At 36.7% G+C, this 135255-nt stretch overlaps 6 protein-coding genes across 8 annotated transcripts; 3 read left to right on the top strand and 3 right to left on the bottom strand.

The window, feature by feature from the left end:
- The first annotated feature begins 12992 nt into the window (after nt 1–12992).
- On the top strand, nt 12993–26193 carry LOC139136771 (OTU domain-containing protein 3-like). The gene is made up of 8 exons (XM_070704598.1): nt 12993–13528; nt 15318–15466; nt 16068–16180; nt 19123–19245; nt 21760–21948; nt 22805–22898; nt 23268–23464; nt 24539–26193. Exons 1-8 carry the CDS (start codon nt 13332–13334, stop codon nt 24716–24718), a joined length of 1242 nt encoding a protein of 413 aa, XP_070560699.1. The 5' UTR covers nt 12993–13331; the 3' UTR covers nt 24719–26193.
- An 808-nt stretch (nt 26194–27001) lies between these two features.
- Nucleotides 27002–48814, bottom strand: LOC139136774 (kelch-like protein 17). 2 transcript variants are annotated; one of them, XM_070704601.1, is made up of 11 exons: nt 48664–48814; nt 46081–46292; nt 38663–38910; nt 37740–37861; nt 36523–36744; nt 34140–34256; nt 33494–33707; nt 32760–32904; nt 31888–32144; nt 30984–31239; nt 27002–30291 (listed from the first exon to the last, which is right to left on the bottom strand). In XM_070704601.1, the coding sequence occupies exons 2-11, from the start codon at nt 46122–46124 to the stop codon at nt 30084–30086; spliced, it is 1833 nt and encodes a 610-aa protein (XP_070560702.1). In that variant the 5' UTR covers nt 46125–46292; nt 48664–48814; the 3' UTR covers nt 27002–30083. The 2 variants fall into 2 exon arrangements, with proteins under 2 accessions (XP_070560702.1, XP_070560703.1); XM_070704602.1 differs by having other exon boundaries at nt 46155–46292; nt 48664–48805.
- Nucleotides 48815–48841: 27 nt separating this feature from the next.
- LOC139136773 (exocyst complex component 8-like) lies at nt 48842–64696 on the top strand. Its single transcript, XM_070704600.1, has 18 exons — nt 48842–49124; nt 50083–50238; nt 51214–51309; nt 52090–52181; nt 52754–52896; nt 53501–53580; nt 53907–53980; nt 54453–54573; nt 54913–55056; nt 55429–55480; nt 55899–56043; nt 56558–56738; nt 57082–57212; nt 60219–60338; nt 60977–61082; nt 61442–61536; nt 62202–62369; nt 63085–64696. The coding sequence occupies exons 1-18, from the start codon at nt 49067–49069 to the stop codon at nt 63178–63180; spliced, it is 2058 nt and encodes a 685-aa protein (XP_070560701.1). The 5' UTR covers nt 48842–49066; the 3' UTR covers nt 63181–64696.
- LOC139136772 (ubiquitin carboxyl-terminal hydrolase 5-like) lies at nt 64588–84487 on the bottom strand. Its single transcript, XM_070704599.1, is given in 22 exon segments — nt 64588–65794; nt 68501–68585; nt 71501–71612; nt 71881–72008; nt 72538–72640; nt 72642–72682; nt 73292–73396; nt 73847–73935; nt 74445–74625; nt 74996–75149; nt 75997–76119; nt 76354–76432; nt 76770–76841; nt 77209–77265; nt 77689–77828; nt 78582–78676; nt 79026–79261; nt 79663–79757; nt 80563–80684; nt 81196–81256; nt 81754–81879; nt 84329–84487. Coding segments are annotated over 22 exon segments (2397 nt in total). The 5' UTR covers nt 84434–84487; the 3' UTR covers nt 64588–65706.
- A 17-nt stretch (nt 84488–84504) lies between these two features.
- Nucleotides 84505–91036, top strand: LOC139136776 (cell division cycle-associated protein 3-like). The gene is made up of 4 exons (XM_070704603.1): nt 84505–84626; nt 87044–87281; nt 87762–88238; nt 88748–91036. The coding sequence occupies exons 2-4, from the start codon at nt 87050–87052 to the stop codon at nt 89020–89022; spliced, it is 984 nt and encodes a 327-aa protein (XP_070560704.1). The 5' UTR covers nt 84505–84626; nt 87044–87049; the 3' UTR covers nt 89023–91036.
- Nucleotides 91037–99384: 8348 nt separating this feature from the next.
- Nucleotides 99385–134337, bottom strand: LOC139136777 (scavenger receptor cysteine-rich domain-containing protein DMBT1-like). Of its 2 annotated transcripts, XM_070704604.1 has the most exons (19): nt 134301–134337; nt 123204–123300; nt 122680–122821; nt 118336–118662; nt 117807–118133; nt 116964–117290; nt 116430–116756; nt 114813–115139; nt 114276–114602; nt 112696–113022; nt 111800–112126; nt 111227–111538; nt 108884–109204; nt 108400–108566; nt 105439–105486; nt 104932–105045; nt 103865–103888; nt 102511–102753; nt 99385–99773 (listed from the first exon to the last, which is right to left on the bottom strand). In XM_070704604.1, the coding sequence occupies exons 2-19, from the start codon at nt 123277–123279 to the stop codon at nt 99544–99546; spliced, it is 4293 nt and encodes a 1430-aa protein (XP_070560705.1). In that variant the 5' UTR covers nt 123280–123300; nt 134301–134337; the 3' UTR covers nt 99385–99543. The 2 variants fall into 2 exon arrangements, with proteins under 2 accessions (XP_070560705.1, XP_070560707.1); XM_070704606.1 differs by lacking the exons at nt 114813–115139; nt 116430–116756.
- Between the last annotated feature and the right edge of the window lie 918 nt (nt 134338–135255).

Consider the following 135255-nt stretch of genomic DNA (forward strand, 5'->3'; position numbering starts at 1 on the left):
CCTTTATCAAATGGTCCACCCCTGATGTATTTGCGGTGTATATTTGTTCAAGATGTCAAGTTAGGTAAGGATTTGAAAGTACTAGTCAAGCTTAAGTTCACCACAGTTAAATTTCTTAACTTTATCTCTTGTGTCACCATCCTTGTGTAATTGGTTAAGTTTGTAAGGTGTTCCTGATGTTGATGCACCAGTTGTTCTGGAAGAAAACAATGTTTACTTTTCCCTGTAGGGTTTCTGAGTTAATGATTGTATTTTGAAATCTCTCCATGTATCTGGTGTATGGGCAAAATGTAAACATTGGTTGCATGTTATGTATTTCAGTCTATGTCAAATATTGTAAATGAAAAATCAAGAACAGTTTGCTGTATGCTTGTAAAGATAACATATTGGTGAATACATAAACTGCCTTACAGATCGATTGTCTTAAAAATTATCACAGAAGTTGAAAAGAAAAGAAACTAATCAAATTGCTGTAACATGTTCACCCTGAGTGCCTGTAGGCCTATATTTTTTAAGTATTTTATCATTACATTCAGCTGTTTGTTATATCTTTATTACTCTCCATGGGCCAAGGCACACTTGAGGGCCAATGTCATCACTGTGTGCCAGTCTGTGTATGTCAGTCTGTCTGTATGTATGTCCATGTTTCATACAAATGTTTGTTTGTTTTGATAACTATATGGGAGCGAACAGTGACATTGTCACTATTTTTTCAGGTTTAGTCAAAAAATCTCGTTCTTTAAAACGGCTTGTCGCATTGCTTTGAAAGTTGGTATTCATGTTCCTTGGTATACCTCAGTCAAGTTTGTATAAATTGTTGTGAAATTTTCATATTTGTAATGTTGGGGCAATTTTTGCCAATTCGGTTCAAAAACTTTTTTCTCCAATAAGTACTCATCAGATAACTTTGATATTTGGTACACCGGTTCACAGATCGATCAAATGTGATGAATTCAAATTCTTATGAAATTTGCAATTTTTTATGTTTTGGGTAATTTTTGTTATTTTTGGTCACAAATGTATTTCTCTAAAACTGCTCATTTCATAGCTTTCATATTTGATATGCAGGTTCCTAGGGTTTATATTGAAATTAGGATGAAATCTGCAATTTTGTAGTTTTGGGGCAACTTTTGCCATATTTGGTCAAAAAAGTGGTTTCTCAATAACTACTGGGCTGATAGCTTTGATATTGTGTAGAAATGTTCCTACGACTGATTTTCATTTAGTATGTTCAAATTATGATGAAATCTTCAATTATGTATTTTTTCAGTTTCTTTTGCAATTTTGTCAGGTTGACCTGAAGCGGACCTGGAAGGAAACAATGTTCACTTTCCTTGTAGGGTTTCTAAGTTAATGTATGTTGAAATCTCTCCATGTATCTGGTACGGTGTATATGGGCAAAATGTAAACATGTGCCTTTCAGATTGATTGTCTTGATAAATTAGCACATAGAAAAGGACAAGAAACTAATCCAATTGATGTAGCTTATTCACCCTGTCAGTGCCTATATGTTTAACTATTTTATCATTACATCCACCTCTTTGTTTTATCTTCATCATTGTCCATGGGCCAAGGCACATTTAGGGGCCAATGTCATCACTGTGTGCCAGTCTGTTTATGTCAGTATAACTGTATGTATGTCCATGTTTCATACAATTGTTGGCTTGTTTTCATAACTATATGTGAGCAAACACTGACATTGCCACTATTTTTATTTTTAGTCATGAATTTTTAACACAAGAAAATTCACATGTCAAAAATGTTGTATTCTTATCCAGTGCACAGAAAGTTATTGTATGATAGAAATGGTTAATTTGACATAGAACTAGTAATTGTGACAAAAGACAAAACATCAAAATTTCATATGTATCAAAACATCAAAATTTTAGATATATCAGTAGTTTTTGTATAATGTTCACAGCTACTGTTTGCCTTTTGCCACCTTTTTGTAAATGTCTGCTTGTAATCTTGCATATTACTTGGCAGGGTTCAGGCTGTGAAAGTGTTTATTTCTTTGAATAAAACTTTCATAAACCTCGGGAAGTGAAATTTGAATAAACTAATGGAGATAAAGAAAACTTTTATTTTGAGTGTTCCAAATGCCATGAATCAATTAAAAGTAAGCAATAAATGAAGTTTGCCAGATATTTTAGTATGGTTTTTCCAATGTTTGTGTAAATCTTGCATGATTTCTATGTTGAGATGACTGTGCATGTGTCAGATTAAATGCTGGATTTGGTTACGAGACAATTACCATGGATACACAAGAAGCTGGTAGATAGAAAAGTAGTCCGGCATACAAGAATTTAATGATTCCCCCCCCCCCCCCCCCCCCCCCCCCCCCCCCGCTAAAACGTCAAAATGACACTGTGCTCCGATTTTTCAGAAATAACAAGCTCTAGTACACACATAACATGGAATAAACTGAAGAAGATTTTTGACCAAACGTTGCAAAAATCGCCCCAAATTAAAAATATGCAAATTTCACCATAATTTAATGAATTCTATTTCGATAAACGCCTGGAAACTGAACCAAAATTTTAAAGCAATCGGACCTTTGGTTTCAGACAAGATTATGTTTTGACAAAAATGGCAAAATAGAGAAAACATTCATTTTAAATAGAAGGTAGCCAATATCGGCATCAAAACAATATGGCCAAACATGCATTGCATATGGTACCTAAAATATGTGATCTGATTAGTAGTTCCTGAGTGCTTGATTTTGAGCATTTCACCTTTTTCTACATCATTTGAATTTTTACTTTGCTGACATGTTCATTTTAAAAATGATCTACATCATATATGGCATCACTACACCAAAATTCAGTTTGCTATCGTTCTAAAGTTTTTGCTGTTGTTATGTAGGTCATTCCCCCCACACACTCATCATGACCTGAGTTCAATTAGTCTAGAACATTCTCAAGGTCACTGCCCTTGATGACCTCACAACCTTGAATTCAATTAGTCATGTTTGGAATGTTCTGGAAAGTTGATTAGTTGTGTAAGGGAGATAATTTTAGAACAGTAATTAGCATGTCAATAAAAGTTCTAGATTGTTCTTATATGCCTTTATAAAAGGGACGTGCACAGCTTCCAGTCAGACTTTTGGGATCGTGTCTCTTGTGTGTTACTATAAACTCCAGCAGTAGTCATTCTCAAGACTTTTCAAGACCTTCACTGTCAACGCTGGATTTATACTGTGGACTTTGTGCAGCTGCAAGCCTGCAAGGACTGTTCATTCATTCAACTGACTGTTACAACTCTGAGACTGGAGCTTTGCCGTCCCAGCTGAGATAAGTAGTCTGTACACTTTTAAAGCTTGTACTCTATCCCTGACTTAGCAATTAGTTTTTTTTTGTAATAAATTTTGTTTAAACGTAAACTGCTGAGTTCACCCCTTTGTTCGTTTTCTCTGCACGTAACAAATTGGGGGCTTGTCCAGGATTCGAATATTTTGAGCCGTTTGAAACATTTTGACAGTCTTTTCAAAACTACTTTACACTGTGAACTCAGCGAAATTCAATCATGGCGGAATTCAAGCCAGACGAATTTATGGATGACCTTGATCAGGACACATTTAATTCCCTCACAAAAGACAACCTCATAGCACTGGCAAATTCCTTAAAGTAGATGTCAAAAGATCTATGCGCAAGCGAGAAATTCAGTTCAAGATTGCAAAACATTTAGTTAATTCTGGCCATTTTGAGGAGTCTGCCTTAAAAGATTATGAGCCTGAGTCTTCCTTCGAACTCAAAAAATTAGAATTAGAAATACAGGCAGATTTGGAGCTTAAGAAATTGGAATTAGAAAAGGAAAAATTGCAAATGGAAGAAAGGGAAAGGCAGGAAAATTTACAAATGAAAGACAAAGAATTACAAATGAAAGACAAAGAATTACAAATGGAAGAAAGACAGAGAGAAAAGGAGAGAGAATTGGAAGAACATCGACTACAGTTAGAAATGAGGCGTTTAGAGCTTGGACAATCAGAAAATTCTTCCCTTCAGACAAGTTTGACATCACTAAGCATTTCAGGTTAGTTCCCCCTTTCCAAGAAAAGGATGTTGATAAATATTTCCTTCATTTTGAGAAAATTGCTCAGAGTCTGAATTGGCCTAAGGAGTCCTGGTCTATGCTTTTGCAGAGTGCTTTGGTGGGTAAAGCCAGAGAAATTTACATTCAGTTGTCAGTAGAGCAGGCTTCAAATTATGATTCTGTGAAGGAATTAATTCTCAAGGGCTATGAGTTGGTGCCTGAAGCTTACCGTCAGAAATTTAGGGATTGTGAGAAGGTGAAGGATCAAACTTATGTTGAATTTGCTCGAACAAAAGAACAACTGTTTGATCGCTGGTGTTCTTCTGAAAAGGTCAGTCAGAATTATGACAAATTACGACAGCTTGTTTTGATTGAAGAATTTAAAAGGTGCATCCGGAGTGACATCAAGACGTTTATCAATGAACAAAAGGCAGATACATTAGAGGTTGCTGCACGTTTGGCCGATGATTATTCATTGACCCACAAATCTTCATTTCTCAGCAAACCATCCCAGTCCTTTTCATACAGAAACAATGCAGGTAAATTAACTCCTCCTTTTCATCCAAGAATTTCTCAAAGGAGAGTAGGAAATCAAATGACAGCAGTTCACACAGTTCAAGTAACACTCCCACATCATCAGATCCCAAGTCTCAATCTCCTTCTGACAAACAGTTTGGTACACTTTCTTGTAATTATTGTAAGAAAGACGGCCATTTAATGTCAGATTGTTTCAAATTGAAAAGAAAACGTGAAGGTCAAAGTGGTCAAAGTGGATCTAAGCCAACCGGCTTTATTTCTTCATCAACTCATTAGAGTCTAATAATGTGTGCAACACATTTTCTGAGGTTAAACCCCTCTTATCCCCAATTAATGAGGTCAAGGTCAATTCTTCTCAAGATAGCATTATGGGTATTTTCGAGCCATTTATTCATAATGGTTTTATATCACTTTCTAGTGATTCTCTTCCGCTACCCCTGTCAAAATTTTAAGAGATACCGGGGCTTCCCAGTCTCTTTTGTTGGCAGATACCCTGCCGTTTTCTGAAAAGTCATTTTCAGGTTCTAAGTTCTTATTAAGGGGGTAGATTGTAATGACTACATTCCTGTTCCTCTCCATAATGTCTATTTGTCTTCGGACTTTGTTTCTGGACCTGTGGCTTTAGGTATTAGGCCTTTTTTGCCTTTTGAAGGAATTCACCTTCTTCTTGGAAATGACCTTGCTGGGGACAAGGTCATTACTAATCCACTTGTGACTGATAATCCTAGTTTAGATCAGGATCCAGAGCCAATTGAACAAGAGATACCCGATTTATTTCCTTCATGTGCCATTACTCGAGCCATGTCAAAGAAAACTTCCGAGAATCAAAATACTCTCAAAATAATGTCACAGATGTTGACTTAAATGACACCTTTCTCAGTCAGGTGTTTGACACGGATCATTCCGTTATCCCTCGTGGATTTGAAACTTCCAGTAAAACTTCTGCTGACCAAAGTCAGACATTTTCTAGATCAAATCTCATTGCAGAACAACACAAAGACCCAGATATTTTGTCTTTGTTTGACAGGGTAGATGATGAAGGTAAAACTTCAGATAGCTCTGTTTCCTATTATACAAAATCTGGTATTCTCATGCGTAAATGGAGACCTCCAGATGTCTTGGTTGATGACGATTGGGCTATAAAACATCAAATTGTTGTTCCAAAGCCCTATCGTGCTGAAATATTGCGCCTAGCCCATGAAACCCCCTGGGCTGGTCATTTGGGAGTAAGGAAAACTTATCACAAAATTCTCAGTCACTTTTATTGGCCTAATCTCAGGCAGGATGTAGCACATTTCTGTAAAACTTGTCACACATGTCAAATGGTAGGAAAGCCAAATCAGACCATTCCAAAGGCCCCTTTACAGCCAATTCCTGCATTTCAAGAACCATTTAGTAGGATACTAATAGACTGTGTTGGGCCCCTACCAAAAACAAGATCAGGAAATGAGTACATGCTGACAATAATGTGTACATCAACTCGGTTCCCAGAAGCCATACCACTGAGAAACATAAAGACAAAGACTATAGTGAGAGCTTTAGTCAAATTTTTCACTTTATTTGGCCTCCCTAAATGTGTCCAGTCCGATCAAGGCTCCAACTTTATGTCTGGTATTTTTCAACAAGTAATGGATCAGCTAGGCATTAAACAGTATAGGTCATCCGCCTATCATCCAGAAAGTCAGGGTGCTCTTGAGCGATTTCATCAAACTTTGAAAAACATGATTAGGACCTACTGTTTTGACACAGAGAAGCAGTGGGATGAAGGAATTCATTTTTGCTCTTTGCTGTTAGAGAGTCAATTCAGGAGTCTCTTGGTTTTAGCCCATTTGAGCTTGTATTTGGACATACAGTCCGTGGCCCACTTAAGCTCGTTAAAGAGAAATTCCTATCAGACGATGATGATTGTCTGAATATTTTGCAATATGTGTCAGATTTTCGTACAAAACTCTCTAAAGCATGTGAATTAGCCAGAGAAAATCTTGAGTCATCTCAGCAGTCAATGAAAACCAATATGATAAAAGCACCTCAAAACGGAAGTTTAAACCAGGTCAAAAGTTCTTGTTCTACTTCCAATTCCTGGCAAACCACTCCATGCTCGTTACTTTGGGCCATACCTAATTGATAAGAAATTGAGTGATTTAAATTACATCATAATAACACCTGACAGGCGAAAACAAAAGCAGCTATGTCACATAAATATGCTTAAGCCATATTTGGATAGGGATAATCCTACTATAACTCAGCCTGTCAGTACCGTCAGTTCTGGCCATTATGAAGATAGTGATACTGAAACTGACTTGAGTGAAAATACTCTAAACTCAAAGCTGGGCTCGGTCAAGCTTCAGAACTCAGAAATCCTGGAGAAGCTGGAGTCTACAAAGTTGGCACACCTCCAGCCAGAACAACAACAACAGGTGAAAGAACTGCTCCATGAATATAAACACCTGTTTCAAGATGTTCCAACGAGGACAAACATCATCTACCACAACGAAGATGTCTGCGACAGTAATCCAGTGGAACAACATCCAGACGGACTGAATCCTGCGAAAGCGGAATATCTCCAGGAGGAAGCCAAGTATTTGCCGAACAATGACTTTATCGAACTCAGTAAAAATAACCGGACTTTGCCGTGCATACTTTATGCCAAATTCAGTGCCATTTCAAGTTTTCCAACAACAAATTGCAAGAAGATAGTCATGGGACATCCTGTTTGCTACTTTTCACACAAACTTAACAAATCTCAGAGAAACTACTCTACAATTGAAAAAGAGCGTTTATCTTTGATATTAGCTTTACAGCATTTTGAAGTTTATGTTACTTCTTCAAATCAGCCAATAGTGGTTTATATTGATCACAACCTCTTGTTTTTCTGCAGAAATTTAAAGGCAAAAATCAGAGATTGCTAAGATGGAGTTTAATGTTACAGGAGTTTAATCTTGATATTAGACATATCAAAGGCAGAGACAATTTAATTGCAGACTGTCTCTCTCGTATTTAGAGTTTATTGTTGTTCACTTTCAAGAAATTTTACTTTAGAGTAAAACAAAATTTGAGTACTTAAATCCTTTTCAAGATTACATTTGTAAAAGAAAGATTTTTCTTTGAAAAATTTTCTTTTTTGAAGAGGGGGTGTGTTATGTAGGTCATTCCCCCCACACACTCATCATGACCTGAGTTCAATTAGTCTAGAACATTCTCAAGGTCACTGCCCTTGATGACCTCACAACCTTGAATTCAATTAGTCATGTTTGGAATGTTCTGGAAAGTTGATTAGTTGTGTAAGGGAGATAATTTTAGAACAGTAATTAGCATGTCAATAAAAGTTCTAGATTGTTCTTATATGCCTTTATAAAAGGGACGTGCACAGCTTCCAGTCAGACTTTTGGGATCGTGTCTCTGTGTGTTACTATAAACTCCAGCAGTAGTCATTCTCAAGACTTTTCAAGACCTTCACTGTCAACGCTGGATTTATACTGTGGACTTTGTGCAGCTGCAAGCCTGCAAGGACTGTTCATTCATTCAACTGACTGTTACAACTCTGAGACTGGAGCTTTGCGTCCCAGCTGAGATAAGTAGTCTGTACACTTTTAAAGCTTGTACTCTATCCCTGACTTAGCAATTAGTTTTTTTTTTGTAATAAATTTTGTTTAAACGTTAACTGCTGAGTTCACCCTTTTGTTCGTTTTCTCTGCACGTAACACTGTGGACGGACATACATACATACATACATACATACATACATACACACAGATATATACCTGCAGTGGATGGACATAAATACATTTATACAGACAGACACATTGCATACATTGCATTTTGTCACCATATTTCCCTCCCAAAGCATGCCAACCTATGTATATATATATATATATATATATATATATATATATATATATATATATATATATATATATATATATATATATATATATATATCGGTTTGCTCAACTTGATACAAATTCTAATAGCAATATAAACAAGTACATCCGTACTAAAGTAACAGGCAACCTATAAACGTGAGATAGAGCTCTGATGTGTTATGTATATAATAACTATTTGTGACATGTTTTGATGAAGTTGGAAGTCTTTGACAGCTGATTTCCAAAATTGCAAAAATAGCTGCAAAAATACAGTTGAAGATTAATTTTCATCACAATTAGAAAATGTCACATTCCAAAGTTATCAGACAGATAGTATTTGAGATAAATGTTTTGACCAACAACGGCAAAAATTGCCATGAAAATACAAACAAACAGATTTCACCATAATGTCAATATATCACGTCATATTGAGATAATCCCCAGGAACCTGTATATACCACACATCAAAGCTATTAGACGAATTTTTCGAGAAACATTTTTCATTTTTACAAAAAATTACAAAAATGCCCCAAAATACCAATTTGCAGATAACACGATTGGAACTAAATTGGGATAATTGGATCGGCACAATTTCTCAAGAATTTTAGAAATTGTCTAACATTACACCATATTTGCTTACCATCTTTAAAATTTTATTCAAAATTTACGATGCTGTTGAAATGTTATGAGTAAGAATCAGTGCATGATATTATCTAATGCAATATTGTTCAAAACATTTGAACAATATTCATATTTGAAGAAAAATATGAGAGTTTGTAATTTCTTCATTACTGAAAACACTAGTAATAATCTCAGTTTGTCATTTTTCCTAGACCAAAATGCAGCTTTTCGATTGATTAACAGTTAGTCAGTCAGGGTCATTTAAAATGTGCCCTGACTCAATTTAATGTTTATGAAGCCTTAAATTCACGAAGAGGTCAGGGGCATTTCAAAAGTGCCCTGACTCAAAAGTCGTCAATTAGAGAAATTTTACGCTTTTGTCTCGTTTCTTTAGTACATTTACACAAAAATGAACTTTTTCATGAAAATTGATCCGATTAAAGAGGTATGCAATAATCGTTGTGTTTTCGTTGTTTCGTTCGATGACAACAATATTTCAAAGTTTAGACTATTCTATCATTTTGTAAAATTTCAGCTGTAAAAATTTCGATTTCGTTACATTTTTCTAATAATTACTCTCATCCAATTTTCCCAAATCAGTTCCAATCGTGTTAGATTTAAGCGATTTCAAAGGATGAAACGATATGCTCCCCGACGGGAGCTCAATGTTCCGATGAGATCTGCAAGTATGTTTCACTATTATCAAAAATTGAATCTGCCGCGACATTTTTTCATGGTGCGGAACCTTACCGTATTGTGACCATCTACTACCGTCTTGTGGCTATCAAGTAGTTCTAATTCGATCCTGTGGAATCTATAGGGAAATTCACCCGGAAAGATAAAAAAATTAATGGCAATACCATGCCAGTCACATTGTCTCTATATCGACAGACAGTGCTAATCTTCTAAAGGAATTATTTTGAAGACCTGGAATCTATAGGGAAATTCACCCGGAAAGATAAAAAAATTAATGGCAATACCATGCCAGTCACATTGTCTCTATATCGACAGACAGTGCTAATCTTCTAAAGGAATTATTTTGAAGACCTGGAATACACGCCACGCATACATCAGTTATTTATTACATGTGTCCAAGAGTGTAACTCCCATATGGATGTATCGATTTCACAAGAGAACTTCAGGTTCAATGAAGCCTTTGTGTTGCCAGCTCAGGGCTATCGGTCTATCTATGTGAACGACCTAAGTCGAACTACTATCATTCAGTACCAGTGGCTATCTTTCACTGTCAAAAATGGAATCATAAAGCGGAATACCGCTTTATCAACCAATGCAGAAAATAATAAATTTATATTCAAAAATTCAATTTTTTCATGTCAAAGGGCCATTTAGTAACAATGAGATTAATGCCGGACAATAGGGAATTACATGTCCTCTGGTGCGAAAACTTTAGCCTTTGCATATATACAGCACAGATGAATAACGGCGCTCTGGCACTGTCCTCTGTGGTAGATGAATAGTAAATAAGGTGGATAAGCAATGTTCGGCGGGAACATGATTTTATAACTCATGGCTGGTATGAAAATCGTATTATATACTCTTAATTGTTGGGTAGTCATTTAGGCCTAGGATTTAATTAATGATAAATGCTAATCATGCAAGGTTGATGACGATGACGACGACGACGCATCGTCGTACACCACGCCCTCTTCGGCGAGTCTTATCACCCAACGATTTGATTTTTGCGTAGGTCAGCGGAGCGGAAATTATTGCTCTGGCCTGCGAGAATGCGCGACGATGATGATGGAAAAGACTTTATGAGATGGCAGGCATCAGCATAACGGCTCCTACGACTGTTGTTTTTGTTGTCCTAATCGCAGAATTCACTTCATTGTCGATTTCTCCAATAGAATTGCTTTCGGTGGCAGTTTTAACCTAATGGGAGATGGCTGGACGATGTGTTTATGCAAAGAAAATACAGTATTCGATAAGCGAGGTATCTGACTTACGAGTTAAGATTAAAAGTGTGGATTCATTCCTTTAGTAATGTAATGTTAATATGAAGTGAAAAAAATGAGAAAAGAAAATGGATATGGAATTTATGCTCATATCATAATCGAGATACTTCGTCTAAATTTAAAGAAGTACGTCATAAGTAGTTTCCAACTGTTCGAGATGCACTCCGACCACCACGTTGGCCACAAATATCAATGACCTTTGACCATGACTCTGCGTGTTTGAGTCTTCCACTAAATCAGAGATGCGGTTTTTATTGTCATTTGAATAACGCAAGAGTTTACTGGTAGTGGTTATTCCTCAACCGAAGTAACGTTCCCTTTGTTCAGCGTGACTTTGTAACTTTTGTCGCAAAAGTGATCAAAATCCCAAACAGTAGGCTTACAAACCTATAAAATGAAGACATAGCGGACGATGATAATAAAACCCCGTTATTAACATGCAGATTTTGAAATGAGCGCGAAAAACATTGTCTCCGAAAAAATATGCAAGAAAACTGAGTTTCATGAATGTCTGACAGCCGAATGAAGATATATTAACCAAGGGATAATTATATTGCGACAAGCAAAATACCGGCATCCACTGGACCAGCACGCAATACACATACTTCATAGCTGTATGTTGTAAGTCGAATGATCTTAAATATTGGCTTTCAGAAATAAAGACACACGATAGAACTCCATCAATTTATACCTTCTATCGTATCGCGATAGCCATCCTTCGGGAAATTTTGGCTTCACTTGGTAGCTTCGGTAGAAAAAGATAAGCTTATCTGAAGGTTTTCTTAGGGGTGTTATATGTTCATTTGAAAGACAAAGAAAAAAATCTCGAAATGGACGTCCGACATGTGGCAAGCATAAACATAACGAGATGCAAAAAGGGCAGTAAGCCTTAATTCTGACCTCGCAAACACGATTAAGATTTCGCATTCCGTATTTTTACAATCTGAATGCTAACACTGATACATTCAAATACTTGACCAAAGACCACATTTGTATCTAATTTTTGTCGCGAACTGTGATGACAACGGACTAGGCCTAATATCATTTTTAATAATAAGATCTCAGGACTGTCTCTACGCAATACTTTAAATATTTATGCATTGTTAAAAGATGAAAAGGTATAATAACGATGTCTTTATAATTGTTTTAATGTATTCTACCATGTATTGGTTTGTCTTGGTGTTCATACATGCCATTTCAATTATTTGAAAGGTAACAAAAACCTGAAGTCCCAGCCGAGATCTCTGTTTCAGAGTCGAATTCACTGATGACTTTAAGCTTTCCTATTTCTGGTTTCCCGGATGTTTTCTAAGTTTCCACTTTTTTTCTAATTGTCAGACTGAAATCACTGACGCAATGGCCAGGTCTGTTTAAACCGACAGCAATATAAGTTTACAACTCTGAACATCGAACTTTGAGACTATTCATCCGTTTACGCACTGTCCGTCCGCTTTGACCGTTGTGTAAGCTTACAGCAGTAAGTCGTCGTTTGTGAGCTAATGAGGCTCAGATGATATTTGCCGGGTCACAGTTGAATGATACTGTTCATTGGTTATGAAAGTGGCTGTATCGATGTGGGGACATAGTTTGCATCTGGACAGATACGGTGAGGTACTGCGAGAAAGCGAACACGCGAGAGAGAGGGCATGAGAGCGAGAGAACGAGAGAAGGAGTATTGTGTGTAGCGCCCCCATTGCTTGATTACGGCAAGGCAACAGGAAATCGTGGGTGGGTTGATCCATTATGGCTTTGTAAAGAGAGGGGGAGGTGGAGTCGTGTAGAGTAAAATTTGAAGATGGAAATTTGATAATCTAAATAGTGTGAAAGGTTTAATCCATCTAACATTATTAGGGTTGTATAAAGTATCGGCGGGAAGGAAAATTTTCATCTTAAATTACATATCTGTGGTACTCTTAAAAATCGAGGCCCCTTCAGTTTTCTTTCATTGTAGTGTTCAACCTTTGACCTGATACCGGTTGTTGTAGTGAAAAGAGCAAGAGAGTTCTGAAACCTTTCGGCCACCGAATTACCTTAACAGAGAACCAAATCAGTCTTCCATTGCAATTTAGTGCTTCTGTACTCATAAAAATACAAAGGATACTCATCTTTGAGTAAGTACCTGCTGTACGTCAGTGGTGCCGGCGATTTCCGGATTTGGTAAGGGTATTTCAGAAGCGTTGTGATTGCGTCAAGTTGTTGCAATCATACAGAAGAAAAGCTCGAAACACTGTTGCGAATTCTTAGATCGGAAGGGGAGGGTCAGGTTGGACTGGGTAAGAGTTAACATATTATATAGCGAGCGATGGCGAAGACCCAACGAAAGTCGAAAAGTCAAATTCAAGACGATAGGGAACGTAAACGAGACGAGAGAACAGTTCGTTCCGCAATGAGAAAACAGAACAGAGATAAGAGCTACCTTGCCGAGGATGAGAATTTCGCAGGCTTCGCAACGCAACTACAGACACGAGGATTGCAGCTTAGAGACATTCCAGGAGATGGGTGAGTTTTGTTTCAAACTGTGAACATAAACAGAAAGCATGTCATCTCGATCACCGTTTAGTTGCATCTGCCCACAGCCGCTTGTGGCCATGGCGGACATTCTCTGAGCACGACTGACGATGACACCAGTGTGTAACAGGGAATTGTGTCGTATACCAGGTCACAAAGCGACAGTGACTGCTGCTTTGCTCTTCTCACACCATGTAAATACGAGACTGGCTTCATATTCCGCTTATATATTATTCAGATGCGTGAAATTGTAGCTTGCTACCGGAGGACATAATAACAACATCACTAGGGAACATGTTGCATTTAGTAAACTGGAAGGGGAAGTAATGTACCATTATCCTGCTTTTAAAGCATGCTGCAGTATGACTAAATTTTTAAACCTTGTCCAAATATTATGGTCAAACCTAGTGTCCCTTTTGATAGTATAATGAAAAGTCAATGGTTCAGAGTGAGAGGGGATCTGTAAGGGTCAGAATATATTGATCATATTCCCGTGTACTTGTAGAGTACTACAAGTACACAGGAATATGATATACAGTGGCTGTTACAGACAAGCCAACAGGAGCTAAACACCTACAAGCTTTGCATTAGCACTTCCATGGCTCCTCATCATAGCTAATTGTCACGATTTAACTGTCCATGATCTTCAGATTTTAATGCATTGATGTTACTTTGTATTTGAAATGTTTTGACCGAGATTCCGTTATATGATCCAATGCCCTCTTCAGGTGAGGCGCACACTCTACGGTGTTAGATTGGTCCCGTTAGATTTTGGCATACACGGAGTGAGTGGGATTGATAATAAGTTTCTCTGGAATCACTGAGTCTATGAATCTCATGATAGGTTCCCAAACACTTTGCACCAATACCACTCTACACCATACCATTTCGTCCCAAACCATTTCGCACCAAAACCACTTCGCACCAAAACAACCTCATACTGAAATCTCTTTGCCCCAGGAGTCATGTCCTCCCAAAATCATTTTGCCTGCAATACAATGCCACTTCGCCCCAAACTGTTGCCAACTGGTAAAATAACCAACCATTACCATCGATGTTTTACCACCTTTCAATCATCCCAGGACTAAAGTCTTCAAAGTGTACACATTTCAAATAAATGGCAACGCGCTATTCTGCACAAGGCACCTGAGTTGTTTCTTTGAAGTTTGCATTTGTCTTTTTTCTAATTCTACCATTAGTGGTTTGTGCAAGAATAAATGGTTTGTGATGGCAAAAATGTCCTGATACTGTAATGCTTCAAAGTTGCAGGTAAAAACAACGCTGTGATACATTGTTGTTTCAGGATGGGTAGTGTTATAGTGGTATGTATTGCATATACTTGAGCCGAAGTGGTGTTAGTACGAGGGGGAACTTTGGGCGAAGTTTCGTGGGAAGAGGTAGTACTTTTGATGAGGTGGTTTTGGTACGGAATGGTTTTTGGATGAAGCAGTGTGGGGTGAAGTGGTTTTGGTGCAAAGTGTCTGGACCCCTCATGATATCCCCACTACATTGCCTCAGAGGAAAAATAATTGTTATAGCCCTACTAAATCACATTAAACTAAATTAGTTTTTCTTTAGAGACTTTGACCAAGTCTTTGGGTTGCTGTAAAGAAGTGAACATGGCTTTTTACTGACTTGGCAGATGGGGAAATCACACTGTCTTGCAGCATAAGAGTCAAATACATCGCATGTAAACATATTTCATACCAATTTTCCTTTACGAAGGTTACAGCATACAGAGATGGCAGAGGTCATGAATGAATTGTTATTTGTTTTACAGTAATTGTTTATTCAGAGCTCTGGGTGATCAGTTAGAAGGACATACTCGCAATCATCTGAAACACCGTCAAGATACAGTCCAGTATATGATTGACCATCGGAATGATTTTGAACCTTTTGTCGAGGACGATATTCCATTTGATAGACATGGTGAGTGCACATGTGACTCAGAAAAAGATATAATTTAAAAGGGGATGAAGCAAAGTTTTATTAACATATTTTTTCATGTCAGGAATATAATCCATATTTATTACATCCCTGTTTCAGTTATTTTTGTGAATGTGATGTATGGTTATTTGGTTTACCTTGCTTTCACGGGATTATCATGTAATAATGATAGAAAAGATATTAAATGGCTTACTGAACTTCATTGGTATTTATCGGTGTTGCACCATTGGATGTTCAGACTGACGATTTTCAGAATTAGGATCAGCATTGACAGTAGAGGGGGTCTTCCCCCTCTGCTCTCTATGTAATCAGCAACTTTGTTCATGCCATGAAGACTTTGAATATTTGATTTTAGACGTGGGAAGAGAGTGTATATACTCATAAACTTCACTTGCCCTTCACTGTTTAGTCATGTGAAAATTCTCGTCCCCTTTAAAACCTCCAAAATTGAATAAAATATAAAAGCAAACAAAACATGCGAGCAAATAAAAACAAATGAAATAACAAACAAATCAATCATGTGGACTGACATTATTGTTTGTTGTCTTTTTAATATTTATCTTTTGTTATTTTAACATTCCAGCTGTTCTGCTCAGAAAACCAGGCACCTATGCCGGCAATGATGCAATTGTAGCATTTGCTAGACTACATGAGGTCAATGTTATAATACACCAGTTGAATGCACCGCTATGGCAGGTGAGTCATCGCTGTATACACCGTGGGATTTACTTCATGCATTGTGACATGGAATCATGTGTACATCATGTGTGTATGACTAGAAATAAGCTGTTACAGCCACTTTTTGCTACAATTTACATATGCTATGATACCGCATCAGTTGTTATTTAGGGGCAAGGCCGTTTGGTTCATTGATCGTACACTCATATGCAGAACATGAATTAAAAATTCAGAATTCTGAAGACTATTGTAAACTGTGTATTTCATAAAAGAGTGATTCAACATTAGTTTGTTTGATATTAGTGTATGCAGCAGTCATTGTACTCAATATTGTTCCAACACAGATGAGAGATTGAAATCAGAAGCAAGATAACATCCATAGACACTGCAGGAAGAATCTATTTTTAATCATTAGGGAATGCACTTTTATAATTGATGTCTTCTGTAAGCAACCCAAGGAACTAAAATTTTCATAATGCAATAATTCAAGAAGGTGTATCATCAAAATGTCAAATGTTTCACGTATTTGAATGACTGAATCATACTCTACAACATTGATTGTAAACCCAGTAGCTTTTACAGGGTTAGACTGAATTTATGGATGAAAAACATATCGATTCCAAACATTGTACAGAGGTCATTGCCCTGTTAACATTTGTCAGTGCAAAGTATGCCTATTTCTAGTCTTAATTATAAAATACATCAATTGCCAATTTTAAACCAACCATTTTACAATTTTTTTTGTTTTTTGAAAATGAAATGTGTTTGTCCATTGTGTACAAGCCGTAAAAGTGATGGCAGGGAAGCTATTGTGAAACAGACAACCAGAGTCAGCAAAAAGATGAAAAAAATCGTAAACATGTTGACATTAAGTGTTTGAATGTGTCAGGTAAACATGAATCTAAAAACCTCATAGATGCTACATGCTTTTTTAATGGTGGGAAAACAAAATACATGAAAGAGAGCTGTGTTTAAATCTATTTGATATACATCACTACTCAATGTGAGAAAAATAAAATCTCTGTAAAAAGGCATTTATGAAAGGATCTCTAGAAAATGAAAAAGTAGTCAAACAATAAAAATGAAATTTCCAACTTATGTTCTTGCCTGTTGAACATAAATTTTTGTCACCTTAACAACCATACGTACTGAATAGAGTCAATTAACAGGCTTGACATGCAAGGTTTGGTCTGTGTAGGGGCCCAACCAATTCATCTAAAACAATGAATGGTTTCAGTGAACTTCATGGTCATCTTTCTTTTGGTAACATTGCATAGTGACACTTGCTTTGTTATACTGACTGGGTGTGCAGGTCAAAGTAAGGTCACCCTGTGTTTGTTTTGATCACCAAGAACCTTGACTTATCACCTGTGTCAGATTCTATGCAACCAGTTGGTGCCTACTGCAGTAGATGTGTCAAAGTCAAACACACATGCTTTGAAAGTGGCACTGATGTTTGCTGAATTGATAGGTATGGTGATGTTACTTGCTATACCGGTATAATCATGACATGCAATTTAATTGCAGTTCATTATTGATCAATTATCAAAAATAAATTTAAATGTATCCAGAGTGACATTAGTAATATGTTGTGCTCTTTCACAAGTGTGTATTGCTAGGACAGTTTCATTGTAAATACCGGTACTTTCAATGATAAGGGGCCGTCGATAATAAAAGCTGACGCACAAGAAACGTAATTCCTTCGTTTTACTTGAAACCCCCTCCCTCCCCCTCAAAACGAAAGTTCTTATGCGAAATCAATTTCGTATTATGATGCTGTTTCTGACAAACCCACACGCACCTCTCCGATCCGCACGCCCATGAAAAAATACCGGAAGGGCACATTAATTAATAAACCTCCACTTTACGCGTTTCACTTTTTAAGACAGAACATTTTAATGTATTTCGCACGCAGGAAAATGTTTCATATACATGTTTCAAGTTGAAAAAGGATACAAGTTTTCATTTCACATTCATGTCTTTTCGTTGTCTTTTCTGTCTCCGTATTTTGTGGTTATTCTGTTCTCGATGAACGCGAAGGTAGTTTTGTGTTCTCGCTGCAAAGTCGCACTTCGAAAACAAAAGAAAATCCTTATGCAATTTTGACGCACACAAAACGAAATGAGCTTTTACCCCCCCCCCTAAACGAAAGAATTACGTTTGTTGTGCGTCAGCTTTTATTATCGACGGCCCCTTATTTGGTTTACTAGGAGAACACACAATTTTTAATGCAGATCTTTCTCATAAAGCATTGCATTGCTGTATGATATTTGCTAAATTTTGATATCCTTTCGGTGTGAGATTTTAGTTTTCTCTGTTAACGTTTGGTGTTCATAGTTGTGCTGTGTTCATCAAAATTGTATGTGTCTATCATTGTGGTTGTCATTACTTAGCATTGAAATGCCCGTTGAAATATTTTTTCCCTGTATTTGTTGCTGAAGATGTTTTGTTCAGAATTTTACTTCATGCAGTTCTTTGATAAAATTAATGAATTAATAAAGTTCATGAATTATGACAGCTTAATATTGTCTTTCAAAATTGCATATTTAAATGTGAGTAATTTATTTGTTCCTGTTTTAATTTGCCTTGTGATAAAATGATTGCCCATACAACCACAAGTTAATTGTGTTGTTATTTGGAATATTCACAGTTTATTCTCATTGCCACAAGAGTCATCCATGAAATGTCCGGAACGGTGATACTGGTAGTGGCATTAATTATGGCTCTGCACGCATGTCTGTGTATTTTTACCAGCCATGCTGTGGTTTGAGACAAAGCTAGTGACAACACACAGACCTGCAAGCAGAGCAAGATTTATTTCTTCTGTCCTCACAGCTTGGTATGCCGTTTGTGATAAATTTGATAATAATTAAATTGTTTTGGCAAATTCAGTCCAAAAATAAACTCAGAGGTCATGCCATGTGTAGAAGTCAAAAACATTTGTCATTTTTATTTTCCAGGTCCACGGCACAGAGAAATCCAAAGCAAAAGAATTACATATATCTTATCACAATGGAGACCACTATTCCAGTGTTAGAAAACTTGGTGATAATTCTGACCAGCCAGCAAATATCAGATTACCGGTAAGTGATACAGTACAGTTATGTCTTAACCATATGCCTATAGCTCTCACAGAAGTTAAATCTATTTGTCCTAATACCCTTTAATATAGGTATTAATTCCCTACCGGAAATTCCAATTTAGATTCTCAAATGTGGTATTTATGACATGGAACCATTCCAAAATGGAATTTCAAATTTGAATAATGCTATTCCAGTATTCCTTGCAAAGTTTCATGGCATGCCTTCCATCGCTTCATCACGTTGACAGTGATAGTTTTGAAGTTGTAGATCATTATACACATATTGACTGGCCATGAGGGCAACAGCATACGTCTGTACCCGAGGGACTGTGAGTCACCCCAAAAACAGACTGTTTCCCGAGGCCGTATGCCGAGGGAAACAGTCTGTTTTTTGGGGTGACTCACAGGCCCGAGGGGTTAAAGACGTATGCTGTTGCCCTAATGGCCAGTCAATATGTGTTTTGTAACACACCTCATCCGTAGTCATACATAAGAACGTACCATACACAAAAGTTGTCGCATGTAAGCTATATGATGTAATATGTTGGAGTGGTTCAGCAAGAAAAAGTTTTTGCCGACAGGGTCGCAATAAACTGGCAATACTTCTGCAAAACGTTCAATGCACCTTTGATTATCGTCTTCGTTCGTTTCGAGTCCTTGTTTGAAACCAGAGCATTCAGTTCTTCTTCAGAAAGTAGGATAAACCGAGAAATTTCTCGACTATCGTTTCGCTCGTCCGCAGACAGCATCTTTGTTTACATTCCAGTTCGCGCATGCGCCAATGTTTTTTTGACGTCAGCGGGCATCATTTTTCGAAACTGATGCCTGGCAGGCAACAGTTCTGACAAATGATGCCTGATGACGTCGTTTACGTGGATCAGCACAAAAAGAACGCATCCCACGTGACTGTCAATTCGCGAATTAGAACACAGACTGCGGATGAGGTGTGTTACAATCCATATTGCTTATCATAGGGGTGAGAGGTTCCCTGTATCCATGCCTCTGGTGACACTTATGTTTACAAGATTTGTATCTGGCCGCAGTGTACTTTGTGATCGCCATAATCCATGAAATGCCAAATATTTGTTGCTTCATCTGAAGAAGATCAGTACAGACTTCTTTCTCACATTTTCTCAGTCTTGGGTTGAGAAAAAAAATTATGACTTAAAATTAAAAATCTGGCCACAACTTAAAATTTTAAAACTTGGCTTAAGTGTAATTCACATATGTTTAGTTAAGTGATATTTTTCTCATAAAACAAACATGAGTAAAATATTTCTCATTTGCAATCACAGTGTAAAAATTTTTCAAGGTCATTATGAAGGCATGAAGTGATGATTCATGCCATTTTCATATTCCAAAAATATACAAATGTCCTGTAAAAGTGGTATTTAGAAAATGCACAAAGATTAGATGCGACACAATGCAAATTTCCAAAGTGTATGCAACAATGTAAAGATAATTGTTGGTTTGAATGCATTATTGTCTCTGAATAGTAATAAACCAATGACTTATAATACTTTGAGTACCAACTATAAAAGATAGTAAAAATTGTACAGGTATTGAGGATTTTGACTGCAAATCAGTGGTGCTTGGCATCTGCATTTCCCCTATGCATGCTGTGCTATTCATTACAGGAAGATGAACAGACTGACGTGTACTGAATACCATGCATTTTAGAAATATCAAACAAAATTTTAAACATTTTTTAGAATAAATTTAACGTACATAGCATTGGTTGTATAAAATGGTAAAATCCTTAAGTTTTGGATAAAAATTGATTAAATGTGCATGGAATACGTGATTGATTTATGCAAAATATTTGTGTAACATTGTGGAAAGACCAAGAAGCGTACTATAATGTGTCACTATGATTATGCCCACCGTGCTACTCAGGTGCTAACTTAAAGATTACATAACAATTTATAGCTCAGTGTGTATCCACATTTTTTATCAAATTGTCAGCTTAGAATCACACCAAATCAGGGACCTTTCTTGATTGTGATGTGAATGAGTATTTGAGTTTTAAGCAACAACTTGTTATCAGGTATCTTAGAACACTGACATTTAGGTGGTCGATAAATTGTTTTTAAGGCTGAGGTACCATAGTGGAAATAAGTTTTCAACTCTTTTGTGTTTTTCCTAGTACCATGATGAGAATGTCAGTTTTTTGTAAAGCTTTTCTGTGTCTTGACTGAGTGCTAAATAAATCCCATTCAAAGATTAAGACAGAAAGGAGATTTTCAATTCTTCCTCGTTGCATCTGTTTTCAGTGTTTCTTTTAGATTTTAATGAAATTTTGATTAAAAACTTTAGCCATTGAAAAGTTGTACATTGGTCCAAAATTATCAAAAGAATTACAGAAAAATTCAGAAAAATTGGAAAACTGTTGCGCAAAAGTTTTGGTGTCAAAGGGTTAAATATCCATAGTTGTTGTGTGTTATCAGTCACTGATACATTGCATTAACATTAAATTCTAAAGATGGTCACCTTGTGTGTGTATTGTCTCTCTCAGCCAGCAAAAGAACAACAAGCAGATATCAAAAAGGGAAAACAGCAACACCATCATCACCATCACCATCAGCAGTCATCGGAGGAAGACTGGGAGAGTTACTATGGTTACAGTGATGATGCAGCGGCCAGTATTTCCAATGGTGACATGAGTGGAGTGGAGCAACGAATCATGGATGAAACGGGATGTCAGGTAGTGCACACATGATTTTGTAACGCTGGAAGTATGCACGAAAGTATAAAGTTGGAAGTTGAACATTTTATCTGCAAAATTTTGGCGTGTCGTTATTATTCCAAAGAAAAGTTTGTCTTCCATAGAGGGATGAGAAATGAAAAGGTTAAAGATTTGCCTCTGTGCTAGAATTCATACGGATGAGAATATTTTACAAGTTATAGCCACTGCCAAAAATAGATAAGCAAACCGTAGGTCTAAAATCCAGTGTTTCATCCAGGATGGCATCAACAGAGGGGATTTCCCCCTTCACACGAAAATTTAGGGGGATTTCACCAGTCAGGGGGATTTCACCAGTCCGTGTGTTATACATGTATATCTAAGGTGTGACTGGCACCATTTCATGGGGGACTGGTTGACAAATTACTAGGGGTGCCAACATGTCAACAGAGGGGGAATCCCCCATCCCCCTCTCTACATGAAACACTTTAAATCACATTTTTATATCACAGAAAAGAGAATTCACTATTTTGGTATGCTTGAAAAATAGATGAGACAAAGAGGTGTATGATAGAGCCCTGATGAAAACTACCTGTGTACAAGATAAGGCTGGAAGAAAACTGGATGCCTCTTAGATAAATGTTCTTGTAAACACATTGCATTGTATGGAACTGCTTACCCTTGGTCATGTATAAATATCAAATATCCAGTACTTGCGATTAAAATATCCAATTTAGCTGCTTTCTGTTCTATGATATGTAGTCTGTAGGCTGTGTCCACATTTTGTATGTTTCGATATCTGTGCATCAATAGCAGGCACCTTGGGGAACTGTGGCGCTTAACATCTTCCTGTTTTTGATTTATTTTCTGTTTGTAGGATTTACAATTAATCAGTGAGACACTTGTTGATCATCAAAATGATGTAGATGCCACCATAGATTTTCTCATACAACTTATGTTTACATCAAATGGTATGTAGAAGTGTCATTGTTTTGCAGAAGTTTTTAAGTGTGATTGGCAGAAAAAATAGAACATCGGTATTTCTTGAGGTTTTTGAATGTTCCAGCCTCCATCAATGAGAAACTGCTTACGGTACATGTAAAAAGCATGTTAACCTCTTCACCTCAATTCCCTGTAATCAGGTCCATAATAGAGATTGATCATAAACAATGGGTTTGGGCAAACCATGTTGGCGGTAGGGTTAATGCAGCCAGCAGTATTCACCTCTTGGCTGTAATAAGTAAAATATTCTTATTTTTTGTGTAAAATTTAAAGATATTAAACAATAGAAATATATAATTTAGACTCAAAAAACTGTAACTTTATCTTGCATTGCTCAGATACATCAAGGGATTCTGGAGACAAAGATACAATTGCAGGTGATTTATGGTCAGAAAATGGTTCAGGATCAAGAATATTTGGTACTCTTCCCGTTGATGGTGCAGAAGATGGTTGCCATAGTAACACATCTCATAGTGTAGAGAGTAGTTCATCTGGTGCTAGACCCAAGGCAAATCAACGACATTCCTCAGGACAGGTAAACAGTATACACATATTGACTTGCCATGAAGGTAACAGCATAGGGCCATATATTTCCCATAGGGCCATACAGCTGTCCGAAAGTAGTCTGTTTGACAAGGCAGTAATCTGAGGGAAACAGATTATTTTAGGGCAACTCTCAGGCCTGATTGAAACAAATTTATGCTGTTATCCAAACGTGGTAAGTCAAAATGTGCTTGGTAATTCAGTTCTCATCAATTTTCTCTCTTAAAAATCGCCAAAATCCTGTGCTATCACCAGGTCTCGGTCATAGACACTGTATGCTTTTACCTTTATCACAATGTGCACATATGTAGATGGTACCTTACTAAGGTAACAGTTGTCCAAAATGTTAACAAGGCCATTTACAGTCTCCAAAAAAGTTGACTGGTAACTGGCTCTTTGCACGTATAAGTGCTAAAATAATGCATACTATGTCATTGTAACTTTACGTATCACAACAGAGAATTTGATGAGGTGTGTTTCAGTAGCCAATTGCAACTGCTTGTTTTCAACATACTTTCATATTGGTCTTCTAAGTGCAACAGCCCCGGTATTGCTAATCAGGGAGCGCTTGTGCATTATCAAATTCTGGCACTTGAACCCCTGTAGATTGAATAGGGATGTATTAACCTAAGTAAGGTGAAATACATATGGGAAGAATTCCATCAAATACAGCTACAAAAGTCATATATATAAGCTCATGTTTGCAGTAATTCAAAAATTTTTGGTATCGTGCCAGGATTTTGCATTTGGTAAGACTGATAGAAAAGGCATCTTTTTGTCAATCATCGAAGTACTAATCTAGTGACTCTTGTAGGTTGTATGCCATAGTTATAGTACTTAAATAATCGTAAGAATAAAGATAAAATTGAGTAGTTTTTCCGTAACCTACAGACAAATGAAATGTGAACATTTAGTTTTAATGCGTGGATTCTCAGTCGATTTGCTTGAAGCATTGTGAATTCATTTGTCATTTAAACTTAGAGAGTTATATTTTGCAATGAAGGACAGCCATCATGAAGAGGGTGACATTATAGAATGATGATGATGTCTGTATTTTTGCACACAGGCAAAGCCACATCCAACAAATCGTGAAAGGAAAAGACAAGCTAGAGAAGAAAAGAAAAGACGACAGATGGAGAGACATCGGAGGAAAGTGCGAGGAGAGGATGTAGATTTGGATGATGAGGACAGCCGGAATGATCCCATTGATCCATTATTGAAAGACATGCATATGTTAGCTATTTAATTTAACTATAAGGAACATTGTAAATTATTGAGATATGGAGGATATTTACAGAGAGCTGTGTGGAATTCTGTGGTGAGATGGAACAGCCATGTACTGGTAGCTCTAGCGAGGATACGCCAAATAATGCAATTACCTGGTGTAAATTTTGATAAAGGACAAGATAAGGAGTGACAAAAAAAAACCAAATCATGTTTTGACAACTGTGTGTCATCTTAATTCATAAGGTTTACATGTTTTATTATGTATGGTGTTGAAGTGTAGGCCTCTTTATTAACTGTAATTCCTTTAAGCACGGTGCTTATAAAACACAATCTTCAGTTCCATTATTGTTTGCTCTAAATTCATATAGTTATTTCATGATCACTCCATCACCATGTGTGTAAACCCTCATATCATGGAGATGATATGTCAGTTAAATGTGCATCTATCACAAATGAATCATATTGCGCTCAGTGCCTTTGTTCTGTGATATTCCTATTGCACTTTTTGTTCCTGATTATAGCCAAACTGCAATCCCAATCTAAGGCAGACTCGAGGGTTGGAGAATGGAGCAAAGTAATGAGTACAGGAGTGAACATATGCATTGGTTTATTTGCTGGATGCAAGAACTGGTAAAACCAGTTTTGCTGGCAAGTGTTGCATTCTTATCATGTAGGTCCATTGGTTACCTGGATATGCAATGGTAAATTCACTCTGCACCAAAACTGCAGATTGTTTGTGTAGTGTGTTGGGACTACCATACTGGATCAGCTCAGCCTGCAATAAAAGTAGATATTGTTATGAATTATTGGTACCACACAACCTTAACAAGGAATGCGCCTTGGGGGACAGATATGCAGGCTGTGAAACTTTCGCAAGATTTTATTTGGTCTACCAATTGTGGGCTCATTTTGAAGCTCAAAGAGTAACTTAAGGTTGTACGGGCTTACTTTTGTGAAAATTGAAAATTTAATTTTTCCCCATAGAGGTAACACAGGGATTTCGGCCATTTTGAATTTTCAAGTATCGGTAAATTTACACGATGAACCCAGATTTCTAATCTAGATTTTGAAAGAGAATAGTTGAAAGTTTATTTGAGGAAGGTTCGAGCAAACATTTAAGTTTTTTATATTCGAGGCGTGAACTACCTTAATCACCAGCTTTCCTTGGTTGAACTAATTGTAATTTGTAAAGGCTTCACTTTGCTGTGCAACTGAAATGTCAGTTTTGAGCGAATTGTGCAGTTGAGCAGGAAGAATTCATTAGGCAAACTAAACTATTATTGGTTCCATCCATTGCTATACTGTCACTGTTGGACAAGTCTGTCTTCATCAAACAATTCACTACAAGGCCTTACAAACTGCTTATAACAGATTTATTTTGCAAATATAATGCAATGTACATTTAATTTAGAGATATATAAGATTGACATTTTTGTTGGTGTTTATATGAATAAAATCAAATCTCTGGTTATTGAGACAAAACTTCAAAGTCATACTCCCTTTATACTTTTTTGGGTGTTAAAATTTACAAAATATCATTATATTTACAGTTAATGAAGCACCAAATCAAAGCTTTGAAGCTCCTTCTCAATTAAAGTGATTCTGGTGTTGGTCACACTGAAAACTGATACTTGCAAAATATTGAGAATGCAAACGTAGCCAATAGAATGAGTCATAAGCATGATGATATATGCTAATTACATGTACTATACCGGTACTTTGTGATAAAAATCAGCGCTTTTGCTTGCGTTGTGGTTATTCCATGGCATGTACACTAAATCAAGGAGTGGAAATCGCCCTGCTTTGCCAGTAAACAACTGGCTTTATGCCATATCATGTGTTTATTCAATTGAAAGAGAACGTAATAAAAGAGGGAAGATGTATGAACTCTTGTGACAATGGTACAGTAAGCCTTTGTGTGACAGTAGCTACAGCATATTGTGGCAACACAGCGATACACTACCCCATTCACAATGTCTCAATGTGTGGCAGGTTGCCAGTCACAAACCAATCATCTGCCAGCTGTAGCCAGTCACAAACCAATCATCTGCCAGCTGTAGCCAGTCACAAACCAATCATCTGCCAGCTGTAGCCAGTCACAAACCAATCATCTACTGGCTGTAGCCAGTCACAAACCAATCATCTGCCAGCTGAAGCTGGTGCACATTATCTTTTCCTTTCCATTGCCTATGATTTCACTACATCCAAACAACCTCTTTGAAAAGATGCAAACACTTCGCTTAGGTAATGAATGTATACATGTACCACTGATATTGGAATAACCAAGACATGATAACCATGATCAATGTGAAATATTGCTTTATTCTTGATCAAATCCATGAACAAAACACACAATAACTTACATATACATAAAATAGATGCAGAAGGTACAAAATTTCACAAGAAATTGATCAAGGTAGCTAATTCTTGAGCAGGGAAAAGTTCTAATAATTATGATAATTTGGTTCAAAATTCGTTGAAATAAAAGCTGAAACTTGATATATATTTCAAATAAATAATCTTGTTCAGGCAGTTACTGATACAAATAATCTGTTACAGAAATAATCATAGTGCTGATATAATTAAAAAAAATTTTTTTTTTGATCCTTGTGTTCTGGTACATTGACTCAATCTGTGCCACTATCTCATGTTGAAACAAAAAAATCACATGAAAAGAATTCTATGACCATTAAAATCCTGTACGACACACAATGTCGGCAAGGGTCTACTAAAAAGGTGCCAAAAAACAATTAAATGCATGAAAATATGGATAATTGTAGCACACGTATTCAAGGTAGTTATGGACATGATGGTCCAGTGTCTGTGTAAAATAAAGGTCGTTACATACCGGTAGTTCGAGACAGAACTGAAGACAATGAACACACATTAAAAGACTCAACAATGAAGGTGCAAGAATAAATAGTCAAAAGGACCTGATTTAATGACACTAGAATCAGGTCCCAAGGTTCTCCTAAGGAAATAAACGGATCAATGCACACATAACATGGAATGAACTCATTTTCTTCGAAAGGTGAATGACACGTCTCAACTGATGAATATTATACATGCCATCTTACTTCCCACGCAAAGACATAATTTATATTTTTCATTTTAATCAGTCTTTAAAAGAGTTCTAAAGCTTTACATTGTAATTCCAAAAACTCGGATATTGCTGTCAATACAACCTGAATACACATATCCATATATTTTTTCTCCTTTGAAATTCTCACACTTTTTCAAATGTCTAAAAATATTTTTTTAAATAAGGAATAAATGCAATGAGAACAATTACATACAAAAAGAGGTATAATCACTCTTTATTTCTGATTTATTTCTTGAAAAGTAGCAAAATATTACCTGAAGGGTTGGGAAAATGTTCACACTTGGTGTACACACTGTCTGTACATCACTGAAACGGCAGTTAGGAGGGATTTTTTCGTTTTAAAAAAAATTGCACCATTTTATGAGTGGCATTTTCTTTTACTGCCTTGATATGTTTTGAAAAGTCAATGCATGGGTTAAACCATGGCTTATCAATAACCTCTATAAATTGGACCCCGTTTTCACATAAAATTTACCCATGTTGATAATTCTCTGTGGGAAAGAAAAACTGAACAGACTGGCATATCAGAATAAACTGTCTGAAGGTGCAGGTTGGACAAATTAACCACAGCGTATGTGTACTGGTGAATATAACATTCTGCCAAATAAACACCAAAAACACAACATTGTGCAAAATTACAACATCAGTGTATTATAAAAGATTTTGTTGAGAACGGTGAATTTCAAGAAGTAATGACTACTGGCTATCTTGCTTTGATTTGTTGTTTTGGTCTGAAATCCAAGATGGCTGCTCTCACATGGCCAAAGTTGCGCCTATTGTACTGCTCGTCACACAGCTGCCCAGGTTCGCTTGAAAAACCCTGTGGATAGATACTTGCCTCGATACCCTCACCCAGCACCACATGACAAATACCAATCAAAGTATCAGAAATAATTCAAAGATATGTTCAGTTTCAGCTGCAAGAATTTCTCTCTGAAACAGCACACATTCAGTTTTCCTATACCACACTTGTCATACAAGGAAGCTATTCAATACACCATACAACCGGAGACATGATTCTCATAATTCAAGCAATCACACAATGTACTTTTTTGCTGAAGTGTGATTTTTCTCAAAAATTGACAAAAGTCCCAAAATGTCTATAGAGATAATCATTTGTAAATTCATGTATGTGAATACATATTAAAGAGATATGTACGAATATATTAATTTTAGTGATATTCATCTTGTAACAACATTCACTATTCAGTACCATCATATCAATTTTCCAATTGTACATATATATCTGACCTGTCATGGCCATATGACATCACTGACAGAGACTCCATTTTCTGATGACATCACGGAAATACAAGCTATATTGTGCACATGTATGAGCTTCAAGATCACCACCACTTTGATGGTCAAGATACTCACTGACGGCAAGGACTGGACAACAGTAAGTGTACGAAAAACTGTAAAATCTGATGCCATTCCTTGAAATGTTCTAAAAGATTTATGATCACTTCTAATGATATCACATCATCTGAAGAGAGAGTTTATTTTGTAATCCTACAAACATGATAATAATGACATCTCCAGATTAACTGCAGTTGAATTGTTCTGCTTACAATCCTCATCAAATTCTGCAAAATAGAAAGTTCAAGCTGTCGTTTACCCTGTAAGTTTACAGACATTACAGTCTCTGTTTACACCTGGAAATTTTAACTGACACAGCCTCAGAGTTCAGGAGAGCAGCGGTGACATCTTAAACTCTGCATCACCACTTAAGAGCCCAACTCCTGATGACATCATCACTTTATGCACTTCTGACATTGTAAGACAATAGCAGTGATATCTATTGCCAATATAACACTACTCTAAATGGCTTTATGTCCCAGTCAACCAAAAACACACATCCCTTAAATGAGGATGGTGTTCAGTCGTAGAAGCCATCTTATTGAAAATATCTTTTTGGCAATAAAGACCTTACCCTTTAGGGAGGCATTACCACAGAGTGCGCACACATTTGAATGAACATCAGAATATCACTGAGTGTACGAAAATGCTTGTATCATCAGAATACCTAGAGTGAACACACATTGTGATGACATCAGAATACCACTGGGTGAACACACATTTTGATGACATCAGAATACCACTGCACGAGTGCATACTTTGTAGGCATCAGAATATCAAAGTGATTACATCAAACAGGTGCCATCAGAATACACCTTTGATGACACTTTCTCATTCCCTGACATCAAAAAGATTGACCTTGACTACATTATTTGCTGACATCACATTAAGTCCTGTGTAATGTGCACACACATTGATGATGTCATACACTTGTCGCTGTAAGTACAGGCATTGAAAGTACATCAGCCACAGCTACAGCCACACTGCTTCGTCTGGTCAACATGGCGGAAACCATCGTCCATTTATTGGTGTTTGGATCAAATTTCTCCACACTGTTCAGACTACTGCTGCCATCATTTCCACCAATAGCGTACAAATATCCCTCCATCACGATGACATCATGTGTGCTCCTACAAAAGGACAAAAAAGCCAGATGTATCACTGGAATATTTGATCATACTACAGTTACCCTTTCATACGGAACTGAAAGATAATCAGATTTTATTCAGAGAAACATCACCTTTCACTATTTCTGTTGTGAATCGAAATGAAGAAAGTATCAGCAGAGTAAATCATGAAGAACAGACTGTCAGACAGTTACTAACAGCGGTCTTTTTCAACCTGTTGGTCACCATGGTGAGGGCCAATCATACTGTTATCTGTGTTTAAGTTGGATATCTATGTGGCACAATGGAAGGTTATCATGTAAAGAAAATATGATGTACAACTTCAACTACAACATATCTTACTAATGCCTGAAATTCATGCACAAAAGAGGTCCTTGACACATAAAAATTGTGTATATCATGTGTATTTACACTGGTGTAGACATGACAGACATATTAACGAGGTTTTCAGCCAGTCTTCAAAACATTGAGCAATACATTTTGATGGGCTCACAGGTTGGTTTTGTACAATGTACCAGTAAGTAGCAAGAAATACACCACACTGTTGTTTCTCCTATTAAGTATAGATTTTTTTTGTTGACTTCCAAAAGTTATCAAAGAAACTTCAACAAACTATTAAGGTTGTAAAACTCTCCACACAAAAAACACATACAGTAGGAACTGATGTAAACTTCCAAGATGGCTACCATCCTTACCTCCTGACGTTCATAGAGGGCAGCGGTTCCCACTGATTCAGCTTTGAGTTGTACCTCTCCATGCTGCTGAGACAAGACGAGCCATCATTTCCCCCGGCAACATACAACATGCCATCGATGACAGCTACTCCGGCACTACTCCGTCGACTCAACATTCCTGCAACACTGGTCCATGTGTTTGCTGTAGGGTCATACCTTTCAACTGTTGACAGGTGAGTTGATCCATCGTATCCTCCAACAGCATACAGACATCCATCTGAAATATTTCAGTTGAAAGATCTATCATTATCATTTTGCACACGGTTATTGATACAAGCCATATCCAAAGTTACTTGAGGCAACCTGATCTTCAGAACAGGTACAAAATCAAGTTTTGCAATTTCAGTGCTCCCAAACAATGTTGCCATATATTTTACATATGTCTGCTTTATGTACTACATGGACACCAGGGAATAGAGAGAGGTGTTCCCATAATATCTTTAATGCACAAAACAAGGCTGCTAATATGGCAACAAGAATTCATGCAGAGAAGTGTTGAGACACATGCCAACATCTTGAACTTGACTGAAACTCTGTTCTGAATTATATTCAGGTAATTACTTCTACTGTAATTCCCTCTTCAAAAGGAGCTTTAAACCTTACTTTTATGATGTGATGGACACACAGTTAATGATAATTTCCCCTTTTATAATCTTTTGATGTGTGTGAATAAAGTTTAATATAATGTTTCTGTATTTGTGATTGCTTTTCATACGACAACAGTGGAATCAAACTCTTAATTCTCCTCTGTGTACAAGCTCAGTGATTTTTGTCAGGTTTTCGTGAACGTTTTTCTGTATTTTGACATATTGTACCAACTCACATCAAATCAAATCAAAACAAGGGATTGAGACAAAGAACTGACCTGCTACTCCAACTCTGACATATCGCCTTCTGATTGCCATGGGTGCGATGGATGTCCACGTGTTTGTAAGAGGATCATATCTCTCACAGCTGTTCAAACACGATGCACCGTCATATCCCCCAATGGCGTACAGCAGCCCATTGAGGACACCGACACCCACACAGCTCCGACGTGTTCCGAGTGGTTCCACTTGGTTCCATGTGTTGTTGTATGATGAGAATGCTTCAACAGATGACAAGTCATTGGAGCCATCATAGCTAGAATGGTCAAAGAAAGTCAATGTGAATCTGCTTATCACTAATACCAATAGTTATGCTTCTTGTATCTCGACAAATTTGACATCACTGGTTTCACTTAGGTATGGTATACCGTATCTTCTCATGTTTCAGATCAAGTATCTGCATAAGGATCATGATACTCTGAAGGTTATTGTGACATTTATTATCAGGTCAAGCATTGACAGTAGAGGGGGTTCTACTTTCTCTGGGTCAAGCCAGTAAAAATCACTGTTTTTGACGTCTCATAAAAATATGTCCATCAAGATCATACCAGTTTTATGAATACAAAGAATTGATGCCATTTCTGTCACAAAATAAGGCTGTAATGGCCACTGTTTAACTAAACATGAATGATTTCGTCTTGTGTTACCTGCTTCTGCAAAACTTTGAAAAAGATTCTCTCCCTGTACACTATGGGAACAAAGCGTTTGCAGGTTGCACCCTATGTAAACATATTATGGTAAATACTGGCAGTGTTATTTTAATACATCTTAATCTATCCATCCCCACTGCCTGTAAAGAGCTCCATAATCACCATTGATAACAATACGTTTGGGCCAAACCATGTTGGTGAAAGGGTGATAAAAATCCTACCCTCCAACAGCATAGATGAGTCCAGCAATGACACCGACTCCAAGTCTCGCTCGCCGTGTTGTCATTGATGCTACCGGTGTCCATTTGTCCTTCTTGGCATCAAAGCATTCACATTCACTGTGTATTGCAAATAAACTACCACCTCCTGAGAAGGTAAAAGAGATTATTCAGAATGACATATCAACTTTTGTGGAGGTGCCTTTTTCAATACATTTGTATAATGCAAATCATATACTCAGTATTAGTGAAATGTCACTACCAGGTAATCAATTATTGACCACATCTACTCAGTAAAATACCATGTACCATGGATGATTATACATCTCAACGACTCTGTTCCTTGCGATACTGAACAATTGTTTCTTGACCTTACTGTTAAGTCTGGTACAGTTTTGATCCATGCTAGTCCGTATTTCATGTTTTCATTTTAAAGCATTATATTGTACAATACTCTCTCCATTGTAATTCTCTCCAATTCCAGTATAATTACAAAATTAGGCAGCGGATACTGAATAACATTAACTCAATCGTACAAAAGGAAATCTGCACTGGTGCATAAAGCTTTCCCAAGTGGTTTGTAATTATTATTCTATGGACCCATGGGGACAAACCATCATTGCCTGTATAGGTGGTACAATCATCAAGGGTATCTACAAATCATACACAAAGAAGTCCAATCTCTCTTTCATTCAATCTCACACACAATGTCACTGACAACACACTGTAATACTGACCAACTGAGAAAAGCATGGGTGAGAGTCCTTCAGGCCGTCTTTCCCTAGTCCTTGGAGATTGTAATATTGCACGCTGTTCAGGACAGAGGAGGTACTTCATTGCTTCTATCAGAAAGTCTTTACACTCGGGACAATTCCGTACAATGTTGTTACTTTCAACCTGATCCATTAGAAACTCTTTGGACAGAAGTGGTAGTCTCACAAATTTTAGAAGCTGTAAAAAACAAATGTCTTCTTTTACAAACATATTTGCATCCTGTGTTCATCAATTCTTGTTTGTATCGAAAAATGATAATTATTTAACTGTAAATAACCTGAAAACGACAACCACAGTTTTTGTTTTTTATTCCATCAATCATCCAACAGGCAAATGCCCAATTGCAGGATGACGTACCCAGTACCCACTGCCAAGGGGAGCAATGAGGAGTAAAGAGCCTTGCTCAAGGGCACAACACCGTGTTTGAGTCTCAAACTCATCATCCTCTGACAGTGAGTCCGTTACTCTGGACTTGGCAGGTTTGCCTTTGCTAATGTAAATGTTTGGAAATGGAAAGTATTTGCTGGAGATGGTAGGAGAGATTTGACACTTGAGTTCTCAGTGTGAGCTGAAAATCTTTCGAACTTGATCTCTTACTTGAACACTGACCTGAGATGTATATCGCCCCCTAGAGGTGACATCGTATGAGATCCACGCAATGACAGCTCGAAATACAACTTCCTCAACAGCAACATTTAGTTGGTCACTTCCAACCAGATCTACTACCTGGGAACCAAACAGAGATAAAAAAATCAATAAATCAACGTAACAAATTCACACTTATTCCCTGTGAACAGATCCACACTCACCATTGATAACAGTGAGTTTGGGTCAAACCATGGCCAATAAATGGGTTAAGAATAAAATTACATTATTCAGAAATTTTCAAAGTGATGTCCGCATAGAGTAAGGTTGTTAGTGGCTGATGTACAGTATTCTGAACTTGTGTAGTTTGCATATGCTGTAATAAGACTATAAAAGCTTTGTGTAAAAAGACTGGTTGATGCAGTCATTTAAAACTAGTACTGGTAGACAATGTGATCAGATAATTATCAGTTTGAGCCCTCCCTTCTGAACTTTCCGAAGGGAGGGGCTCAAACTGCCAAGCTGAGTACAAATACTTTACATTCTTGCACATAAGACATGGAATGTAGGTTAAAAAAATGAGGTTTGCACAAAAACTGCAGCGTGCGAAATTCACGCTAACCCGATGGCCCGAGACCAGCTATTTTCATACCGGACCAGTAACTCTTGAAAGATGTCCTGCGTTCCTAAAGACGCAGGCCAGTAACTTTCACTATGTGGAAAAAAAATTACCCAAATGTTTTGCTAAGCTAAATACCTGACAGAATTATTCAAAGAAACGAAATTTATTCTTTCAAGAGATTTGCAAAAATTAAAAACTCAACAGACTGATCGGTTCTGCATCTTGGCGAAAGACCTTACCCTATGTTTTCCCGCGAGAGTAGTGGCGCTATTCAATATGCTCCCCATTTGTTAAGCGTGTGTGGTGCGAGATCTCGTTGTGGTCATAAAAGAGACATTGTTCAGCGTATCGACCGTGTCGAGGTAACTGGGTTTCGAAGACACTGCACCGCGACCTTGCACTTTTATATGATATCGGATATTTACAGCTACTAGACAACACGGTATCGAACTTACAATTGTTTTGTCAGATATGTGAGGTGGTGAAATCTCCAATATAGGATATTTACCCGCAGTTTTAGACAAGTCTAGTAGAGTTGGACCACGGAAATCAGGTGCGCTTGGCCAGACCGCCGGGCCAGATCTTCAAGGTGCAAGTGAAATTCCCGATATACATCAAATATAAACTGCGATTTGACAAGTATCGAAGTTAGGGTCGGATTGAGGAAGTCGGGCTTGTCAAGATCTGTGAGGTGGTAAAATCTCCGATATACATTGGATATTTACCCGCGATTTAAAAGTCTAGAGTTGACTAGTATCGACATTAGAGTCACTAGCTGTGGGTCCATAGCCGTGGTGTTTTCGGACAGAATTTCTGTCTTTTACGGGCTGGTTTGGCCTTTACGTTTTTAACCCCGCCACCACAGACGTGCAAGAGACACAAGGCAAGTCATTGTATGGTATCGATAATAGAGGCAAGTCATTCTTGTATCGTCTAGTATCGATATTAGACCCGTATATAGATGTTATGTATGACAGAAATATTTTGGACGTCAGACTTTGATACTAGAAAGTAAATGTCCGATATTTAAAAATTTGTGCAAAATCGCGCCTTGATTGTAATTTAACCTTGATGGTCATTGCCTTGGTCACCTGTAAAGAGTACATTTTTGTGATTCGTCTTTTCACGTGGGTTTCAACACTTCAGTATTTTTTCTCTTCATCAATTGCCCTAGTTTTTTTGTATTCCCTTCCTTGGATTTGATGATAGTCATCTTCCCTCAAAGAGGAGAAGCCAGAATCGTTTTTGAAATAGTCAACTGTTGTAATGACTCCATTTGTGTGTGATCCGGTGTTTGTACTCATCCCTGATTGGAGTTCTGGACGCTTAGCTTTTTCGTGTTGGCACATATTTCAAGCCCACGCTCATGCTCGTTTTCTCAATGTTAGAAATACTTGTTGTTAAAGGCTGTTTTAAAAGAATTAAAAGGCACAAAATCAGTTTGATGTTAGGATGTTGAAGTGGTGTCTTTTTATTTTTTCGATCAAATTTTCTAGGCCCCTATACTGAGCGCGGGTAAAAAATCTGCACAACCGGGGTATATTTGGATTTGACCTGAGGATCGGACCAGTTGATTTTCTTTAGGGCCAGTGATTTTCTAAAGTTGCTGGCCCAGTTGGCCAGTAGAGATTTTGTGTGAGTTTCACACACTGCATGGCAGGATGGTAGGGGATGTGCAGCAGGGAAATCCATTAAAGGGTTCAATAAACTGAGGACAAAAATGAGGAAGTGAAATCAAGATGACAAAAAATACACTTATGGATACGTGGTAAATTATTAAATTACCTCTTGTTTGGGAAGTTGAAAATACTCCTCGGACGATGCTACTTCTGCAAAATTCAGCAGTGCAAACTTGTGGGAAATCTGTTGCAGCTCGTAGCAACCATGGGTGTCGGCAAATCGACGTATACCAAGGCAATTGGTGGGGTCTAGCTGACCCATTAAAAAGTTACAACACGCATCTCTTACCGTGTGTAACTGTAATAGACTAGCGGCAGGCAACAAGGTCTGGGAAAAAGACAACATATAAATATCATAAATCATTTTAACCTGTTCCCCCCAATTTCCAATAAACAAGTCCAAAATCATCCGTGATACAAATGGGTTTGGGTCAAACCATGGTGGTGAAAGGGCACATAACTGGTAATTTATAAAGATTATAAAGTCAATGATATTAAAGAGGGAATTTTGATGAAGTCTGATATTTCTGGACAACATTTTCCTCCTTGATAAGACACTATTTGATATTTTTCTTTTTCTTTTCACACCTGGTATTTCACACTACACAAATGGGTTCATCTCACTGTTCATCTCACTGAGTGGGTTTTAAGTCCTGCTTAATACCGGTATACATTGAGAGGCCAACGGAGTACAAAAAAGAAATTAATTGTGCACATTGTACTCACAGCAGTCAATAACACACATTCATGAGTCAGAGCCCAAAATAACCATCAATACACACTTTCTGCACATTGTGACTGACGAATGAAACTTCCTCACTCAAAAGAGCCGAAACTAGAACAAGGTAGGTCAATAGAATACCACTAATGATAAGTGCTTGTCACAATGTGAGGGGACACACCTTATAATGTCTATTCACATGAATTCTTTTTTCACCAAGCTGAATGTCAAATGTCTATTTTGTGCCTCTTATGTCAAGCTCAAAACTAAAGCAAGTGTAATTTTCATACTTCCAAAATAGACAACCATTTCGGATTACTGATGACCCGGCTATATACTGTAGGTGACATCATATTATATGGATGTTGTGGAAAATATAGTTTGATCTACAAGTTCATCCAAACTTGGAATACTGTCAACTAAATACAGTCTGATAATATGTCAACTTTAGGTGTAAATCGTTAGTACTTGGAGAAAGATTTCTTCTTTGAAAACTGTCAAGTTAGCGATAACAAAACCGATGAGTCAATATGGACAGTGACCAGTCAATATAAACCGTGATGAGTCAATACACATATTGAGAAAGTCAATACTATGCTTACTTGTACGTTTTTCTCTGTAACAGTCACTTCTGATGTGTACGCAAATTGTACCAAGAGTTCCAGAGCTTGACAATCCACATCATGCATTGTGATCTCTGGCTGGCGACACTCCGTCATATCACCTGGACAGAACAAGATCAACAATCAAATTTTCACGAGAAGCGAGAAATGGGAAGATGTTCAGCTTGTTAGTGAATTCGTTTATTTGAAAAACAAAATATATTCTATTCTTGGTTTACGACTAGTACCAGCTGCTGCATGCCATTGATTGGCGAGGTCTTTGACCTCTGTGCTGCCAGCATGAAATCAGCATGACAGAGTGCAAATCAGGTCAACAAACTTTCCATCACTACACTGTGTCACATGGTAATTGCTTTGTATGTAAATAATATTGACTGATGGAGTGAAACATAACAAACTGTGCAGTGCATTTTATGTATGCTTTAGATTTCAAGACAATTTGTCTAAAACACTTCTTGCTGTACCATGTCAATTTTAAGCACAGATCGATACATGTCATGGAATACTTTCATACAATACCAGTATTTTCAATTTTCTAACTTCATGTTGGTTTTTGGGTACGTCACTTCCTGACCATTCTCTCTATGTAGATGTGTGTCATTGAAATTCAGCCAGGGTTCCTCCACCGACAGAGGGACCTTGATTCAGTAATTACCGCAGTTGTTGATAGTCTAAAGTGATTAACACATTAAAGGTGCAATTTGTTTATCAGCTGTACCTCATCACATGATAAACTTTTCACTGGAAAACAATGGATTATCTTGTAAATAGTCGGAGTAATTTTGTAAACATGAAGTATCATAAGAACCAGGGACACAGCACTTTAAGTAGAGCTACACCGAATAGATGTTTTTAATTGAATAAGCTAGGAACATTAACTTCATTGCTATACAAATACTCACTTGTGAACATAGCTTGGAAATATGGACTGCACGATGCTAATACCAGCTTGTGTGCTGTGATCGTACTGTGTCCAACCCTCAGAGTGATATCGCACAGCACTCCTCGCTGTCGCATACGATTCATTGAGACAAAGGCGTCCTGGCAATGGGTGGTGGAGCGATGTGTGAAGCATTCTAACAAATGTTTTGCTGACGTTGTGTTGGGACTACTCCGCAGGGATTTCACTGATTCCATATCTGATTGTTGTCTGTAAAAGTATGGTTCAATACGGATAAAGTTAAAATACAATTGAAGTTAAATTATGTTCAGTGACTCGTTTGTGCCATTTATGCTGTAAATTACAGGGTAATTATACAGAAAGAGAAGCCTTTTAACATTTTTACATCTGCTTCTTTTGAGAATTTATGTTGTTCTGTTTTATAGAATACTAATATGATTAAAAAAGGTAGATTTCAAGATTACTTAGTTACTGATGTGTTGCTTAAAGGTAGGGGAATCGATCCCAGGGATGGAGTTTGTTCTAGTCTGTAAGAGGATTATGAAGGTGTCATAGCCTTTTGTTTTCCATTGAAATTGTAATCTAGTAAGTAAGTTTCCTGGCAAGGTAATCTGACGCCTGACCCATGCCTTTAATGATCATGTACGTAGGCCTTACACTTTGAACAGACAAAAAAACAACAGGCTTATATACAATTTTACATGCCATACTCTTGAACTTCAGTGTCAAAATCATACAGAATGTGTTTTTGTGCCTTGGAGTGGAAGCAGGCCAGCACTGTTTTCCATTTTAAAATGAACAATTCCATTCATCACTAGTATGTATAGCAAACAACATAAACATCCCAAAAGAAACCAGAATATAAATAAATCCAGTGTCTATAGTAAACATAATTAAGCTGAAATAAAGTGATTCTTATAATATTAATGTTCATTTCAGGGCCATTGTTATTTTTTTGATAATTGGCATAGCGATGTGTGTGATTACTTAAAGTTGCAACATGCTGCATGCATTGGAAATTTGAAACAGGCAACATCTGTTGAAATTCATGTGTTCTCGATGAGCTGATCATTAGATCTGACCTAAAATTGCTGGTCCTGTATTTCTATTTCTAAAACCCATGACAGTGTACAGATAATTAACATTATTGAAAGCAAATTCATCAATCAATTAAAGCAATTAATGTGATATGGAATTATATTATAATGAAAGAGATCTATTTACATGTGTAATTAAAGGCATGAATGTAAAATGTGATGAGTCATAAGTTTACCAGTTTATTTAGCAAAATAAATATATTATTTAAATACCAGGGCAATACTGCGTTTAAACATTTAAACGTTAACCCCCTTTATCCCATTTCCAGGTACAGAGTTCAAAACTGCTATTGAAAATGATGGGCCTAGACCATTAGGCTGTCTGATAGGGTTAAATGGATCATTGTCATGTGTTGGGATAAATCCACTCCCACACATAGACTATGTCGCAATTGATCCATTGACACTGGAAGCTGTAGGAAGATCCCCTGGGTCACATCTATTATTTCATGAACAAATGAAGGTGTCTAGGCATTCAACGTGTACAGGTCCTACTTCCCAGAAGTGAAAGGGTTAATTATTAGTAGCAGTCTGGAAAGAAAAGTGCAAAGATCAGAAAATATGGTAATTTTGCAGAAATAACTGTTGATTGTTAAGATGCAGAAATAACTGTTGATTGTTACAGCAGCATGTGAAAACTCTGTTTTGGGTTTGACCATCATAATTCACATTTCTAAATCTTTATTCGGTTGAATTAACACCATGATTTCCAAACATCACAGCAAACTGACAAGTATCAAACAAACAGGACATCTTAAGTGCATATGTGTTTTAATTAATTCTGTGTTCTCGATTACATGTAAGTTGCTTTGCATAGACCAAGGTCTACTACAGCTGTTTTGTGACGAGTCCATGAATAAATCATTGAAATCTACTTCAGGTTTAACATATGGCCTTACTTTTACATCTGTGTATACGTCTTTGTTACCTTTTCCTCTAAGAAACCACCGGCATGGTGTATGTACTTATCTTCTGCAATAAATTTGGGCAGAAAGCCATATCAAAACTGTCCAATGTTAATAGCTTAACAGTTCGTAAAATCCATATCAAGGAGTCCTATACTGGTATAGCATGCGACATTTCAATGTAACAGGCATTCATCACATTGGGAAACAGGCTACGAGTAAAGGTTATATAATCAGGCAATAGCTATTACGCCCAATGTCTGACTCATAAGAAACAATATGTTGATAATTTGAGGTAAATTCCAGACGTGTAGATAATCCATCAAAAATGTACACCAGTATACTTTTATACAAGAAATGTATCCGACATATTCATCTACATATTATCAACTACACCTGCAGGTAATTTTCTGTATCATAATCCAGTACTACTTGTCAAATTAAGATTCTGACTGCTAAATATTCTTGTAAACAGCACTATGCACTGTATTGTTTGTGAACCAGGTATTTATACACAAACAATATAATGATATTATGATACCGACATGTATGTTCTTAACCCTTTGAGTGCCAAAGTCAATTTTTGTAACCTTTGTAAAATAAAATTTTAGAAGGAAATATTATAGCACAAAGGGTTAGTTGTCATCTGTAGAGCAATATCATTAATACAACATGTATCTATCTTCAATTGGGAAACCACATCCTGATGAAAATTTATTGATTCATTTGTTTAATAAATGTATCACTAAACACTAACTAGGTTTACACACAATATATACCGTAAAGGCATTGTTTTGCTTGTATGTATGTATGTATGTACGTATGTATGTATGTATGTACCGGTATGTATGTACCTTACGGATGTACCCTACGTACAGTGTATGTATGTATGTCAGTCTGTATGTCTGTCTGTCTATATGTGTTTGTATTACACACAAGGTGCATTTGAATAGTTGACTGAATGAAACTAAGATACAACAAGGCAGAATGTGAGACACATGCATGGTTTAGAAGTACTTTAAAAGTATACTCATTATTCAAATATTTCGTCTAATAGTTTGGGTAATTCTTTGGTTCCTGAAATACGAACAGTTTGTTGCTGTCTTCCTGTGTTGCTAGAGTTCTGCATGAATGATTGCATACGTACAGAAGTACTGGTAGTTCACTTCATGAAGGAGTCCACTGTAAATTGTTTCTCTGTCAACAATGTGTACCAGACAGGAAGAGCTCTGCTTGTGGAAACTGAAAGCGGGTGTGACGCTTCAACACAGGAAATTTGTCAATTACCAAGTTAATCTGTGTGGTAGGAAAGGCCCGGCTTGATACCGTAAAAACCCTACTAATTCAACCACTCTATTTATTCAGCCACCCTATTTTTTTCTCAAAACATAATTTTATTTTATCCTTATCAATTCAACAACTGATGGAAATCGGGGCTTTCTTTATCTCTAATAATTCAACGAGCCAATCATGACAGACTGTTTTGAACATTCTATTTTCAATAAAATACACAGAACAATACAATGTACAGCACAGAATGTCTAAGCTGGGACTTCAGGAAACCTTTATATGTTTCAATCATCCAAGATTGTAAGCATACCACATAAGAACTGTCAAAAAAGTTGAAATCCCTAAGAATTCAAACACTAAAATTATTTTGGCTTTATTAATTTCTGATGTTATTCGACAATTTAAAATTGTAATTATTTTTTCTGGTCAAATTGATAGGGTTTTACGGTATGCAAATTATTTAAGGTAAGTTGCACATGGCCATTGTGAATGACTTATCAAGACTTTACAGCAGTATGACAAAATGCAGTTTACATCAAGCTAGTATCTATACAATCGTATAGAACTAAACGCTAGATGTTCAGGGCTCCAAATAAATTATATAGATACTACAGTATAAAGTTCTCACCCAATTTCCAAGTAAAATTACTAGAGAAAGTGCATAACGCCCTAAATGTACTTAACTTCTTTTCCTGTCATTTTAAAAAGAGTGTGTCTAGTATCAAACTCAACTCAAAACTTTTGCAGGTTTGAGTTCAAAAGAAAAGGCTAAAAACTAGTCCTAAGGCAGACTACCAGTAATCTCATTTCTTTGATAAATTCATATCATTATAAATTTATCCGACAAATGTCAAATTCTATGTTTCACTATGTTACCATTGTCAGTTCAATACATTGTACATGACAAATAGAGGGACTGAAAATGAAAAGGATCTTGGGCAGTGGTGACATGTGCACAAATGAAAATTGGCATTCTGGGTAAAGCAAATAAGATGCATCCAGAACTATTGACTGTGTGTGCTGGTTTGTTGTTAAAGTGTTACAAGACGTTTTTAAAATTTGCATACGAAAATCATAGTTTAATGAGTTTTAAGAAACACAGTTCTTATACACACGACTTACTATACTCAAGCATACTGTAAAGCTAAGAATAGAGACTGTAACAAGTGCACAACAACTGTGTAATGAGTATCTGACAATCATACAGAATTTTCCTTAAAAATCATCAAGTTATGAGTTTCTGCTCGACACAATGAAAGGATGAGGGCGTTAGGAACAGTAAAGTTGACCAGATTCTAGTACTGTATCATCAAAAAATATCCTTTGGTGCTGAAAAGAGTTGCCTGCCCTTGAAAACATTAAACAATGGAATGTGTTGCGACTTCCTGTTTTTAATTAGCTTTCCAGAGTTTGCGATGTCAAAAATGTTAGTTCATTTCAAAGGTACACATGAGTGGACAATAAGAGAATGAATGTCTGACAGATGTTTTCTAAAAAACTGCTCCACAAATACTCCCGACAGTTTTTGAATATTTATTAATGTAAGTTTGAATAAATCAATAAATGCAAAATACATAAAAACTTTGACAGGCTCAGTGGAAATATAACTTCTTTTAAAATATCTCTTTAACATGTCTTATACTTCTTTCAGCTACCAAATTTGATTTCAGATGAAATGAAAATCACTTAAAGAAGGTGCGTATTGGTATACCTGAGTATTTTCTTCTGTATACTTTTAGAGCAAAAGGAAACATTGTATGTCACAAGAAACAGTCAAATTCAACATGCTTTATAAAAGTTTTAGACAAATTAATTCTCAGTGTTGTAACATGATTATCCTCCGGCTCTTAAATAAGGTTAAAATCACTAAGCTCATGCACATCTTATTAAGAAAAGTAAGTAAACATCATTATCATGTCTGTGTTAGTGTAAAGGTCATAAACTGGTACAGTCTGGTCATATGGACATGTCATGCCAGTCAAAATATGTCATACCAGGCAGTATGGGATGTACCCATACACTTCTGCACTTGTTGTAACCAACTTTGACCTGATACCTACAGCTGAGTTGGCAGGAAGCAGGTAAAGAGAGAACCCTCTGTGTACAGGATGTTAGTCAATCAATAATTGTTGATCAATGCAAGGGCAGAAAAACAAACAAACAGGTAATTTTCAGGATCTGTCATGTTGCAAAACAAATGTACTGACTGTCAAAACACTATCAAAACATCCTCTTTCACTTTTACTACCCTGGTCAAAAGGATCTAGACCAAAGGTTAAAGTTCACCACTGTGATGGTTGGTGTGTTCTCAATCTTTGAGGTGAACAGATTGTAAGCCCTTTTCACACATGTTGTGTACATCACAACAGAATGGTTGCGATTTAGTTTCAGGACACAGGAAAATGAGTTAGTAGTCGCGCCAGCGGCTACTGACTACGCATGCGCATATTCATAATATACTATGCGAGTAACCGGAAGTGTACCCTTCTTTCATGGGCGCCGCCATGTTTTTTTTTTGAGTACTCGTAAATAAACAAAAACGAAACAAATTACTATTATATAACATGCCATTTATAAAATATACCTCTTTTATTAGCCAGTAAATGTTATTATGCACCTTGTCGCTGATACAAAATATCGTTAATAGTCGCGCCAGCGGCTTACTGACTACGCATGCGCTTATTCATAATATACTATGCGAGTAACCGGAAGTGTACCCTTCTTTCATGGGCGCCGCCATGTTGTTTTTTTTTGAGTACTCGTAAATAAACAAATACGAAACAAATTACTATTATATAACATGCCTTTTATAAAATATACCTCTTTTATCAGCCAGTAAATGTTATTATGCACCTTGTCGCTGATACAAAATATCGTTAATATAGATAAAGGGAGAAAACTGTCGTGCATATGAACGGGGGCATACGCAAAGAATGCTGGGATTGAATTATAGAAGAGCGCCCCCTGTGTCAATAATTAGATTCAAAAATTGCCAGTTTTTAGACGGAACGCTATAGTTTTCAGCTTGCAAGTGGAAGGTGGGCAGTGCGGTTACCATGCAATGATAATGATTGCATAATACGTCCCTTGTTTATCGCAATAGCCTGTTATAATTGTAAAAATTGCCAATTTTTGTCCAAATTTTTAAACGCTACAGAAAATCTATACCTGCCCTGCTGCAGGGTTTGACGTCGTGTACGTACGTGAACTGCTTTCATCAGAGGGAAACTGGGCATAGTTGTCATATAAACGTTTATGAAGTAACAATTACAGTTTATCATGAATCAATACAAATAACATTGCCAATCTTTAATACCCCCGGCGCACACCAAGGGCTGAGCCCTATATAATATTAATTCCTAGTAGCAACACTGCTATTTCTTTAGAACACAGTTCTGATTTACCGGTGAACTGTACTCAATATTGCCTAGCTTACAGTGCGGCTGAATTTGAATTTTGTTAAGTGAAATTTGATAAACTAATAAAGCCCATCATGTTATCTTTGTGTACATTTGAATAACGTACATGTGTTTTAAGTACGAAGATGGACTTGGAAGTGTGTTACAATCAATGGAGAACAGGTGTCTGCTTAAAGTAATATTTGGCAAAGACAAAAGTGAGATATGGAATAATCTTACGGCTGACCTCAAACATCTCGGAAAATATAATCTGATTTGTAAGAAGATGTATGCATCTGTTGTGGAAGCTCACTGATTGGTGTAACAAAGAAAGCTATGATAAAATGGACCAATCACAGAGAAGCTTGCTAGACAATTGAGGTCAGCCGAAGCTGGGTTGTTACTGTTTACCAACTACTTTTCAAAATCCCTGAATGCATAATGTGCTGTGTACATAAATATAACGTTTTCATTTGAATTGGCCTTGTAAACAGGCCTGGTTAATAAACTGAGGCCAGACACACAAGAAATGATGGTATTGTACCTGACGTCATTGCTGCTGCAACAATCAACAAATTCTGCCTTTTGCTACTCAATATACCTACATGTATTAGGACAGCATGCAATGGCAGATTCTGAGTATGTAAACATGCATGAAGGGTTAAATGGGGTGTACTTTCTACACAGGATTGGTAAAAGATACTACATGAAATGTCTAGATGTCCTTACTTTCTGCATAATATGGTCTCAATATATTTGGTCTTCAAAGCCATCTCACAAATTATGCTACCCTATTGACTCACATTCCCTGGTTCCGTGAGTATTGAGTACGGCATGTGCGTAACGCTGTGGGGGGAACACAGACAGCTCAGATTTCAAAGACCATGGTGAAATCTTCTTGTCATCATCTTGGAACTGAAGCCCATCCAACTATGTACTGGCTGCAGGGGAAAAAGTGATGTGTGTGTTGTTACCCTGCATCAAATTACTGAGCACTTATTGAAAATGAACAGCAATTACAGAGAATGCACCTCTGTACATGCAAAATAGCATTCAAATGAACAGTATTTGCAACCTATATGCATAATGACCTTGAATAGAAATAAAAATATATCTAGTCAACCTTATTTTATATTTAGTTCACCTTTCATTACTTGTAAAATTCAAAACAAGCAATGTTAACCTTTCGAGTGCTGTATTTTTTCCTATCAAAATTTTAGTGTAACATTTTACCAATTTTTATGAACTTTTCTGTAATTTTTTGATTATTTTGGACCAAATGAACACAACATTTCATTGGCCACAGTTTTTTATCAAAATTTTGGCAAAAATCTGACAAAAATTGACTGAGGTATATTTTTATAACAGCGACAAAAATTGACTTTGGCGCTCAAAGGGTTTAAGCTATTGTGCCATATACTGGTACAATAATAGTGTGACTATGTCGGTAACGATTTTCATTGTAATTGCTGTTTTTTTGAAGAAACAGCAGCTATTCAAATTTGCAAACTATAGGTAATCATGCACATTTTTGTGACTGATTTCTATGTATCTTTAACTGAGCTTATTCTACATCTAACATGTACATGAATTAGTTCATGGCCAGAAGAAATCCAATCTCTCTTTCTTTCCACTGCGCTGATTTTCATTAATATTACTGTAACATCCTGTGTCAGTTAATGTCACCTTGACTGTTGCTACAAATACTCTCAGTCTCTTCCTTCAGGAATAAAGAGAACACTGTGTACTGGCGACTGGATATACTGATGAATTTTACATGCAAGTCTTGGGCTTCTCAAATAAATAATCACCTGACAGAACAGATACGTGGGTGGATTTAGGTACAGAGATGATGCTTGCAAAGTCCAACTAGGCACATCATCAGACAGATATGATGTAAATTTTACTCATCCCTATTGAACTTCATGCCACAAATTACTACTATTTGTTGCATGCAGAGAGTATAACTGTTTTTAATACTTTCAAAAATTTGACATTGAGTGTTTTTTGTGCAAACGGCAAATTCTCGTTCAAAATGACAGCCAAATAATGGTAATTATTTTGATATTTCAAGAAAAAACAGCATATGTTAATTGAAAGATGCTAACGGATTTTCCTTCAGTATCCTGTATTGCAAACTTAGAGCATGGAAGAGTCTTAATTTAGCAGACTAACCGTAACTAGCACATTACTAAGCCAAATGGTATCTACAAACATTCCACTTCTTCAAAGACCTCCCCCCTTTGTTCTCTTTGTTGGTGGGGATCTATTGTGCATCCCTCCTTATTTCTGTATAAAGCTCCCGGAAATGCACCAAAAAGCTGGTGATACGATTTGGAAAAAAAAACTGAACGTAAGATTCTTGTGGATTCACCATTCAAATTTAGGAAGAAAAAAAGACACGTCTATGATAGAAATAGGGCCAAATTATGCAATATCTTCAGCGGGGATGTTTTGAATGCAAGTAGGCAATTAGGTAATAGTGCTTTCCGATGGGGAAAATGGATAGATAAATTGCCGAAGATGGCTGGGACTCACTCCTACATTATCATTTCCCTTGCATTTACCATGGCAACAGAGTGGTTTAATAACTGTCAAATCAGTCATACATCATATAATTGTACTAAAGGAATGGTGACAAAATCAATGCCATTCAATTGAATCGGTGAATAAATACAAATTTACCGTGAAGGAAAGTAAAATGTCGATTTGCACTAATTGCTATGCTTTTACTACGGAAATTTTAGTAAGCTAGGGGCTGAGATTATGGTAGCAGCAGATATGCAGCATTACGAATTACCGTAATAACTTTCGTTTAGAATGGAATGACTGCAGAATGGCAAGGGTTTCAAAATTAAATACATGTTAACTTGTGATATTATCTTAGTGTGAAAGAATTCAAAATACTGAAGTGCATGTAACGTATCGTAATTTGTCGACGTAGATCGAGAGGGAATTCTAGAGAATTATAAATTATTAATCGTCTTCGGGGTGCAGTAACTTCACAGCGAAATGCACACACGAAATCCTTTAAAACCTTCATTCTTTGCTTAAATGCACAGAGAAGCCGATTTCTATGAAGTCGGCATGTGTCTACCGCACCGGGAACAATGGGTCGCATCCGGCTGGCAACAAGCATGTCGATACCCGAACTACTATTAATACAGACTCATATTGTTGCGACAGCAACTAAAGTCGGCAAAAACTGATCTACATCCCTTGTGCTTGTCAAACTGGTGAAGTGATCGATAGCTATGGCGACATGGTTCCAAATATAAAGCCATTCGAAGGTTGGGAATAATGTTCACTCACCTTTTAATGTAAGGTCAGTTGATGCAGTGTTTCCCTTCTCAGAAAATGATCGTTGTAAACGGGAGTGTACTATTGTGCTCAGTTGACCTGTGTGTAGCCGCTACGCCGAGTCCGTCTGCCACTGAAACAAAACATCGATAAATACGGAAGTAAAGGAGAACCGGAAATGGCTTGTCTCGAGTCCCGGACTTATTTCTACCGAATGATGAATGCGTTGTGTTTTCACAGATAAAGATATATGACAGGCTAATTACAATTTATTCTTATTTGTTTCTTCTATGAATTCATAATATTGACGGTTAAGGATTCGAAGGATGTAGTTACACCGTTCTTGAAGACAGATGACAACCGATCTTGCCGTACGAGGTTCATGGAAAAAGACCGCTGAGGGCGACATTTCAAAATGGCACAGTCTGGCATAAAGCAGCAACTCTCCGATGTTTTCTTTGACGCCGATAAATGTGAGTATCTACTGGTCTACTGAATGATATATTCAGTCTCATCTGTGCTAGAGACACATTTCTTAAAATTCTGAGTAAAATTACCACCATCCCTTGCTGATCGGTTCAACGAGAGTAGATGCTAATGTCGAGCGGACGACAGGATCGTCTCGCGACTCTCGCTCGTGACTGCAACCGCGAAACGTTCAAACAGTAGTTATAATTTAATTTTTGTAGCCCTGATAATTTCAAAAGAAACATATAATTCACTGCTGACTACAATTCTTGAATGTGCATGCTTTCATTCGTACGAAAGGGCTGTCAATATCGTTGTTAGCGTTTATCATGGAAGTGGGATTTCCTGTGAACTAAAATATTGACAGCTCGAGTTGACCAGGTGGGCGGGGTATATGAAGTTGTGATATGTATACATCAATCGCTGTTTTATTGTAGGCCACATTTTAAAATGACTGTAAGATAGATCATCGTCAATTTATAACGGAGACCCAGCTTGATTACGACTTGATTACCATTCTGTTAAACTGTATCTCTGCACCACGATGCCAATTCAGTTTACAGTATCCTAATTGTTGTTCTCTTTAATAGCTGAAGTATAATGGTTTCTGAAGTTAGAATCAAATACAATAAACAATGCTGTCTCCGAGCCTTCTATGTAAAAAATCTAAATGATTAGTGCATTACTGTCCATTCACCATAAAATTCAAAACAAATGTAGCTAACATTGCCGGAACGTCGGTTTCAAAAAGATCGTTTTGAAGATTGAAGAAACTGTTTGAGTACACCTTTCATTTCTCCACATAATATTGTGTTATATTATTTGCCAGTACCGGTAGTTTTTGTGACTTAATTATGTAAGACAGAAATATGTTGCATACAAAAATAGGCATAAGAGAAAAGACGGATGTCTTGATGGCTTGTGATATTTTTTTTATCTTCTAATTTGTCTTCCATAATTCAGATGTACGTGATATCAGCTCTGGCGGAGATGGCCACAAAGACTTGCTGGATCATCGCAGAAGAGTTCAAAATCTTAACGATGAGACGGCAGTGGCCATGAAGAAAAATGTCTACAAGAACTATACGCAGTTCATTGAGACAGGAAAGGAGATCTCATGTATCCTTACACCTAAGAAATATATCGGTACTGTCTTATAGCGCTATTCATGGTTACAGGTTTGTTACTAAATGTAGATGTATGCACGCGACATCGAACAGCGCTGCTTGAAATGCGGACAAATTTCATCAATGTTGCATGCATGGCTGTTTTTGCAGCTTGTACTCTGAGTCGTGAATATGGCTTTTAGTATTTATTGTTGCACTAGCAATCCTACTAAGATGTGTTTTCATCATTCTTGCGTGCGTACATTTCAAAGGTGAAATCTAAAAATGCAGACAGATATTTATTTTTGCATATTAATGAGATTGAGAGAACAATGACGTAAACTGTGAACAGCCCTATTGAGATAGAATCTTATAAGAACACTTGTTAGGTGGAAGGAATAGTGAAGGGAAATCTTGGGGCATGGTAATAAATATCAGGTTTTCAGTAAGCAAAAAAGACCGGTTTGATTTCCTTGTTCTAAACTATTCCTGGTACACATAATATCATGACCAATTTGGAATATTGTAGTAACTTGCTTATCCTAGGTTGTACATCCTGAAACATAAATAAAAAAAATAAATAAATAAATAAATAAATAAATAAATAAATGAACAGAAACATATATCTTGGATGATATTGAATCATTGTAAAACTAAACATGATCTTGGTATTCTGCATTTGTTCCTAGTACTATCATGAGCTGTTATCACAAATTTGCTATTTTTTAAAGTAGATATACAGTATGAAAACACTGACAATTTCAAACTATCTATACATTGAAGTTACAGAGCGGTTAGATAATGTTGGAAAAGGCAATAGACTCTTCCAAGGTATACACATCTGAGAAACCGGGCATACTCTGCCAAAATAAAAAGATTACAGTATGAAAGAAGTGATTACTGATAAGTTATTTAGATAAATTTTCATGGAGTGGAAATGGAGATGATTTGACAATACAGTGCTGTTCCTTAATAACTTTTGTCTCAGTGTTGGAGAGTGAGATGTACCAGTTGAGTCACATTCTGACTGAACAGAAGACATTAGTCGGTCAGTTCCTGGATATGTCAATTAGTGCAGCTTCAGGTATGGAATATTGTTTGTGTTGAAATCATTTGATTCTTTTGGCACGATATATTAAATATTATCCCTTTCACTGCCAAGCTGTTGTGGAATCCATTCTGATTCAATGGTTTTGTTTGACCATATGATGTGGATGTAGGTTCAACTGGCAGGTCTCATTGTAAAGTTCTCATGATCAGTGAAGTTGATATATTTGTGTATATGATGCAGAAAGTGGAGTGTTAGCCAACTGACACATTCTGTAAAATAATATGTTGTACCCACTTTGACTATGATCAAATACAATTACCCTATCTCGTTCTATAAACTTTACTTGTTGATGAATGGTTACAGAGATGTATTGACTACTGCTGCATAGGAACACCTTTTTTATATACTCTACAAACATTTTGTTGCATCTGGTAAAATACCTTGAAGATGAAATACTGCAATAGGTAGCATAGGAAATAGTTTATTGTAACTTTAAAACTTCTCCTTTTGCTGATGATTGTGCCCGTCAATTTTAATTTCTGATATTCATCAGGACTGTTAGTACACATGTCATATGGATGTTAAAATCTTGCTGTTTACAATCATGTATGTCACTTTTAGTATGAAGACTACCCCAGTAGAGGAACTGATATTGTTTTCAAGAAAGCTTTCTTTTTGTGTATTCATAAAGGACAGAGTGCAACCATTCAACAAAGAATGTCTTACCTTTTCTGTACAGCGTAGCTGAATTTCATTTCGATATATGTATCGTAATAAGGTATAGTTTAGTGATTGTGTATTTAATTTTTACAGATGATGGTCAGTCAGATGATGCCAGTAAGAAAGAAAAAGATGAAAAGAAAAAAACTTTGACGTCCCTTCTTGAAAAAGTTGAAGGACTGACAGTGAGTATACTTTCTGAGGAGTTCTTTCTCAAGGTTGTCTGTAGGCTTTCCAATTTTCTATCAACTGAATTCAAACAAGCTACCTGCACTATCAGTTGAATTGTTTTCCATGCATGCAAGTATGCTTTTTCAAAGTGAGAATTGATCTTTACTATTCTTACAGGGTATTCTATAATGAAAGAGCTCAGCACAACTTAGGATACTTAAACAGTGGAATGAAATACTGTATCACTTTACATTTTTCCCCAAGAATGATTGCTTTTTGTTCAGAAAGTTCACACAAGTATTTGCTAAATTTTTAAAATAACTCTTTAATGTGTGAAATGTTTTTTTCATCAGTACATTTAAATTGGCATAAAAATTCTTGACTCATACCAAAGGTACATTCCTCGATCCTGAGTTTTCACAGTTACATGAGTGCTGACATTGTAACTTTCACTTTGATTAAATTAACCATCAACATGTCTATCAAGTGACTGTGAAATTGTGAATGAGAGATCTTTTCAAAAAGCCATGTTGCAATTATTCAAACTCCTTCATAATGTGGACAAAATCGCTGATTTTCTTTTCAGGGTATCACAGAAGTACCAGGCAGGTATTTGATCCATGAAGGTGATTTAGTTGAATTAGAAACCAATAATTTCACGGAAATAGCAAAAGTTCATGCGTTCTTACTCAATGACGGGCTCCTGGTCACCACATACATACCAAACAGGTCAGTATCTGTCTTTTTTTATGCTTCCCCTCCTTGTTGTCACCTGACATGGTAATGTCCAGCATTTTGACGTTGTTTGGACAGTGGACAGTACCGTAAAATAGATAGTTCATGCAGTAAATTACGGCTGGTCAGACAGATCTATTCTCCAGGGGGAATTTGCAGTCAAGATCTGGACAATTTTATGCAGTATTTAATAAATAATAATAAATGAAAAATCTATATAGCACCGTATATCAAAAAAATTGCCCATAGGTGCTTTACAATACAACAAAGTCTTTACATGTATGATTTGTAAGCCTTAGTGTACAAATGAGGAATCAGTCCCTTTTTAAAACTCTCAATCAACGTAGACTCTATAATCTTTAAGTTGCTGCGGAAGACGATTCCATAACCTTGGTGCTATACAACAAAATGTGCAATCTCCAAAAGTTTTAGAAGTGCATCTAGGAACGACCAACAGATATTTATTTCCAGATCGAAGATGTCGATTGGGTTGGTAGATGCTTAACAGGTCGCTAATGTATGACAGAGAATTGACCGTGTAAGACGTGAAAAGTAAGCTATCTACTTAACTCTCTTTTAACAAAAATTTTTTCGACAGGAGAGGACCTCTACAGTACAAATTTCAGAGACTGTTCGAGTTAGACAATCTAGCTGTTGTTAATGCACGTGATGTTGGACGTAAGTACATTATCTGATTTTGCTATCTTCAAGAATGCCGGGGGGTGGGGTGGAGGGGGGGGTGTTATGATAAATCTAAAGTCAATTTGGTTATGAGTTCTTGTAAACTTTCACTTGCTATAGAGGTTTGTTGAAAGACATTGTAAATAATAACACAGCGGTTGAGCAGTATCTCAATCTGCAGCTTGCTCAATAGAATATGTACTATGAGATTATTATGAAAATTTCTATCACAGGCAAACTTACATTGTCCTCGATTGTAGATGTATAATAATGTTGTAAAATATTGTTGAAGACATCTCTATGTTGAAATTTCCTATTTTTAGCCGTGAAGAATGCATTTAAAGTTTTGATGTTCCCAGAACAGCATATGTACCAGTGCAGTAGTCCCAAAATTAAGGTAAACATTTTTGATAGGTTTATCCAGTTACTATATTTTGTCTGTCAACATGTGTTGTATTCAATATCAATTTATAGAATGTAAAATCAATTTCACTATTTCTAATGACATATATTCTGTGTCAAGTACATTGTGACTCAGGTCACTGTGTGTTAAACCTTTGAACCCTGTCCCCTGGTAACCTTGACATTAACATCAGAACAATATACAATTGCAAAAAAATGTTAAAGGCTTAGTAAATGCCTATATACTGGTATGTTAAATAAGGTATGCGTGTCTTGCATATTTTGTGTACTTTATACGGTACATCTGCTTTTTCAAACTGGCAGTTGAAGTCAGATTCGTTAATTTTTGCTTCAAAGTTAATGTCTTTTCAGTGTTTTGTATCAGAGTTCAGTGTTTGACAATTTAGAAAAGAAATTATGTCGCACCGATTCTCACATTTTATTGTTTGTGTTTGTTTCTGTGACAGCGCGAGTGGCTAGATTGTTTGGAAAAAACCAAGAAGTTAAAAACAGGGTCCTCAAGCTCTGGCCACAAGAAAGATACAATCTCTGAACAGTACTTGAATGATACCTTTGACAGATCAAACCGTAAGTATTGATGTGTCTCTTCCAACTCAGATCAAGATGTTACATCCTTAAATGCCTAATCATGATAATACTTTAGGTTTCTATGAGTCTTCTAAAGAAAAGGTATCATTCTTGTGTGATGGGAATGTTTTTTATTTGATACTTTTTCAAGTTCTGTAAAAATTGGAGAGTGCTAGACACGCATCCTTGCAAGTCGAATAAACGCATGCTCCTTGCTATTTTGACAGTTGATTGTGAAAAATAAATATGACAAAATTATGCACTTAATTATTCTGGAGAGGGGTTATAAAATTTCTTAAAGTAATCAAAATGCTTGATGTTGGTTATTGTTATTGACAGCATTTTATGAAGGTGGAGGCTCCTACAATGTTCCAAGTGATACAAACCCTTTACAAGTTGATTGGCTGCTTGAATTGCCAGAAGATCTAGATGTTTGCATTGCTCAAAGAGACTTTGAGGGCGCTGTTGATCTCATTGAGAAAAGTAAGTTAATGGCACTTGTTAACATGAGTAAAGGTTCTTTGAGAAGATACAAGGTATTCTTTGTTCCTTCAGTCCTGGTGAATGTACTAGGAAATTTTAGATTTGCAATCCTTCATTCAAATGTGGGTTTGATAATCATCAATTTGGCCAATGCAGTGACTGATTTGAGAGACTTCCTAAATGTAACAATGTTTGATCAGTTCAGCAGATACTTTTATTAGGCAAACCTGATTGTACTCAATTTTGTTTATAAATGGCACGTTTATCTCAGTTTTGATATTTATTTTGATATTGAACCAAATGAAACCCTCTGTTTACAGTTGTGTCAAGATTTAGAAGTTTTCATCACTTGCTGTTTGTTTTCATTCACAGCTTATGATCATATTACAACAATCCCATCATCCCCAGCATTGAAAGAATTTAGGTCAGTAAATGTTTGAGTGTTTTGTCGTGTATGTAACTTTATTTTCACTTATTCTCAGATCTGTCAAGGACAATGATACAGTAAGACTGATCATGATAAGTTCAGGACTGTCTTTGTCAAAATGGTGTCTCTTAGAAATTAATTTACATGAAAAGAACAAGTGAAAACATTAGATATCCAAAATAAACATTTGAAGGTGGAAATCTGAATATGTTTTTCAGAACCATTTGCATTAATCATTTTTCGGTAGTTCATGGAATTAAAGTTCTGAGAAAACAAGACTGTGCATTCAGTTAGCCAAAACTACACTGTTGTTTATGATATAGAAGTATATTCATTATACAGCATAGAGAGGAAATAAACGGTTTCTCTAAGGTAAAAGATTCATGAACATTATTGACATTTTATCTGATAACAGGGCAAGGCTAGATCATCGAGTTCAACAACTCACTGAAGTTCTAATACAAGAAATGGAGGTCACAGCGGACAGATCATTACGCGGTGGACCAGGGATTACCAGAAGAGCTGTAATGCAGTTAATCAGACTTGGTAAACATACCACAGTAAGTATCATGATCTGGTTTGAAGACACATCTCAATTCAGTAAGGGCATTATCTATCATCATAAAATGAATGCATGAATGAGTGGTAAGATGTTAAGGCCAACATAATAAGGAGCACCAATAAATACTGTAAAGATCAACAAACAACGAAATTGAAAAAAAATTGTCTGTTAATTTTGTAGTTCAATCCATGGTAATCTCTTCATGTTGCTGGAACAATTAGAGGGAGTCTTTACAAGTGGGTCATTTGTCCAACAGTAATCCAACAGTAATATCTACTTTATATGGGCCGGACAAATTTGATTTTATTCCAGATTTCACCATGCAAGAAATAAATGTATCATGCCTGGCATAATTTGAGAATAGTTTTAAAACCACAGGAATTGTATTGTGTATTTTCTCTGCTTTTAATACAATGAAAATTCTTATTTGTCAGCAACTTTCCAGTTCAAGGATTCAGATAAAAAAAGCAGTATTCAAAGCCACAAAATGTCTCCTTCCATTATTCCTACAGGCTTGCAGTATGTTTCTGAAGCATAGAACAGCTGCCATCAAACTGGCTGTACGAAAGCTGAAGATAGAGGGCGCTACCAGTGTCTACACTAACAAACTCTGCAGTATATTCTTTACTCATCTCATAGAAACCGGCAAAGAATTCCAGAAAGCGTTTGCTGACAAGACAGGTTGTTTTTCAGGCGAGTAGATACTCATAAAGAACACTTTTAGCAGTTTGTTGAGTTTATGGCATCAATTTTATTCAGTGTGGTTTGAAATACCAGAAAATCTCTCACGTTTTTGAAAAATTCTGGGAACTTAACTGTAAAAAGCATATTTCATCCATGAAATGCTGTTTACCCATATTCAACGAAAAGGCTGACTACAGTAACTGCAATATCATTAGAAAAATGGATTAACGCCCAACCTGAATTGACCTCTTTGAGAACCAAACTTTATCGTTGCCCCATTACTTTGAAAAATGCAGTTGTACTCATTAAACCAGTGATGAAAGACGGAAGGAATGTGTTATTTGTATTGCAGCATTTGTAGTTTGGACAAAGCAAGAGTTGCAGACATTTGTTGGTCATTTCTCCAACCAAGCTTTTGCCAGCAAGTCTAACCTAGACACAGTGGCTGAATGTATCAACATAGCTAGAAGACACTGTCAGAAGGTAAACAGAGTACACTAAAACGTCGATTATCCGAACGTCAATTATCCGAATTGTTCAGCTATCCGAACTCACAGTATGTCCCCCGATTTTTTCTTGGCGGCTTATGATGGTCATGTCATGTAAGATATCTGACATACATGTACGTACGGTTACCACTTATTTGCTTTTCACACAATATAAGTGTTTCTTTAAACAATCTTACCGCACATTAGTCCTTTGTCTTTATACGTTTGGGTGTGGAGAGGTGTGAATGCTAATTGATTTTTGATTGCGATCACCGCCTGTGAACGAAAGAAAGACAATGCACAGCGGTATGTTTACATCATGGCCGCCTATTTTGTCGGGGGTAGTGTCGGCCTTACAGAAAGGTCGCAACAGTAACACCGCGCTTGTGTCGGTCATTTTCAACACCTTCCTTTTCTGTAACAATGTGTCAACGAGCTTGCACGAAAAGTATAAAGTCTCTAACTTTTGAGAGATGTCTTCACTCGTGAAATCTAACAAGATCAGCGAACATCAAATCTGCTACGACTCCCGCTATCATCAACCAACTTCACGTCTACGTCATCATGTCTGCTCCACTGAAACGCAAGCGCAACGTCCTCGATCTGGACACCAAACTGTGTATCATCGATCGCATTGAGAAAGGTGAAAGTGCTGCCAAGCTTGCATGTGAGTTTGGAGTCGGGAAATCTACGATAACCGACATCAAAAAGGCCAAGGGCAAGTTACGTGTCTTTGCAAGCAACATGGACAGCAGTGTTGGTGTGAAACGCAAAGTTATGAAGATGGCCAATGACGAAGCCCTGGAAAAGTCTGTTTTCACGAACAAGATACCGCTGTACATGAAGTCATCAGTTTACTGCCAGAGGGAGATCGCGACCAGATATCAGGGTGGTTTAACGTCGATGAAGGTGACCCTAGCTGCCACGCGCTCGACGACGAAGAAATTCTACAGTCGGCACAGGCATCAACAAAAGACTTTGACCCGGTAGACGACGATGACGATGATGATAAAGAAAACATCGTGCCCGCCGTAATGATTCCAAGCAACAGTGAAGCTGCTGATATGTTTTCACGCTGTCTGCTGTGGTTGGAAGCTCAACCGAGCTGTGAGCCGACACAACTTTTGCTGTTGCGGAGTTTGCATCAGACGGCCGTTCGTCAGCGTCAAGAGACATCAAAGCAGTCATCGATCACATCATTCTTCAAAAGACAGTAAGAAGAAAGCCAACCAAATTTCATTTCCAAGCTGGACTTTATCATTCCTGTACACCGATGCATATTTTAATGTAGTGAACGTGAACTTTCCTAGTGATTTTGAACTGTCTGCGGACATCGAAGTGTGTCTCTGTTCAGTGCGTGATTTTTATTCATTTACATGTACAACGTGCGCTGTATCTGTTTGCTATATAATAGATGAACATGTAATCTTTATTGTCTGTATATTTGTAAGCAGTTTTCTTCAATTTTATTAAAATAATATAGGGCTCAGCCCTTGGTGTCGTGCCAGGGGTTAAGATTGGCAATGTTATTTGTATTGATTCATGATAAAACTGTAATTGTTACTTCATAAACGTTTATATGACAACTATGCCTAGTTTCCCTCTGATGAAAGCAGTTCACGTACTTACACGACGTCAAACCCTGCAGCAGGGCAGGTATAGATTTTCTGTAGCGTGTAAAAATTTTGGACAAAAATTGGCAATTTTTACAATGATAACAGCCTATTGCGTTAAACAAGGGACGTATTATGGTAACCACACTGCCCACCTTCCACTTGCAAGCTGAAAACTATAGCGTTCCGTCTAAAAACTTGCAATTTTTGAATCTAATTATTGACACAGGGGGCGCTCTTCTATAATTCAATTCCAGCATTCTTTGCGTATGCCCCGTTCATATGCACGACAGTTTTCTCCGTTTATCTATATCAACGATACAAAGTGTAAATTAACATTTACTGGCTAATAAAAGAGGTATATTTTATAAAAGGCATGTTATATCATGGTAATTTGTTTCGTATTTGTTCATTTACGAGTACTCAAAAAAAAAACATGGCGGCGCCCATGAAAGAAGGGTACACTTCCGGTTACTCGCATAGTATATTATGAATAAGCGCATGCGTAATCAGTAAGCCGCTGGCGCGACTATAAAGAAATTCAAATGCATAAGACTAGTTTTGTGTGATTTGTTCGTGTGTGCAAGGCTTTGTGCAGTGACGTTTTTGTGTGGACGTGTCTTTTGTGAGCCCGTCAGTAGACCAATACCCCCTAAGATCGCATATCCGAACTGTTCGCATATCCGAACAAATACTATGTCCCCCTAAGTGTTCGGATAATCAACGTTCTACTGTATTACAAAATCAAAGTCCTGTCTGTTAAATTGTAAAATCAAATCTTGAGTCTGAGAATCATACTTCTTAGTTGAGTTCATACACATAGGCAAGGAATTGTTGCAAACAAAGCTGGTCTTTTCAGATCATAATGATAGTTTGAAAATTTTGTGCTGCCTTGATGTTGTCATAGCAGAGAGTTAAAGGCATGTGTTTGTAAAAGATCAGACTTATGGCAGAATCTCTGTAACCTACTTATCATTGTAACAGGCAATCTCATGGATCAAAAATGGGTCCAAGTGGTCAAAAATTCACTGCAAATACTGGCGAGGTTTTGTTTTCTTGAATTTTGCTGTGGAATGCACTGTATGAATGAATACATTGATAGTTTTGTAATTTAGTTATATGATCCTCAGCACAGACATGGTAATCTGAAAAAAAAATTTGAGATGTCACATTTCGGACAAAAGTTGCACAAAGACAGAAATTGTAGTGGAAAGTTTGTGGTGGTAAATATTTCCCTAATATTAGAAAAACATTTACCAACATGGTACTGGTGTACAATTTTTCATTACAGTTACTGTCTTTTAAAACCGACTCAGGGGTCATGTCTTTCTGCACTATTACTGTACTGCATCAAGTTAGACTGTAAAATTCTTGTTTTGTTTTCTCAGATATGCAATATTGGCTTGGATTTGTCGTTTGTGTTAGACAGTCTGTTGTTGAAAGGTATTCGTGACACTATCAGATACAATAAGGACCAATTAATGGAAGCAGTTAAACATAGAATAGTGGTAAGTAAAGGCATCATTTAGACAATTGTTACACACATAATTGCAAAAAATGCAATAACCCAGTGGTCAATGTTTGGTTTGTTATTGTGTATTTTGATGTAGGATGTTGGTTTTTCCTTGAACATACCAATCATATGTTGTTGCGATGCTAAAATAAGGCTTACAATTCTATCGTAGTTACTGTGTAAAGATCATTAATTGTACAGTATCTGACAAAACATGGTAGAATCAGTGACATACCAAATAAAAAACTGCAGGATGAATTGTTTTAAAAAAATTTTACTCGTGTATCATAGCTATGGTTTCAAAATAAAAAAAAAATCTAAAAAAATAATAAATAGTTTTGCCATAATTAAAGAGGAACAAACTACACTGAAGTTTTGGTTTCACAAAGTTTTTAAATGTGTATGACAAGTTTCCAATTTTCAGTGAGATGTGATTTGTTATACTTTGTATTAATCTAGATGAGACTTTGAGGAAATAGAAGTATTTTATTGGTATTTTAATGTGAAAAATTACATTTGAAAATGTGTTTTAATTAATGTACTTTTTCTACTGGAACTTGGAAGTAGAGTATTTGTAGAGCAATGTAGTTTATCACAACCAGTTCATGAAACCTGCACTATGTTGTTTAACAGGATGAAAAATGGCGTCCAACCAACATGCAAAATCCACATGCAGCCTCTCAGTTAGCTCAAGAAATGGTGCAATATGGAATTCACAACTTTAATTCTCAAATTTATGGTGAGAACACACATCATCTTCCCCAGTAGTCAGTGCTGTCATTTCCTTTTACTCTGTACAATTATCATAGCATAGAGTTCATGATCATACAAGTCTTTTCATATTCATTTGTAGTGTACTGGTAAGTGGGAAATGTACACTTGTTAATTTGGTACTTTGGTCTTCTGAAGTTCAAATATATCAAGTTTACCAAAAATTACATGATTCTTCACTGAGAATCCCATAAATGATGTGAAAAAACTGAATTCCCATAAGCCACATGTTTGAGTGGTGTTTTTAACTGTTATACAGCAACTTTTTTTCCTATCATATTTGAATTGGTTTAATTATTGTTGTGTTACAATCTTTGTTTCTTTCAGATAAATGTTGGGTCAGTCTTTCAACAGGAACTATCATGTTTGCTAAGTCTTATATGAACTTCCTGAATAACCTGATGAGTTTGTACATACCTGAGGTAAGGCAGTACTTTAGTAAGTCTTACGCTGTGGGTGAAACTTTGTACTGTTGTCAGTTCCCCAGCAATGCTTTGAATTAACCATCTCTGATTTCTTTAGTGCGCTTCTAGCTTTTCCATCTCAACCTTTTACATGGAAACTCTTATCAGGAATATTTCTCAGTTTGGTGTGTTGTCATGCACAGTGCTGGCATACCCTCACAAAAATAGAATATAAAAGTTTCAAGTTCCATTTGCAATATATATATATTGTACATTGCGTATGGAGTTATTGGATCAGTAGGTATCTGTATGTTAACAAACTTTGGTCTGAGCATGACTAAGTTAACAAAACTCTATTATCTTTTGTGTCTGTCCTACCATACATGAAAAGAACTGTTGTTGTAAACAGATTAAGAATGCATTTTCGAATTATCGATCGTAAAACTGCCCTTTCTATCATAATTTTAGTTCCTGCTCATGTCCTGAAAATAAAATTTTCTGGTGCTGTCTTCAAAGTGACAGTCTTGAGATCAAACTGCAAAACGAGTACAAAGTAGACCTATCTACCACTCAGTCCAATCCATCCACAGTCACTTTCATGGAGTGACTGTGATACATATACTGGTATGTGACTATACAAATATGACAACTCATTTCATCATCCACTGCTTTTTTCTCCACAGCTGTACTATGACACAGTTGATAGCCTGAATGAAGTCCTGAAGCATTACATAGAAACCCTAGCATCGTTTGCCACCAATGAAAGATACATGCACGAGAGAGAGTTCATTCTGAAGAATGTAGATTTCATGTTCCAAACCATTGTACCACTCACAGAGAATAAAGCCAAGGTATGTATTGGTATATTTAGAAAGAACTGTAAATAATTTGAAGGGTTCACCCTTTATTCCCATTTTTCTGTGCAGCAGTCTGATTAATTTTTTAGAAATCATAAGTTATGCGACCAGACTGTGTGAGAAAATTGTTAAATGGGTGTGGACTTGTTATTATCTTCCAGGTTTTGACTAGATCATCGGGGAAATAGTTCTGACTGTTCAGGTTTTGAGATGTCAGCAATGCCTACTTGGCTGAAACATGGGATATATTTTTGGGAAGATCATAGTTTTCTTGAATCAAAGTGCAGAAAGCTGTCGTGCCATTCGGTCATACACTCTACAGGGAGAAATGAGCCCATGTAAATTGTACTATATGGGGTATTGATGTTGCAAAAACACCACTGAGGGCGCTATTGGCATCACCATGCCCCTAAGAAAACACAACATGAATCTCACTTTCCAGAAAACAAGATCACTGAGTGTGAGCAGGGTAAAATACAGTACCAAATTTATGCAATCATCCCTTCTCCAAATCACATCACTGCTACAGAAAGCAAAGTACACATCCCCCCAAAAGCAAACAACAACCTTGAACTATTTGTGTTTATGATACACAGAATAATTATTCCAATGGCAATAAAAAATGACTGTTCAACTCATCCATGGGTATTTTTCTTTTCAGTATTTCACTTGTATTTGTGACATATTCTTGTTTGACATTTCATGACAGGAGGTGATTGGCCATCAAGTGAGACCATTCAAAGGTCTATATGAAGAACAGAAGAAAATCAATGCTTCTGTTGAATCCCTTGGAGTGCTGATTTGAAATCCTGTGCACTGGCCAACCGCCAATCACAGCAAAGCTATGAATACATCATCAGCCATGGAATCAGATTGAGATTACAAATTTCCAAGGTGCAAGGAATGGACATTGTGTCCCATTTCAAATCTAAATTGGACTTTCTACAGCAACGGCTGCCATAAAATGCGTGCTTGCATACAGAACACTTCATTATGTCTACGTAATGTGAAAAGCAAAATCATAATGCGGAAACTCGTGCATACGCTGGAACACTAGTGTCATGCACAGGGCTGCTGGCCAGGAGAACAGAATTCTCTGGACATGCCTTTTGTGATTATCTAACTTCATTCACCAATTGAACAGTGCATATTGTGAATGTCAGTATCCTATCAGATCATTTGTAAGTGCCATCCATTTGCCTTTGATGTTCATCTACACAACAACAAGTCAATTCTGCAGTACATTTCAATATAACCAATACTGTAATAGATTGTACACCCAAGTTGCAATATATTGTGAGAACTAGCATGGAATATGGTGGTATCTATGCTTGATTAGTATCAGTATTGCCGAGCAAAAACAGTGTTTGTGTCTGCAGTCACTTGCACAGAATGTTATTTTGGCCAAGAGTATACCATTACAGTCCATGTTTTTGCCATGAATTCTCATACTTTTTCACCTAACAATATGGCTAGGTAATTGCATAGGAACATGCCTAGCTGATTAGCTATATGATATTGGACATTGAGTGTATGATCTAATGTTGTACAAGTGATATTGAATATCTGTTGTAAGGGAAGAGGACTTTGAAAATGCTCCACATGCCTTCTTGTGGCACTGAATCTGATACAGAGTCCATTATTATCTTTATTCCATATACAAAGGCACAAAGTGTTTTCAATTTTTACAAAAACTTTTCTTCGAAGAGTTAAAGCATCTGTTGTTTGAAAAAATCACCATCCTTGAGAAACCTGGATAATTTTGACTTAAAGTCCATTAAGCTGTAACTTTTGGTGTATTTTCTATTATTTTTGTTCTGTCTATAAAACAACTATTGTCCTCCTCCCAAAATCATGTAGGGACAACCACTATGCAGCTTATTCATTTAAAATCCACTGTTATTGTTGGCTACCATATTGAGTCTAGAATTGGTTTAACAAGTAGCAGCACTGCCTATTGAACGCAATGCATTGTTTTAGCAAAGCTAATACTGTGCATCAACATACCTTATAGAAGAAGAAAATATTGTTTTTTTTCTTGAACAAAAATAATGAAAATATCACAAAAAGTTACAGCTTCTGTTCTTGTAGAAGGATGGCATTGGAAAAAGTGAAAAATCCTACAATGGTAGAGGAAGTTGATGAACTTTCCTTTTTTTAAAAAGTTACTATTTTCTGTTCATTAAAGAAGACACAAAATACAAAGCAGAGCTTGTTTTTCATTTGAGATTTTGTATTTATTGAGCATACAAAAAAGAATTGTCAGCAACATGACAAAATGTCCTTTATGTGATAAAGAATAAAAGAGGTACAGAAACTTATTTTGTTACTGTTGTTCTTGCTACAACTGTGTCAGACAGTACCTGATATGCCAACAAGCAAATACAAAAATCGGCTAAAAAATGAGTAAATTCACCTTTCACTAATGTATTGACATATGCTGACTGTCGCAGCTAATCTTTGTTCTCACATAACCCTACAGATGAATTTTTTATGGAATTACAAATCATAAATTACACCACTTATAATAATGACAACAAAATTTGTACTTCATAAATTTGCAACAGACTGAAAAATTTTACGCCGTCGCGTGAACACAGTAGTGTTCACTTTTAGCCATAATGGTCATTCACAAACATTTTCAATGTACTGGTAGAAATATCACAGGCCAAAGTGATGGTACTGTTTTCATAATCTCAGTGTGTCACAAAATTCATGAAAGAAGAAAAAACATGCCCTTGGACATGAACATTTAGAAGAGACTGGATAGAATTTTCCACAGTGTGGAACACATCACAAATTTAAAATTAATAACATTGCATTTGCATTCAAATATTTTCTTCTTTACTTGCTGTGTGCAAAATAAATTACATGAAAAAACCAATATTTATCAACAACCCCAAGTAATGTACGCGTTTCAACTACAGTGACATGTACACATGATGTCTGAAATGTTGCATATTCATTAGCCAACAATGTCAATGGCAAAGCTATCTTATCAAGTAATTATTTCTGTTGATGAAAGTATGATATAGTTATTCACTTCATTTTAGATCTGTTTTACCACAAATTACAGATCGAGTCACGACTGAAATTTGGAAATACAACATACTATGAATTTTCCTTACTGACCCAGTATGCTGTATTAACTCACATACAACACCACTCTTTATCACCTTATCATCCAATGACAACCACGTCAGTAACTTGACACGTTTCAGCGAGGAAAGTCACAACAAATGCGATATTTCAAACATGCTCCATCAATCAGTCACAGCTCTTAACACTGTTATGAAGCACACACACTTAGCACCGTTCATCCTGTCACATTTCATACTCTTTGATAGAGATACAGATATGCCAAGTCTTTTGGAGGGTTTTCAGACACTGCTACCTTTCTATCATTGTAGATCACCCACCTGAAAAGAGATGGAAGAAGTTGGGTCAATACATGCAGTGCCGGTATCTTACAGCCAGTTTAGCTTGTGGTAGTGCGTGCCTTGAAAATGAAAGACTTAAACTTTTGCTAAAATTTTCCTCAAGTAAAACTTATGCCATTCTCTTTCAAAATCACAAATAAAAATGGGAGGTGTCACTGTCAAATTTGGTAGTACAGAAAAAAATAGCGTCAATGACGCTGTACCTTCTCTAATGTGTGGCCAGGTCAGGTAATTGGTTGTTGGCATGGAGTTGTTGGTAAATAGTTGATGATGTAGGGGCATGAGGTGGGATATGGACCCAAAGAACCCAAAAGATGATTAAATACATCAATCAAAAAAATTCTAAGCTACGTATAAACTGCCTAAAGATAGTTCAATGTGGAAAAAGTTAAACAATTCAGAAATAAGAATTAACAGTCCAAAATAGTGATGACGCACTTCCTTACTGACCTGAGTGCATGTGAAATACACAACTGCATCTGTAAATTAAATGTATACCAAGTGATCATTTCCAGTCACTTTTAACTGTTTTTAATGGATTTTCCAAAGAGTCCTGTGGAAATGATGAAAAACGCTTATCTGGTCTTGTGTTTGTATAACCTCATGGCTGATAATTGTCATAGTATTGAAAAAAATTGAAAGTGAAGAAATTACTGTTTTTAATAGGCATATTTTCCTTGAAATACATGACCGTGTAAAGAATATATGCTAAAAGTGTTTAAGAGTAGATTTCTTTTCAAAAATAATTTAATTTGTGACCAAAGGATTTTTATTCTTTGAGTTTACAAATTCAAACATTGCAATTTGTTCAATCATCTTGTGCAGTGCAAAATTTATAAAATGACTGAAAAACAAAAACATTGCATTTGTTCAAATCATCTTGTGCAGTGCAAAATTTATAAAATGACTGAAAAACAAAAAAAATTGGCAGAATTACAGTCTTTGTGATGTAAAATTATGGGTTGACATCACGATAACTGTTAATCTGTTTGAAGTACTAATATACTATAATTTAAAAAAGAAAAGTTCATGCAGAAACGGTAAAATATATTGTCAGCAATGTAGTGTTAATTTTTTTGACTTTACATCAAAATATGCCTTTGCTGGATACCAAATATATAGGGCGAAATATCAGCCATGTTCAGCAAACACACAACAGCATTGATCCTTTTCTAATTTGATTTGATTTGCTTATGTTATCCTTGTATGACAGTCAGTACAATATGGAACTTGAACACAACACAGTGAATAAGTATGCTGTAAATGAAATGGTGTGGCTGCATCCACATGCAGCAATAGGAGTGCCTTTGTCTCTCACCCCTCATTTCCAACCTGTCCCATCCCTGAAAAATAGTTTGGTCTTATATTTATAATGTTAATAATTTCTGTATTTGTTAAAATGTGCGCATCTCAAAAACTTTGATCATAAACATTTCATTGTTTTTCATAGCTGACCAATCAGTTAACCTGTTTATTTTGAATATTTGCGCATTTTTCCTCAGTATTTGACATTTTCTGAATACCTTCTTATTCAGTTTGTCATTTTCTAAAAGTTTAAATGCTCCATTGTGTGGTCAAGCTTTCCACAAACATCAAATGTGGTACTTCATATAGGAGGGTCTGCCTCTAGAGGGCGGCATCATGAACAGTGTTTGTTTGGTTAATTCCTCCACGTAAACTTCTGATTGTACTGTAAACATTGAACATGGCCGACGTCCGATTTTCCTGTCTAAAACTTTCACTCATTTTCGTTCATATGACTCTGAAACTCCAGGAAACGATTGGAAGAAAGGGTTATCTTGAAATATTGAGGTACTCGCCGATATTTTGCAAAATTAAATGAGAAAAAATGCAAGGAAAATGCCGACAGGCTTACACAATGACAGTTTTCAGACTCTGAGGCATATGATCATTTCTGCAGATTATGCAACAGGCCCAAATCACGTGAAGGCCATGAGGGGATATCCACGCAACTCAGTACCAAACACTAGCGCTCACAGAGTGAGCAAACACAAAGTGAGTACCCCTAGCGTCAGTAGTCTGTAATAGATTGTAGTCAACTAAGAAACCTTGGAGAAAGGCTTAACACTGTGGCTATGCTGCTAAGTCCCTTTTGATTTTTGTCATAGCTCAAAATCGTTCTCCCACACCTCAACCTGAGCCATGAACACCCCCACCAGTTTATGATATGACCCATCACAATGGCATGACGTCAACGGATCTTGACAGACGGAAGTCTTGACAGACGGAAGTTCTTGACAGCGCATATTGGTTTTCAACTCTAATACCTTCTCTGTCTATAAATAGACACGAGAAGGTAAAAATTCCCCAATATTTACCGATATTTGAAATTCAAAATGCTGCCATCCCTATGTTACCTCTATGGGGAAAAATAAATTATCTATTTTCACAAAACTGAGCCAGTGAAAAACTTTATTTACTCCAAGAGCTCAAAATAAGCCCCAACAGGTAGTAGGCAAAAACACATTGTACAAGTTTGAGTCTGGATATCTGTCCCTGAGAATTGTCTGGAATTGACATGGAGATTTAGCATTTCAAAAAGTAATAATGTTTGTTATATGGGGAATTTCTGTCTCATAATAACTGACACAGAAATTCACCAACTTGTGTGAGACATTCCATCTCAGTCCCTAAGGTTGGAGGATGAGGCTCTATTATTCTTACCTTCCTTCTTTCAGTACATGACATACGTAATGCCCACAAGATGTTGATGTTCCCATATGACTTATGAATGCTACCAGTTTGTATTCTGAAAGTGAAATGAAAGGATATGGATTGATCATGTACACAGTATGTGTGCTATTCAGTAGAAGGCACAGTTAGCTATGAGGCCTTACATTTGGAAAGGTTGACTATTTTTCCACTGCCAAAATGATCACATGACAAGTCTGATGTCAACAAACTGTTATAAAATACCGTCAATGACGCTGTACCTTCTCTAATGTGTGGCCAGGTCAGGTAATTGGTTGTTGGCATGGAGTTGTTGGTAAATAGTTGATGATGCGGCATGAGGTGGGATATGGACCCAAAGAACCCAAAAGATGATTAAATACATCAATCAAAAAAATTCTAAGCTACAGTATAAACTGCCTAAAGATAGTTCAATGTGGAAAAAAGTTAATAATCAGAAATAAGAATTAACAGTCCAAAATAGTAATGACGCACTTCCCTACTGACCTGAGTGCATGTGAAATACACAACCTGGCATCTGTAAATTTAATGTATACCAAGTGATCATTTTAAGTCACTTTTAACTGTTTTTAATGGATTTTCCAAAGAGTCCTGTGGAAATGATGAAAAACGCTTATCTGGTCTTGTGTTTGTAAAACCTCATGGCTGATAATTGTCATAGTATTGAAAAAAATTGAAAGTGAAGAAATTACTGTTTTTAATAGGCATATTTTCCTTGAAATACATGACCGTGTAAAGAATATATGCTAAAAGTGTTTAAGAGTAAATTTCTTTTCAAAAAATAATTTAATCTGTGACCAAAGGATTTTTATTCTTTGAGTTTACAAATTCAAACATTGCAATTTGTTCAATCACTTGTGCAGTGCAAAATTTATAAAATGACTGAAAAACAAAAAAATTGGCAGAATTACGTCTTTGTGATGTAAAATTATGGGTTGACATCACGATAATTGTTAATCTGTTCGAAGTACTACTATACTTTAATTTAAAAAAGAAGAGTTCATGCAGAAACGGTAACATATATTGTCAGCAATGTAGTCTTAATTTTGACTTTACATCAAAATATGCCTTTGCCGGATACCAAATATATAGGGCGAAATATTAAAATCAGCCATGTTCAGCAAAATCCACACAACACTAACAGCATTGATCCTTTTCTAATTTGATTTGATTTGCTTATGTTATCCTTGTATGACAGTCAGTACAATATGGAACTTGAACACAACACAGTGAATAAGTATGCTGTAAATGAAATGGTGTGGCTGCATCCACATGCAGCAATAGAAGTGCCTTTGTCTCTCACCCCTCATTTCCAACCTGTCCCATCCCTGAAAAAATAGTTTGGTCTTATATTTATAATGTTAATAATTTCTGTATTTGTTAAAATGTGCGCATCTCAAAAACTTTTGATCATAAACATTTTCATTGTTTTTTATAGCTGACCAGTCAGTTAACCTGTTTATTTTGAATATTTGCACATTTTTCCTCAGTATTTGACATTTTCAGAATACCTTCAATCTGTCATTTTCTAAACGTTTAAATGCTCCTTTGTGTGGTCAAGCTTTCCACAAGCATCAAATGTGGTACTTCATATAGGAAGGTCTGCCTCTAGAGGGCGGGCATCATGAACAGTGTTTGTTAGTTATTTCCTCCACATAAACTTCTGATTGTACTGTAAACATGAACATGGCCGACGTCCGATTTTCCTGTCTAAAACTTTCACTCATTTTCGTTCATATGACTCTGAAACTCAAGGAAACGATTGGGAAGAAAGAGTTATCTTGAAATATTGAGGTACTCGCCGATATTTTGCAAAATTAATGAGAAAAAATGCAAGGAAAATGCCGACAGGCTTACACAATGACGGTTTTCAGACTCAGAGGCATATGATCATCTGCAGTTATGCAACAGGCCCATATCACGTGAGGCCATGAGGGGATATCCACGCAACTCAGTACCAAACACTAGCGCACACAGAGTGAGCAAACACAAAGTGAGTACCCCTAACGTCAGCTCAGTAGTCTGTAATAGATCGTAGTCAACTAAGAAACCTTGGAGAAAGGCTTAACACTGTGGCTATATGCCGCTAAGTCCTTTTGATTTTTTGTCACAGCTCAAAATCGTTCTACTACACCTCAACCTGAGCCATAAACACCCCCACCAGTTTATGATATGACCCATCACAATAGCATGACGTCAACGGATCTTGACAGACGGAAGTATTGACAGACGGAAGTAGTTGACACCAGCATACTGTTTTTTCAACTCTAATACCTTCTCTGTCTATAAATAGACACGAGAAGGTAATAACACACTCCAGAAAAAGGAATGATCTTACTCAATGAATTACATATTCATATGCCAATTTACTCATAAAGATTGGTTTCAATCACAAAATATAGCTCTCATACTGTCATACAACATCGCACATACTCAAGAATACCGAGCAGTGGGCCTGACAAACATTTGTTTAGTAATATAACTGTTTAATTTAATACATCTTATATGCATTTATCAATTTTTCCTCAACCATTTTTCAGCTATACTTAAAATTTTTGAAACTCCTATTTTCACTTGGTATGATAAAGGATAAACTTGAAGATATGTCGCTAGAGGGCGCCCCTATCCTTGCTTACAGGGATTGGCTGACTGTCAGTAGCTTCATTGAGCAAAGGATCTTCTGGTCTTGGTTTATCATTGTTCAGAAGAAACAGAAGGACTGAGGATCGCCATCATTACCGGTAGACTAGGTAAAGGCAACTATCTGTTTTTATATATTGCTTGTTTCTTTAGCTCAGACCACTGCCTGTTCATATTGCCGGTCCTGGTGACCTCATATAGTAAATACACAAACCACAATGGACTGGCAGACAACGTTGAGGAAGCACTGGAATTAACTTGATGTTGGCTTTGTACACCACATAAAGGATGTATAGTCTCACATCTATTCGCAAAGAAGAAAGTGTCACTTACTTCCACTGCCATCTCTGTACTCCGGGCCGCTCTGCTCCGTTTCCATGGCATCAGATGTCAACTCATCAGCATGGCTGAATATCCAGTCTACAGCTCTCTCAACATTGTTGTCCTGAAAGAATACCCAGTCATTTTAAATGACCACAGTCCCCACCAAATATGAAGCCTGTCAATGCACTACAGTGAAAGTGTACAAATGTGATTATTTATAAGTGCACTTTCCAAGTCCAGAAGAGGCTAATAAGCACAAGAATGTGTGTTTTGTCACCATCATCATCACTATTTGTACAAGCCTAAGGATCTCTCAAGATCATTTCCAATAAATTCATGATTGTTGAAAACACAGTACAAAGTTACTCATACATCAACAAAATGCTTACTGTAGCTTTGAGTGCCTTTGTGGCTTGTTCTTTAGTGAACCCCATGCTCATTATCATGGCCAGATCTTGTTCCCTCACAGGCTGGGCAGCACTGCTCTTTCCACCTAACTGAAGTGGCACAGCAAAGTCTGCAAGACACACATATCATCATTCATTCTGAAAATTTTAGATGACAATTCTCTTTACATGGGGTTAACAATATCCCTCTAAAGTATACTGTTGATGTATCAAGGATTGACTAAAACTATAAACCTATCTCTCTATCATATAGATCGACTGGGGGGCCTTCATCAGATATTAGCTTGATTTTCCACTGCATTCTGCAACCCTTTCTAAACCACATGATGGTACAACTTCATTGTTTCCAAGGAAAAGTTGAACCTCTGCACCGGCAAAGACTGAAAAGCTTAAAATGCCATTGATCCACAGTTGGTTTCAACAATAATGCTATGTACAATAAAAGATCACTATAGTACCTCATTTTAAAGTAAGAGGCGGTGTCTTCCAATGCAAAAAGTTTTCTATGCTTTGGATAAATTATAGTTTCTGAGAAGTTATTATCAATTTTAAACTAACAGATGTACAGCAAACTCTCATGCTACATTGACAGTGACAGGTCAGATTTCTGTACAGAGAGCATACTGGTTGAAATCTTACCAGGATCTTCCATGTGTTGGAATACCCATTCCATGGCTGCTTCACTTCCTTGGTTGTTAGTGTGGTAGACAGCTTTCCTACACCCTTCTCTGTCAAATCCCATCATTAACCAACTGTTCCACTATTGCTTCATTGATTTGAGGTTCTGTTAGGAATTATACACGCACACATTCACGATATTCTACTTCTTAATGCTCATTTGACCACATTTACGGAATACTGACTTCAAACTACTGTCATCTCCAGTTCTCAATCACTTAATTCCATCAAATGCGAACTAATCAAATCTCAGAATAAATATCCTTGTAGCAGCTTTAAAGTATACTGTCACCTGTTCCAATTTTGCCACAGTTACCATGGAAAGAGAAAATCTAACCAATCACAGATTTTAAGCGGGTGGCTGATTTTTAAAAACAGCGCCCTCACACTGGTATTTTGAATACAAGGAACGCCCCTTTGACCATATATGGGCATATTTAGATTACAGGTGACTGTATACCTTTAATGTCAGGAAATTCATGTCATGGTACTGTATTGACATTGGTTCCAAATACTTTCTGAATGTATGGACTCTGAATAATTAAGATTAAAGATGAAGCAGTGGTTTATTCTTTTCAAAAGTGTTGTTGGAGCCATACTGCATGAAAAGTTACTAAAGAGTTTGAAAGTCTGCCCCATCTGAATTTGAGAAAACATGGACACACATCCTGATGAATTCAAACAGCATCACCATATACCAGTGTTACAAACTTACCCTGTGGAGGGCAATCACCTTCTGGTAACTCTGTCTCTCCAGCCTGAAGACCTTTGCCCCTCAGTGATGATAGATCTAATTCATCTGGTATATCAATACTCACATCTAAAGACAAACAGTCAAAAAGTGCAAAATCATTTCATTCAGTCACTAATGGTGTAAAAGTTGATTCTACCGTACAATTTCAGGTAAATCATTTTAATTTAACATATTTCAAGACACTGTTTTCACTTTTGGTTTCTCCATATTCATAACCATATAATTAAACTGCAAGTGAGCCCATTTGGATAAAGATAACTGATATCTGTCAGATATATATGCTCACAAGTTAATGTACAAGGATATGATTTTTTGATGTTGATCCTATTATGGCTTCATAGTTGATTTCAAGAAGGCATAACATTTTTCTATTAAGTCAGTGAATGCAAAAAAGCATACTGTCCTTTGAACATGCTAATATCTACTACATTCATAAAAATCTCTTTTCTGCATGGAGTCTCTCTGCATTGGAGGCAATAGGAATAAAGTTGATGTAATGCTATGCAAGTTGCTCACCTAGTTTCTTTGGTGTCCAGTCATCACTGAGTGTGAATTTCTTCATCTGAATCATTAAATAATCTGGAAATGAGGCAAGTTTTGTTGTTCTGGAAAGAATAAAAGGTGAAATTTTACTGAAGTCAACATTTATGAAGACTAAAGTTATGACCACGTCAGTGGTGACAAGAAGGACTGTACTTGTAGTCACCATGGCAGTAACTACAAAGCTACTGCCACTGACTTCACTGTGCAAGACATACTACAACTTGCAAGGACCTGAGAACTAATAACCGAACTACCCCTAAATATGGTAACAGCATAATTTTCAGTGAACTGTTGACTGAGAAAAGTTGGACATACCACTGCCTGATCGAAACTTCATCTAATTCATATGAGTAGCCATGGGTAGTTTCTTCAGTTTTGAAATTTCACAATAAAATGGTGCCTCACTTGAATATGAATCTATGAGGGTGGCTTTTACACAGACACGCATTCAACGAAGTTGCATTACATCAACTAAGGATGAACAGGCTGTCAAAGATGTATTCACTTGAACTGAATTCAGTACAGCAATCTTTGCCATGGTCAAGTTAAAAACTGCAAAGTTGACACTTACTTTGAAGCAGTTGATTTGGCTTGGATTGCACTACTGTAAAAATCATCCACTATTTCTGCTTGACTAAATGACTCTAGACATGCAGACAGTGGTATCCTCGGTCTAACAATCTCATCAATGCCTATTGGTTGCTTCTTCTCTTCACATTCCTTTTTCTTAATTTCAAAAGCTGCTACTTCATCTGAAATCAACAGATCACTCAGTCACATGCCTGTCACATGTTAATCACATGTTCACCATCATTAGTTGCCATATGAAAGTTATCACGCATTTCAAAGTTTTCCCTATCTCCAGTGTCATCAACTCTTGCTATTATCACTGCATTTTGGTCCACATTTTTGCCATCCTAGGTGTCATCAAATCTGCTATTATCATGCATTTAGCTATTTCATCCCAACCTCCCCCTATAAAGGACCAACTCTGTATCACAATTTGATGGTAAAAGGGGAGCCTTTGTCATGTCCCTGATCTGGCAACTATTCTCATTGACATCAAACTGATTTTTGTAACTATTTCTGCTTCTTGTCGGAAAAAAGTTGAAATTTATTTACCTTTATTTGTGGCTGATTCTAAAGGTATTGGTAATGCTAGCATGTAATCATCTCTGTTGGTATACCTAACTTGGCCTGATTGAACACACTGGATACGTTCCTCTACTTTGTATTTGAAACAGTCACACGGATTGGTCGTTCCTCTGCTGTTTTTCTGAAAACATGAAAGCCAAAAAAGTAATTACGCAGCTGAATGCACAGTTGGTAATGATGAATAATGTATTCAAATGGACATGATGGATGTCACAACTAATACGTCTCACACAGTCTCAGAGAGAACTCACACAAGTTTTGGTGACTTGTAATCTTGATCAGTGGGAAAATTAGTAGAAAGAGAATATTCCATGGTTTGGTCAGCATAAATGGTTACTTTTTGGGTAGAACAAGAAGCACATCCTGTGACTAATAACACTCATTTTAAAGTACTACAAGCTGTCTCACACTGCCTTGCAAGAAACTGAGACAAAACATACTAAGCACTTCTGACATAATATGTAAATAAATTGAATAGAGTGGCTGCTACTTTTGGTGTTAGAATGTAAAAACAAAAGTTTTCTTCAAAATCCTGCATGAGGGCGCCTATCAGGACACACTTTCTGCCAGAACCCATGCCACGGTGCTTATTTTCAAAGTCTTTGTTGTTGAAGCTGTCTTTCCATGACTGTAAGTACAGCTGTCCACTGGTAGCTGTTTGTTTAAAATAAAGTCTCTTCCCTTAATTTTAACAATTGTGTGAATTCCAAGTACAATTGCATATTTCAGAACATCACATGACTGGCTGTGTTGTGTCCTGGAACATTCATTGTGCATTGTGTCTTTTGAGGATACTGCTGTAGTCACTGGGTAAACTGTAATTGAAATGCTTCATGCAGGAATAATCTCAATGCTACAAAAACACAATATTTACTATACAAGAGGGTTTATTGAAATCCCTTACAAGGACAGTCCATATTCAAAATTATTTAAAAAAAAAAAACAGTGTTATGTTCTGTTCTTCCTACCTCTATAATATTGATGAGATGTAAGAAGTACTCCTGGGCATCTTGTTGTCTGTTTGTTGAGAATTCCATATGTCCTCTGCCAACCAGAGATTTGAACATTCTGGGTGCAATACCATCCTGTGCCTAAAATCAATAAGTGGAATGGATCTGATATTAGCAAGTCTTCACTAGTGTAATGAAATTCACTCGTAATATTTTACAATTTACAAATGATATACTCCAACACACATCCCCCATGATGGATACTTTATATGATTTTCTATTTCACAATTAATTCTCATCATATTATGATCTCGAAAATCTTCTTGATTATTGAATTCTTTCTATGTTGAAATCATCCATGAAAAGACAACCTACCTTTTCCGTCTCTTCCGTTTCTGTTGTCACAGGTTTGGTGGAATATTTTCCTGACAGCAGTCCATAGCCTAGTTTTGCCCTTAAATTATGAACAAATGACAACATCATGAACATAAAAAAAATTATTGGTAAGAGATTTCAGGAAGGATATACAAATGGCTGAGAAACCTGTCTGGAAGGTTCCTTTGTAGTAGATATCTACCTGATGTAATTATGAAAAGGAAAAACCACAAAAAAATTTCTTCAATAGTCTCTCATCCAATGAGCACCAATAACAAAACGGAGTTAGAAAACACCTGGTTTGATTATTGCCACTAGTCAAAACCAATGTGTTTTCATGTATCTGATAACAGAGTATCCTATTCTGAGCAAGCTTTCATTCCTTCTAAAGCAAGTAACGATAAAACTAGACTTACATTTGTGTGTTGAACTCGGATGTTGGGTCTGCTGATGACTGATTAAAGAGGATTTCTGCACTTTCAGCATATCTATTAACAAACAAGAGGTACATGTTCGTGTATAAATCCAAAAATTGAGACTGTACAATCAAAATGGTCTTACATGACATTACAAACCTCAAGCTGTGCAACCATTTATGATTACTATATCGTTCATCCTGTGTTGCATTTGACAACTGTCTGGGACACCTGAGATATTCTTGTGTTCACTGTAAGACATGACTGTCTTCAACAAATCCCTAGCCCTGAATCATAGGGGAATAATATTTCAAAATCCCTTCTGGGGCAGGAAACTAGAATTCTTGTTTCAGATGATTGCAATATGTATCTTGCTAATAGCCTGATTGACAAAAATGTTCTCCCATGGTCCCTAATGTCACTTCTGAAATATACTTACTTTTTAATGAAAGCTGGCACTGAAAATAACACTTGTACAACAGAGTTCATATAACAGCTGTAAAAACAAAACAAAGAAATCAAATTTTAGTAGCGAGACAAAATATGCCACCTCTTTCAGCTGTCATGTTTAGTCTAGGTACTGCTTGCGAAGTGGAAAATAAAATTCTATAATGTAGAAACACAATGCACTGAACTTCTGTCTACAAGGTGAATTGGAATTCTATCAAAAACATGTGAATCATTCCTACTGCCATGCAGTAACCAATTATTCCTCTTTTGTACTCCATACTAATACACAAAACACCCCAATTAAAACATGTATAAGAGTTAAAAACTTACACCATGATCTCACATATTTTATTGGCCTCATCCCTGTTTTGACAGAGTATTAGTCATGTATCGGTCAGATATCAATCTAAACGCGGCACTTCATATTATTTCAAATTCTATCACTATCAACAGCTGCTATTACATTTACCTATTTCCTAGATTTTGCATACCAGTATAACCTGGTCCGTAGAGTGGTGTTAATTTTTTACCAGCCTCTTGAATAGTATCCCACTCTGCCTTGAGTTGGTAGTTCAGATCTATTTCAAGCTCTGTCATTGTCTTATCTGTCTGAAAATTCAAATATAAAAAAAACATGCAATCATTTTCCTTGCTTGGATTCAAATTTATAAACAGAGTTTGTAGTCAGGTTTGTTCAAAGTAATTACGAAACGTGATTGCTTCAGCTGACCACCTGAAGTACACTACACATGCCATTAACCATCCCCACTGCAGCATTAATCAAACAGTTTTGTTGATTTTGTAAATGCCTTTATACTGAGTGATACAAATTCCATTTGTCTCGGCTTTTTGCATTTTATATACACAGCACATGTCATAATACTGACAATCCATGTCAACTGATACTAGACTGCCTAGAAACGTACAGTTAATAGTGCCTGGCGACAGAATACAACTTTGAAATACCTTCTATTCAGTTCAAATATAGTTGCAGATACTAGGCTCAAAAAAGAACTAGTATTTGAAACTATAAAGTAGATCCAGGATTATTCTGTGCTATTAGTGAAATTATGGAGCTATGGTATTCCTGGTTATCAGAAAAGCAGGCATGAAATGGCCTAAACTTGTAACTTATAATGATCCACGTAATAATATGTATGGTACATTGCAGAATACACATAAGCTGACCACAACAATACAATCAGCGACCCTAGGATAGCCCAACAGATGACAGATTTGAAATTTATGTCATTCAGTATCTTTGCCAAGCAGGAAGCCTGATAATTTCATTTAGGTTCCTGATCATTCTCTTCCCTGTTAATTCTGAGAGGCAATTTCAACAAACTGGGTAGCTGAAGTTACCTTTTCCATTGCCATCATGTTGATACCAAAGTGTTGCAGATGTTGTGCAAGGTAGGGATCTTCAACCATGTCATCTTCATCATATGAATAGACATCTAAAATTTATGGAGAAAATGTCAAATGCTGTCACTATGTGGCAATTTTGTTGTATGTACCGATAGCAATTTCTATTTGAGTTCCAACAGCATGGTAAATACACGATATTCAGCCTATACATATCAATAACTTAGTTTTAAGACTTAAAGCACAATTTAAATCTATATTGTCATGTAAATGTCATATTCTATATTTTCACAAATACAATTTGACATTTGTAATCAAACCTTTTGGAAACAGAGTGATAAATACGGCTTTAGAGCGGATAGGCAACTATGACCTTCTGTTTTTGCACCAATAATGTAGACCAGACTGTTCAGTGAGTGCATACATGTATTGATTACTCACCAGCGCCATTGGGAGTAATGGTGCCTAACTTGACTGCCAGAGGAAATTTGTGTCTCTCATAGTGCTCCAGGGCATGGTTGTTACCCCCTGAGCCATCAAAGTACCGACGTCCACACAAAATACTACCATCTGTCAAATTCAACCACAGGTTGTCTGTCTTGTCACACATCTCACACTTCCAACCTTTTGGAGGAACTTTCTTGCCATTGTCGTGTTGTACCAAGTCTGCTGCATGTCTGAAAATATTTAAAATTTACACATTACACTACATTATATGGACACATTAATGTTGAAATTACCTCAAGATGTGCTGTGACTTGTAAGATATTCAGATGGTTGATCACGGAAATTAAAAGCTTTATGGCCAATAAAACTGTCTACTTCTTAGACTGACTGCTATGACATTGAAGATAACAATACGAATATTCAGACAAGAACTTAAACAAGCACTGCTGGTAAAGATTTTTTTCATATTTTATGCAAATTGGGAAAAAGCATTACTCATGTTGGTTATGCACAGCTCTTACCAGATCATTGTTAATCACAGAATATGCTTTTCTCATCTGAGAGTCATGAACTGCAATTATGATGATAGCAATTGCCATGAAGCAAATACCACAGATGGAAGGTAACTCACTTTGATACAATCCGTTTCTCTCCATCCCAGGCTGAGATTTCTTCTTTTCTGGCGGCAGATTCAGCTGATAGTATTCCAGCAATACAAAGCTGAATCTGTTGGGAGTCAAACAGTAATTTAGATGACATTCCACCGTACACCATCATATATGATTGTAAGCTTATACTAAACTAAGAGACATGAAGTAGAAAAACGTGTGCGAAAATAGCGAGAAATGGCACTTTCTCGCTTTTTGTGAGAATGCTGCCAGATTTCATTTTTTCTTGCGGTCATTGAGAGAGAATTTATTTTCTCACCATGAATCTGCAAGAAACATAATTCTTGTGATGTGAGAATTTGTATTTGCATGATTATTCTTTCTCGCAGATTAACAGCGAAAAAAACAAATTCCAGCGAAAAAACAAATTCCCACTGTTTGAGTGCGAGTAAAAATGAAATCTTGCTGCATTCTTGTAAAAAAGCCAGTAAGTGTCCATTTCTCGTTATTTTCTTGAAATTTTTTCTACTAGTTCTTTACGAAGTTCATGTACTAATCTTTATAATACACAGTTTATCATCATAGTTATTTTCCTTTAGTTTTGGTTTGCTGTTAGCTAACCACCTTTATGAATGATCAATACTTTCAGCACGGTGCCTCTGCACAAGAGTTTCAGTTTGTGAATACCTTCAATAAACTGTACAATACTGATCATTACAGTAATTTGATAACAAGGATGTGTAAACATTGAGGAGATGGCTTGGGATTCTCACTTTGTGGTGAGTCTCTACTTCTCAGATAAACTAATATAGTGTTGCCTATTTTGTACATCAATGTTAAGAAGGTGAGCTTTGCTTGTGTAGCTCAACAAAGCAAACAGTACAAATTTGTAGAAGTCAAACTATACTATTGAGTATCAGCACCTTTTCTGGAATACTGGCATTTGGCAACGGCACATCAGCAAAATCTGGTAGGATCACTACAGAGTTCCTTTCTTCATAGTCATATTCTTGCTCGTCTTCCACATCAAAACCACCTTCAACACCTGGAACGAATCGGAAAAAATTGTTTAAGAATTCACAGACCTGCGTGAGTGTCTATTCCATGATATTTTTACTGGAGACGGAAGCTCTTAATTCAACAGATGAATCATGCCAACAAACATACTTTTTCATCATTGTCTACCTCTATCAACCAAAGTTTAAGTAAATTCCACCTGTGGAAGCTGGAAATTGACATTAGCTATGTCATACTGGGTTGATAATACAATGTCTTTACAATATTTTATCATGAAACACACTGAACGTTCCACATGATCCACATAATTCAGAGATCTGAAAATTTACACACAAGAGGATTGTTATCTGCACATATAGGGATTCTATCAAGTGCATGCATTGGAGAAACTTGACTATTAATTATTTTGTGATCGATCACATGTTTTTCCTGTATTAATTACATTTACTTTTGCATTCTTTCAATTTCTAATTGAAATGAATTAAAAATAAAGAAATCATATGGCATCTGTGCTCAAATGAGTGAAATCTTCAACGTACCAATTGCAAGTCTGGTTGGTTTCTTCTTTGGGGGATCATCTATAGTTTCTGTTTTTGGTTTCTGCAATAGGTAGATTTTTAGTCACTTGTCATGCTGATTCTATGTTGGCTTACTTTGCAAGATGTATTTTCATAGCATTAGGTTTTGGTAATCAGGGTTTTCAACAAGGGGATTTTGAGGGGTGGGCCAACCCTCAGTATTTGGAACATACTATTGATATGTTAACAACAATATAAGAAAATGCATTTTCATAACAAAAGAATATGCAAGTTATACACTATTATTCAAATCGGTGGACCCTCTGTTTTTCCAAGCAGTGGAGAACACTGTAAAATCTGTGTTGTCTTCAATACTTTGCTTAGACCCACTTACGAAATATATATGGGTGCAAAGTTTGCTACAAAATGTGATTAACATGTATGGTAAATGATTGAAGTGCCAAGCGCAGCTCTATGAATCTCAATCTACCTAGACAGATGTCCGTGTTCAAAAGATAGACAGCACACAAGCTAAGCATACAATAAATTGTTAATCAATCACACAGCTTTCAAACTTACTGGTTTCTTGATTGTTTTCAGGTGAAAGTAGAGAGAATTTCCGGTCTTGTGAAAATGTCTCATGACATGTTCCTTACCAAAGCCAAGAAACGTGTTCATGCAGACATATAGCCCAGTGTCTGATTCCTGTCATTGAAGAAAAAAGTAAGAAAGAAATGTGTCATGAGCTGAACTGAAATGAAACTCTGTCTATACAGATGTGTTTTGAAGCATTCTGCTGCTTAGACCTCCTGCAACCCATTACTACAATATTAAGTGTCAAGGAGAATTTCAAAACATAATTCTGTTGTCAGCTTGTTGCACTTATTGTAACTTTCTGTACGTAGACAGGTGTTCAATAAATCAATGTACTGAGAACACCATTTCCTAAAGTTGCTATCTGTTTCAAAGGCACTAGGTTTCTGTAGCTGTGATATCGCAATGGTGCTAGTGACAATTATTTATCGAAGGCACTCGGGTCAAGGGTCACCATCACAGTACTGCTGCGAACCAACCCATAGGCTGATTTGGTAGTTTACTACAATACCGATTGGTGTCGCCGATTTACCTCGCAAAATAATGAAATATATTTGTCTTTGAATAAATAAACTTGTATCATCTTTATCATTGACTAACTCATTCTCTACGCCTGCTAACTACCTTGACGATAAGAATATGTATTTTCAACCATTTTCCCATGAACTGTCGACAGTTTCTGTGTTGTTTGCCCGCTTGCGAGTACAATGCACTGAATACGTTGGAGGCCAAAAGTTCAAATTCAAGCAGGAACCGTCAAAGGCTCACAGAAAAACGGACAAAAATACATGTTGTCACAGTCAGAATAGTTAGCAGGAGTACCAATGAGTCGTAGATAGTCAGTGATACAGTAGGTTTAATTTATTCAAAGATTAATCTATTTTACTATTTTGCAAGCTAAATCAGCGACACCGATCGGTGTCGTAGTAAACTACAAAAAAGCCTATGGGTTGGCTCGCAGCGGTAATGTGGCGGTGACCCTTGACCCAAGCGTGTTCGATAGCTGAGACTAGAACTACTAGCGTAAAGTTGGCGTCATACTCATACTCATCCTCAGCCTCAGGGGTCACGCGAAAATGAGGATGAGGATGACGCTACAGCGTCAGCTTCACCGGCGTCAGATCCGATTATTCCCGAATGCGTCTGATGGAATGGTAAGTGTAAAAAACGACTTTAAAAATGTGCTCCAAGTTTCATATCACTGTAAATGTTAATCAAAACACAGTTGGGTTTGTATTTCATAATATTTAGTAAACTCTCTGCTTCTCACGATGTAGTTACAACGCAACATTCTCAGCCCTTAATTTCAATTTAAAGTTCAAAGGTGGCGTTGACTTTTCAGGCCCCGAGTCATAGTTCTACAAGTTAATTGTTTTACATATCCTCTGAATAATTAGGGCTTTCATATCGCCTCTCATAGTGGCGATTTTTACAAATTTCGGACCATGTATACCTTTTTGCACCAATTTTTGGAAAATCTTAACGCAAGAGTTGAGAGGATACCAACAAACACATCATGGATCCATGGACTGAAAATTACGAACATTTCCAAAATCTAGCCTGTATGAGATATTCTAACGATTAAAAATTACCTGCGAACCAGTTTTAACGATTCAAAAGAAAGTTGAGAAAGAATGGAGTTGTTATTTTCATAAGTTACGGGCGAATTTTATCATTTATCTGTCATCGGGTAGCGTAACTTCGGCAATCTTCGGATACAACGCTGAAGCTGACGCTGCCGCGCTGAGTAGCGTCATTTTCAGCGTCAGCTAGAAAGGTCACCTGAGGCTGAGGATGAGGATGAGGATGACGCCAACTTTACGCTCGTACTAGAACCACTGCAATATCACAGCTATGGGTTTCTGTTAATATTTGTACATGTCAGTCAAACAATATATCAAATGATACGTGTGCACAATCATATGAAGCCCTGGATAAACGTGACCTAGACTTTTGTCTTTAGTACTTTCTAACCATTATACCCCTATATTCACACTAATGCTGAACTGAGAGGAAATGACAGAAACTGCTGAATCATGAATGATTTCCACCATTACAGCTTTCATATAAGCTTTACCTGGAAAAAAACATGGGTGAACAGGCTCAACTAATTGAGAACATTTGCAAATAATATAGACACGGTCAATGGTTACGTTTTTCTAGTACCGTGTTTCAATAAACTCAGTAAACTCAAACTAAACTCTGTTCTCAATCTCACTGAGTCACTTGATTTGTAGTCGGTCTCATTTCTACCTCCATCATCGGAGTCAATGTTCAAAATGATTTCGAATACTTTGATATAAATTGATCAAAATTCCATAAATAAAATACAACTGCATTCTGATTTTCCACAACCGCAAGCAAGAAATCCCCGTCACGCAGGATGGAAGACAGAGAGAAGTGATATCAATTGTCAATACCATGCATCACGATCAGTGATGTTGCTGCTCAATGAATCAGTGAAATTGTGAATGAACGAACCCGGAAGATGGTCGACTGCGCACCACTGATGACTGTACGGGAAGCTTTCGATTAACTGTATACTTCTTTAAGTACTTACCGGGTTATCGAAAGAAAAGCAGCATTCATCCTTGTAGACTTTATCTCCGCCCTGTGGGATTTTGACGGAATCTTGGAAAGCATGCAGAACCTCGACGGCTGCCATTTTGAAAATATAACCCTCTAAATTATCGCGAGAGTTCACGAGAATTAATGCTAACCAATCAATGGAACTGTAGCAGATTACAAAAGCTACCCAAACGCACACCTGATTGGTTCCAGCGGCAAATTTAAAAAGCCTTCGGTGTTTCATCCACAACAAAGCTGTAGCGTCACTTTGGTGGAAGAATATTTGTTCGGTAAGGCTTTTTTCATGCCCTTTTCCTGTCTTTCATGGTGTGACAAATGCAAACGATTTCAACAACAGTGATGCTTAGGCTTTATTTAGGCTTGGTATATAAAATACATCAAACTGAAAAGGTAGTAACTCTTGTTGCGTGCACATTCTGAAGTTCATATTCTGCCATGATTTACACTGCACGCGTACAGTCCGTGTACCCATGGAGGTACCGTACATACTAGTATTACTACATCACATATGCACGGAGCTAAAAAGGAGCTCATGATGTACACGGACTGTAATCGAACGGTCTGGTACTGCACTTTGCCAGCTATTCAGTCTAAAAGACTACGTTTCTTGTGATATTTCTCAGCGAGAGAGCTCTAAGCGGCGTACGTTGTGGTTGTAAATCGTCAAAGTTTGTAGCAATGCTAACTGACGTGGGGGCGCTGCAGGGTTGAGGTATAAAAGCTGACATAAAATTGACCTCACTTATCAGATTACCAGAATGGCTGTTAGTGTGAAACTGAGAAGGTGTACTGCCATCGTTGGCGACTCAAGTGCTAGTTTTGACTATCAATTTCATGTACCAGTTGTATATTGACTAGATAAGGAAAGTTCTTCCAATGAGATTAGCAGTTGAAATGTTCATAATGTTATTATAGTTCACACGCCATGAGTACGCGTGTTTTGAAATTACACGTGGCATCACCATTACTCGAACAGGCTGAACCTAATTTCCGATCCCAAATTCCACCGTGTCATTCCGTAAATTCATGAAAAAAGGCTACCTGCCAAAGTTGCAGTGAAACATTCAATAAGTGATAAATTTGTATGAATTATTGAATAACTTATAGTTGCCGCGTAGAAAGTACCGTGTACAACATATACATAGGCTGGAAAATAACATTGCAAGTACGCGCGCACACGGAGCATGTCATGTGGGTGCAAACCTGTCATAGTGGTGCCATTGCGACATACATCCTCTATGGTTACGTCTGTTGTACTAACAAATTATAATTAGTTGTGAAAGTTATGCACAGCGGCATGCATAATTAATTGTGAAATTCAATGAAAGGGCTTTTTAAAGACAGGATGTGATTGGCAAATTTTGACCTTTGACCTTTATCATATTTTTATAGCGTAATTTTGCGTATAATCCAAGTGGATTCATACTCAAAATGGGATTAGACATAGAAATGCTACAAATGCAATGAAATAGCTTCTTTTACACATGAAAAACAAATATGTCATTTTTGGGTGTAATGGTGCAATTTGTAAACATTGCATATGCGCCCAAAATACAGTGAAAGAATAATTATAAAGTCGTGCATAAACTTTGTTTGATAGCTGTCATTTTTTCACTTTTCAGGTGTATGTGACCCAAATTTAACTGACTTCATTCGGGTATCTCATTTGCATAATAATTGGTTGGCATTGCTAGTCAAAGACGATTCATTTGATACCCTATAAAACCTTTTATCACTAATGGTGACAGGTCCTGGGTATCCTTTGTCATTTTGTGTACAAGCATGGAGCTAGCAGGGGAGGGAGTCCCCTTCGGACTAGCTCCATGGTACAAGCAACCATGGGGTAGCTCCATGCCATGGTGTACAGTAGCTCGAGGTTTTAGGACCGGAAGCACAGCCGGTCACAATAGGCAACCCTACAAGGCAGAGCTAATGTTACAGGACTGAAGTGTTTAAAAAAACCCAAAAAACAGGACAACTGAAGATTAGTGGACAAACTGTTGGTTGCGAACTAAAAGGGACTTTCTTTTGGTTTTCTTAATAATTCATGTGGTATTAAAGTTAACTACTCAAGTTACAATACAAACAATTCTAGACTTATATCAAGTCGGTGATCAGTCGGTGAATTTTTAAAAAAGAAAATCACTTGCAACAGTGTCTCTTGTGTCTCCTCTATTTTATGCAAACCTAATTGAAATTTGGCAGGTCAGGTTTTCGAGGTGATCCAACATTTACCTTTGAGTCCATGCAGTAGTGTGTTAGTTTCTGCCAGGATTCACCAGGAGAAACTCCTGTATAGCGTTCACCCCACTCATTATATTCAAACCACTCACATGTTTCATATGGAAAATCATCGCCTTCACCCCACTCAAACATTCACAAATCACAGACTTGAACCAAATCTATTTAAATGCCATTTCTTTGTGTTCACTAATCTTGCTTGCCAAAAGAAACCTATTCACTGCCTTGGTGGGAAGACTGGACAACTCTGGACCCATACTGAGCTACACAACAATTCATCTTAGAGAGTGTGTTTGAATTTTTTCATCAAGAAAGGCACCCTCAGGCAAGCACTGATTAGTACAAAGTAGATACATATATGGTGGGTTGATTGTTCTTCAGGTGTGCTGAAAACCCCTCCAGGTAATTGATTGATGTGTATGTTTTCACTTTTAATTGATTTCAGGAAACAATGGGTGGCAAGGAGAGTAAACCAGAGAGCTCAGAGGAGACATCAAAACCAGCAACTCCAATCGTTCATAGACGAATACTACAAGAAGAGACAGTAGATCCTCGTTCTCCTTCCTGTGGCATTGATAGAACTCCCATCCAGATTGTGAAGAATAAAGTTGTCCTTGATCCAAGATCACCAACAGCTGATATTATCAGAACGCCAATTGTAGTAGATAAGACATGGCAAAAAGGTGTGTATTTTGGTAACTCCTCTCTTAAGTTTAATCTTTTTGTGATTTCTTGTGCTCAGTAAATAGCTTCGTCTTTGTTGTCAGCATGCTTGTCAAGGACAGATAAACAAATGCACTTCTCGTAGAGTTTGGCAATGGAAATGACATGAAAACAAAATGACTACATTTGTATGCTAAGGTTTAAATGCACAGCTGTGGCATGCAAAGTCATGGCTTGCCATTCTTTTGATTGGTACGTTTTTTTATTCATTGCCAGACTATTTGAAAGTTTGAGATCAGATGAGATTCATCATCACTACCGGTGAAATAGGTTATGTTAGTCAGGTAGTGACTAAACATACATGTACATACCAGTATATAAAAACAGTTCAAATATGGGAATTAGGCATCAAGCTAACGCGGATTGCATTTACAAACAATTTGGTAGTGACATCATTTACTTCCCATTTCATCATGTTATTTAATTTGTATTTTTTGCAGTAACTGTGGCTGAGATCCAGAAGCAAATTGAAGAATTTGAAAAAGAAAATGATGTATCAGAGGTAAACTTAAACAACACACCATGCAGTGAGAGTCCAGACAAGACAAGTACATCCAATAAAGAGCAGATTGTGGTGGAAGTGTTAGAAAGGGCAGCAGTAAATACAGCTGAATCACCTGATGAGTCCAAAACTGACAACCAGGACAGCACTGGTGCTACAGTAAACACAGCTAAAGATACCTCTGTGGAAAATATTAATGAAGAATCAGTATTTCCATCTGTGGAAGAAGAGAACGAGGATGAATTTGTGCCAGATGCAGAGGAAATAGCTCCGGAGCCAATCATAGCAATGGGAGGATTAGAGCTTATAAACACACCAGAGTATGAGAAGGAACTCTCTGAGATGAAACAAAGACCATTGCCTTTGTCTGTGGATCTGTCCAAAGAAAATACCGCAGTTATGAATTTATCTGCAGGTAATTTACCAAAATTCAACTTATCCTCATCACTAATGAGTAACTTATTTATGTTCTTATTTTGATTATTTGTTAGTTATTTGCATGTATATGCCAGTATTTGTTGTTTTTGTAATGCAACATCATCTGCTGAAAATAGTCATACATGTACTTGGCAGATCAGAAAGATGTGGTCCCAGACCTTTGATTACTTGATTTTAATCTTGAACTAATAGATGACTACAGATGAAAAGAAACTGTTCTATTCCATGTTTAGATTTCCACAGCAAAATTTATGTGGCTTGCATATGTGCAGGTAGTATCAAAATTTAAATTTCATCAAACAATTTCAATACATATCGGATATAACTATTCACAAGACATTTATGGTTGCCACAAGCCAAAACTCAGCAAAATCTGTACACAAACTGTATTAGAACTTCATTGATGTTCAACATTTGTACTGATATCAACACATCTATACCTTAGGTGGCGCAGTGTCTTACTGTATAGTCCTTCTTGCTTCACAGATCACACAAGCAGTGCATTGCGCAGAAAACCAAAGAGAACCAGTGACAATATCAAACCTGTCAACAGATGCATCGCCATGACATCATCTCCACAAAGATCTCCTCTTGCCGTGGTCAATATTGCAAGCTCCCCCAAGGTTCTCTGGCAGAAGAAAGCATCAACAAACATACCGCTGCAAAGAACACCGCAGAATCAAGTGAAGAACAAGAGATCAAGTGCTGGCAATACACCAGCACGAATGATTGACCTTCTTGTTGACAAAGAAAACATGTAGAAATACCGCTGTCGCATTGTTATCACTTGTAGGGCCAGTAATGCTATCTTCTGATGATTTTTCATGATTTTATTTTGTGTGTCAATTGCAAAAATTCTTTTTCTACTCCGAAAGAATGTCAAAACACCTACACATGGAATCTATACATGTAAAGTGCACTATTGTTGTTGACATTTGAATTCTAGTCTCGACCAGAAAATCACGTTGTCAACGATAACAATGCATTCTACACATGTACAGGCTTAATTGACAAATTGAATGATTGTACATCCACATGCTTTGGTGAGTAGAACAAGAAATTATGGTTGATATTTAAAATAAAAATAGTGAAAAAAAATCATCAAAAAGTTAGCGTTACTGGCCCTGTAATTGTAACTTGACCATGTTTTATTGACGCACTTGACTGTATATTTATGCCTCACAATTAAGAAAGTAAGTGTCAAGTGAGTAAATTGTTAATTTGTGAAAGGGCTAGTATTGATACCAAACTGTACACCTAACAATCCACCATTTTCATCCTAGTATTTTAGGCGATATGTAGTATTCAAACTTCAACATTTTCCTGTGATGAGACTGCAGACTTGCTTGAAAGTGAGTTCCTGTGGTAATGTGCTGCATAACATCATGAATGCGGCTGGCTGTGGCAGATTGACCAGAATATTCAGAAACTAGGATTCATACCTGTGGAAGCACCAGGATGTGAATGTCATGTAGGATTCACAAAAATTACTAATTACATTTCTGGGTCAGAAATGGTAGTTAATGGTGGTGTTGATATGCGCCTTCAATGGAAATACATTATTGGTACTATGTTCTGACATTGTGTTATGTGTTCTAGTTCTATATTTAGTGGCTACATGGCTTACTACAGCTGCCTTTGGTTTTTTCATGTAGCTGTACTTAAAAATCAAAATTGACAAGTATATATTTTTTGCATTGAATTTGATTTTACAATGTATTCACAGCTGCCATGATATTTACAATTTCATGTTACCCAAGTATGTCATTACAATATGTTATTCTGTATATATGTATCCAAAATCCACTGCCGTATACCCAAGATATTTTTTGATGTTTAATATAGCTTTAGTCTTAGGAATGTTATTGTACAGTTTTGCCATAAAGGTTGTTTCAATATCTATGGTATAACAATATTCTGAGATTCCTGGTATATTTTCTACATAGTCAGTAATATAAGTTGTAATGTTGCACTGACTTCCCGATGAACTGGGAATCTAGCATTTAATAGTAGCCATTTGCCTTGCTGTTTGCAGTGCATTCACAATAGTAGCAGACCACTTGTATGCTTAATATATGGTTTTGTTAAACAATCACAAACATTTATCTTTGTCTGTCATCTCTACTCAAACACTGTACAACTTTCATATTAATTTAGTTTTGCTTTTTATTATTTCTAACAGAAAAACGCCAACAAACTTATTACTTAGTTTCAAATTAGTTCTTTTTAGCGATGCCTGTTAATTTTCATCTTTGGCTATCACTCTCCTGAAATTGTTTCATATCTTTCAGACTTTAATCCATGTCATTGGTTGTGCACGTCTACTCTATGTGCTATTTTCTCATCAGAACATGGTCAAAAGCTGAACAAAACTTCCATGTGTGTTATTGTGTTTTTACCTGTGAAAAGTAGCCCACTGTAATCTTCTTGAAAAGTGAACAACAATTCTACCAGGCTAGGCTTCACAGCGGCTGATGTTTCACAGTTTGGCAATGGGCCAAATTTAAACTTAAATGCCAAGTCACACAGTGTCACATTTTTGAGACATGACGAAGTGACAAATCAGAAATTGCAGATTGTCCAGTCAGTTCATGTCGTTGTACTCGTAAATGATTCCTATTGGAGAAAATATGATAAAGTTTATGTAAAAACTAAACACAGTGGATAGTTCATCATTTGATTCTACAAGTTTTGCTTATTATCATTTCCTAAAACAGTCTTAGCTCTTTTAATGAGAAATATGTTGTTATAATAATAAAATATGTTTGAAACTCATTGCCTGGGGCCTCTGTTTTTATTGAGGAACTGATTACACATTCATCTTGAATTTCAATACTTGGAACAATTTTTAAGGCCGAGTTACACGAGGCAACTCGCCGAGCAACACGACGAGCAACGCGGTAGGCAACGCATCAAGCGACGCGACTGGAACAGTTACGAGGCAACTCGTTAGGCAACTTGTCGCCAGTTTCCTTACAAAAGATTACGGTGCGCATGCTTGAAGAGCGGACTGTGTTTCGTGGCGGCCCACTATCAAAACGATTCTCTAGATCGTGGCAAACCGCAATATGACCACAAAAATAGTAATATTTCAAATCGTCGAATTAAAGGAAACTCCTACTAAATAATCTACAGATCGGATTAATGAAGGATATTTTCGAAAAATCTTACTAGATGTGTCGTGATAATCAACATATAAAAATTCCAACTAAATAATTGTACAGCTAGAATCATTTCGAATATTCTTATAGAGACATTTTGTCATGTCGAGATGGCTTCACGGGTATGCTTGATTGGTAACATAGGGTAATATAAGGACAGAATTAACAGAAGCAGGTGGTGCGATTGAAATATTAACTGGTTGCCTTGAAAATGGTGACTCTCCTCCAAACTTGCATACGAAATTGTGGCCTTCCTCTAAATTCATGAACCTCCAGTCTTGATTTTAATGCCAGAACATATATAAAAGTGATAATTATTATTTTTTAAGAATTATTAATAATTCAATATTAACGGGAAAATGGTATTCCGCCTCCCGGGCCATAATGGACGAAAGAAACTTTGTACAAAATAATGTACGATACAAAACCGAGTACACTATGGAGTGAAAAGTTTACTTGAGTCTATGATGGTCCTGGAAGGGGTACACTATTTTGGTTGATAGTTTTGGCATTACCAGGGAATTTATAAAACATCTGAGGCCAAAATACGAGACATTTGGATATTTTATCAGTAATTATCTGGGGAAGCAATAACGTCTCAAATTCTCTGTATTGACAATGATGTGATTTAATTTTATCTAAAGATTAAAATTTTACGGCACAGTGAAACAGCAATAAGCTCAAATCAGAATGAGAAATTTCAAAATCAACTTTTCCGCGACACTGTAAAAAGGCTAGCTTGTGGTCATGAGGAGGGTGGTCACGCCGGCCGCGGCCTTCCATTGTAGAAACTTGAAAATTTGGCTATTGAAATGGTGTCATTTTGTGGCATTTTCGGTGCATTTCAGACATGTAAAAGCCATGAGTATTAGCTGTTCTGCAACACAAAAATGATGAATACTTTGTGACAGATCATGGTGCGATGCAATGGTGCAGTGTTTAGGGACGGGTGTCGTCAAATGCGTTCAATGACAGAAATATCGGTCACGTATCGATTAAAGCCCGTCCTGGAATATGCGTATCAGTCATCATTAATGCACCAAATAAGGACATAGTTTTTAAATAAATAAAAAAATAACTTAGATATTTTTAGGTTTACCAAAAGTTCTTGTAACACGTAACCCGAAGTGACAATCGTGTGAATGATGGCATATTTTATTCTGGGGAACTTTGAAATACGCTCCGAATAAAATTTGAATTAATAAAAATATATAAGTTATAAAATGCAAATTATCAGCTCATGGTTAAGGTTAACGGGTACAAAATATTGTCGTACAATAGTCATATTCTAGCAATTTCAGCTTACCAGCGAGCGATCGTTGAATCGCACAGTCTACGAATCCATGAAGCATAGAATGCATCATGGAGGGCAAAGATGTCGGGCATCTTGAGCCTTCCACGTTCGTAAGTTCCAAGCAATGTGAGTCTTTTATTCTGTCAGGCCCATTATTCCATAAAAAACTTGAAAATTGCTTGATTGATCGGCTTCAAAAGTTCATCAAAAGCACCAAGAATTAACAATACGTAAAACAGTTTTAGAAGAGCTACTAATTGGATGATAGTGATTTTACCATACAGACTTAGCTTACGCTTTGACCAGAGTTTCAAAACGGTCTTAAGCCTTTCGATTTTTTTTCTCCCAATTAAGTAGAAGTCTTCAACGGTCGTAACCAAAGTAAATCCCTAATAATTTTTTGATGAAGATTCCAATTTTAAACCAGCCGAGGTGTCGCGTCTATTTTTCCACAAACCGAGCCATAGTGCTTCGGATTTACTAACATTCAGTTGAAGGACAGACACTTTTCCAAAAATCTGAACCGTGTGAAATTCTGTGAAATTGGGAAAACGTTTCGCAATTTTGTTTATGGTTATGGTTACCGCCATTGCTACCGCCTCCACTTAACTGCCTTGAAAAAGGCCATTTTTGTTCTCTTTAGTAGTAATCCCTCCTCATGGTGAGAATGACCTGGTGTATAGGCGCGAGCAAAATGACACTTGATAGTTACATTTGTCGTTTCGCAAAACATCTCGCAAATTGTCCGTTTTGGTGTACAATCTATGGAGCATGTGCTCGTCGGTAAATTAGGATGAAATAATTTCGATTAATTGATTCATTCTTTGGTTTAAGAAAGTATATTGACATTTTTTTTATGTAGGCCTATACTACCTAGGCCTAAGAGGAAAATACTATATCACGATGACGTGGCGACATATTAGTCAGAAAGTTTTACTTCCACATTGTCTTTCGTCAGGCTGATTGTATTCTCTCTGTGTCGTCCCGACCTGATCGATGCGTTCGGTACGTGTAAATATCAGTCCATATATGAGGACAACGGAGAATATTGATGGCTCCTCAGGAGAAATTATCATTCAGCAGTTTATCTAATATTGAAGCGGTTATTCACCAGTTTACCGAAGATTGAAGTAGAATTGATAGAGAGGGTGGATATTTTTTTGATTTGTCTATAGATTTATTGACTTACTGACATATTGATTGGTTGGTGTTTTTTTTTTTTTTTACAGTTTATAGTATATTTCCTGTTCGAGTTTGTAAATTTATATGTACTAACAAGTTCCAATCGATGAGCGCTAACAGGATCACTGTTCTGCGCATGAGTAGAGGTCAAAGGTTTCTTCAAGCGACGCGACGCAGTGTGTACACGGGGCAACTCGTCCAAGCGACGGGCGACGCGTCGCCTGAAAAACCGACATGTCGGTTTTCCGGGCGACGTCGCCTGACCACCTCGGGCGACGCGACGATATCATACAAACGAAGCAACACGGCGGGCAACTCGCGTTGCCTGTCGTGTTGCTCGTCGCGTTGCTCAACGAGTTGCCTCGTGTAACTCGGCCTTTATACCTTTCAGAGAAACAAAAATGGCACCACATTTGTCAGTCTGGCCAGGAATGCAACAGACCCCCAGATGGTTACAAATTTACTGCTCCTTAGTAACCAAAAGAATGTTGGAAGAAACTTATACAACATGTTTCTTCTTTATATGAGAATAATTTTGGCCTGTAGCATTTAATAATCTAAACTCATTGGGTTGATTCCAACTATACCAGTATTGGACGTTTTGTACAGGAAATGGAGAATTCTTTTATGATTTCCAAAGCCTTGGTGACTATTACTGTTTGAATAATTGATTATTGCAAAACTTAGACCTGGAGCGAGAATCGCAATGGTGCTGTGGCATCTCTTGATAGCGCTCAGGTCAAGGGTCACAGATTGGTTCTGTGGAGATGACCCTTGACCAATGCGTGATCAATAGACACCACAGCGCCGCTGTGATATCACAGCTATGCAAAACCATGGATGATGAGGTAATCAATATAATGCATGTAGCTGTTTGATGGTCATGGTGTATATAGGTATGTGCTCATGGTAAAACCTTCCATGTGATATTACAAGCATTTTAATGAAACCAAAGAATAATTCTGACAAATTGCCTGATTTCAGTGATATTGTAACTGATGCACTATTCCATCACTGTGTCATATGAAGAATAATTATCCATCAACCATCAAGTAAATTAGAATTTTCATGCACCAAACGTTCCCTGGCATTCTGTAAAGTTAACTGTTTCTAGGCACCCTAAGGCAGTCCTATTTACGGATGCTTCTGCCCGTTCGCTTTTGGACAGTTGCAAGAGGCCTGTCAGATGACTGCCAGGATATGTCTCCCACTCTCTATGTGTGTGGAGTTGGAACGGCTGAGAGAAGCACATTCAAGGTCATGCCAAAGAGGGTTGACTATTCAATATCATTGGGGAATTTTTTGATGGGTAGAGGGGGGATTCAAAGAAGTCTGCTTTGAAAACAAAATCCAGCCACAGATTGCAGGAACAATTTAAAAGATATTGAAAGCAGGCACAAAAGTGCACCCACAGTTACATGTCATTACTTTTCAGTTTTGGGGGCCCTTTTTCACAACTCCTGATGACACTGCTCAACAAAAGAGCAGGAAATATTGACAGTGAAACACAAAAGATTTTCTTGAAGAGAAAGTACAAAGAGTTTACAGAATTGGCAAAGTATAAAAGCAAATATTCCAAATGGAGCAGAGAGATAAAATAATGTTTCCACCTTCATCTTTCAGGTCTCTATGATATCACATGGTCCAGTCCACATTTCCCTTATATCCTTGAGCACACTTCTCGGTATTTTTGTAATAACCTCATAGTACACAGTTAAAGCTCCATAAGCTGTATCTTTTGGCTATTTTTTTAGAACTTTTGTTTTGTGGTTTCCCTTCACTTTCTGCATTGAATCACTAAACCGTAATTTAATGCCAGATAGTTAGCATATCAACACAACCTATATGAGTATAATCTCGATTGTTATTGTTGAAAATTGTATTCAAGTCCAGACTAGAATTCATTTGTAAACAATAAACAATGATCACTACATACATACAAGCTGTGTTGACAAAAATAATACTTGAAATTTCAGCATGACAAACGGATTAGGGTCAGACACAGTAGTTGATATACAGAAGCAGAATACTGAAAAACTTGCCACAAGTTACAGCTTATGTCCCTTTAACTATATAGCAGGGGGATAAAATTCATAGTATACAGTTAACAATGGTATACTTACAGTTAACTGTGGAGCAGGGAGATTTATGTTTCCCCCATTCACCCACAGGGAAACCAGGACAAACAAAAACAAAAACCTAAATATCAACTAACAAAAACAATAAAAATAAACAAAACAAAATAAATAAACACCCAACCAAACAAAACAAAGCATAACTAAATACAAAATAAACAAACCCAAACAAATAAATAGATTAATTACTTTTTAAATTTATTAATTTTGCAATATAAGAGAAAACACTAAATTGAATAAGAATTCGAATAATAATGAGAACAACATATGCACCATATTCAAAATGTTACATCAGTATCAGTGGATGTATAATTGGTAGTGAGACTGAAGTCCCAAAGGTCGCATTTTGAGTATGTTGCATGTGCTGTTAAGTTAATTATTTCGATTCCAATTCAATTCTTGTATTAATTTAATAAATTTATTTATTTGTTGTTTTCTTTGCGCATTTTTGTTTTTGGTTGGTTTATTTATTTATTTGTTATTCATTTATTACTTGTTGTTTTTGTTTGATTCGTTGATTGTTTTTTGTTTGTTTGGTTGATTTCATTTATTTATTGTTTGTTTGTTGATTTTTTGGGTTTGTTTTTTGTTTATCCTGGCCTCCCTGCGATTCATCTTCCACGCCTCCACGATATCATGCACCTAGTCCTGTCCGCATGTCCCGTATGTCCTAGGCACACTTTGCAGTATTTTCGTAATACCCTCATAATATTCAACTAGCCCAAGACAGTGTACCCGGATACTCTGATAACATATCTTGTATTATTAAGAACGAGTGTGCCAAGGAGTTTTTCTTTGCCTAACCATGAAGATAACACGTGCCTTGAAACTTTTAGTTACTCAAAACTTTCCTGGCGCAAGGAAACTTTATACTATTCTCTTTCAAAATCGAGAACAAAAATCGGGGGTCATTTCGTGGAAAAAAAATACTGAATTTACCAATACTGTACTTGAAATTCAAAATGGCCGCTATCCTTGTGATACCTAATTTACACTAAGAATTCTGAGTGAGCAAGAATTAGCCAAATTTGAAAATTATAGAGCTATTTCCCTTTTTATGTTGACAGTTAACTGTTAGAAAATAATTTATCCGAAACTTTATTCTCATGTATTTGTTAAACAAGGTCTGCCTGACTCACATCATGGTTTCGTGAACAAAAAACGTAGATAAAAAGTTTTAAACTCAGATCTCGCTTTAGTGTATTGCAGCGGGATGGAGTAAATAGGGGCAAGACTGTGCAATTTTAATGCCGACTCAAGTAATGCTTCCATTGAAGTCTGTCAAAAGCTTACGTTAATGACAAAGTGGGACACTAGTCATAGTGGTACACTCTTTAAGTAGTTTGGTCGTAGTTGTTCAACTGAGGCTAGTAGGTTGTTGAAGATGGATAGTTGTCATCATGTAGCCAGTTGTTCCAAGGAACTCATTACAGTCATCACTGTCATTATTGGCCCATTTCTATTTATAATTTTATGAGTGGATATGGTTTCCATATGTCAATATTCATCGTATTCATCATCTTCATTGTACGCAGACAGATGGTGTAAAAATAAAAAATGTTACTACTTCAAAGATGTGTGGGCTCTAAGGGTTCTTTCTCTAGTGACCTGAGTTTCTTGTGCTCATGCTTCCTCCATTATGTAAACGTTTCCGCACGCAAGGTTTCATTAAGCGAAGCTTCAACACTTTTCGGACATCGATGTTCTTATATCGTTGTAGTGGCTTATGGGGAAACGTTTTTCAAAGAGTATGTGTCTTCAGTATGGCCCGTTGCTAGAAACAACATAATGAATCGCGTCCAAGGGAAATGTGTAAAGCTTCTCTGTTTTACCTCAAACCTTCCTTTCGACAATAACACGATTGAAACTAATTTGGGAGAATTGGATCTTTATATTATTCAAATTTCTCAAAACTGTTGGGTGCCCTATAGCTGAACTTTACAATATTACAAATTGCTCATAAAAAACTATAGTGTAGAACTTGAAAAGAAAAGCAGATAAGCTTACTTTTGTACATTAAACCGACATTAGTTCAACATCCAATTATCCCAAATAAGTTCCAATCGTGTTCACTGATGATTATTGGGTCTATGTCCTGTACAATTGGCCTCTGTATTATCGGAGTAGATTTTCAGATGTCATGTTTCATAAAAATGAATGAATACCACAATAGAACTTCAATAAAACTATTAAAACATGAAAGAAGTCAACATTCTCTGTGGAATAAAAAAAAACTAGACATTTGGGGTCATAAGCATTGCAGAGTTATAGCCCATTGAAACTTCTGAAAAACTGACCAAATAAGAGGAGTTTGGGAGTCCTTAGTGTATTAACTATGGTAGAGGTCCCCTAGCTTTTAAAAAAAATGTTTGAAAAGGGAAAGTCATTTTTTACTGTTTTTTAGGAAAGTTTGACAAGGCAGTGCTTGCATTCAGAATGCGTGACTGCTATTATAAATGCATTTTTAGATTTTTGAGTGTCAAAGAGGTGTCAAAAGTGAGATTAACCAAAAAGACTGCTCTTTGACTTCAAAAGAGGGGTGCAAATATGGCTTGTTTTCAACAATTTTGACAGAATAACAGTTTTCCTACATAATTTTATACCAATTAAATCCAACCTTTGAAATGAATATGGACATGGAATTTTTACAACCTATTAACAAGGTTACAGATAAGATTTGTACGGCACAATTTTCCTGTATTTGAAGTACTTTTTGAAAAATCATATTTTGAAATTTGAAAGAATTTTTAATAATTTTTTGATATGTAAACCCATGTAAAATCATAAAAACAAATTTTATTTACAAATCCTGCCGTACAAATCTTACAATTAATAGTGTCAACATATTTATAACTAATTTGGTAATATTAATTTATTATTAAATTCAAAGATGTAAAAAAATATGAAAAATTAATTTTAATATTGATTGGTGTCATATTTCAAAATCATGGCTACAAATATACAATTTTTATATTCTTTGGAGAAAGTATTAACTAAGGGAGTTATCCTGAAAATTTGAACTAAATATCTTGATTCTAACACTTGAAACTTGACATTAACTCTGAGAAAAGAATTGGTGCAAAAATAGCCTTTACCGCTACCTTAAAGAAATCTTACAGTTTTAAGACCAGTTTGTGAGTAACCCTGTTTTATGGACAGTTTTACGCACACACTCGGGCACTGGGCATTGATATAGTGCAATCGTCAGTACAGCGAGAGGTAAAAGGATGGACAGGCAATAAAACAGTCGGATCTTGTTTATTAAAAAGGAGTTACGTTTGATAAATTTTTCGTTAACGACGATTTATTTTCAAGAAGACAACAAAACATCGATTGTTACACTCTGTGAATGGCTTAAAAGCAAAGCTCCATTACCATCAAAGTTCTTTTTTTTTGGTTCCAACAATGCGGATCAATCGATGATTGTCACAGAAGTAAATATTTAAAGAAGTAAATAGTGAAATCTAGGGACAGAAAGATGCTTTTCTATATTTTGTACCATTCGTTCCTTTAATAGCCTATAGCGGCCATGACTTCCACTTCACATAAATGCAACACCTGCTCCTTTTCCATGAGCTGTACTGATACATAGCGCCCTCTCATCGGTGTCTCACAACCACATCTTATAGTGATGGTTTCCTCCCTGGACATTTTCCCAATCACCATCATCCCACACACAGGGTTGTCTTCGGTGATTACACTGTCGCCAACACGGACCTGGGCATTCTTAAGACGAAAAGCTGAAAAAATCAATAAATGTTCAGATTAATGTACATGTATATAGGAAATCACCGTCTTTGACTGAGCATTTTCTGAACTAGTACAGTGTTATCGTTACCAAATGTGCAAAAACCTGGTCTCCAATATATGGCTTTTGTTGTTTGAGATTTCAACATGCCAAATATTACATGAGAATCACATCAGAACATGTGTGTAGACGCCAAATGATAGTAGCAACTTCTTTTTGGATGAAGTATTTTAAAACTTCAGTATCGATCAGTACTGTTTATTGCCAACAAGGGAGAACAACTTTCTTGACCTGTGTCTGTCAAACATTAACAAAGTAAGCGTTGAGGTTGGAGAAAACATCATAACATCTGATCATCAATACATGTCTGTATCATTGCAAGGCATAATAAAACCTGTATAAGTTACCATTTCACAGAGAAAGATGTACAACTTTAAGAAAGGCAACTGGGAAAATCAAAAATTCGATCTTGCAGCTATTCTTTCAGCTTGGACCAATTTCCAATATTTTTTAATGTCGATGATGTTTAGAGACTTTCAATGATTTAATAATGTCAGTTATTAAAAACTACGTAGGTTGGACACAAGACACCAAGTCAACTTTTACAACCCATGTCGTTCCATTTAATAATACTACAGATGCTCGAAGACTGTACTTGGCATGTCAGAAGGTTGGGGAAAAGGTTGTCAGTGGATGCCCTGCTCATGGTTTATGAAACGTTTGTCAGAACGTGATTATGACTCAGTTGTGTGGAACAGTTGACAAAGTACACTAAGAAAAGTTAGAAGCTGTTCAGCGTAATCTTGCAAAATATTCGTGTAATGTTGTAACAGTAAGATTTGATGATTATTCATATGATGAACTGTGTGTTAAATTTAATTCATCAATGCTGTCTAAAATACGCTCATATTTTGACCATGTCTTTTACACAGACCAACTAATGCCCTTCTTGATTACCTACCGATTTTCAATTTACACATTCCCGGTCGATCTACCAGACAGAAAGGAACATTTCACGAACCTGGTGGTAAAGTTAATTTACCAGCAGTTCACTTTTTAATCACATTCCAAGGCTATATAATAGATTTTATCAATGTCTGCTAATTTTAAAGAAGAGCTGGAAGAGTTTGTTTGATTTTATGTTTTGTCCTGGTTGCGTGTCATTTGTTTACATGGCTTTCTTGTCTTGTATTAAACCGTATATTATGTTTTTACTAAAATCCCCCCTGTTAGCGTGGATGTATATGGTTTGAAACAGTATCATATCTGTGGTGGAATTCTAAATAAATACATAAAGTAATAAATTAATAATAAATAAATAAATTAATGAATTGATAAATTATTCTTGTTTTGCTAATCGAGTCAGAATAAGCCTAGACAAAATATGCTATTTTCATGACAATCGTTGACCTATGCTGCGCCATCTTCCTTAGTGCTGTAGGTGGTGGCACGGAATTAGTAAGACACTATAGCGCAGCCGTAGAAACTGTTGACGCATATATATCCCAGAGTGCATCTCTTTCAGGGGAAAATCTTAGCTTGTTATTAAGATGTATAAGAAAAACACTGCAGCCACGTCATCGACTCAGTGGCCACGTTATTTAGATGAGATTTGTTTTAAAATGTCTGTATCGGATATTTCTGTCAGATCTCTATAAATACATTATTAACTGCAGAGAAACGTTAGTTGGCGATAACGTTCAAATTCTAGAAAGCAACAACCATCATTGGAATATGTTAACTCAATACCTGTTATGCTATGCCGATTCATCCCGTTTTAAAAGCTTAAAAAGTAATATTTGCAGAATTGAAAAGTCATCCAAAGTTCAAACAGACAGGAGTGAGTAAAATTGTCGCGATGTGCCTAAAATTAGCAAAATTTCAGCTATCTGATTCTCTCATATTTATTCTCTTTGGACAAGAGACCTTGTTTGTCAGCAGTTATGATATGTAAAAAAATAACAAAAGTCTGACTGAAACTCACTGCACGAAATGATTTTGTTACAGACCCTCGGAACATCTTTCAGCTTTTATCCCACGGTATAATAACAATGACACGATCTGGTTTTAGTAAAGAGCTTGCTTTGTGACTCGCTATATAAATTTTGATTCAAAATTTAAAAAAACACGTGAATTTCAATATATTAATATGGAAAGTCATATCATTCTTAAATAGGAAAACGAGCAAACAACTGAACAAACAAAGAAACAAGTCTTCTTGCGATGAAAATATTGAAATAACAAATTTAGTATTGGTTTTAGTTTGAACAGTCTGTTTATACGGTTTAATCAGTTATGTTTCTTACATAATACTGAATTAACAGAAACATGGATTCCAACCTCTTCTTACTGCTTCGTACGCGGAACACTTCCAGTTATTTTTAGGTGCAGTTGTTAAGCAGTAATATGCAGGTATAGGTAAAGTTATGGATTGCACGTTCGAAAATGGTAACCTATACTTGACAAAAGTTGCATTGTTTCACCCTATCAAACAGTAATGATGCAGGAAATAGCTGAAAAGTGACAGCTTTGATTTGTCATTTCTATTTCTACCTTTGTAGTGTATATCTGGTATCTTCTGTCAGTATCTGAAGATGTGCTGTGAAGCGACAGGTGTCGCAATGTTCAAATCAAACAGTAGACTATCTAAAAGGATGCGAAGGATTGAGATTTAAGATGCATTTTGTTCAATGATGCTAATCTAGTGCATTAAAGACAATTTAACTCACAGCAGCAATCTTGTCGATTAGTGATAACAACCTCGTATATGTTGTATGCCCGTCCCAAATCAACTTTCCAGTAAGGCTGATATTCCTTATTCGTCCAAGTACAAGATCCACCTGCTTTCAAGTTACTGTTCTTGTTTCCATCGACAGCCTTCATAGGTCCTCCATCTATCATGGGCTTGGTAGAACTCTGAGTGGCTGGTTTGTTTTTTGCAACATTGTGCAGGACCACTGGATACTCACAGGCTGAAATTCGAATTAAAAAGCAAAGTTTTAATATAATCGTACAGCTACAAGATGAAATGTTGTAGATCAGACTTCAGCAAATCATATTGTGATGTTCATAAATCATTATGATTTATGAACTTAGTTTCAATTTTCCCGATGCATACATATATTAGAGTGCCATTATAGGCAGGGAGAAGGCATTCTAGCCCAGTGACTACATTTACAATGTCACAATTAGGCGATGGTGAGGTCGAGCTATGGCATAACATGGCTTGACCTCACTTTGGAATAAAACACACCTTTTTGAGGAGACAAAACCCGTCCACAAAACTGTGTTTCATTCCCCGTGTTTATGAGTTACAAGCTTTCTGAACAGATTTACCGATGGGTGATGCAAATCCCTTCGGAGAATATTATTATGAACACTTTTACGTTACGCTGCGATGTATTTTAGTTCCCCACATGTTGTTACGAGCCATAGCTGTTCCAAATTTCATAAAATTTGATGCGCTAACTTTTTATACATGATAACCATTGTAAATATAATTAAATATGCAAATTAGAAGATAAATTACATGAAGTTGATAAATGTCCTCCAACACTATTGGATCGTTGTATTTTCAATGGATGTTAAATATCTAATCAAGTCTATAAAGACCTTCCAAATATACATCTCTAAATGTTAATGATCGCAAACTATGCAATATCAGCAATTCTTGTGGACAGCGATATTGGTTACCTAATGACACGGCACTGGCAAGATTTAAAACATCTAATCTCGAACGCTCTCTTATTCATAGTTACAACGCAAAAGTCGCATAACTGATTACATAGAGATTCCAATACTCTATATTAGGCAACTTGCCAAACTTTTTCGAATTTTAGCTTGAATTTTTGTAGCACCTTGCCTTAAACTTTGTTCCATTTCTGCCATAGAGCTTTGATTAAAAGCCTCCTTCAAATGGATTTGTGAATGCTTACATCAGTTTTGTGCATTGTCCTGTCCACAGTCTGCACGTGACCAACACCGCATATAGCAGTTGTGTAAAACATAAAGAGTATAGTGTACTACTTATTACTGCGACTACTATTATGAAAAGAACTAAAATAATGCAAAAGGTATTCTCACCTGCCAAAGTTGGGATAACAGTAGCTGAATAAAAAAAAAGAGAAAGAAAACGTATGATATAGCATAATACATTACACATCACTTCGAAATATCAAATCAATCAATTAAAAGGGAAAATAATTCAAACGCTATAGTATACGTAGACTTGCCAAAAATCTTTGCATAAATTAAACAAATTAAATTTCAGTGAAATATGTAGTGTTTTACTTCGTCACTCGGTGAACCACGAAATGACTGCGAAATAAAACATCAAACGAAAACCTATTTGTTCTATGAGCGTAACAATAAAACAGAGCATGGTCAAGCGACCAGTTAACCAATCTAAGACCCATACTTAATGTTGCTTAAGCCAAATAAGCTGTATTTTTTTGCATTTGTTTTTCGATAACATTTTTTAAAATAAAACGCAACTTTATGTAAAACTGCCCACCGAAGTGCGACCAGGGAACGTTTTTCAAGCATTGGTGACAAATGTACAACTTAAATTTTAACAACAACACTTATTTTTGAGCTGGAACTTAATTTTGGCAGTGGCATATGTATACTTTTAAATCGCGTGAATTTAATGGACCAAATTCAGCACTAGGGATTAGAATACCGGTATTTTCAAAGACAATATGGCATAAGCTGAATAACAAAAATCCAAAACATCTCTCACAAGATTTGATGGTTTGTATTGGTAAGTTAATATGAAAAAGTACAGCTAAAGAGGCTCTAGTGCACTGGCGATCATTTGCTGAAACGGTTACGGCCCAAAGGCAAATGTGAGAATTATTAGATTGACTCTCGAGGAAACATCAGAAGTTTCTCCCTAATAACATTTTTCAAGTCATTGTCCTGCACTAGCCACGTCGCCACGCGTGATTCAGTCACAAGCGCAAACGGGACGATTGAGGCATACAAGAGACACTATAAGATTATGGTGTTTATTTTGCTATGATATATTGTGTATTTTTCTGTATCTGATATATTACTTTAATGAACAATGATTTCAGCCGACAGAGAGGAAGAAAAGTTATTGTCTTCGTTGAAACACGAAATACAAATATGTGATTTGGGGTACTCACCTTCGGGCGCGGAAGTTCTTAACAGAGTGGTTGGAGCGAGTGTTGTTTGTGCCTCTGTTGTTTGGGCCTCTGTTGTCGGTGCATCAGTCGTTGGTGCAGCTGTCGTCGGTGCAGCTGTCGTCGGTGCAACGAGATATATAAAACAAGAAAACGTAAATGCCCAGAGTGAACGGAAGGTAGTAGATAGATAAATAGATAGATAGATAGACAGATAGATAGATAGGTAGACAAATAGATAGACAGATAGATAGATAGGTAGATAGATAGATAGATAGATAGATAGATAGATAGATAGGTAGATAGATAGATAGATAGACAGATAGATAGATAGATAGAATACAGAGACACGCAGATAGGTGAACAGATAAACACATACATACATACATACATACATACATACATACATACATACATACATACATACATACATACATACATGTGTATATATATATGCATTGCACTGTAATAATATGCTGAAGTTTGAGAAACAAATAAAAATAGACTCACGTGTTGTTGGCTCTTCAGTTTTTAGTGGTGGTAGCATAGTGGGTGGAGCTGTAGATAGAACGTTTCGCTAATTAAACACAGTTTCTGTCCCTCTTAAAACAATTACAAAACGATGATGTTGATGAGCATGAGAATACCTAAAATAATGAAAGTTCGGCGTTGAATACAGATTTATCGAATCCAAAGTATTATTGTATGGTATTGTATATTGTATACATGTCATAAATGCACACCATCAAAAGCACATATTATTACTCTCAAAGCTATCGTTACTCGTCGGTCTGCTGCTCTTCAATCTAATTACTTAATACTGATTTCTTATATCATATACGGAACTAGGATTGATCCCTCTTGATAACATACAGTTAGGGTAGACGGAGACCCAACTCCCAAACCTTTCTTCCTTGCCTGCACAGCTATAGAACTGTGCACTTCCTTACGTGTGTGTGTATTTGTGTGTGTGTGTGTGTGTGTGTGTGTGTGTGTGTGTGAGAGAGAGAGAGAGAGAGAGAGAGAGAGAGAGAGAGAGAGAGAGAGAGAGAGAGAGAGAGAGAGAGAGAGATTTAAAAGTACTAAATTACGATAGTTTATTTACTTGCAGTAAAAGCCAGTAGGAAAAGCTTCAAAGGAACGAAATTACACAGACTGATAAAGTAGGCTACAGATATGCTGTGGTAATAATTCTATCACATATATTCTAAATAAGCATTGTTGTTCTGTTTCATGACAGCTCAGTATCGGTGTTTTCCGCCATTATTAAACACTTGGATATGTATGTGCGAGACAGCGTGTTATAACAACTTTAATTGTGAAAACTCATTAAATATGGAATATATTGATTAGCATTCTGTGAAAGTGTAAAGTATTTTGCATACAGAACCTGAAGGACTTGACCAAAGGCAATTACAATTGCTACAGAAAGTGATGATACAATCATGTTATAACAGCGCACTGTATATGGAGGGACCATGGTAAGCTGTGAAAGATATCTAGCACTTTCATTTTAGCTAATTACTTGATTTTTATATTGAACGATATTTTATAGTAAGCTATAAACGATGAATATTCACTACTATTATATAATTCTATCATAGACCCTTTAGGTTCTATGATTGTATCATCAACATACACGATACTTTCCTTAGTCTTGGTAAAGTCGTTTTAGTTAAAGGTCATAATTGCGAAAGTTCATTAAGTATACAAATTACTTTGTAGCTTAACCCCAAAAGTAAATATCTTTCGCTTCTGTTGTATGATTGCACAATCAACATACTTAGCAATTCAAGTTTTATTAACTTTGGTCGATTCCTTTTAGCTGAATATCGGAAAAACTTCAATAAATATACAAAACAATAGTTAGCTGAAGATAAAATGCAAAATTTCTCTCACCACTGATTAATGTATACAAAAAGTTTCATAAAATTTGGATGGTTTTTTCGAGTTTCATAAAATTTGGTTGATTGCTTCGAGTATATCATGAAAAATTGGGAAAGTTCATAAAATTTGAAAAACATCAGTTTGCTTGAGTGAAAATACAAAATGTTTTTCCTCTCTATTTTATCATTGTATTTCAATATGGAAGGCAACTTTCATAAACTTTGGTTGAATCCTTCAAGTTTAATTTGACAGCTACTTGGTAAATTGTCAATTCGCTGACATGGAAATTCAAAATATCTTTCACTTCTACAACATCATTGTCTCATTAATAAACTTGGTAAGTTTTCTCAACTTTGGACTAGTCCTGCCGATTAACTTTCACAAAATTAGAAAATTCATTGAATAAGCAAATTACAAATAAGTTGACGTAAAAATTATTAAAGACATATGCAACTTTAATATCATTATGTCATCAATGTATGTAGCAATTCCATCAACCTTTGGTCAAGTCCTTCCAGTCATTTCCCCTAATTAGGAAAGTTCACAAATCTGCAAATATCTGACGTGAAAATGCTAAATAACTTTTGGTAATGTTGTACATCAAAGTATTTTCAAAGTATCAACTTCGGTCTAGTGAATACACACACATTGATATATATATATATATATATATATATATATATATATATATATATATATATATATATATATATATATATATATATATATATATATATATATATACACACACAAAATGTATACAATGTGCCCTCCCGGTTATCACCATAATGGCTTTATGGCAACCTCTGAACTTGGGCACAGAGAGTACGGTTATATATATATATATATATATATATATATATATATATATATATATATATATATATATATATATATATATATATATATATATATATATATATATATATATAATATATATATAATATATATATATATATATATATATATATATATATATATATATATATATATATATATATATATATATATATATATATATATATATTCCATACAGGAACTTTTGAATATGCAAATGAGCAGTGTCATTGTTATAAAATATCTTCATGGCCCTGAAATTTGCCATATTGTTCCTTGATCAACACATGTAGCAAAATTCACAAGATATGATACTGTCAGTCTGAAAACACCTGGTTTTTAAACAAAATGTTATGCAAATTAGTATAACGTATGACAGTCACATCAACAAAAAGCAAATCAGTTCTTGCCATTCCAAAACAATAGCTATGTGGGAGGTTTGATTCCAATTCAATATGACGTTCTTGAGTCCATATATCAAACCAACAGACGGAAAGACGCACTCACAAACAGACAGTAGAGATATAAGAACGACAGTGGCTCACTTGTGTGAATAAGTGAAAGAAAGTGAACTATTAATTAAGTAATCCTTGAAAAGCAGAGTAAACTGTTATTAAGTTTACTTAATTTTTGCCTGTCACTTGTCAGTAGTAACAAGTCTTCACTCTCAAATGGTGAAACACCTTGTCAATGACTGTGCTATCACTTCCCGCACTGAAAAAAATGCTTGAGGTGACAGTTACAAACCTTCACATGATACGCCAACATCTTCACCATGCCCACAGTTGTGAATACCCCAACCTGAAGTACGGCAGTCACTCAAACCACTTTCACCTCCAGTACAAGCTACATCGTCCAGCCATATTTGCCCTGTGCCTTGTCCAAAATGTGCTGCTTGATATTGAGTGCCGCCCCTGTTAAAAAATAATACACCATTAATGTAAATAAGAAGCGATGAGCAAAAAGGCAGGGGAATACGTTATGGTAGTGCAGTGATAGGTAAAGCCCTTCACCAATAGATAGATATGCAACAAAACGTTATTGTAATACTTTCATTGTCTGGACGTTTTCACAAAACTGTCGGAGGGAGAAGTGCGGACGTAAACGTAGGAACATAGGCATATTGTTATAAGTTAATTGCTATCACAATCGTTTCTACCGCAGACGTTTCTTTTTCAAGCATATCTTACCATCTTCAAAAATTCATTGATTTTCAAGTAAAATTAGATACCTGTACCCCAGTTGTCGACAGACCACAGTCGCGTCAGTGTCTTCGAATTTATCATCGCAAACAGTACCCCACTGGTTTGCGTAAAACACTTCAACGCGGCCTTCATATTGGTTTGAACCGCCTACTAAGCGAATTGCACCTTTTCCCAGCGGAGCCTGACAGGACACGCCGACATCTTCGTTGTGATTACAATCGTGAGTATTCCAACCTTTGTTACCACAGGCCGTTAAACGACTTTCAGCTCCAGTACAAGCTACGTCGTCCAGCCATATTGGACCTGTCCCTTCTCCGAAATGTGCAGCCTGATATTGAGTGCCGCTCCTGAGAGTAAATAATACGCATTTCGATATTATGAATTTTATGTAGCTTATTCAATCACGATCACGAGTAAATAAGAGTAATTCATCATTAATGATAGAGTCCCCACTGGTTTTCCACATGAATTTAAAGTTGTTGACAAAATATGGATTAATGTCTTTCAAAAATTCTTTAGACGAGTGTATATGAGCAATGTATATGTTGACACCCTATAGCTAAACTTTAAAATCAATTGTCATAGAATGTTGATCTAAGGTATTCATTATTGTTATTGTCAAACTAACTGATGTATACTATACTTGTACAATTTCTGAATAAAAACATTTGACGTGAAGTGGTTCTGATCATGATTAATCCTCAAAAGAATGGCTGTCAGACTGCCATCTGTAATCGTATCTTATCTTTCTTTCATGATTATGACTTTGTTTGTGTACCGTCTATTACTGTCTGTTCTGTGCTGTTTTGTGTCTATGTTTGCAACTATATTGTCTTACAAATTTTGACCTAGTGTTATTGGATTATGGATTGGTATGATTGCGATTATATTGGAACGAAGTGACATATATGTGTAAGGATATTGTATATGGCACAATGTCTTTTTTACCAAGAAATTTATTAAAATTTTTCATATCTATGTGACAATTCCTTGTCATTAAAAGTGTCATTTGAAATGGCTTTCGGGTAGCCATATTGGACAGGAAAACAAAGACTATAAATAGGCATGTCTATGCAGCTGAGTGTTGTACTCATGTCAAGATAAAACGAAATCGGTATGGTTGCTCGGGACTTCGAAAATGTCCACTGGTCAGCATTTAAAATTTTTATGCAAAATGCATTGACATTCGTGCATTGCAGTTGTGTCAAATGGGACCAAATTAGCCTTGAGACATCGGTGTGAAGGCTCCAGACATTACAAATTCCTACGAATTGGCCACCTGGAGACTATCTGGATCATTTTGCATAAGAAATTCACGTCCTGTTTGTTATCATGCATGGCATTGATGAGACGTTTTAACGAACCCAGCCAAAGCAGGTCTTCGAAATTTCTCCTGATGACAACAATTGAGTGACAAAATTGTTCATAGTTTCCTCATAGACTCCCATGTATAGTGGATCTTGTACAAATTTCTTGCACTTGTAACCACCCTATTCTAAGCAAGTACACTCTTGTCAATTCATTCATCCAATTCTTATCAATTATCCAACGTCTATAAATAAAATTTCTTGTACTCACAGGCACTTTTTACCTCCCACTTCCTTCCCTCTTCAAGCAAAGTACATTTACATAAAGTATCAAACATATATAAAAGTACAGATAAGGCTAAGTTTTTTAAGGGATAATTTTTAGTTGGCTTAATAGGTTCCAATGTATTAATATTATGATTTGATATTTTTTTATGGACAAAGCACTAAATCAGCCGCATCTTGGCTTCTAATAGTTGCCAAAAATGGTGACTCTCCCCAAAGGCATACAAGAAATTTCACCACCCTCCAAAAAAATGCTTGCGCAAAATAATTGCGACCAACTGCACAAAAACACTAGCCTTCCCCTGTAATTTTGGAGGTTGTAGGGTCACATTCTAGAAAGGGGCATCAGGGGGAGGATCACATTTTACATGGTGAACTACCCTCAATTTCCCACGGCCCACCCCCTCATAGTACCTGAAGGCTTCCTTATTGCTAACAAAAGTGACTTGATAATAATACTTATAACAAATTGCCATTGAGGCAAAGTTGAATAAAATTGGCGAAGGCAGGTCTGAGAAATGATTCCGGATGAACGGGCAAACAGTACGCCATAAGCTCAATCAATCAAGACCCATGAAGGGCTAAACCAACATTAGTATTCAACATTATGGGCACATTCATTCAAAAAATCTCAAGTGACACAAGTGTCACTTTTCGCATGATTAAGATGTCGTGGTAAGCAGTGCTGCTGTGGTGTTATTTCTCCTTCTGCTGTGTCCCTTTCTGGGACAAGGCATTATGGTTTCACATGGCTGTTTTTATTACAAAGGTAGATACCTGTAACCAAGCTCTCGACAAACCACGGTGGCATCAATATCTTCAAAGTCATCATCACAAACAGTACCCCACTGGTTTGAGTAAAACACTTCTACACGGCCTTCATACTCGTTGGAACCACCCACCAATCGAATTGGTACGGGCGCTTGACAGGAAACCCCAACATCTTCATTATGTCCACAGTTGTGTTTGCCCCAACCAGCACTTCCGCAGGCACCCAAGTGATTTTCATCTCCATTACAAGATACATCATCTAGCCATATTTGTCCTGTACCTTCTCCAAAATGTGCTGCCTGGTATCGGGTACCACCACTGAGAGTGAATAATGTATGTAAATTTCAATACTACGAAAAGCGAAAGCGTTTTTTATTACAACATGACAGTCATCCTGAATATCACTGAACGTCGTTTTGCGCACAAGTAGAAAGTTTTACATTTATAGCCATTAAAGGATGATAAATTCTTATGAATGCCGTGGTGATATACATGTGTAATGTGTTTCCTTAGTCCCTTCTGTCCATAAAGACGATATTTATTACCCAGGAGTGTTGATTTGAAAATTCAATTTCATACCTGTATCCCAATTGTCGGCACACTACAGATGCATCAATGTCTTCAAAGCTATCATCACAAACAGTACCCCATCGGTTTGAGTAAAATACCTCCACACGACCTTCATACCGGGAAGAACCATCAATTAGGCGGATGACAGCACCTCCTTTGGGCGGTGGGCCTTGACAAACAACACCAACGTCTTGACTATGGTCACAGTTGTATATACTCCAGCCTGAATTACCACAGATACTTAGATCCTTTTCACTTCCAGTACAGGCCACATCATTGAGCCATATCGGTCCTGAACCTTCTCCGAAGTCAGAGGATGTAATCACGGAGCCTACACTGCAAAACCAATGATATAGTCATTGTCACACCTTACGTGCCACTGAAGCTGCAGACGATATGTTGATCATAAGTAATATGATAGAAAATATTAAACAAAAGAATAAATATTGAAAATTTTATTGAATTTAAGGTAGTACACGCTTCGAAAGTGAAAGACTTAAGTTTTTGCTCAAACTTTCCTCAATGAAGTTTGAAGCCATTCTCTTATCAAATAAAAAATAAATATCAGGGGCTACCGCACAAAGTTTGGAATTAGAGAAGCAAATCGCCAAATATTTGGCTATATTTGAACTTCAAAATCGCAGTCATTCATGTAATAACTGTAGAAAAAAGAATTACATTTTCGATTTTTGAAAAACTAAGAATGTGAAAATGTTTCGTACTCCACGAGCTTAACAATGCCACCCCCGAAAAGAGGAAGATTAGAAACGACTTGTTTTATCTGTCCTCGAGGAGTATTCCACCTTAATGTATATGCCTGTATATGCCTCTATATCACATTGTCGTGATCGATAAGTTTGATATCATCTTTTATTAAAATCTTTCTTACGCATATGCATTATTACCCGTATCCTAATTGTCCACACACTACAGTTGCATCAACATCATCAAAGCCTCCATTGCAAACAGTACCCCATTGGTTTGAGTAAAACACTTCAACGCGGCCTTCATATTGATTGGCACCTCCTACCAAGCGAATTTCAACTCCCTCTTCTGGCGTGAGACCCTTACAGGCAACGCCAACATCCTCATTGTGTCCACAATTGTGAGTACCCCAACCTGCATTACCACAGTTACTCAAATGACTTTCATCTCCAGTACAAGCTACATCGTCCAGCCATATCTGTCCTGTACCTTCTCCAAATCGAGCAGCTTGATATGGGATACCACCTCTGTAAGACAATTTGAGATTCAATTATTAACAATAAGAAATTACAACCATTTTTCAGATTTTTCGTACAAACGAATCATGTGGTCAGTTCTCGAGAATGTCATGCTTGCAGGATTTTTTCAGTCAGAAGTCGGGAAGGTGAACCCATGTTGAATGGTAAGGAATAAATAACCCCAATAAAAGTACTATTACTGTTATTTAACAGTACTGTTAAAACATAAATGTGATGACTAAAGTTATTTCAGACATTTAATGGCATGTTGTCAGAAAAGGTCTATAGACAGGAAAACTTGAATGCTACAAATCAATGTAGAATCGCGCGTAATTTGTTGTACTTAATCACTGTTTGGTGGCAGTGCATCCCCTCAATAGGATTGTGCTTGGAACTGACATGGCTGCATCAATTATGTCCCAGAACAAGGCACTTGAAGTTTACTTTGTGTCTCCCTCATCATAGAGCAGCGGATACCTTGCTTGTAAATTTACAACATTTAGTACCCCAATATGGCCATACCTTCTGGCATTTTTTGTAATCTGACGGTGTTCAAAATGTTGTTTTGCTGTAGGAAAATGATTCTGTTTGAAAATACAAAAGTTTTGGTCGACGGTGAGCACCAGAGCAATGCATTATAAAATTCAGTGAATGTGGCTGGAATATGCCAACCAAGGGGAACATTGGAAGATTTGCTGTGAACCAAGAAATACAGAAATATTGAGTATACGGAGAGAAGCATTTTAAATATTTTTGGGGTGTAGGATTTTTTAAAGTGCCACTTGGGTCGCCATACTCGCGACCAATTTGATTATTTTGCAAATTTCTAAGTAGTACAACTAGTCAGGATATGTGCACAACTGAAGCTAAAATAGTCTGTTGGTTATTCAGGTGAAGATTTTCACTGATTATATGGAAATTTCCCACAATCCAGTATCTCTCACAATTTTATTGATCGATGAGGATAGATGCAATAGTTTTGTACGCTTTGGATCAAATCAATCAATCAATCAATCAATCAATCAATCAATCAATCAATCAATCAATCAATCAATCAATCAATCAATCAATCAATCAATCAATCAATCAATCAATCAATCAATCAATCAATCAATCAATCAATCAATCAATCAATCAATCAATCAATCAATCAATCAATCAATCAATCAATCAATCAATCAATCAATCAATCAATCAATAAGCATTGTCTGCTTAAAAAGCAGCCATTACCTCACAAGAATTACTTTTAAAGTATGGAATACCTGTATCCAAGTTCTCGACATACCACGGCTGCATCAACATCTTCAAAGCTATCATCACAAACAGTCCCCCATCGGTTTGAGTAAAACACTTCGACGCGACCTTCATACTTTGAGGTACCGCCCACTAGACGGATAACGTCTCCTCCTTCTGGGCGTGGGCCTTGACAGACGACACCAACATCTTGGCTATGTGTACAAGAGTTGTCAAACCAGCCTGTATTACTGCAGTCGCTTATTTTACTTTCACTCCCAGTGCAACCAAGGCCGTTTAACCATATTGGTCCTGACCCTTCTCCAAACGCAGACGATGTACGCATGGAACCTCCACTGCAAGTCAGATAACAGCTTCACTTAAGTAGCGTTTTACTCATCAGAGAGGACGATTTTGACCTCAGAAATATTGTAACAAGAGAAAAGAAAACCTGATTTTCAGTTATTTTCAATTCGTGTACTTTCTTGTACATCTGCTTACTGTAATGCATTCAGTCATCTTAGTATTTATTGTCTTGACAACAATCCCTTGAAAATAATTCTTACCCGTATCCTAATTGTGCACACACAACAGAGGCATCAATATCATCGAAGCTTCCATCACAAATAGTACCCCAATGGTTTGAGTAAAATACTTCAACTCGACCTTCATATTGATTAGCACCACCTACTAGTTGAATTTCAACATCTCCTTTGGGTGGAGGGCCATGACAGGAAACGCCAACATCTTCACTGTGTTGACAGTTATTAATTCCCAAACCTGCATTACTGCAGTCACCTAAACGAGATTCACTTCCGTCACAAACTACATCGTCCAGCCATATTTCTCCGGTACCTGCTCCAAAATGTGCAGCATGATATTTAGTGCCGCCACTGTAGTTAAGGAATAAATTTTGAAATGCTGTAAAGAAGTATCACTGAAATTATCAACAACTGTAACGTGTAGATTTCATTTTTGAATTAACTCCCGGAAAAAAGCTATAACATGGTCTCTCCCTTATGTCTATCTAATATTCATATACCTTATTTAATACGTTCTATCGTTGGTATTTCAATATGAATGACATTCTGTTACCATTGTTCTTAAACGGTTATCTGTCAACATCAAGTTTATATAAGCTTAGTTTATAACAGAATCATTGGTACTCAATTCATTCTATTAATTTACATCAACAGAGTGCCCGTAGTCAACGTTTAGAACATACACTTTCATTCGTCGATTGTCCCGAAAACACGCGCATTAAATGACCACGGAAAGAGAGCATATCACATCAGAGATCACAAGGAGTTCTCCTGACGTTTGTGTTTGGGACCTGTTCATGGACACTAAAGACAATAATGATAATGAAACATTCTTAAAAAAGCCATTCATATCTTTCGAGTGATGACGCAGGGCACTGCAAAGGTCGTTGCACTAGTAAAGCCCCAATAGCTGCGAATGTTTAATAAACCGATCTCAAAATATCCTTAGTTTTCCAAGAGGTTTCTTTGAATAGGACCCATTAAAGACTGAAAAAGTGTATAACACTGTCATGAATGTCAAAAGTGGCATGTAAATTCAGAGGTTTTAACGTCAATTTCCCGCCATTTTCAAAAACGAATCATATGACAGATAAAATAAGGATTACAACAAAAAATGTTGGCCATCGTGTGTTGTGCATTCAAGTAAATGGTATCATGCTTGTTTCTGGTATGATCACGATGTGTATGTTCAGGAAATACTGTTTTTTTTGTAATTTCCCGTGGGGGAGCCATTTTATGGGTACGGCACCCGTTTATTATTATTAAGCCTGTAAAAACGTATAGGTATGGTCAAAATCAGCAAGCAGTGATACTTCAATACACGTCCTTCAGTTAGCATATTTCCATCAACCAACTTGAGTTTGAAAATAAAATCATGAAAATAATGCATGAAATTAGCAGTTATTGGGGCTTTAATCATGGCGGAAGAGTCTTTATTAATGAAGGTGTTAACATGTAACCTAATTGTGAATGTTTTTGACGTGCCTTTCCTTTTACTTATTGGTACTCATTCACAGATTTTCTAAGACATTTCCGAAACAAAAATATTCTTTCTTGTTATGTTAAATGTTCAATTCTCAACTTCAATCTATACATACAAGTGACAAATTATTTTCCGAAATATATTTATTTTCAAAATACCTATATCCAAGTTGCCGACAGACCACAGCAGCATCAATATCTTCAAAGCTATCATCACAAACAGTACCCCATCGGTTTGAGTAAAATACTTCGACGCGGCCTTCATACTTAGAGGTACCGCCCACTAGGCGGATCGCATCTCCCCCTTCTTGTGGTGGTCCTTCACAAACAACGCCGACATCTTGATCATGCTCACAAGAGTATTCAAACCATCCTGTGTTACTGCAGTTACTCAACGCACTTTCGCTTCCAGTGCAACCAAGGCCGTTCAACCATATTGGTCCTGACCCTTCTCCAAAAACAGACGATGTACGCATGGAACCTCCACTGCAAGTGTGATAACAGTTTCATTTGAGTTACCTTTAAACCAATCTGAGAGTTCAGTTTCGAAATGAGATATATTGAAATAGTAGAAAGGAAACTCTTCAGGGTTCTTTCAATATTGTGTACGTTGTAGTACGTCTGTTCGCTAAATTGCAATTAGCTATATTACTTTCTTATATTGGCAACAATTTTATCAATAACAATTCTTACCCGTATCCTAATTGTCCACACACAACAGAGGCATCGTCATTGTCAAAGTTTCCACCACAAACAGTACCCCATTGGTTTGAATACAATACCTCAACGCGACCTTCGTATTGATTGGCACCACCCACAAGGCGAATTTCGACATCCCCCTCGGGTGGAGGGCCATGACAGGCGACACCGACATCTTCACTGTGTTGACAGTTGTTAGTACCCAAACCTGCATTACCGCATTCATCTAGACGAGTTTCACCTCCACTACAAGATACATCGTCAAGCCATATTTGCCCTGTACCTTCCCCAAAATGTGCTGCTTGATACTGGCTACCACCACTGTTGGAAAGGAATGTATAAATGTCACGAGAAATATCAATAAAATACCTAAATTATAATATTGGAATTTATTTTCGGTTTAAAAACTATGAAATTGATTTTTTCGAGACAACAATAAGAATTAAAACGTTATACATTGGGTAGTTTTGCTCTTGGTACGGAGAGTCCCTCTTGCTTCCTGAAACTCGGTTTCTCGATGGTTTCACCGCTTTGATTGAGTATATGTACCACCTTTTTTGAAGTCTGGGTTCGTCGAGCGCTTTTGTTCTGTCGTTTTTTTCGCCGGGTTTTTTTGCTGTTTTGTTTTTCAACCACATGGAAATAACATTGTTTTGAAGCAGACTGTTATGTCTAATGCAATGGTTAATCTTTTGATGTTCCCGTTCCTTTCAATTATTGATTCACATTCACAGACTTTTAAAGACATATATAACATATTTCCAAAGGTAATGTCGCAGCGTCAGTCTATGCAAACAGCCAACACTATTTCCCTAAATGCATGATTCTTCAATATACCTGTATCCAAGTTGTCGACAGACCACAGCAGCATCAATATCTTCAAAGCTATCATCACAAACAGTACCCCATCGATTTGAGTAAAACACTTCGACGCGACCTTCATAGTGGGTAGAACCGCCAATTAGACGAATCACATCTTCTCCTTCTGGCTGTGGGCCTTGACAGACGACACCGACATCTTGACTATGTACACAGGAGTATGCAAACCATCCTGTGTTGCTGCAGGCACTCAATGTACTTTCACTTCCAGTGCAACCAAGACCGTCCAACCATATCGATCCTGAACCTTCTCCAAAAACAGACGATGTACGCATGGAACCTCCACTGCAATTGTATAAAACAGTGCCATTTTACGTTTTTGCTAATCGGAGACGGCTTTTTCGAAATAAGATTAATTGAAATAAAAGCAGAAAAGAAACCATTTTGAGCTATTTTGAATTTTGTTTTTGTAGTTGTACATCTGTGTACTTACTCGCTCTCAGCCATGCTAGTTTTTTTGTTTATAGTTTGTTAAAACAATTCCTACCCGTATTCCAGTTGTCCACAGACAACAGATGCGTCAGCATCATCAAAGTTTCCATCACAAACAGTACCCCATTGATTTGAGTAGAATATCTCAACTCGGCCTTCATATTGATTTGCACCGCCGACTAGACGAATATCAACACCTTTCTCAGGTGGAGGGCCATGACAGGCAACGCCGACATCTTCACTGTGCTGACAGTTGTGAGTACCCCAACCTGCATTACCACAGTCACTCAAATGGCTTTCAGCTCCAGAGCAAGCTACATCATCCAGCCATATATGTCCTGTGCCTTCTCCGAAAGTTGCTCCTTGGTATTGGGTGCCGCCACTAGTAGAGAATATGTTTGTGGAGTGATCAGTACACCACTGTAAAGCATCAAAATTTTGCCATGCGAATGAAGTTTTTGAGTAATTTTCAAAGAAATTTTTCACACGTCACCAAGTCAGTTTTCTTAGTATAGCGACCGTATTACTTGGTATACAATATATATATGTTTGATGTTTCCAAATTAAAGGAAATCTCCTGGTCAAAAATGCAGAGTAATCTCTTGCTTTCTACAGCACCAAAACAAGTAATAATACTGATGCAAGACATTTGCATTTTACATTTGGCCAACTGATGAAGAACGCTTTGCATTGAAAGGGAAACCTCTAACTAGGCTGATTTTAAATTTTCAAGAGATTCCCGTGCGCGAGCCTTAGCTTTTGGATTTTTTATAGGAAAATCTCCCATGTGACATGAAAATTTTAGAAACTGAGCAATACTAATGTGGCTTCAGTACTTTGCAACAGTTGAAATTATACCACAAAGTCTATGAAGCGACATCACTATTACCGTATAGCAAGTTTTCACTCGAACTAACTGCCAATTGTAATTTTAGTGTAGTGTGGCATGATATGTTTACAATACTAAACTATCTAAATGGTCGACCAAAAGTTCAAAGGCTATCAAATCCTGCGGATCGATGCTGAAAGAAATTTCGCAGTCATAATAATATCTGTTGACAAAAATGTTGTGTTGAGGTCGGCGAAAATGTGAGTAGAGTTAGGAACTTTCGGTTCTTTTTATGTGATAGAGCTACAGTTTACATTCACATTGTTGTAAAGTTTGCCTTCGCAAAATTCGAGAGTAAAATTATGCTTTTTCAGTTTGAATGGTTGTTCTATCTTAGATAGACAAAACATGGTGGAGCACGCCAAATTAAAATATGACAATCGGAAATGTTTACTTTGAAAAACAAAAATGATTTCATGATATCGTCAAATAGAGTTAGTCGGTAGAAATGTAAATGTCCGCAATCTGCAACGCTCACTGATGGCACAAGCCCACCCACGAAGATAGTTCGGAAGAAAAATCAGGGCTCGAAATTAACCTTTTCCCCTGGTAATCCACTTAGGCTACCATTTTCTGAAGTTGGTAGCCAAGTGACAAAGACTGGTAGCCCATGCATTTTTAGTTCAGGGAAATCTTGTTTCGTTAACCAGACAAGAAAACGCTATTTTCCAAGATTCTGCCCATGAAGTGAATTTTCTAGTCATTTGATGTGAATATTGCACACCTTTAATACCTTAGGAAACAGGTAAAACGGACATTATGCAAATTTTGATTGTCGTCATGACAACGACACGACCTTCTCAGCACTGAGACATACTGTAGCAGGGCTAAAAATAGATCATGGGCTTTCTGTAGGGACCAGGCATAATTTCTATGTAATTGTGATTGATACATTATGATGAAAATGCGACCGTTACGAAAATACATTTTCATTGTCCATCATTTTCTGTGCCTGTCATTCAAGTAAGGCAGTTCAGATATAGAAACTTTGTTGCAAAGTTCCACCGCACGGTCGTCTTCGTTACTTGCATTACAAAGTCATAGTCTGGCCTTTCTATGTCTAGTTGGGTTTGACTGCATTTAGCTGGTTCCAAAGTGACAGGCCGGACATGGTCATGCCAAGTACTGACTGAATTTCAGGTCCCAAGCTTTGGTAGTCCGTGTAGGCTACCATTTCATGAATTTTGGTATCCGCAGAGAAAAGATGGTAGTCAGTGGACGCGGGACTACCGCTAATTTCTAGTCCTGAAAATAGTGCAGACCTTGATGTTTTAATACCTGCATGGATGCTCGTTTAGTTTGAACTTCAATGTCAAGAATTTTTTTAAAGATATTTTTCTGCCTGAATCGAAATGCAGACTGTTGTGAAAAATGGCAGAAGCATTCAGTGGTAATATGAGGAGTTCTAGAGGCCATAGAAATCATAACAATAAGCCTGAATTTTCTCAAAAACACCACTGAGGGCGCTATTTTCATCGCTATATCAAAATTTCCGTGGACTTGCCCACACGAAAAATTCATCAGTAGTCAAGCTGACATTGACCTATCACCTGTTAAGAGGATTCGTGCCGCTGAATGTTTTATAATAGGAAAATCGAGCTCAACGCTACTGTGGTGGCCTATGGGGAATTAATTAGTGGTCTTGTGCCTGATGTGTCATAATTTCATCTAATTCGAGAAGTTTTTCAGTCTACAGGAAGTCCCAGAACCTATTACGAGATTACTAAAGCCCTTAAAACATGAAAATAAGCCAAATGTCTATTTTCTGTATTATTTTTACGTTATGTCACATCGCATCTTATTCAAGGGGAAAGTAAATTTAGACGCCATCAATAGTTTACTGAATGAACGGACGCAAGAAATTATGGAGTCCCGTGTCCTCATAAAGTGCATACGGGATAATTGATCCCTCTACTGCCAGTCTAAGAACAATGCATGGGTCATAACATTGGAAACTTACAGTAATCCTGTCATTGTAAATTGATTATTCGGAATACTCTGTTATGATGTGTGACAAGACCACACAAAGTTCTACATGCAATTTTACGAAAATTTAATTGTAATTTTATATCGGAGATGAGGCAAATTTCTGAACAAAGGCGTCTTTCATAAGAAAGACACTCATATAACGAAGGGGATACGAATCATTTTCTGTTATCTTCTAGGAGGCTTAGTCTTTACAAAGCGAATGTCTTAATTAACAACCGTACGGGGCTATGGTCACAATTAATATCTGCATCCAAGTTGTAGCATGGCAAACTTTTCTGTCTGCACTTGTTCAACAAACGCACGTCAAATGAGTGTGCTTGCTATATGAGTTTAGAACACTGTATGATACAAAATGTTAATGAAGTAGGTAGAAACTAGGCTAGCCAGAAACTTTTGGAACGTCTACATTTTGTATTAACAAACTAATTACACAGATGTGATGAAATGGCGCCCTAAGATGTGTTACAGAGATATTTTGTCCCACACAAAGGTTAATGAACCTAGCGGTCATCGACACCAGTACAATGGTTAATTAAAACATCAAGATCTCAAATATAAGTTGATTTCCGAATAAACCATATTTGAGACTAACGCACAATAACTCTAATTACGTTTTACAAGGATGTTTACGGAAGTCTGGAATATTTGTATTATATTAAGAATTATGAAGGTAGTCAATTACGTTTGCAAATTAAAGGGAACCTGTCAATTTAACATCAAGACCTGCATCGATGTTTATGATTGGATGTATCATTTTATCTTTTATTCATGTCTATCGTATGATCCAAGCCACGCCTTAAAGATAACATTTAAAATCCCATTCAAAAACAATACAAGAAATTTTGGAACATTGAGAGAGGAACACGGCGGACCCAAGACATTTAGACTATGATAGAAGTGTATCTTGGGCGATGGCAACTGTCAAGCTTGTCTACAGAGAAATATAGTCTATGTAGTACCAACGAACGAACTCTCAACGTCTCGTGTAGTCAATACACTGAAGATCCCCTGGTACCTCTCAGCAGGCCAAGGTGATTTCAACATACAAACTCCCCTTGAAAGAACGATTAGTAACATGGTGGCCGGAACGTTACTATGAAGAAAAATACGAATAGTAACAGATGCATAAAGAAAGCATTTTGTGAAAAATGGCATAGCCCACGTTCTTCTTCATGTCGATAATGATTTCGAGTGTATCAGAATCTGAAGTCAAAACTACAAATTTTGAAGAAGTTTATCACTGAATAAGATATTTGAACAAGTGACTACACCTTTCTGCTCAATAGAGATTATGTGGATTAACTTTAACGTTTAAATTACATTCCCTACTGGTATATACTGTGATGTTTCGTTTATTGCTAGGCAGAAAACATTTGGACGACTTCGCAAAATAACAAGTAGTAGATGTTTAAAATATTCTGCGCAGTAATGCTACTGATATGCGATTTTTAAAGTTTCTATTTGAACGTGGTGAAGGCTAGCTTTCCAAAATAGCATTGATTTTAAATCAAAGAACGATACCTGTATCCAAGTTGTTGACAGACAACGATCGCATCAATGTCTTCAAACGAATCGTCACAAACTGTACCCCATTGGTCTTCATGAAATATTTCAATTCGGCCTTCATACTGGTTTGAACCGCCTACTAAGCGGATTGATTCAGCTAAGAAAGAGATCGAGTATTCGAGAAAAAATAGGAAGAGTTGATCCTGGAACACAGTCAATGTTTTTTCTATTATAAGAATGAGTGAACTGAAGAATTTACAAACGTACAGATGAATGAATAATGAAGAATTAATGAATACATTGATGAGTTTATAATGAGTGAGTGAATTACTGACTGAGTGAACCAATGAACCAACAAATGAAAGCACCATTTCGATCTTCTGATTTATGTCATTTGCGTTCAATCAGCCTTTACGACAACTTACCGTTGTGAATTGAATTCATTACTTATAAAAGAGTAACATGCAAGATTGACCATCCATTTTTACTAAACAATCAGAAAAGCATACTTGGTGGCAAAAGTAGTGAAACGTGCTTACCTCGTGATTCAGCTACTATGTAGGCTGCTAAGATAGCACAGAGAGCTTTGTGCCACACACTTTGTAGAAACGCCATCGGCAATGCCCTTTTGTTTTACTAAAATAAATATATGTAAAACCGATGAATGGGGGTATATCATGACTATAAATATGCATAAAAGATATCATCCTAAATTGTCTATAAGTAATTTTCTCATCATCCATCTCAGAGTTCACTGATACAAGTTATAGACAAATAATTTTCCCATTCGTCGAAACCTCAGTTCACACCTCTAATCGCTGAATGACACCAATGTTAATTAAATATCATTGACAAAATAGTATGACCCAGTCATTTGCATGAGGCAAACTCAGTCATACTTGGGCCAGTTTCTGTGTAGAATGACGATTACCATATGCATAAAACTTTTCTATTTTAAACATATGCTTTATTACTCTAGGAGGATAAAATACAATGTAGTTTCAGTACGCTCTGGATGTATTAAATTCATCAGGAATACGAATGTATAAGTCCTTAACGTTGTTAGAATGCACGTTTTTAATACACAAACCGGGTTATGTTTCATTAAATAGTGCATCAGGCTTTGTAAAAAGTAAAGATTGTTAAACAATCAAAAGCTTCACAATTTCAAATCGACAAACGGGTTATCCTTTTGCGATATGTTCGTATCTTATAACAACTTATGGGTGACTATAACTTTGCTTTAATCATGTTTAACGTTTTTTGGGGACACGGAAACCAAGGCTAAGACCACTGATTCGTGCAGGCCATCACACCACTGCTTCACATTATCATTTGCTATGATGTAACACTAGGCGTAAGGCAGTCTATCCCTGCTCCCACTCTCACTCTATTGGTTATTTTTTTGCGAAAGATTCAATTGAATCTTAAAAGATCTTCTCCAGAATCAACAGACCATTTGACTCGAAGTTTTCCTCGTATCATCATCCTTAGTACGAGCAGTTTCAAGTTTGCAAAGAGCAGTTGAATCGATCAAGTGGTTTGGCGGCCATAAAATCGGATTTCAATAATGAAGTTCCGGTACTACAAGGCCTGTCATTTATAGGTCTCACCTCGCTTTGGAGTTGCTGGTACAAGTCATTTGTATCCAGTCTGGTTTTCATTCATGACTTCATAACCGCTAGGAATAGAATGAACTACCAGTAATTTTTGAATACATTGTGCATGCTAACGCTTCAAACGTTCTGGTAAAGTTACATTAAGACACTAATGTTACAGTTATCTACCTTAATTATTAACTATCCTCTGTTGATTGCCGTGATGACCAAATTAACTAATGATTAATTGACATGATGGTGTTTTGGTTGATGTTGTATTAAGGACCGCCGTTACAAAGCGCCAACCTTTATACCTTAATGTACAGAGAGTCTTGCGGTGGAACGCGCCTCAGGGACAGTTATTTGAGCTCTCAAATGTTTACAATTCTTCTCTGATCTACCACTTGTTGGGGCTCATTTTAAAGCTCTTGGACAAAGAAAAATGTTCACCATCTAAGTGTTTTGAAAATCAAATCCAAGATTTAATCGCCCCGTAGAGTTAAATAGGATTGCCGGACAATGTGAATTTCAAATATCACACAATATTGGGTAATTTACTTTGCTAGTTCCAAACTTTGCACAGTGACCCCCCGATTTTTATTATTGATTTGGTAATGGAACGGTTGAAAGTTTAATTCAGGAAAGTTTGAGCAAAAGTCTTTCACTTTCGAGGCACATACTACCTGTAGAGAAAATCTCCTTTAATACAAATCAAAGCCTTGTATCGTATGATTACAAAGCATACAAACTAAAGAGTAAGCACATACAGATTAAAATATGGCATAAATATTACTATATTTGTCTAGATTCCTTTGGTTCTATCCTAAAACTTCGGCTAATTCGCCGAAAACAAACTAACAGACCACATATATGTTAATGTTCATGTGAATGTCAAAATGTAATGTACCGCTGTCATGGCGTTCCTTCAATAAGAATAGCTGACTAGTAGGATGCCAATTATGATTAAGAGTGGCCACTAGATTGTGCCCAGCCTGATATAAATAGTTGTATTTTAGTAGTTAGAGTGGCATTAGCATGTCAACCCGCAAGTATTTCAGACCTATTAACACCCTGATTAGTGTCTCTGACAACAAGCTGTCTTGTCCCCATGCAACAAATACCTCACATGTCGATATTATTTTTCTCCCCCAGCATAAACGATCGACATCTACCGGAAGTATTTCTCATGTCGGTAACCCAGTAATTATACTCGTCACACACCTTATTTAATCAGTTATTACTATTTTCAAATTACATGCATGTACTGAATTTCAGTTTTGTTGTTCCCCAGAATGTTTTATACAGATTGACACCCATGCACTAAGAACACTATGTCAGCATTATTGCCAATGCAGAAAACAGCTGAAAAAGGCTACCTATAAATGCATGTAAAGAGAATGTATTACCGATTAAGCTACAACATTAATCCCAAAATATAAAGTCACCATAATGCATGATCCCTAAAAGGAATCCTCGCGTTTTTGATATTTAGTGTTATGGAGGTAACTTATCCTACACAAAATTTAACGTATCAATATTATTTAAACAGCAGGATCTCAATTAGTAGTTTACTGTCCAGAAAGACTGCCAGCGTTTTACGACCTTGTTTTGGAAACGGTGACGTAAACAACATATGTTTGATTTACATTCAGAAAATGAGCAGTCTACATTTAATGAATGAGCATGAGAATTTCACGTGGTGGAATTGTAACGTGTCAGTTATGAATATTAATTGTGATACGTAAACTGTAGATCAAGAGCAGTATTGATGTTGATCTTAGTTCATATTTGTTGTATGATTGAATCCACTTTATTAAGATAATGTTTAAACCCCCGTGTTTCGTCTATACGGGACAGGACGATCAATGATCTTGCAAAACTCCGAAACACGCTAAGACATTAAAGAAACTGTATCTTAGACGGTTGCATTTATTACCTTGACTATTTAGAAATAAATACAACGTATATGAAACGAACTTAACGGCTTCATACAGATAATATTGAAGAAGATCATGAGTTCCTCTCAGCAAGTCAAGATGAGTAATCGCCAGTAATCTCTGAATTGTAACAAATGTTGGACATCAAATCAATAACAGAAACATTTGCATTCTGTTAAGTGTCTTGGCTTTCTTTTACAGCCAATTGCATTTAGTGTATCGAAAAAAGTGCTAAGAACAACAGTAAATCAATGTAGTACAACAATAAAATCGATGTGGTCAACATTTTTTCAATTAGATTCACATTTTTATGGGGAATGACTGTGTCATATTACACTGTCATGTGCAATTATCAGCTGGGCGGTAATAGAGGAAAAGTCCGTCTGCAAAAGTTGAAACATTGTCTAGCAGGAGGTCAGACGATCGTACCAGTGGATCAAATGGTGTTGCATTTGACAAAGTCTAACTTCCTGCTAGACAATATTTTGCAGACACGGATTCGATTCCTCTATTACTGCCTACCTGATAATTGCACCTGACAGTGTATTGTGATGCGGTCTTTCCTCATAAAATGCAATTAAAATCCTTGACCACATCGATTTTACTGTTGTTCTCATCAGTTGTTTGATACACTAAAATGCAATTAATTAAATACGTTTGCTGCCAACTACTGGATGCGATAAAGATTAGTAAGCCTTAATTACTTCCAGCTTTCTCACCAACATTGAAAACCTTCATCGTAACGGCCAATAGCTATAAAGTACGTGTTTGTTTGTAATACAATCTGAATATATTATTCTTGTTAGATTAAGTTAATGAAAACAAGTCATTGACAATGACATAGTCCCCACTTGTAATAGGAGTATTAGTCTTGATGGGGCAGGGAAATGAGGTCATTAAGAAGTTTCACTGGAGTGTATATGTTCAGATCTATGGACACAAAGGTCTATGTCATTGTTCCCAATTTGAAACAAGAGGCATGTCTAAGTTATGGTTCTAAACCGGGAAAAAAGATCAGACCTCTAGCTGTACTGGCCAGCCAAGAACTACATATGTGCATAATAAATGAGGTACAAGATGTGACATCTTAAGGTCTACTATCCTATCAAAATTGAAGGGTAAAGAACTTGTGGTTACTGAGTTATGCATATATATGCATATTGAAGGTCAAAGGTCATCAAGGTCACGTGACATTTTGAAAAAAAAACATTGTATTGCTAATTAATCCATATATGCCAAAATTCAGACCTCTAGCTCTATTGACTTGCCCACAATTATAGATGGGCATAAGTAACGAGGTAAAGCATGTGTTGTCACAAGGTCTCCCATCCTACTAAATATAAAGGACATAGCACTTGTGGTTACTTATTTATTGACATAATCGTGTATTTTAGGTAAAAGGTTATCGAGGTCACATGACATTTTGTCATAAAAATTCTATCCTATAGTCTATCCCTATATACTAAAAATCATACATTTACCTCTATTGGCTTGCTCAAAATTAGATATGTGCATAATTAATGAGGTTCAATATGTGGCATCATAAGATGTCCCATCATACCAAATATGAAGGGTGTAGCACTTGTGGTTACTTAGTTATGGACAAATATGTATATTTGAGGTCAAAGGTCACCAGGGTCATGTGACATTTTGTCAAAAAAATTGCATTGCTAAGTTATCCATATATACCAAAAATCAGACCTCTAGCTCTATTGGCTCGCTCAAAATTAGATATGCGCATAATAAATGAGGTACAATATGTTGCGTCATAAGGTGTCCCATCATACCAAATATGAAGAGTGTAGCACTTGTGGTTACTGAGTTATGGACAAATATGTATATTTGAGGTCAAAGGTCACCAAGGTCACGTGACATTTTGTCAAAAAAATTGTATTGCTAAGTTATCCATATATACCAAAAATCAGACCTCTAGCTCTATTGGCTCGCTCAAAATTAGATATGCACATAATTAATGAGGTACAATATGTGGCGTCATAAGGTGTCCCATCATACCATATATGAAAGGTTTAGCACTTGTGGTTACTGAGTTATGGACAAATATGTATATTCGAGGTCAAAGGTCACCAAGGTCACATGACATTTTGTCAAAGTGTCTGAGATATCTGCGTGAACGGATGGACTCACATGGATGGACTCACGGACTGACATGACCCAATCTATGAGCCCCCTGGACTTTATCTGTGGGGACTAAAAACTGTGTCACTGCATCCTTTTCGCAATATGAATATGATGAGAAACTAAATTTTTATTTTTCTTGGCCTTATACATGGGAGTCTACGGACTGCCTTATACATGGGAGTCCATTGACTGCCTTATACATGGGAGTCTATGGACTTCCTTATACATGGGAGTCTATGGACTGCCTTATACATGGGAGTCTATGGACTGCCTTATACATGGGAGTCTATGGAGGTGAAAACTGAAAAGTCCTCTAACATGGCCAAATTTGATCGCATTGTGAAACAAATCGACGTGCATCTGTATGAGGTAGAGTACTATTCTTGTACCAAGTTTGAACGAAATTGCTCCAGGCGTCTCTGAGATATCTGCGTGAACGGACGGACAGACGGACGCACAGACGGGAGGGACGGACGGACGGACGCACGGACGGACGCACGGACATGACCAAACCTATAAGTCCCCCCGGACGGTGTCCTCGGGGAGTAATAAACACTGTTGTTCTTATTGTTCTGGAGGGGATAGTTTTCATAGAAAGTTCTTTCAATACTTAAAAATGTGAAATATCTTGAAGAATTATACCTTGAAGAAGTATTGCCTATCAACATAGGTTAAGATAGTTGATATAAATGAATTTCAGATTCACATTAAAAATAGCATTTGAAAAACTGGAAATGAAGGACAATTTCTTATATCCCTGTTTAGTTTCAAAATCTGTTGAAGCTTGAGAACACTCCGCTAAGTACAGATAGTTTTCAATCGGATTCGAACCCACAACATACGGCATCAGTCGCCTAGCTGAGAGGCCAGAGACAGAACCAGTCGGCTAAATCTCCACTCCCAAAAAAGAGTGGTTCAATAGCCGGCTAAGTTGTTACATTTATCTGACTGAGACCGCTCAACACGTTGTAGAGTTCGTGAAGCACTCACGCACGCATGCTCACTATCATACATCGCACATACCCACTACATCGAAGCGAAGAAACGAATTTCATCGCTTTAACTGGGCGAACGATAACCTCGGGGACAATTCTGTCCACCAGCAGTGTTACCAACCCAGGATAGAAAATACGGATAGTTTTCAATCGGATTCGAACCACAACATACGGCATCAGTCCGCCTAGCTGAGAGGCCAGAGACAGAACCAGTCGGCTAAATCTCCACTCCCAAAAAGAGTGGTTCAAATAGCCGGCTAAGTTGTTACATTTATCTGACTGAGACCGCTCAACACGTTGTAGAGTTCGTGAAGCACTCACGCACGCATGCTCACTATCATACATCGCACATACACACTACATCGAAGCGGAGAAACGAATTTCATCGCTTTAACTGGGCGAACGATAACCTCGGGGACAATTCTGTCCACCAGCAGTGTTACCAACCCAGGATAGAAAATACGGATAGTTTTCAATCGGATTCGAACCCACAACATACGGCATCAGTCGCCTAGCTGAGAGGCCAGAGACAGAACCAGTCGGCTAAATCTCCACTCCCAAAAACAAGCGACCTAGCGGCCGATATAGCTCCGCTGTGTTTATGTAGAGAATAACTATTTTTGACACATGTTGATGAAGAAGGTGGAAATCTTTGATAGCTCGATGCAGTGGCCAGAAAAAAGTGGCTAAAATAAGCTGCAAAAATACGCAATTGAAGATTTCATCATACTTTGAATGTATCACATAGGATCATCCCTAAGAACATGTCAACCAAAGCTATCTGATGAGTAGTTTTTGAGAATAAATTTTTGACCAAAAATGGCAACAATTGCCCCCAAAAGTAAAAATTGCAGATTTCATCATAATTTCAAAAGATCAAATTTAGTTCATCTATAGAAACCTGTATACCAAATTTCAAAGCTGTTAGACAAGTACTTTTTGAGAAACGCATTTTTTGACCAAAAATAGGAAAGATTGCCCCAAAAATTCAAAATTGCAGATTTCATCATTATTTCAATAAATATCATTTAGTCATCTATGGAAACCTGTATACCAAATTTCAAAGCTATCAGATGAGAAGTTTTGAATATACACATTTTTTGACCAAAAATGGCAAAAATTGCCCCAAAAATACAAAATTACAGATTTCATCAGAAATTCAATAATTATCATTTAGTTCATCTGTAGGAACCTGTACACCAAATTTCAAAGCTATTTGATGAATAGTTTTGGAAATACACATTTTTTGACCAAAAATGGCAAAAATTACCCCAAAATTACAAAATTGTAGATTTCATCATAATTTCAATAACTATCATTTAGTTAATCTGTAGGAACCTGTATACCAAATTTCAAAGCTATCGGATGAGTAGTTTTGGAAATACACATTTTTTGACCAAAAATGGCAAAAATTGCCCCAAAAATACAAAATTACAGATTTCATCAGAAATTCAATACTTATTACTTAGTTCATCGATAGAAAGGCTGTATTCCAAATTTCAAAACTATCAGACCAGTACTTTTTGAGAAATAAATTTTTTGACCAAAAATGGCAAAAATTGCCTTAAAAATGCAAATTTGCATATTTCTGCACAATTTGAACAAATCTGAAATAGATCATCCCTAGGGACCTATGTACCAAATATCAAAGCTATCTGACTGGCAGTTTTGAAGAAGAAGATTTTTAAAGATTTTTTTACCAGAAATGACAAAAATTGCCTTAAAAATACAAATATGCAAATTTCGCCACGATTTGAACAAATCTGACTGAAGTCACCCTAAGCAAACTGCATATCAAATTTCAAAGCAATCGGACAAGCGGTTTCAGAGAAGAAGATTTTTTTACCAAAAACACCAAAAAATGCCCCCAAAAAACAAATATGCAAATTTCACCACGATTTGAACAAACTGAAGTGAGGTCACCTTAAGTGAACTGCATATAAAATTTCAAAGCAATTGGACTTGTGGTTTCAGAGGAGAAGGCAATTGTTGACGGACGACGACGGACGACGGACGACGACGAACGACGACGGACGACGACGGAAAATCAACCTATTTGATAAGCTCCGCGTCGCTGACAGCGGAGCTAAAAAGGGTGGTTCAATAGCCCGCTAAGTTGTTACATTTATCTGACTGAGACCGCTCAACACGTTGTAGAGTTCGTGAAGCGCTCACGCACGCATGCTCACTATCATACATCGCACATACACACTACATCGAAGCGAAGAAACGAATTTCATCGCTTTAACTGGGCGAACGATAACCTCGGGGACAATTCTGTCCACCAGCAGTGTTACCAACCCAGGATAGAAAATACGGATAGTTTTCAATCGGATTCGAACCCACAACATACGGCATCAGTCGCCTAGCTGAGAGGCCAGAGACAGAACCAATCGGCTAAATCTCCACTCCCAAAAAAGAGTGGTTCAATAGCCGGCTAAGTTGTTACATTTATCTGACTGAGACCGCTCAAACAGTTGTAGAGTTCGTGAAGCACTCACGCACGCATGCTCACTATCATACATCGCACATACACACTACATCGAAGCGAAGAAACGAATTTCATCGCTTTAACTGGGCGAACGATAACCTCGGGGACAATTCTGTCCACCAGCAGTGTTACCAACCCAGGATAGAAAATACGGATAGTTTCAATCGGATTCGAACCCACAACATACGGCATCAGTCGCCTAGCTGAGAGGCCAGAGACAGAACCAGTCGGCTAAATCTCCACTCCCAAAAAAGAGTGGTTCAATAGCCGGCTAAGTTGTTACATTTATCTGACTGAGACCGCTCAACACGTTGTATTTTCTCCAATTTATATTTAGGGTGAATGAGTACGAATTACGTCAAAATCAGGTTGTGGTGTCATTTTCTTGAAACTTTGCACAAATATTCTTGGCAGTTGTGCAAGTGCAAAAATGAAATAAAAAATGGGGGTCACCACGCTCGTTTCCATGGAAACGGACGTCAAAATGGCGTTGTTAGAAATAAATAAAAATGATATAATTCACTTAAACTAAAGAAAGCAATCATAAAACGCTTAGCAAATGAGTTAATTTTATTAAATACCAAGACTTAAGATCCATATCTATCGAATGTATAGTTTACATGATGTTTGTAAAGAAATTTATGTAAGTATCGATTACAAATTGACGATATCGAAATTATATCACTACATAATTTTCGAACTTTCTTCCTGTCACTTTTAATGGTGTCATTTTGACCAAACTTGGCGAATAAAATCCTGACATAATAACATTTAGTTTACACTTTTAATAAAAGGGTGTCACCACGCTACTTTTTACAATATTTCCAGGTGAATGAGTAATATGCGCCATGTAAATGGGAGAGAAATGTTAATTTTTCGCTCATATTGAATAAAAACCAGCTTCCTAGAGGGTCAAAATATGACAAGATTATAGGTCACATGTATTTCTAGGAGAATGGGTCAAAAAATTAGGTAAAGACGCAATTTCAACAATGACAGGTGATGTTAAATACATGCGCTACAAAATAACCCATTTGCGGCAGGCTGGAGTTAAATCTGCGCAGAAACGTTCTAAAGCGCGTGCGCGTCCGAATTCGTCGCACTTTACCTTAAGATTTGTTTGTCTGAAACAGATACAGTGGTTTGCGTTGACCCGTTGGCAATAGACGAACTAGACATATTGTCTAAGTTGAGGTGTTCTCAGCACTCTCTGGCGTATCTATCAGCTATAGGCGGTATTATCAGTCAATTCAAGCCTGCGAAATTTGAAACATTGTCTTGTAGGAGGTCAGACGTAGCAAATAACCATCAGTGTCACACACGTCAACGTACAGCCGGCATACTGTCCAAGACGTATTGACTTGTTTTCAGGCGTAGTTGTATTGAGTACTCTGACCTCCAGCAAGACAATATTCACGTTTAGCACAGTTGATTTTTCTGTGATGGACCAGTGTTACTTCTTAGCTGACAATTACGCTCGACAGCAATACCCCAATTTCGGAAAATGCCATTGAGTCAACGTAAACCACTGTATCTGTTACAGACAAACAATTTTAAATATAAATTGCAGTTTGATTAAGCTAACTAGATACTGATAAGCTACGCTTGGGATTCTTTTACTTAAGTTTGCGTTTCAACCTTCAAATTTGCCATAAAAGTTTAATTAGCTTTAGCGGAAGTTAAATGGTCGTGAATTACCTAACTTTAAGTTTAGAGTACATTCACATTGATATTGCCCTAGACATAATGTAAAGTGATCCAAATTATTTCATGTTGAAAAGATTATCCCGAGACTATTGAAGATTTGACTTTAGCCGATACATCGCTGAGCATTATAAACTATCCCTATGCTCGACATTTCAAAAAGTTTGGCCGCATGAAGAGTACGTATTGCACTTGTATGACAAAGTAAAGCTTGTGAAAACCTTTGGAATAACGGCTAGGCCTACCTGCAAAATACACCGAATTCAAGTTCTGTAAGTTTTTAAAGAAAATGTGCCGGATTAACGGAATCAGAGGTAGGATTATAGATGTACATGGACGGAAAGACGATCTGAGGAGGAACCGAGTTAAAGACACTGCCACAGCGAACGGAGGTGATTACGTACAGCTAGGCTGATAGAGAGAAGTTGCCAAGCGCAGCATCAGTAAAACAGTTGTGTTTTTCTCTACTCCACTCGCTATGCGAGCCTAGAAGAACTTCGGTATATGTTCGGTCTTTACTTCTTGAGTTTTTATACAGAGAATGTAATGATCTGTGCCACAAGATATAAGATTAGGTGAAAATAAAATAAACTGACATATACGTCCGCTTCTCAGCGCAGTAATGCAGCGAGGATTACTTTTGGAATCGAAAACACTAAAGAGCATTTAGGAAACTCTTGTAAAAACTATTTGTGGCACTTTAGATTTCTCGGTCTTGACACAAGTACTGAAATGAATGAAAGATGCAAAAATGCGTGGACAGAGAACTTACCAAGTATCCAAATATCGGACGCTGAGCAGTAGTATAGTCTTTGTATAATCGAAACAAACCTGTATTATATATATTGGTTTAACGTTCTAAAAATAGTATTGAGATTGGAACAGAATAATACATATGCAGAACACATCAGGAAACTAAAGTATTTGATCATAGCAGGATGATATTAGGGCTCTGTAGAGTGGATAATTATTTTCACCTTTGGCTTGCTATAGTTTTAACATCTTCCACAAAATAAGAAAAATATAAGTATACTTTAAACTTCAATATTAAATGATGAATTTAAAATCAAAATAAGAAATTATCCATGTAAACATAGACATCATATTGACTTTTCAAAGCCAGATACATGCGAACTTGTTATATCAATCACCGTGTCTTACTAGAAAGTGCCAAAATGTAGGTTTTGAACACCTTAGCATCAAAGATCTACACTTATTGCATTCGTGATTTAAATCCCCTATTGTGACGATGGTATATGCTATTATTTGTATGTGGTTTCATTCACTTGAACTCCTGTGGCGTTTGCACAAATTTACACTTTAGATGTAGGAGGCACAAACTTTGAGACATACGAGGCAAGGCAATGGATTCATGCTTATATGCAGATAGCTCTGCTTTTCATAACTATGTCAAACTTGTGAAATAAAAATTGAGTGACAATGCTGACGTAGGAGAGAGAATCATCTCCTTTTACGGCGGTGAACTGTGAACTCAGCGGGTCGAGGAAAAATGCAAAGCTAGACAGAAATGCAGGACAGGACAGTAATTGCTGGCACCCTTATTTCCCGTTTATTTGGGTTTGTATGCACGGCGCTACCTGTGGTTAAAACCCGTGCCTTGTCCACCTTAATGTGCTTATTTTTATTGGACATTTCATCTTTTCAATTTTTTCATTCACTCTTTCCGACACGATATTATTTAATATGTCACGGTGCCAACATGTCGC

This window comes from Ptychodera flava, chromosome 7, assembly GCF_041260155.1.
Source record: "Ptychodera flava strain L36383 chromosome 7, AS_Pfla_20210202, whole genome shotgun sequence".
In the NCBI taxonomy this organism is placed as follows: Eukaryota; Metazoa; Hemichordata; class Enteropneusta; family Ptychoderidae; genus Ptychodera; species Ptychodera flava.

Coding starts and splice junctions, on each gene's coding strand:
- LOC139136776 (XM_070704603.1), top strand. CDS start 87,050: ATGGGTGGCAAGGAGAGTAAACCAGAGAGCTCAGAGGAGACATCAAAA. Junction 87,282..87,761: donor AGATAAGACATGGCAAAAAG/GTGTGTATTTTG, acceptor TATTTTTTGCAG/TAACTGTGGCTGAGATCCAG. Junction 88,239..88,747: donor AGTTATGAATTTATCTGCAG/GTAATTTACCAA, acceptor CTTGCTTCACAG/ATCACACAAGCAGTGCATTG.
- LOC139136771 (XM_070704598.1), top strand. CDS start 13,332: ATGGCGAAGACCCAACGAAAGTCGAAAAGTCAAATTCAAGACGATAGG. Junction 22,899..23,267: donor ACTTATGTTTACATCAAATG/GTATGTAGAAGT, acceptor TGCATTGCTCAG/ATACATCAAGGGATTCTGGA. Junction 23,465..24,538: donor AACGACATTCCTCAGGACAG/GTAAACAGTATA, acceptor TTTTGCACACAG/GCAAAGCCACATCCAACAAA.
- LOC139136774 (XM_070704601.1), bottom strand. CDS start 46,124: ATGGCTTTGAAGACCAAATATATTGAGACCATATTATGCAGAAA. Junction 38,911..46,080: donor GAGACCATATTATGCAGAAA/GTAAGGACATCT, acceptor ATACTTTTACAG/ACAACAATCAGATATGGAAT. Junction 32,145..32,759: donor CTCATCTATGCTGTTGGAGG/GTAGGATTTTTA, acceptor TGACCATTCTAG/CTATGATGGCTCCAATGACT.
- LOC139136773 (XM_070704600.1), top strand. CDS start 49,067: ATGGCACAGTCTGGCATAAAGCAGCAACTCTCCGATGTTTTCTTTGAC. Junction 51,310..52,089: donor GTCAATTAGTGCAGCTTCAG/GTATGGAATATT, acceptor TAATTTTTACAG/ATGATGGTCAGTCAGATGAT. Junction 53,981..54,452: donor GCAGTAGTCCCAAAATTAAG/GTAAACATTTTT, acceptor TTTCTGTGACAG/CGCGAGTGGCTAGATTGTTT.
- LOC139136777 (XM_070704604.1), bottom strand. CDS start 123,279: ATGGCGTTTCTACAAAGTGTGTGGCACAAAGCTCTCTGTGCTATCTTA. Junction 117,291..117,806: donor TGTCGACAACTTGGATACAG/GTATATTGAAGA, acceptor CCTTTCCAACAG/TGGTGGTAGCCAGTATCAAG. Junction 116,757..116,963: donor TGTGGACAATTAGGATACGG/GTAAGAATTGTT, acceptor TCACACTTGCAG/TGGAGGTTCCATGCGTACAT.